General features: G+C 42.5%; 1 protein-coding gene across 2 annotated transcripts; it reads right to left on the bottom strand.

Moving 5' to 3' along the window:
• Positions 1–33,137: 33,137 nt before the first annotated feature.
• LMCD1 (LIM and cysteine rich domains 1) lies at positions 33,138–100,484 on the bottom strand. 2 transcript variants are annotated; one of them, XM_074957550.1, is made up of 6 exons: positions 100,074–100,484; positions 64,928–65,016; positions 56,030–56,285; positions 46,189–46,524; positions 38,993–39,208; positions 33,147–37,044 (listed from the first exon to the last, which is right to left on the bottom strand). In XM_074957550.1, the coding sequence occupies exons 1-6, from the start codon at positions 100,098–100,100 to the stop codon at positions 36,886–36,888; spliced, it is 1,083 nt and encodes a 360-aa protein (XP_074813651.1). In that variant the 5' UTR covers positions 100,101–100,484; the 3' UTR covers positions 33,147–36,885. The 2 variants fall into 2 exon arrangements, with proteins under 2 accessions (XP_074813652.1, XP_074813651.1); XM_074957551.1 differs by lacking the exon at positions 38,993–39,208 and having other exon boundaries at positions 33,138–37,044.
• Positions 100,485–144,179: the final 43,695 nt, after the last annotated feature.

The raw sequence follows: 144,179 nt of genomic DNA, 5'->3' as shown, positions 1-144,179 counted from the left end.
AAAATTGAAGCAATATTTTGATTCAGGTTGGGTCATATCAACTTCAGTCAAAATATTTTGGTTTGTTAAATGCAATCAAAATGCTTAATTTTGGGTCAGTTCAACATTAATGCATGTTCACATGAGCCCATTATCTCTCCTGGGACTTGTAATTTGCGTGTTTCACATCCCCGTTCCCTTCTATGGGTCAGCTACGCTCCCTGGCTGGACTACGCTTCCATCATGCACCACTGTCACCCTCTGGTTGAGCCACCATGGTGCATTGTGAAGATGTAGTCTGGCTGAGGAGCCCACAGAGAATGGGGTCATGAGGCACAAACTACAACTCCCATGAGGCACTGTTGCAGCAAAGGTATACACAGATTAATGTTTAACCAAGTGGAAATGGAGAACTTTAATTCAGAAGTGGTGGTAAAATGAAATGTTCCAATATTTCCAAATAGAATTTTTTTTAAATGTTCCATTACGTGAAAAGTAATAAAGATATTTTAGAGTTTTGTCTTGATTTGGAATTAACATAAATTTAGAAATAGTGGAACTTCCCACTGGATAGAAATTCCAATTTTCTACTAGGTCTAACGACAAAGTAATATTCTGATCTGTAACTCAAAAACTTGCACCCTTTTTTCTTGTTCAGTAAAGAGAATACTCTGCAACAGAGAGCATTACATTTGTGATTGTACATCATTTTCAGGTCACAATCATGTTTAGAGGAAGATTGCTTTTGCCATTGAAATTACTGCTCCTCTGTGAAACACTGCTCGTTGGATACCATGAGAAAAGAGTCTCTGAAAGAAGAGGGACAAGCATCTAGGGATAGTCATTAACCCCTACATCACATCTTTTTTATATTCCTTCTTTGGTGTGGACTGAGGATCTGATACAAAGACTTTCTACTAACTTCAGTGGGTTTTGGATCAGGCTGCGAATGCTCAAGAAAGGGGTTGGCTGGCAGCCCTGAAGACTGTAATGCCCTTTTCTCCAAAGAACAAGTCCAGTGCAGGCAGCAATATGGCAATATTTCTCGTATTGCACAATGCTCTCTCCTTTCTACTCCATAAGCCTCAACCCTGAGCTGGAGAAGCCACCTTTAGAATCATAAAATCATAGAGTATCAGGGTTGGAAGGGAGCTCAGGAGGTCATCTAGTCCAACCCCCTGCTCAAAGCAGGACCAATCCCCAACTAAATCATTCCAGCCAGGGCTTTGTCAAGCCTAACCTTAAGAACCTCTAAGGAAGGAGATTCCACCACCTCCCTAGGTAACCCATTCCAGTGCTTCACCACCCTCCTAGTGAAAAAGTTTTTCCTAATATCCAAGAAGTCAGAGGATTCGCTCCTCATGGTCCATTCAATCCTTAGTGGTGGTAGTTTCTATGATGTGGACAGAACTCTGTTGATGGAATTAAGGTGGGTTTACATCTATCAAATATCTGTGTTTTCTAAACGGGGCCAAACCAGCAGAAAACTAAAACTCCTTCATTAGAACATTGGGATAGAGTACTAGAAAATATGACACAAGGACAATCTTCTGATGGTCTGGTATGGACTTAATGTCTTAGTTATTTTTCCTCTATGACTTCTATGATTATGATTTAGCAGCATGAGTCTTATTGTCTAAACCCTGTTCAGCTCTTTGGAAATGTCGGGATGCTCACCTTATCATAGGCCCAACTGGTGGGCAATTGTTTCCTGTTACAATCTATTTAAGGGATTCTGATTTATCTTCTTGATCTCTACCATAATGGGCTGACATTTTGCCAACCCATTGTCCTGCACTTTGAAACAGATGGTGTGGGCCCAAGAAAATGATCACATTCATATAACAACCCTATTTGTTAATGTCAACCTTCCTATTATAGATGCATTTTTCAGGTCTCTGTCTCAGTTCACTGTCCTTTCTACATTGCAGTTTAGTCATAGACAAAGGACTCTTCCCTCAGAGCTGGGCATAGAAGTGATCTCTTGAGGAGTCCATGACTGGATAGAAGTCATTGTTTGGTACTGCAGGCACAGCATGCTGAAGAATCAGAGAGGCCAGTGCAGAACAGGGAAGAAAATTGGCAGCATGTGACCTCTAGAAGAAGAAAGAGGAGAACCCATGTATCTCCAATGCAGATAGAGGTAAGAAACCATTTTCAGGCTCTCTGTACAGGTATTACGGTGGAGAATATTTGGAAGAGTCATCTGAGGGAAGGGATCAGGAGACCCATCGACCAGAAGGCATGGGATGCATTGTTCTAGGGATGGAGGTTCCATGACCACCACTCCCAAGAGGAGGAGAAGGGTGGTGGTGGTCGTGGACTCTCTCCAAAGGGGGATGGAGTCATCCATCTGCTGTCCAGACCAGGAGACTCGAGAAATGTGCTGCTTTCCTTGAGCTAGAATTCAGGATGTGATGGAGTCTCTGCTGAGACTAATCAAGCCTCGGACCTCTACCCCTTCCTACTTCTCCAAGTGGACACCAATGATACTGCCAAGAATGACCTTGAGCAGGTCACTGCAGACTACGTGGCTTTGGGAAGAAGGATAAAGGAATCTGAGGCACAAATCATGTTCTTGTCCATCCTCCCTGTTGAAGGAAAAGGCTCAGGTAGGGACCATTGAATTGTGGAAGTAAATGCGTGGTTAAACATTTGGTGTCAGAGAGGGGGGTTTGGATTCTTTGACCATGGGATGTTGTTCCAGGAAGAAGGATTTCTAGGAAGAGATAGGATTCACCTAACTAAGAAAGGGAAGAGTATCTTTGAAGGCCAGTTTGCTAACCTAGTAAGGAGGGCTTTAAACTACGTTTGCCAGGGGATGGTGACCTAAGCCCAGAGGTAAGTGGGATACCGGGAGGAAACACAAGGAGGAGGGTGCAACAGGGAAGGCCTCTTGATTCATACTGAGAAAGTAGGGCAATCGGCTAGTTATCTTAGGTGCCTGTATAGGAACGCAAGATGCCTGGGAAGCACGAAGAATTGGAAGTCCTGGCACAGTCAAGGAACTATGATGTGATTGGAATAACAGAGATTTGGTCGTGTAACTCACTTGACTGGAGCACTGTCATGGATCGGTATAAACTGTTCAGGAAGGACAGGCGAGGGAGAAAAGGTGGAGGAGTTGTACTGTATGTAAGAGACCAGTATGATTGCTCAGAGCTCAAGTATGAAAATGGAAAAAAGCCTGTTGAGAGTCTTTGGGTTAAGTTTAGAAGCGAGAGCAACATGGGTGATGTCATGGTGGGCATCTGCTATAGACCACCAGACCAGGAGGATGAGGTAGATGAGGCTTTCTTCGGACAACTAACAGAAGTTTACAGATCACAGGCCCTGATTCTCATGAGGGACTTCAATCACCCTGATATTTGCTGGGAGAGCAATACAGTAGTGCACAGACAATCCAGGAAGTTTTTTGGGAGTGTTGGGGACAACTTCCTAGTGCAAGTGTTGGAGGAACCAATTAGGGGACATACTCCTCTTGATCTGCTGCTCACAAACAGGGAAGAATTGGTAGGGGTAGTAGAAGTGGGTAGGAACCTGGGCAGCAGTGACCATGAAATGGTCGAGTTCAGGATCCTGACAAAAGGAAGAAAGGAGAGCAGCTGCATACAGACCCTAGACTTCAGAAAAGCAGACTTTGAGGGGGGAAAGGAATCCAGAAGAGCTGGCTGTATTTTAAAGAAGCCTTATTGAGGGCATAGGAACAAACCATCCCAATGTGCAGAAAGAATAGTTAATATGGCAGGCGACCAGCTTGGCTTAACAGTGAAATCTTCGGTGAGTTTAAACACAAAAAGGAAGCTTACAAGAAGTGGAAACTTGGACAGATGACTAGTGAGGAGTATAAAAATTTGCTCGAGCATGCAGGGGTGTAATCAGGAAGGCCAAAGCACAATTGGAGTTGCAGCTAGCAAGGGATGTGAAGGGTAACAAGAAGGGTTTCTACAATTATGTTAGTAACAAGAAGAAGGTCAGGGAAAGTGTGGGACCATTACTGAATGTGGGAGGCAACCTAGTGACACATGATATGGAAAAAGCTGAAGTACTCAATGCTTTTTTTTGCCTTGGTCTTCACAGACCAGGTCAGCTCCCAGATTGCTCCCAGACTCCTTTCTGGTGCGTTGCTCCTCTTACCTTCATACAGCTTCCATAGTAAGCTAGATAGGTTTCCATCTAGATTTTTAGAAGGATACTTCTCACAGTGGTATCTGAACTAGACTGTTGGGATAAGACTCTGCTAACACAATGAGGACAAAGTTCTGTGTCTTTCCTTTTCAAATTCATAAAATAATCCTGGTAATGAATATAATAGTTACACTCTCAAGAACTCATATTTTAGCTTTGTAGCTATTCCTGCCTAAACTAAGTTAAATTAAAGGTCAAAAGTGCTGCTAAGAATTATGATCTCAAAGAAAATTGTTACTCTTTCTGGGAGAGCTGGTGAATGGGATAGTATATCCTCTTAAGTCACACTTTTGTTGTATAAGAAGCAATGAAAGACAGCTAGCTTAATTGTTAAAGTACATGTCTTCTAAAATGATATACGGTATTCTTTAGAACAGGCTGAAATGCTAAATTGCCATTCCATGAAAAACTCTGATGTTTCAAAACACCTTTGGGTTCCGAATTGGAATGAACAGAAAACAGTTTTTGAACTATTCAACACAACAAATGTAAAAAAAAATTATTTGTTCCAATCAAAATACATTGTTTAGATAAAATCATAGAATCATAGAATATCAGGGTTGGGAGGGACCTCAGGAGGTCATCTAGTCCAACCCCCTGCTCAAAGCAGGACCAATCAAAATATTTCATTCTGCTTTCAACTTTTTATGTGATAGATTATAAAATTTTAAATGTATAAACATAAAGTAGTTTTGAAATGAAAAATTGAAACATTCTGTTCCCATATGTCCAGAAATGGAACATTTCAACTTTATCAAAATGTTTTCAATTTTTTTCCTAAATGAAAATGGACACATTTCTGCAGAATGTTTCTATTTTGACATAACAATATTTTCTGACAGAAAAATGTCCCATCAGAAAATTTTTGATCAGCTGTAGTATTTATTGAATGAAAGATTCTAGAGAAAATTCTCTGCTGCTGTAAATGGGTGAAACTCCATTGACTTTGATGAAGTTTAATTCATTGATACCGGCAAAGAATTTTCCTCTTAACTACTATCTGTCCTGAAAGTTCTTGATGCTAACCTCTGTTACACCAAGATATTTACTCTGCAACAGATCTAATTCTTTTTCAAATAGATGTTCAGTCTCCTACAACTGAGGATAGCTCTTTTTAGGTCTAGACAGAATTGGCCAAATTTGTTCCTGCTGCCACTCCATTGAGTTCAACAAATTTACACCTGGGATGAATTTCACCCAGTGATTTTAATCAAAGAATCAAAAAATTTCAAAGCTTAGATGTGAGCAGGACAGACGACTGACCAAGACAAGACCAGGAATCAGTTGCACTATCTAAATGTCATGCCTTGCTGAAATGTATAAAGACAGGCAAAAACTAATAATAATATACAATTAAATAAAAATTTGCCCTTGAAGATTTAAGAGTATGCTGCTCCCATGGAGCATATTAAGCTTTGCATATAAACCAGTTATATTCAAACTACCCATGGAGTATCAAGGGCAAAAGGATGCTGATGTGAAACAGATAACAAAATGGACCATCTTTGTCATTTAAAGCAAAATATTTAAACTGAAGTCTAGTATATCTGATGATCATAAAGTTTCTGGCTTGATTTCAGTATGTACAAACAAGGTGGAAAGCAAAATGTTTGCCATTTATTTTGTTCAGAACAACCTTACTTGTTACCTTAAACAATTACCTTAAAAAAACAAAACCAACCTTTCCTCTTCTCCCCCCCAAAAAGAGTAAAATTTACTTGAAAGTATTTAAATAAAAAACCCACAAACACAAACAAAAACACCCTGAAAAATCTGATTAAAAAGGCATAATCTTTTCCTGTGCCCTTTGTTTGATGCTAGGCATTCTACAGGGAAGGTGGAAAATATGCAACGTATGTTTAGCTTTTAAGATTTAAATGTTGAGCCCTACATTCAAGGGAAATCCAGTGCATTCCAAACAAATCAGAGTATGTTGTTTTCTTGCTGGTTATTTTCAAGGGTAAACAATTAGGATTTGACTTGTGTAAACATTTTGTCCTGAAAAAGGCTTGAAAGAATTAGAAATATCTTTTTGTGTTATTTTATTTCATTTAAGAACAAGAAACTTTTTCTCTGACTACAATGCCAGTTTCCCACGGTGAATAGATTTTGGATACACACACACACACACACACACACCCATGAATACAGACCATGAATGTGAAAAGAAATGGTCACTGAGGATGAAGATTAACTCTTTTAAGCTCTTAAGTAACTTCAAACTTGCAAGAAACTCTCTACCAAGGGTGGGTCTGGCTCTAGGGTTTTTTGAGTTGCAACTTTAATTAAATTAGATTTAATTTAATAAGTTAAAATTTGCCTTCTTGGGCTAGCCTCATGATTCATGCACATCTTGTTTTTGGCACAGGCCCACAAAGCATACAAAGTTCCTCTAGCATACTCCAGTACAATACAAACAACAAAATGCAAGCAAGGTGCTCCATCTAAAACAGGGATCGGCAACCTTTAGCACGCGGCCCGTCAGGGAAATTCGCTGGCGGGCTGGGACAGTTTGTTTACCTGCAGCGTCCACAGGTTTGGCCGATCACAGCTCCCACTAGCTGCAGTTCGCCATTCCAGGCCAATGGGGGCTGCGGGAAGCGGCGCGGGCTGAGGGATGTGCTGGCCGCCGCTTGCTGCAGCCCCCATTGGCCTGGAACGGCGAACCGCGGCCAGTGGGAGCTGCGATCGGCCGAATCTGTGGACGCCGCAGGTAAACAAACCGTCCCGGCCCTCCAGCGAATTTCCCTGACGGACCGCGTGCCAAAGGATGCCGATCCCTGATCTAAAATATCAGGCAACAAGCAGCCTCAGCCCTGGTCTGCACTACAAACTTATGTTAGTATAACTATGTGGATTTTCCACACGCCTGAGAGACATAATTATACCGACAGAATTCCCCACGTAGACAGCGCTATGTCAAGGGGAGGGCTTCTCCCATTGACATGGCTACCACCTCTCGGGGAGGGGGAGTAACTACATTGACGGGAGAAGCTCTCTCGTTAGCGTAGATCGTGTCTTCACTAAGAGCCACAGCGGTGCAGCTGTGCTGCCGCAGTGCTGTAAGTGTAGACAAGGCCTCACTGTCAGTTTACTGAACAAAGACAAAACATATTAAACCAAGGGATTGAAAGTAACTAAAAACTAAGACCCAATCCTGCTTAACTGCACGTAGGGGAATAATCCCACTGGGTTCCACTGCAGCAGCATGGTACAGGGAGGCAGGTGGGCTCTCTGGTAACCAGGTTCGAGCCATTTAGAGATGTAGAGGTTAACTGCAAAGCCTTCCAGCACAGATACAAGGGCACGGGTGTCATATATTCTCAGTGTGAGACTCCATTTCACTCACAGCTCTCTTGCTGTCTCGCGGTGCAGCCACATGAAGAGCACATTTGTAGGTGTGCTTATGCCTTCGTGTAGTGCTCTAGGGCCCCATATTCACGATAACAAACACCTCCTGTGAGGTGATGAGCGCCTCCTCAACCCTCTGAACTCTCAGTGCTTTGCAGGAGGTGCCTGGCACCTTGTAGGATCAGGCTTATAATGGGGGCTAAATTGTAGAAACTGGACACAGCTCTACAGTGGGGCGTCCCACAACTGCCGGGGAATACACATCCTCCAGCGCATGTAAAGATGGCGCCTCACATACATGATTCTGTGGCTAGCCAGTTCTATCTCTGCACTGGCACAAGAACGGGTTTTGCCTCCCCTAGTCAGAGGATGCCAGGGGCCACTGACACAAGCTTGGTTACCACTGACAACTCCTCAAATTTGTGTCCCTGTTGCAATAACCCCTATGGGCCACTGTGGGGGCACAGAAGAATGGGTGTGAAATTCCATCCTAACCATGCCTCCTCTTACTCCATCTGCTTTGACCCAGTCTGCCTCCAGCCTGTGGTATTGGGGGGGTCTGTGCCTTTAAGGACTGAGCTTCCCAGACCAAGAGTCTGTGAAGCTCTTGTTGTTATGCATGCCCAGTTGGGATCAGACACAGAATAAAACAGGTCTCTTGTAAGCTCCTTAGCATTTAGTGCCACTGAACACTGCACACCCTCCTCTGCACACTTGAGGCAGGCATAATCTGGCCCTTTTGGAGATTCAGCACGTAAGAAAGGAAGCAATTTTACTTGCTTGGGAGGAGTTTTCACAGAAAACCAGGACATAAACAAGCTGCCCATTCAGAAATCAAGGAAACCCTTGCAGACCCTTGCTGGACTAATGAATTGCCTCCCATATTCTGCACCAGCATCCTTCATATATTGGTGCAAGCAGCATGTTAACATGAACTAGCACAAGATACTGTAATGAGAGAACATTGGAGACTAACTAACAAGTTCTGTACTTGCTATTCAACAGAAAACAACAGCCAGCTGGTCCAATCTGAAATTCTCCCTCAGAAAACCCCCCCCCATGAAAATGCATGGAACACATTCCATCCTGGAATACACCTTATTGACATCAGTAGTATTGCAGAGGGACGGAAGAACTGGAGTAAAGATGTAGGGATTGGGTTCCAGTGTCCGATGTCTAGCAAAACTGGAATAAGGTGGATTTGTCACAGCCTTGCTATCAATTATTGTACACGTTTCTTGTGGCTGGGGCTGGAAGACTATTATGTAACCTACGTGGTTTTGAAGGACTTTAACAACAGAGCTGATCGGAAAATGTTGAAGACCATGAAACTGACAGAAAAAGAGAAACAAAACTTGTGTATTTTTTTCCTTCTGTTTTCTCCCCAGCTGTGCTTCCTAAGGAAGGTTTGTGTCAAAAGTGAATGGTCTGAACTGTCTGCAATTCAGTCTCATCTGTGGTGAGTTTGCTTCACATATACTACGACTGGCACCAGACTAAGAACAGTAAGGAAATGCGGCAGCACTCCAGGTTGTTCCCTCCTGGGGTCGCTGCTATTAATTGGACAGACAAGAGTGTGTTCTGATGTTGGCCCCGGTGGAGTAATACGCACGCAGCGCACGGGAGAAGCCAGCATATTATGCAGCTCATTCTTGAAAGTACACTGAAGGCTTGTTTTGCTGGTACGCCGTCTTAATATTGCTCTTGTTCTTTAAGATCCACGCAGATTCATATAATAAGACGGGTCGGCACTGTTGTAGCTGTGTCAGTCCTAGGGTATGAGAGAGAGAAGGTGGATGAGGTAATATCTTTTTGTCACCCACCTTGTCTCTCTCATATCCTGGGACCAACACAATTACAACAACACGGCAAACAACAAGGTGAGATATTGAATTTTGCCACCTGAAATGGAAACTCCACAATATGAAGGTGAAGGAAGCCCAAAGTAACAGCGACATCTATTTTCTGAGCAAATGCAAGAAACGATTAGAAGATGGCCCAATATAAGATATTAATTTAACTACCTTGTCTCTCTCTCCTGTCACAAGACAGTCATACACTGAAGGCGTAATATGCCCCGTTAGTATATACAGTGGTGGATTAGCCACTGGGTCTATCGGGCCCCGGAGCCCTGGTCAGGTGGGGAAAGCCCCCATGCCGCAAACCCCGTGTCCAGGCAGCAGCACCCACCCCCCATCCCTGGCAGCAGCCAGAGGCGGCGTGGGAAGCCCCAGCACCCTGGACTCTGTCCCCTACAGCAGCCGGGGGGCAGCAGGGGAAGCCCCAGCATTGGGACCCCCACTGTGGTCCTGGGACTGGAGGAGCTCTTTCTCCCCACTGCGGCCTGGGGCTGCGGTGGTGGGACAAAGCTCTGGTCTTGGGGCTACAGTAGGGAAGCAGAAAGTGGGGAGACTCTGAGTAGAACAGGGGCAGGGCCCCGGGGAAGGGGAGAAAGGTGTGGGGCCGTGGGCGGGATCACATGTGGAGGGGGCGTAATAGGGGCAGGACCACAGGTGGAAGTGGTGAGAAGGGGCCCCTCACTTGCTCTGGCCCAGGGCCCCAGGAAACCTTAATCCACCTCGGAGTATATGTTATTTGGTCTCAACGGAAAAGGGGTAGAAAGTCAAAAGTGGGTCACTTTAATTGTCATAATTAATATTTGTTGTTTTTATTAAGGTTTGGAGGCATTTGACTTCAGGCACCCAAATAATAAATAATGATGATAGAAAATCAGTAATTCCATAGAATTCACACATCCTCTGCTGGTGTAAATTAGTGCAGACCCATTGACTTCAATGGAGCTACAGCAATTTACACTAGCAGATACTATGGCCTAGTGATTTAAAAAGTCTCATGGACTTTGTCTCTTTCTACTACCCTGTCCAGCGTCTGCTACTCTAGCACCGGCTTTCTCTCTCTTTCTCCCCCAATATCACCATTGGAGATAATCCCTGATTGTCCTAAAGTACGAAGGGACCATCAGAAAATTGTTTCTGAATGTATGTGGGGGTGGTAGATGGGACAGGAAAAATGATCACATAATTGGAAGCTGCAGTTGTGTTATGCGCCTCAGTTCCACAAGGCTGAAGCAAAGATCTGCAGGAATGGAGAAGAATTTAGTTTTCACCCAGAGTTTAAAACCCCACAGGTCTGATGTGTGAAGCTTCCCTTCTCTTAAGAACTGTACAGGAGGTGAGTGCAGCATTAAGGAATATAACCAACTTTCTGTTAACCTGGAATTTCAGTTCTGCAGCTTGGAAAATCATGTGTTAACTGCATTTATTTCATCTGGAACAGCTCTCTCAAATCCTCCTGCCTCATCAGCTCTCCACCTTTTCCAAACCTTCCTTGCCCCACCTCTTATTTTTTCTCTCATTGATCTAAAAGACACAACATGACTTCTATTTAAGCCAATGGGGGTGGAGGGAATTCAAGTTTGGTTGAATTAAGTCGTTAGTTACAATTTAATGCCCTGAGCCTGCAAATACTTATCCATGTGTAACACTTTATCATGCTATTTATTGATTTCAATAGGACTTCTCAAGGTAGTAAAGTTAAGCATGTACACAAGCGTTTGAAGAATCAGGGCCTAATGGTGTACAGCACTTACAATATAGTTTGTATGAAAGATGCTAAAGAAAGAGAGGTTGTGTTGTAAGTGCATTGTGTTATATAAGAGGCCTCACTATTTGCTCAAAATCTTCTCCCATTACTATGTTATTACTAGACAGATTTTGCTTTTCCAGGGGACAGCTCTATATAACATCCGGATACAGAAGTGGCATTCTGTATGACGGGGTAGGCAACCTATGGCACACGTGCCAAAGGTGGCATCCGAGCTGATTTTCAGTGGCACTCACGCTGCCCTGGTCCTGGCCACCGGTCTGGGAGACTCTGTATTTTAATTTAATTTTAAATTAAGCTTCTTAACATTTTGAAAACCTTATTTACTTTACATACAACAATAGTTTAGTTATATCTTATAGACTTATAGAAAGAGACCTTCTAAAAACATTAAAATGTATTACTGGCACGCAAAACCTTAAATTACAGTGAATAAATGAAGACTTGGCACACCACTTCCGAAAGGTTGCCGACCCCTGCTGTGTGATAACATGTCATGGAATCACCTGGGCACCATTTATAATATTTAGACTTCATTTATATATGATCAGTATTTTGCAGTTTAAATAAACATCACGGTAGTTCACTGACACTTGTAAAACCACAAGGCACTGTTTAGATTTCATCAGGCTCTTTGTTAAGCAATACAGCTGTGCATAAGCTTAGGACCGAACACTGGCACTCTTTATGTAGGCAAAATACCCATTAAAGTCAATGAAAGTTTTGTCTGATTGCCTGCAGAAGGACTGTAGGGCTGAGTCCTTGATTATGAACTGTTGGGATCAATAATACAACTGACCAACCAAGATATTTACACAAGCAATATTGTAACTCTTTTTCCTCTAAAAGGTAAAGAATGATTTTGCAGTTCAGGAGAGAGAGATTGTGGCACATTCATGAGGATATTATTGGTCCTGAGACATTGTTAACATTCATTAAGAAGAAATATGAGGCCACCAACCGTTGACCTTTGCAATTTAGTGCCTTTTCCCTTGTACCTTGGGGACAAAAACTAACTAAGACATAGGTCTATTTGTCACACTTACTGCTACATGAAATCAAGATTAACTCATATTTTTGTTTGCCCTGAGGTCAGAAGCCTGGATTTAAGCTAGTAAAAAGGCAGTTTTCCTCAGTGTATTAGAGCTGCCGTGGAATGAAGACGTTTGGATTCAGATCCAAGTGAAGACATTTCCAGAGTTCAGGAATTTTCAGATTCAGGGTCCTGGTTTGGGCATGGAGAGATGGGCATGAGCCAGGATCTGGATTCAAATCAGACCCCGGTAGAGTTAAAGCAACCAAAGATTTTTTCCAATAACTACAGGCCAAACCCCGATACGCTTACTCCATAAGAAGTCCTGTTGACTTCAGTAGGACCACTTGGGAGTAAGTTGCTAGTCAACATGACTAATAACAACACAATCTGTCCCTCAGTAAAATACTTACTTTCAGTAGTACTGATTCCAGTTTTCATTGAATTTTTCTGCACAGTCACAATTAAATTACCCTATGTTTAAACTAAATCTAAACCCTACTTTTTTGGCTGAATGTTCAAACATGCACACTTTTATACATGCACATGCTTGTCTTCTGCCATCACTTTAATCCTGTGGCAGACGAAATATTATCAACAAACAAAATGTTAGCATACATTTTGCAGCCACTTTGGTTTGACGGATCTATTTTATTTGGTTTTGCCCCTCCCTCACTTCCAAAAACCAGCTTGTCTCTGATATCTACATATCATTTGACTGTTCTCTTTATTTATGTCTCCTTTACTATCTGTTGTAGATTCTTTCTTGTGACTAATGATAGGTCTAATCCCCAAAACTCAGATCTGCATCTAGATTTTGGATGCTCAAGCATTCAATAGATTTCAGAGCTGGGGAGTTGATTGGGCTCATTTTAAGAAGAGGTTCTATTTGCATTTGTTTATAAAGCAATATCTCTAACCTAAACCTAGGCACAGGGTAGCACCATAAGGTGACAGAAGACCATACTTTTAGAAAGAAAAAGAATATTTAAAAAATACTAAAGTTAAGTTCTTGTAAAGATTTTTTTCAAAGTGGTATTGTTATTTATTAAGCCAGGATGAAGACAGCAGTTGAATGGGTGGTATTCATAGTTCTCAAATTATCTATGGTACATCAGCAAGACAGACAAACTATATAGCTGATATGCCAAAAAAAGAAGACTTCTAATAATAATTTTTTGTGTAAATGAAAGAAAATGCACAACTTTGCTTGAAGGCATGCTTAAATTAAAATCAAAAGTCTAGCGTTTATGTTAGTCAAGCTAACCCGCCCTAGTTCGGACACTTAAACTCTATCATTTTTTGCTGTTGGCGCCCACCAGAGAGATGTGGTTTTGAGTTGCAGGGTGTGGAAGTAACCATGGAAAAAGCATTTCTGTGGAACAGTGCTGCTTTATGTCCCCTGTGGACCAACTTGTATAGCAGCCATCTGTCTTCTGGTTTCTGTGTTTGGAGTAAACATTGGTAGATAAAACAGCTGAGGAACAAAACAGCTGAGGAACAAAAAGTTTAATTTTGATTTGTGTCCATATTTTAGGGCAGCAGGAAATTTATTTTAGCGTACCTCTACACTACAACTCACCGCCCTGCCCGCCCTGTGCCAGCAAGTCTCAGAGCCCAGGTCAGCTGACTCGGACTTGCACTACAGGGTAAAATTAGCAGCGTAGACAAACCCAGTGGGGCTGGAGCCTGGGCTCTGACTCCCTCCCCCATTGCTGGGTTTCAGAGCCCGGGCTTTAACCAAAGTGGGAATGTCTACACTGCGTTAGCCTTGTAGTGCTAGCCCTGCAAGCCCAAGACAGTTGACTCAGGCTCCGAGACTTGCTGCTGTGGTTGTTTTTTTGTTTTATTTTTTTGCAGTGTAGATGTACCCTTAGTTATTTTAATGGAAGATACAATTCCAGCATTATGTCAGACACATTAAGTGATCCATGAGGTGTATCAAGTTCTTGAACACGGTCTAGTTTAACTGAAATAAATCACTAACCACTGTATGGTAGTCTAGTTGTTTTATCTGTAGTACTAGGCTAGAAAAAGAAGCATGGAACTACCCCTCCAGTTTATAAAATAGAAGATACAAGGTTTCCTTTACTTATCCACCAAAGTCATTGATTGCACTGCCAGTTAGCACTAAAGCTAGATTACCAGCTGCACACATTTATCCAAAAATGACCAGCAAAGATTTGGGAACCTAACACTCAATCCGAAAGTTTTTGCAGTACGTCAGAAAAGTAACACGTTGGGCATACGGCCATTTTCAAAAGGATGTTCCTGAACTCAGCTGTTTTCTGGGACGTGGCCACACCCGAAGTGCATATACACTTCAGTGCTTGGTGCAGTGGGTCTGAGTGACTTCAGCAGGAGTTGGATCAGGGACTAAATAATGAAACAATTAGTTTAAGCCTATAACTTATGGAGTATCCCATTCAGCCTCCAACACGCCATATACCCATATATGCAGGATACAAGGCCTGTGTGTGTTCAGAGGCATAGCTATTTCCTCAATGGGTGTTTGCTCAGTGGTAGTGCATATGCCCTGTTCCAGGGGAAAATACAAGATGTATTTTGTGCATTACATATAGTCATTGACTGTCCTGTTCTGCAGACCTTACCCATCCAAGACTCCTATCAATGTCAATGGATGCATCTTGTGCCAAAGGAATGCACCATCAGAGTCTTGCTGACAACACGGGATTCAGTCCTATACTGGGATACATAGGGTTGTGCATTGTTTATTCCTGGAATAGTCTCTTATTTGAAAAACAGTACTTCATTCCAAATGCAGCTCAGGTCCTCATCTCAATGTATATTCCCCACAAGAAAAGCATGAAGTTCCCAGGATTTCCATATTTCAAACCGTTGGCCATGATCCCACTTTATAGCTCAACATTTAGCGAGAACTCCTTGTTTTCTGTGGATGGATAGATCTCTCGATATGCACCCTAAGATGGCATTTCTTTCTTTACAAAATATTGTTGTATTATGAGCTCATATCTAGTTTATCATAAACTCTAATCCGTTCATGTTGGTCTTTTCCTGCATCAGTGAATAAAAAGACCTGTAAATAAATTGTTGCTTTTCAAACCACACTTTCCCATTGTATATCTTTCCTTCCTTTTTTCATCTTTCTAGCATTCCTCCCATTTATGGTCCAGGATGACAAGTTAAGAAGTTGGGTTACATTGTCATGTGAAATCTGAACAAATATATTTATAGGGTTTTTGTGTGACTGAAATTCTATGAAGTATCCTTTCAATATATCAGGTCTCTGAGGTACGTCATTAATCAAAGTTCAACGTAATAAATCACTCCTTGTAAAACCATCTGTAAAAATCTTTCCCACTATGCTGCTGCTGATTAAAAAAATAAACACAGTTTGTCTCTTTAACGCCCCTTCTGTTTTAATTACCAAACCTGTATGTCTGACTGAGATCAGATTTTCTAAAACAGTTGATTCTTCTCCCTGTGCGATGAATTTCTCCCTTTCAGATAAAGCTTCAGCATAAAGAATTGATTGTCATTCTGGTCCAAAATGGCAACAGAAAAGGGCTTTTCATTTCCTCCCTTGATTACTGCAGTTTTTCAAGTTCTTTAATTTTTTTACCTCAGAGCTGAGGCCTGGAGGCCACCACATTTCTGAAAAAATCCTTTGGAAGAAGCATTTATTCAGCGCTTTCCTTTGAAAGAAGTTACACAGAACTTATCTGTGCCCTGAGTTTAACAAAAAGACTAAGAAGACAATAAAATATAACTATAAACAAAGTAGTTATTTATTAATAGTTTAGTGTAAATGTGAAAAGAGTCCGTACTACGAGAGTGATCCGAAATAACCCTCTACCAGATTTAATGGTGAACATAAGCTGATTGGAACCAGAGAATTCCCCCAGGATCAATGGATGAAAGAGACCTCCTGTGCTGGCTCAGCACTACCTCCTGTAGACAGAGGTGGGGGAAAGTGAATATTCGCCGACGTACCATCCCTGGGATCTTGTGGAGGGTTCTCTCTGGCTTCAGAATTTGCTGGGTCTGTTTTGTTCCATGGAGAATGAGAATAAAATTTGAAGAAAAGTCTATAATGAAAACCTTGTGGCAGTTTCCTCCCCCAAGCTTCCTCTTGCTGGCACAGGAGTCAAAGCCAAGAAAAAGAGGAATGTCTAAAGTGCTGCTCTAAACTATTCCAGGGCCTGGGATGACATAAAACTGGCCACAGGAGCGACAGTTGCAAATGGCTTCTTTGCACCACTCCTCTATCTCTAAAAATTAATCAGGTGTTGTAGTCTTCATCAGTAGATAATCCATAGGACTGTAAACATTCTATAGCATTTGCTACCTTCAAAGACAGACAGACTTGCATATGCATTCATACCAAGTGCAGTTAAAAAAGTTAATACACTATCATACAGAGCTACATAGGTAAGACAGGCAATCAGGGATAGACAGTATCAGAAACCGCAGAGAGAATTTTCTGAATGGCAAAAAACAAAACAGCCCACCAAACACCATCCATATGAGAGGAAAGCACAGAATTCACGATCCAAGGGAAACGGACATTAAGGCAGCTTTAAGCCACCCTTGTGGCTTCCCAATCCTGAGCTATTCTGCAGACTGAAGAGGCCCCAGCACTACTTAAAGGCAGCGATGAAGGCCTAAGAAACACAGCCTCCCTGAGCTGTCCAATAGGCCACCACACAGCATGCTATTGCCTCATCCCAAGACGCCCTCCTGCCATCCAGCTCCTCCCACCTACTCCAGATGTTTGAGGGAGTCCTCAGAAGGCAGCCTTACAGCTAGCATCCATAGTGCCTGTGTCAAGGGAATCTTCCCCACAGCCAGACTGGGACTTTTAGGGACCCTTATGCAGCTCCAACCCTTTTACGTGGGGGGAAAAGGGGTCTGAGCAGGGGCGAGGATCCATCCCTCCATGCTTCTTGTGCACTGAAGGCTTACAGAGGGAAATGTGATGACAGAATCCATGTAACAGTTCAAGTCCTTTGAAAAAGCAACTTGGGATGAAAGACAAAAACAAAGGGCTACCACAATAAGTTAAGATACGGACACTGCAAGGGAAGGCCCAACCAGTTTTGATGAAGCAAGAACCAAACCAAACCTTCATCTTGAAAGATGAACTAAAACCAACTCTAAATCCCTTCCGGAGGCTCAAGCAGCTCAAATACCCTTTTTTATTTTATTTTTGTAAACAAATTATTTTCCATTTTCAAGGGCGACTTTAGTTTTGGCAAGAGCAGGTCAATTAGTGACAAAAGGTATTCACAAGTAATTTGACATTTGATGGGAAACGAATTGTGAAAAACTTATTTGATAAATATCAGTCAACCATCTGTAGAGCTGGGCGACTAATGAAACAAAGATGTCTAATATTTTATTTGTTATTATTTCAGCAGCTCTGCTGGTTACAGGTGCCATTGTGTATGGAAATACTGATGTTCTGCAACAATTTCAAAACATCTTCTCACAAAGTTTCTTGCCCAGTTATGTAGATTTTGCTGTTAGATTAATGACTAGACAGTGGGAATCCTGTGTTTACTATACCAAAAATGCTCCCTCCCTAGTTACCTGAACCTTCCTGTTTTTCTTCCAGCTGTTGTCTTATCATATGTTTAGCCTGCAAGCTCTTTGGGAAAGGACTATATTTTTATGATGTCAGTACAGTGTCTAACACAATGGAATCCTGACCGCTGATTGGGGTCTCCATACCCTACTGTAATACAAAATACTAATATCAGATAAGCACCCTAAAGTTCTTTTGCTTCTCCATGCATTAATTCAGGCAAAACCTTACTAATGATATAGGGCCCAATTCAGACCTTCTCTGAAGTCAGTGAAGTTCCACCTACTTCCATCAGGTAGGAATTTGGCTCACTGACTCTTTAGGGAAAAAAGATTCTCCCCATTCACTTGCTTTCCCTGCCAACCCAGGAAAAGATACTAGCCTCTTAATCTTGATGTTATTGTGGCATTAAGTATTTTGGCTTATTTACCCTTAGATTTTCTCTGGCTATATTTTATATGTCCACTTCTAAGCCACTGGAAGGATTCCATTGCAAATGAAAATGAATTATGTATTAAACCCCCCCCACACACAGAATCAGTAATTTCATTCAGAGTAGTCAATTAAAGGTCACTTGTTATTGATTTTAGGATTCTTTAACTACCTAATTGCCCAGATCTTGTAATGTCACCAGAAAAGAAAAATTACCGTGACAGGTTTTCCTTGTGTTTGAAAAATGGCCTTTCATTTCTGAGTAAATTCTCTTCTGCAAAAAGACAAGCTGGTGCCTCCCAGTTAAATAGCTTTTGAATCCTGTTCTGCTAAAAGGGTGCCTTTTCCAGGCTTGTCAGTTGAAGGAAATTTATTCAGGTGGTCTCGGGGGAAGATCTTGGCAGTATATCAATAGGTCTCTTTTATAAGGAGACCTTTACTCACTGAGCTGTAACTTGGTCTAAGCCTGCTATGGCTTTTAAGTTAAAATACACACAAAATGTCTGTATTTAAAGCCCTCCATGCTTCAGCTCTGATTGTGAGTCTCCCAAGGAATTTATTAGCCCAATAAATAAAACAGCTGGTCCAACAATAATACATTTGTACATCGGTTGTTTTTTATTTTGATGTGACGTGGCAGAGATAAATATTCTAATAGCAATCTCTACAAACCCTAGTGGTGCATATTTAAAGCTACCTGGGTGTAATGAACAAGTTGTACCTTGCAAACAGAAACACCACGTGCATTTGGAATAAATGGCATACTGTAGGCAATATGGATCCTGTCCTGATGGAAAAGCAAATGTATCACATACAAGTTTACTAAGTCAGGAAATGTTGAGCAGCCGATCCATAGTACATATTGCCTTAAGCAGATTAACAACTTCTATACTAGGTTTCAGAGTAGTAGCTATGTAGTCTGTATGCGCAAAAAGGAGGACTTGTGGCACCTTAGAGACTAACAAATTTATTTGAGCATAAGCTTTCGTGAACTACAGCTCACTTCATCGGATGCATGCAGTGGAAAATACAGTGGGGAGATTTTATATACACAGAGAACATGAAACAATGGGTGTTACCATACACACTGTAACCAGAGTGATCGGGTAAGGTGAGCTATTACCAGCAGGAGAGAAAAAAAAAAACTTTTGTAGTGATAATCAAGGTAGGTCATTTCCAGCAGTTGACAAGAACACGTGAGGAACAGCGGTGATGGTGGTGGGGGAATAAACATGGGGAAATAGTTTTACTTTGTGTAATGACACATCCACTCCCAGTCTTTATTCAAGCCTAATGTAATGGTGTCTGGTTTGCAAATTGATTCCAATTCAACAGTCTCTCGTTGGAGTCTGTTTTTGAAGTTTTTTTGTTGAAGAATTGCAACTTTTAAGGTCTGTAATTGAGTGACCCGAGAGATTTACGTGTTCTCTGACTGCCTGACATCTGATTTGTGTCTATTTATTCTTTTACATAGAGACTCTCCGGTTTGGCCAATATACATGGCAGAGGGGCCTTGCTGGCACACGATGGCATATATCACATTGGTGGATGTGCAGGTGAACGAGCCTCTGATAGTGAGGCTGATGTGATTAGGCCCTATGATGGTGTCCCCTGAACAGATATGTGGACACAGTTGGCAATGGGCTTTGTTGCAAGGATAGGTTCCTGGGTTAGTGTTTTTGTTGTGTTGTGTGTGGTTGCTGGTGAGTATTTGCTTCAGGTTGGGGGGCTGTCTGTAAGCAAGGATTGGCCTGTCTCCCAAGATCTGTGAGAGTGATGGGTCGTCCTTCAGGATAGGTTGTAGATCCTTGATGATGCGCTGGAGAGGTTTTAGTTGAGGGCTGAAGGTGATGGCTAGTGGCATTCTGTTATTGTCTTTGTTGGGCCTGTCCTGTAGTAGGTAACCTCTGGGTACTCTTCTGGCTCTGTCAATCTGTTTCTTCACTTCAGCAGGTGGGTATTGTAGTTGTAAGAATGCTTGATAGAGATCTTGTAGGTAGGTGTTTGTCTCTGTCTGAGGGGTTGGAGTAAATGCGGTTGTATCGTAGAGCTTGGCTGTAGACATGGATCGTGTGGTATGGTCTGGAATTTAGCTCAATCTTATTGCAACTCTGTGCCTAAGAGTTCAGCCATACATTTAAATGTGCATTTGTGCTTGCAGTCACTGACGGAGCTTGTGCAGTAGTAGCAAGTACATGCAAGTTAAGTGTGCAATTGTGCACACACTTCCCTGAAAACAAGTCTCCATACTCAGAGGTACAAATGTTGTGTTTCTATAGAGTTGTACTATGTTCTGCTCACTTACTACTATTATATTTTTTATTGTACTTACAGTTTGAGAGCAAAATATCAGAGAACAGTGATCCACTTTGGAAACAAAGAGACCTCCTTGCCTTCTCCCAAACATTCGCTCATCTCCAGAACTCACAGCTGCTGCATAAGCCTTTTTGATATTTCTGAAAAAGCAGGAGTTCATTTTTTTAAAGAAGTTTTCATTTCTGAGCATTGCTGGGGTTCCAGACGGGGCTAGAACTTGAACTGACAACACACTTCAGAAAGAGAGATATTTGCAGTATATGTTGTATGACCTGAAGCTGGAAATGCCAGAAGTCATACAAGAAAGCATGTTCTTTCCAGATGTTGAACCCAGTTATGCAGACCCAAGAAGCTGGCTTTGTCATGGCTGGAAGGCTGGAGATCAGCACAGAAGGAAAAATCCCTAAGGGGAGGAGGCCCCTAAAACCCAGACATCTTTAATCCCCATTTCATCCACAGATGGAGAATGTGCGAACTTCTGAATCCATTTGTTCCCTTCTGCTCACCTTGGCAAAGAAAGGCCAAAAAGAACCAAGCTGACTTAGCATGGCAAGCTTCTAACAAGTAAAAAGCATATGGAGAATTACACTTTTCAACAGAATGGCAGGGAAAATATTTCAACTTATGCTTAAGAAAACCTAAATCAAAATAGCTTTGTTGCCTGTAAATAATCAACTGGGTTTTGAGGGAACACCACCACTTTTCTGTGCATTAGAAGCCAAATGTATCCATGGCATAAGTTCTAAAATCAGTGGAATTACAACAGGATGAATTTGGCCCTAGAAACCTCCAGTACGTAGACAAAAATTTTAGAATCTCTAAATAGTTTATAAAACTGTTTTGTTTCAGTTGACATCTGGTAGTTACTGGGACAAAGAGTTATTTTTCTCTGCAACAAAGAGCTGTGGCCAATATTTTAACAGTCTTACCATGATATTTTAAGCAGGAACACTTGGGTTTGTTTTTTCTTTTTACCTGGAAAACAGAAACTGGTTTTCGTTTTTTTTTCCCCACATTTTTGTGTTTTGTTTCTGTTACAGGATATGTGGTTTATTTAAAGTCATAAATAAAGTATTTTTGTAAGCAGTGGAAGTCAGAGTAAAAGCAGGCCAAATTAGACAAGTACACTACCATAAAGCTCCTGCAGGATACATGATGTCCATGTGAATGAACTTCAGAAATAGTAAAACAGAACAGAAAAACCAAAATGTAGAGATTTACTTTATTTTTGATAGTTTTTACTGGAAAAGTAAGATTTTTTTTAAATTTACCAAGGTAATTTTAAATAGGAATAATTAACTTCGCTTTTTATAAGACAACATGTATCCACATCAACTGTATTGTAGGACAGCCCAAAAGCAATAGCTGTTTCAGGCCACTAAAAGTGAAATGTGAGTTTTCTGAAGCACAAAAGCACTTCATAACTCAAAATGAATGCCTGTTGTTTTTACAACTCTGATTTTCTCTCTCTGGGGTTTTTCAGAAAGCAGTATAATAGCGTTTATACAGCGACCTAAGCCTGCCTTTGGTTCATATTTTTCTCACCTAATGTTGCTGAGATATGATTCTTTATTATTTAATGAAAAGTATCTTTCTATAATTACATTTACTTGCTTGCATATTTATACCTGCTTCTGGAAATTTCCACTACATGCATCCAACGAAGTGGGTATTCACCCACGAAAGCTTATGCTCCAATACGTCTGTTAGTCTATAAGGTGCCACTGGACTCTTTGCTGCATTTACTTTCAAAGTTGCCTAAAAAAATTAAGACTCCCGACAATTTCTATTTCTTTTGATTTTAGCACATTTCTCCTGGGTCCAAAGCAAGATGATCATTACCAAGTTACAGGGCAGATCAGTGGTTTCTTTAGGCCTGATTTTGTTACCGCAGACATAAATGGTAGACATCACATTAACTTTAATAGAGCAGGATTAGGCCTGTTATCTCATATTAGTAGTTCTATTGGTTTCAGCAAATAGGGTCAACAGGATTTAGCCTATGATGTAATAAGGGGATGCATAATAGGGCATTCTTACCTAGAACCCAGATCAGGGAGCAGCCATGCCTCAGTTTCCACCCTTGGTCCACATTCCGCTTCCAGCAGGTTGGATGCTTGAGTGATTTAGTCCTCTGGCCAAACCAAAAGAATCCCCTTCTGGGGTAAAACCAAGATTCTAAACAGCCATTTACCATGCTAGACTGAGTCCTTCCTCTGGGTTTCAAGTGTGTATGTGGGGGTGAGGGGAGTAATTCCTCCCACACTTTTAAAAAATGTCCCAGCCTGGGACCTCTGCAAGAAAAGCAATTTGCATGGAGAATGCCTCAGCCCTCCAGCACTGCAGCTGTGCCAGATCAAACAGCTCTTCCCCTGCACTATCCCAGTTCTAAACCTTCACCAGAACACCAGCCCTTCATCCAAAAATAGCTCTTTATCCTTTGGCTACTTCCACAGCCCTCCAGTAGAAACCCATAAGTATCTCCATATTTCCCCTTCCCAGGCCTCTACCCTAAACCACTGTGGAGAGACCTCCAGAAACATACTGCTGTCTCTGAGTTTCTTCCTACATAGCAGGAGGGTGCCCTGTCACCTGACCCTCTCCGTCACCTGACCCCTCTAGGCCATACAGATCCCCGCTTCTCTCCTGAAAGGACTAGAATTTAGAATAGAGATAGGCTGAACTCAGACTTACCCTTTAATGGATAGCTCACCTTCTGACGGAGTGTTGTCCCCATGACACTCTTATTTCTCTGTGAATATCCCCTAGTTTTCACCTATCTGTCTGATCTGAGAGTTGGTATTAAAGGATGTCAGGAAATGGTGAGGTTTTCAAAGTTCTCCCAGACAGCTTGCCCATGTTATAAGATTTGAAAATGTGTTTCTGATTCTCCTCAAATCCCTCTGATGTGACTGCACCATGTTAACTAAACTGTTGTAGGATTCAGACAATATCTGAATTCATTCAGTGCAATATGTGATCATACTTTTGAAGCAATTTTCATTTTATCTAAATTAGTCTGCTGTAGAATAGTCATGATAAACCTTCCATGATACTGGGCATGTTTGAAAATGTTGTTGGATTTTGATCATTGCTATGATCGTCTTTCTCAGTTCTTAATGCATGCTAAATGATTAATAGTAACAGAGTAAATTTCAATAACCTAAATTAATGTCTAATAAGCACCCACAAAGCTAGAGGTCATTGTGATCATGAATTCTGCTCTTTGGACAGTTAGCAAGAGATAAATATTTTTTAATTAAAATAATCATGACACTATATTTAACGTGTTCATTTAAGCAACTGCTTGTCTTCTCTTTGACATATTTTTCCCCGCAGGGCTCCACAAAACCATTATTTCACTCATCACTAAATTCTGGATTATCTTTTCACTCCAGCAGTAGAACAAGTTTTTTCTCTGGAGGAAGTTTCTTTAAAAGGTCTTCCAAGTAGTTTTCAGGTTTCATGCTAGCAGCAGCCATTGCCTTGATACTGAAGATCACATTGGCTACAAAACTATTCTATTACACTGGTAAGAATTGAATATTTTCATAGGCTCAGAGGATTACATAAATCAAGAAACTTACGCAAATACTTTATTAATTGAAAGGAATGGAAAAGATCATTTCAGTTAATATAATTTTACATATCACAAGTAGAAAAGCGGTTGGATGCTACATTGATGGGCACTACTCAAAAACTAACTGTCTCGCTAGGTACCTAAATCCAATAGTTAGGCCCCACTGGCATTCACAAAACTCCCATTCAGCGTCCGCCTAACCCTGGAGGTGCCCAAGTTCCCACTGGTAAAGTCCCCAAGGCACCTACATTTCTGCCGGTGAGCATGTGCGTAGCTGCCTAACTTCTGATGCTGCAGAGCTCCATCTACCCCCCGGTGGGAGTCACAAAACAGGCATTCTGTACATTTTATGTGCTGAGCCCACTCTGGTAGGTGGGCTCACAGCACATCTAATCTGCACAAAAGACCTTCTCCTGTTATATCCAATAGCCCAGTGGTTTGAACCAAATCCTTGCTTTACTGGATTTGAACCTTGTGTGGGCCCCGCTCCTTGGAAAATGAACCAGCAGGATACAGAGTCACTCTTTTCTCTGCACCAGTGAATATTTAATTAGTTCTACACAATGGAACACTTCAACAGGAGACACTGAAAGAACCCTGGGTCAGAATACCCTATAAGCTAGAAGTTAGGCCACTCACTGGGGAGGAGTGACCTGGGTTTAAGTCCCTGCTCCAAATCAGGCAGCGTGAGGATCTGATGCTCAGTATCCAACATCCCAGGTGAGTGCTCCTCCTCTGTCTCAGGCGGGTTAGGGTGTAAAAGGGAGCAACAGCTCCTTCTAATTTTTGCCACAAGAAAGGGCTCACCCGATTTAGGCACCTAACTCCAGGAGAACATTCATGGCTGTGACATCTGACTCTCTTTATCAGCTATTTCACTGGTGATATTGGGCTCACAGATTGTCTTTACATTGCCATAAGATTCATGCAGTGCAATATTACATGGTCATCAAAGAAACACATTACAGTTAATCTCATCTTTAAATGGCAACTACCTCAGTGTGGAGAAATGTAATAGGCTATCATTCCTTCTCCCCTAAAGACTGTAATTGTATGACTTGTCCATGCAAATCCTGCCAAAACATACTATTGACATTACTAATAAAGCTGATCAAAAGGCTCCGATTTCCCAAGAGCGGTAAATATCTGAGAACGAGGCTCATGCTTTGTCCAGGATTTAAAAAAATAAATAAAAATAATCAGACTCATTTAAAAAAAATCTTATGGAGTCATCCTGACCACAGAGTTCATAGAAATCTGAACTTGACTGACATTATAGAAAAGATTCTTAGCTGGTGTTAAACAGCGTAGTTACATTGCCATCAATGGAGCGTCTGCTGGATTATGGCAGCTGAGTATCTGGCCCATAATATTTAGAATGGCTAGAAATCTAGTTGTTCACAGGTTTGTTTTTTCTTGCAGGCACTCTGTCCCATTCCCCAGGTCACCGAGTCCCATTGACTAATGCAAAGGGGGAGTGACTATGGCTCTCCTTCCTTTCCACACCTCCCATGGGGCACTAACAAGAAACAGACCCTGTTTTCAAGAGAGAGCAGACAATGTACTGTAATTGAGCGACATCTGCAAGGGCATTGAGATGCATGCAAAGGTTAGTCCCAGGTTGACCCACAGTTAATAACACTACAGATCTGTGGGAAAGTCTTTGATGTTACATCATGAATACATGAATACATTCCACTCATTCATACGATGTGTGTAATTTAAAAAAACAAATAAATAATTGATGTGATGAGTATTCATTGATGTGGCGTATCTTTGAAAAGGGTCATGATCATGGGGCAGGTTGATTTGTTATTCTGAATTACTTGACAAATTCCTGCTCTTTAAAACCTCTAAGGCCCTATCATGAACTGTTCTCTGCATCTGTTTACATTTGCGGTTTGACACCTGTTTGTTGTGACTGGTGAGATAAGGTAGGGGCTATGTTTTCTGCTCCTTAATTGGTCAAGTGTGTCAGCATTTCTAGCTCAAAAACCACATTTGTATGAAAAAATAAACATTAGGGATTAAATTCTGGCCCCATTGACTTCAATGGGTCCAGGATTCCATGCTAAGGCTCTGCAAATATCTGCACAGGGGACCTTGAATCAGACCTGTCAACCCCCAGATTCTGAAGTGAGGGACGGTGGCCCTCAAAATGGGGGACGACTTTAAAATCAAGTCCAGATGTGGGATGTCCTGCACAGTGTAGGACACTTGAGAGATATGCCTTGAAATTCACACGCCACAAACATCTGGGCCAGAACTCAATCACACTGATGTTCACAGTAAGAGCACACAAAAGGGGAGTCAGCATGGGCCAGGCAAATGCATTTAAAAACTGGAGTTAATGGTTACAGAAAAGAAAAGAAAAGCAATCATTTTTGAAGTATTTGCCTAGCTATAGTCATGATTACCTCCCTTAGGAACTGGGCAGAACATGGAGGAAGGCATGTGATTTACTTGAGAGCAGCGTGATTTATGGAGGAGGAGGAGGATGCTTGGTTTGCAAGGGGTAGGAGTTGCAGGTCTATGAGACAACATGGAATAAGCCCTGAAGAAAAGTACCCCAGAAGCTGAATGAAGACATCCAGGAGGAGAGTGAAGACAACAAGAGCAGATTTGTGAGCCGGACCAGTGCTTGAGCCTAGATGGGGAGAGTCAGAAGCTTGAAATGCATAGAGAAAGTGAGAAGTAGCCAGGGAAGGGATTTGAAGTGGGGAAATGACATGATTGGAGTAGCAAACCAGAAACAAGAGGTCTTCACAGCAGGATTTTGGATGGTCTGATGGGAATCAGGTGGCAAATAAAGCAATCTACAGAGGAAAACATTACAGTCACTAAGGGGAGAAATGATTAGGGCCTGGACATGGTAGGGTGTTTTTTGGTTTTGGTGTCATTTTTACCTAAAACTCTCCTCCTCCAGTGCAGCAGCAGAATGGAGAAAGCATTTGGCATGGATTTATTTCTGTAGGGGTCATGGCAGAAGTGGATCTCTAGGAAGGATTTGAATGCCACAGATGTTAGCCTCAGGAAGTTGGTTTGGGAGGTTACTCCATACATAGGGAGAAGGCGTGGAGACCGAAACAAGAATGAGGACAGGAAAGATGCTGGCATCAAAGAGGCATGGCGGGGACACAACAAGATGAGCTTGAGCTATGGCAGAGTAGATGTCAGAACATGTGTCTGCAAGTCCCTGGCCTTTGCATTTTTCCTGGAACAAGTCTGATTTATTATAAATAGGTGGACAGTTAACTTCTCTTTTTCTTACTGCAGATAAAAACTCACCTTAAATCTAAAGAAGGTGGCTGCCTTTTACTATACACAAAATATTGTTTTAAGCCTTTAAAATAAATAAATAAAACCACTTTCGTTGACAAGTGTCTTTTTACCTCAATGGATGAGCTATTTTGTACCTCCAGCCATACAGTGACGTTAAAGACCATCCAAGTGCAGTCTCCACCTTTCCAAACTGAGCTTACACATCATGGTTAAAATAACTGAAACAGGAGCTTCGCTCTCTTGGCACAGGATTATTTTCTTCCACCCATGACACAGTTCAAAGACAATGTTTCTGGAGGCTTTGCAACATGATCCAAAGCCACCCACCCTGATTACAAATTGACTGACCAAAGCCTCTTCTTTATTTTGTCCACTCATTTAATACATACTTTGAACAGTCGAACATGAATTTCATCAGTTATTCTGCGTTTCAAAATATTCCCCTTGCTTGAATAGCAAATCCCACTTTTCTCCAGGGGTTGGAGGATAGTATAATTCTTGTTTTCCCTTAAGCATCATTGCAAGACACTCAACCCCAAATAATAGACTATAGCACTGAGCTATTATTTTACACTGGCACAAATCTTTAAACATCATGATTTTAAAGGATGTCATTGGTATTGGATGGAATTGTTTATGAGTCATCCAGTCACCTTTTATATTAAATTCACAGTAGTTACATGCAGACTTGTCAGTTTTTTGCTGTGTATTACCTCTCTATAATAGTTTGATTTCACATTTATTTGTCTCAATACAACTAGTGACCTGCAGTCCCCTGGCTTAATCTCTCCAGCTCAATTTGCAGTTTGTCTCTGTCATACAATGTCATACTTCACATTTTGCTGCTGTGATCAAAAGTTCGACCGTTGAATTTATACCTTTTTCTGGATTGTTCATGAAAATAGGAGATTCAGTATTAAACAGGGTCTCCCTAATTTATTATTTTCTTCTCTTATATGGCCTCATCGCTGTCATAACGGAGCACCTTACAGTCAGTGGATTTTATCCTTATGACACCCCTGGCGCCATTAAGCTGCTTGACTTGTTACCAGTTTTTATCCATTTCCTTTAAAATAAATAGGAGCTGTCTTTAAAAACCTCACAGTTGTATGCTTCATACTTAACACTTTCCAAATCGACAGGGTGGAACATATTGAGATGCTTTAAAAAGAGATACGTTTTATTTACGCATTTAGAAACATTTCTATGTCTTATCAGTCATATATGTAAAGAAAAAATGATGCAGAATATTTTAGTTTAAACTTCATCAGAGAAAAGTATTAATCTATATTTATATACCAACTATATATCACCATTTTGAGAATATATGTGGGAAGCAAACAGAAGACTTAGTCACTTATAAGCTTAAGCTATAAGTCTGGCACTGGTTATTAGAAGAAGTGTTATTAAATTGCATATAAGTCATAAATTATTCCTATCCTTTCATGGAAGAGCTACATTATTATAAACACAACTATCAAGTTAAAAGATCATTTAACCCTATTCTCTCCTGAGCAATTTGCTAATCAACTGAAAGCAATAGGTAAAACAAACTCAGAATTTATTTGCAACAACTCATTCTTGTGTGAAACCAACTGTCTTACACAGCTGTCCTGTGGGCTGACTGTGTTATAGCAGCACACAGATGTGTTTAAAAATAAATTACATCTAGATCCTTGAAGAAATACAGTGACAATATTGGAAAGGTATATGGTAGGTGTCTGGGATATCCAGAGTCTGAATTATCCCCACTAGCATGGATCCTTACACTGGAGAGAAAGCTGAGCACAGATTGAATTCTCAGTTCAATGTGGTGTTTCACTGACATGCATAGTAATGAAGCTCATTCCAGTTTGTAGCTGTTATTAAATTCCACTTGCCCTGTCTAATCCATTTATAGTAGTTAGAAAAACAAATTTGTCTGGATGAACAATTTTAAGCATCCAAACTCTGGACTTTTCCAGTTAAAAGAAACTGAGTTAAGGGGGAAAAAATAAAGTTGTCAATTCGCCTTGCAACTAAACAAACATGCAGAATGATTGGTGTTATTCTTTTGATGAAGGCAGCTCTGAATGCTTAATTTTTGCTCAGCATCTTTTAGTACCTTAGCACAGAAACAGAGACTGATATTCTAAAGTCTTATTATATACAACCAAATCCGACAGGATGCTTTTTCATCATAACAATTCACAGCGCACTTAATATTAAAGCTGCTTTCTTCAAATCACATCGCACATCCGTTAGTAGCTGCAAATGCAGCTGGAAGATTGAGGTCTTGTATGTTCCTCACTGACAGCCAGTTTTTTTCATGTCTGTCATCCCCAAACTGAGTCCTGTGTGCTTATTCCTCATGCCGGTTTATTGCATCCTTTTTTATACCTCTGAAGATGAGGCAGTTATAAAACTGAAGCATGAATGCTGTCATTAGCAAATTAAAGGGAGAGGGATATTTTCCAGAAGGTGATGATAACATTGCCATTGAGTTACAGTGCATCAAAGGCTTTAACCATGGGAATGTACTAAGATTTGGTAGAGGATCTAGAGCAGTGGTTCTCAATTCTGGTCCGCCGCTTGTTCAGGGAAAGCCGCTGGCGCACCGGGCCGGTTTGTTTACCTGCCACGTCCGCAGGTTTGGCCGATCACGGCTCCCACCGGCTGCAGTTCGCCACTCCAGGCCAATGGGGGCTGCAGGAAGTGGCAGCCAGCACATCCCTCGGCCCACGCCGCTTCCCGCAGCCCCCATTGGCCTGGAGTGGCGAACTGCAGCCAGTGGGAGCCGCGATCGGCCGAACCTGCGGACGTGGCAGGTAAACAACCTGGCCTGGCCTGCCAGCGGCTTTCCCCGAACAAATGGTGGAACCAGAGTTCAGAACCACTGACCTAGAGGAAGCAGTACACAGCCACTGTTGATGAATCAAAACTCAGTTGAGCAACAGGGATTACTAAAGTAATTCTCGTGTCAGACCATTTGGCTGGCCAGGGAGGAGAACAAAATCAGCTGCATACTCAATGGATGCCATTCAGTGGGTGTCCGCTAAAATGCTACAAGGTAGGGAAGGCACCTTTTCTCTGTAGTCTCAAAGCACCTTGTAACAGCTAAGAATTAATTTAATAAAGCAATCACTACATTTACTGTTTGTGTTTTGTAGCACCCTTTTTGGGGCTATTATTCATATTGCTGTAGCACCTAGGAGACATACTCATGGTACAAATCCCCATGGGGCTAGTTGTTGTACAAAGACGTAACAAAGACGGTCCCTGCCTCAAAAAGCTTAAGCTAGAGTAGCTTCACACATCATCATACTAGATTCCTCTTTTGTCTTTCTTCTGTGGAAAAAATCCTACAGATGGTGTACGTTGTTTCATTTATGCTTTTCCACTGGATAGGGTTATCACGCAATGATAGGCATAGCTTTCTTGCAGAGGACATACCATGGCACATTGTGGAAGAAGTCTGATCATCTAGAACAATGAAGATTATGAGCCATAAAAGAATAGAGGCCAATGTATTTCTTTACTTGCTATTGGTTGGTGTCTGACTTCATGTTTGCATTTGTTTTGACACAAAAAGTGAGATTCAAGAGACTGGCATGTTTTGCGCTGTTCGTATCAGTCTTGTCATCCAGTTACTGACATCTGAGAGGTGGAAAAAAATTGAGCTTTTTAATCATAGAATATCAGGGTTGGAAGAGACCCCAGGAGGCCATCAAGTCCAACCCCCTGCTCAAAGGAGGACCAAGCCCCAATTTTTGCCCCAGATCCCTACATGGCCCCCTCAAGGATTGAGCTCACAACGCTTGGTTTAAGCAGGCCAGTGCTCAGACCACTGAGCTATCCCTCCCACCCCGTGCAAACATGAGTGCCATTTTGTTCCTAGGAATGGTGGAGGAAAGCATGGATACTTGTGCAGATATGGATCTGTGCCAGGGTTACCACTAGGGCTGCCAACTGTCTAATCGCACAAACCCAAACACCCTTGCCCTCCCCATTCCCTGAGGCCACACCCCTGCCCTGCCCCTTCTCTGAGGCCCCTCCCCCCACTGACTCCATCCCCCCTCCCTCTGTTGCTCGCTCTCCCCCACCCTCACTCCCTTTCACTGGGTTGGGGCAGGAGTTTGGGATGTGGGAGGGCGTGCAGGCTCTAGGCTGGGGCCGAGGGGTTTGGAGTGTGGGACGGGGCTCCAGGCTGAGCCTGGGGCAGGGGATTGGGGTGCGGGAGAGGGAGTACGGGCTCTGGGAGTTTGGAAGCAGGAGGGGGCTCAGGGCTGGGGCAGGGGATTGGGGTGCAGGAGGGGGTGAGGAGTGCAGGCTCTGGGTGGCGCTTACCTCAGGCAGCTCCCAGAAATGACCAGCATATCCGGCTCCTAGGCCCAGGGGCAGCCAGGTGGCTCCGTGCGCTGCCCCCACCTGCGGGCACTGCCCCTGCCTCTCCCACTGGCCACAGTTCCCAGCCAATGGGAGCTACAGAGTTAGCGCTCAGGATGGGGCACAGGGGCAGCACGAGGAGACCCCTCCTGGCCACCCATGCACCCAGGAGCTGGACGTGCCGGCCGCCTCCGGGAGCTGCATGGAACCAGGGCAGCCAGGGAGCCTGCCTTAGCCCTACTGTGCCACTGACCGGATTTTTGACCTATAAAAATCGCCTGGATTGCTTTTAAAAGTCATCAGGAGATTGAGGCCAATTCTGGAAGACTCCCGGCCAATCCGGTAGGGTTAGCAACCCTAATTCCCACTGGAAGCTATGCGTTAAAAGCCCTCTGTTTGCAATCACTCCAATGAAAGTGAGAAAACCATGTGACCAAGGCAACTATCACAGGGCACAGCTCACAGGTAGCACACACTGAAGTGAGTAGTTGCTGGGACCTTTTGCAAGCAATCCACGTCACAGAAGCTTTGAGAAGAGTGGCTTTATGCACTGGTACGAATGCCTCAGAGGCTAAGAAAGAGGGTGGTAGCCAATTCTTTAGGGTTCAGGGAGGTTGTACAAATCTGAAGTTGGAACTTCAGAGGCAAAGGCTTGTTACGATTTTACCTGCTGCTATCAGAGAAAAATCCAAACTAGAACATGCTATGTTAGCATTTAGCAATCCTGAGTGATCAAATCAGTTGGTTATTGTTTAATGCAATAATAGTTTATCCACCACTAATGGCAAACGGATCTGAAAAAGAGCTCTGTGGAAGCTTGAAAGCTTCTCTCTTTCACCAACAGAAGATGGTCCAATAAAAAAAAGATAGGACCTCACCCATCTTGTCTCACCACTGATGGAGGCACAGGCTACATACAGTACCAACTGTATAAACTTGTATGTTAAAATAATTGTATTATAATCCATGGCCTATGACCTTTATTCATAAGGATACACATATGTGGAAGACATCATCATTATGACACCTTCTACATAATCAGAACTTATGCCCACAGTACACTGAGGAGCAAACAAACAGTTTAATTACTATTTCAGCTGGAGAGATTAAATAAAGCAAAACAGGATTTAGAATCATGGAATCATAGAATATCAGGCTTGGAAGGGACCTCAGGAGGTCATCTAGTCCAACCCCCTGCTCAAAGCAGGACCAATCCCCAATTTTTGCCCCAGATCCCTAAATGGCCCCCTCAAGGATCGAACTCACAACCCTGGGCTTTAATTGGCTTGACTCACAACAGCACTACTCTGAGAGAAAGAGCAAGGTCTTTTTTTTGGTGTAACAAAAGAACAGACAAAATGGTGTTGAGAATGCTCAAAACACGAGTTTATTCAATTATTTTTTAAAACAAATAAGTTTGTTTTAAGTTCTGGAAGAGTTAAACCTATCATTTTATTCCAGTAATTCAAACACTAGGCCAAATTCTGCTCTTAATCGTACAGATGAAAATCCATAGTTAACTGAATTATACCAGACTTACACCCATATATACAAAATATTTTTGGCCCATAACAACAAAGTTTCAGAATGGAAATTAAGAACCTGATTCTTCCAACCCTTCCTTATGGGAATGGTCTCATTCATTAGGACTACTTATGCCAGGACTACTCACATATCAAGGATCTGTAGGACCAGATTCTTACAGAAAAGCTGGGTAGATTATTAATACAGAAAATAGAAAGCTTCTTTCACTAGCTAATTTCATGCCCAAATCTGGTCTGCTATACCAGTTTAAATTAGGAATAGCTATTTCAGAGCCAAATTCTCCATCATGCTTTATGCCCCCTAGGTATGTCCCCCTAGTTTGGGGGCTGAATCAGCCCTTCACACCCATCAGGGACACTTATGGCCTGGCTGCATATAGCTCCAAATGTCATTCTGGCATCCAGGAACAGACAGACAGAGTGAAGTTGTGCTGTAGCTATGCTCCCCCTACTCCCAACCCTGCCCCTTGCAAGGTCAAACCCAGAGATGCCAGAAGCTGTGGAGGGGTGAGGGTGGGCAGAGGTGTTACCTAGAATCATTGGGCTGGTTTTATGCCACATAGGACTGTCAAGTGGCTGGATCCCCCGAGTTCACTGCCTCTTAGTGCTGGTTCAAAGGGACTGTGGCACAATGGAAAAATCAGGCCAGAAATCGGTGAAGCTGCACAGGTACAAAACCAGTGTAAGCAAGGTCAGTCAGGCCCCAAGCAGGACAAACTGTGCACGAAAGAAAATGGAATTACTGCCAGCAAAATATCTGAAAAGATGGTTTCTGCCCATAGTTTCATTAAGATTCTGAAGTCCTCTGATTTGAAGGCAGTGTTCTGCATTCATTGGCTCAGACATTTATACATATTGCCACCAGGCAAATTCTTTTGAACTAACGAAAGAAGAACGATTTGTTCCACCTCATGTTCACTCTGACCTGAGCCTGTTTTTTAAAAAAGAAAAATGATTACCTTACATATCTCTTTTCAAACTGCAGTAGCTGAGACTTTTTAGATGAAATCTGAGCTTATCCTGAATATCTTTGGCTTTAGACTCCTATTGCAGTATATATGCTTTGAGACAGACACAAAAGCAAGGAGTAAGCAGCCAGTTTACTTTAAGCAAAATAAGAAATCAATTACTCTGTAGGGGGTAGACCAAAGATGTACTGTATTCACTGCAAGAGTGATTTTTGTTATATTTAAAAATAACTCAATGTTTTATTGACTCATTGTACATGATTTGTAGGTTTCTTCAACTCACGTTCTTTTTTCATATTTACCTCTTATGAAGTGATTGGGCTCTAACATAGCATGCTTTGTGCACAAATGGAAAGTGAATACCTGTCAATAAATGCTGCTAATTTCTTTATCGAAAGACTATTCTCTATATGATTCAGGCTCTTTTCACCACCAATTGCATGCTGTGTGCACTTTTTACCCTTCTTAATCTTTTAAAGGTACAGAAGTACATTGTTTTATTTATGTTGGACAGCAATAATTCAGGATACTATAAAGGACATCTAGAAGGGTGCTGTAAAACAAAGCCATGGGTTTTTATTTCCATCCACACATTGCTAACTTTTGATGATCATTGACTACTTGTATCCAAAGCTATTCAAAGAGAGCTTAACAATTCCTACTGTAACTTGGAGTCAACACATTTTAAGGTGATTTATAAGATCCTACCGAGTTCACAGAAGTAACTGAATCAGAGATGAGTCAGATTGACAAAATGGCCACAGGCAACCCCCGAAATATGCATACTGTAGCTACTCCACAAAGGATGCATTTTCACTGTTCCCATGCCTATTACCATCAGCATCACTTCAGAACTTTTGATGCTACTACATCAATTCCGGAGGTAGGGTTTTATTTTTAAATGTCCAAGCATGTCCAGGAACACCACGTCATCTAAGTCAGTGGCATTCAAAACAGAGCCCTCATTATGTGCATCGTAAGAGTCCCCACTATGTTTTTACAGACCTCCATATGTGGATTTATCCGTTCTCACCCCTATTCCCAGATATAGACATATAGATTGGCAGATGTTCTCCTTTTCATGTGTGAAGGTGGGTTTGAGTAAACTTAGGTTTCACTCGGAACATGTATAATGCACACCCATGCTGTGCGACTGTATGTGCAGTTGTGCTTGTAATAAGGTGTGAAGAACTGGGAACCTGATTTGCGCATCCAGCTTTCAATACGGTTGTTGCATGTTCAAATTTACCACACTTTCATTTTCTAGTAATATTACAGAAATTGTTCACACACTCAGCATGCAATTATACCTAGTCCATCTGAAAGAAAGACATTTTCTATAGTTCAAAGAACGATTAGCCAGCAATTCCAAGCATAGTACATATCTAGCATGGAAATATTGTTGCAAAGTTACCGGTATATTCCAGTTCTCTTTAGTGAGTAATTTGGGTATAAAAATATAGAAAACCAGGCTTATTCCCATTTGGATGTTTTTTTGTCTATTACCAGAATCAGATGGGTGTAGGGAATTGATAATAGGATTGGGAAGGTCTGGATGTTAAGAATCCTTTTTCAGTTTCTTGGGTGGGAGCATTAAATGTTATCCTAATAAATCAGGCACAGCAAGAACCAAGAGACTGTTCTGATGAGAAAGTTGGTTTCTGTGAGACTTCCAGGCCAAAAACCAATGGTATAAAAATCCAAATAAATTCCACTTTTGAGGCCATCCCATTACTACTCACATTAATACAATGCCTCTCCCCAGAAATTCACTAACTATAAAGGGGATGAGAGGAGAGTACGAGGTTAAAGCCTGTAGCCTTGGGGCTACAAGTCTAAGAATTTCCAGGAAATTTTAATCATACCAAAATTCCAATTAAATAGTGGGATTAGTCAATTGCCCTCATTATTCCAATCTGCCATCAACCTAGATATGCCTGGCTCAGAGGAGGACTGCAATAACCTACCTGCAACCAAATTCTTGCAGGCAATTAATATGCCAAATTACATGAAAAAGTGGGACATTATACACCAACGAGGAAAAGCCTACTTGTTTCCACAATGTATACAATTTCCTGCCCACAACATAATTATTGGATTAATCTATTTCTTTGAAGCCATTGATTTAGTACAAATTGCTAGTTTTCTATGAATACATTGAACAATAACACCATAAAACTAGTTATTGACCATAGGTTTAGCATGCCCCAAAAGGGCTTTTAAAATGTGTCATTATAAAAAGGATGCCGCAAGATCTTACAGTTGAACCAAAAGTCTGCATGTTTCTGGATTTGTTGGGTTCAGATTAGTCACATGCTAATCACAAGGTTTAACCTAGTGGATTTGATCTCCCAGAAACTACTTATACCAGTGCTTTAGTGCAATTCTTTCCCAGGAAAGAGACCAGAGATCTCCTTCCTGTCCCCTAGCATGTGAATTTTCTTTTTGTTTCCTCCCCAAAGGTTATTTTCCTTTAATTTAAGGAGGGTGGGGTTCTAGTTGCCTGGCAGTGAACCGGCAGACTCTAGTTTGAGTGAAACATGAAGTGATTCTCCCCCTCCCTGTCTATCCCTTTTCCACATATTTGTCAAATTTACACCAATTCTAACTTGGATCTATGACAGCAGACTTTGGATTCTCAAGCTATTGGGTGTTTAGGGATGTTTGGTTTTACTGCAGGTTGTACACAGAAGCTTGGCTTTATCCAGGCTGAAGGATTTGCCAGTCAGCAGCATCTCACACTCCAGGCAGGTAAAGTGTTTCTTGTGCCAGGTCAGCCCTTCAGCTTGCTGGTAGTCCTCCGAGAATATTATCTGTGGAAGTAAACAAATACATCTGTTTATTGGCATAGTTTTTCCTCATGCAGACCAACCATCACCCTTCATTAGGTGAGCAAAGGAAAAGGGTGTTTGCCAAGTTGGAGCACAAAAACAAACGAACACATTTACTGGTCTCCATTAGATATGGAAGCTGTTCTTAGGAGAACTCATAAGCAAAGAGCATGGGATCATTCTTGATGGTGAAACCAAAGCCGCAGACCACATTTACATGTTGTGTTGAAAAAATAAAAATCCCACATATTTTAAATGCAAATAAATGGGAAAAAATTCAACTCCATTACACTGGATTTACATTAGTGTATCTATACTGATTACAATGACGTTATTCTAGATTTGCGCCAGTGGAGTTAGTAAATAAGCCTGCCCCCTTCCTCAAAATAGTCTGGATGATCACAAAGTGAGCTGATTACTCATATTTATTATTCCTAATAGGGAATGAGGTCAGCTCTCTACCATGCCTCAACGCAGGACTTTCCCCCTGCAATACTGCAATTCTTTAATACCAATACTGGTGGTTTCAACATATTTTAAGCTGTTTGTAGAAAACTCTCACAACTGTATCCGAACCTCTCTAAAAAGCTTCTCACCGCTTGTATCTCTTCATGAGATTAGCCTTGTCTACACTGTGCATGAAAGTCGATCTTAGCTATGCAATTTGAGTTACGTTAATAGAGTAACTCAAGTCAACGTAATCTAGATCTACTTACCGGGGGGTCCACACTACGCATTGTCGATGGGTCGACTCTCCTTACTCTTCTTGATCCGGTGGAGTACAGGAGTTGACAGGAGAGCGATTGGTGGTCGATTTAGCGGGTCTTCACTAGACCTGCTAAATCGACCGCCTATGCATTGATCCTCCGGTAAGTGTAGACAAGTCCATAAATAGATATAGGCTCCCATGAGAAAACAATTACATAGGCTACCTTCAACATACTGGACTACATTTCAATGAGACCATTTTCCAGGACCTTTTAAAGACAGACCACATTCAACAGTGACAACAGCAGTTTGCTATTCTTTGACAAAGCTTCTTAATAGTTAAATAGCCCTAAACTAGGATCTCAGACCTGAACCTCTTCAAATTTGAGACTAAATCTCTGGATCAGAGTCTGAGTCTATCCAGTGATTTTGGTTCTAGGTCAGATCTAAAAACCAGAGGAGAAATATTACCTCTTTCTGGTTTTAATATGAGCAAAATCTCACAAGAATGGTTGCCCTTGTGAGGAGATTTTGGCATGAGATGATGGAAACTTTCAAGATGATGCCTTTGTTGGCAAGAAATATAACACAACCAGCTCAACAACATTTTCTGCACTGCCGATTCCATACCTGAAACCCAGCCCTATACCTTGAACCTCCTCTTAAATCTAATCCTGATTCAAATACTGGCTCCTTAGACTCTCTGAAAAAAATTAAAAAGGTATTTAAACCACAAGTGCCTGTTTCAATGAAAGCAACAGCATATAAAGCCCATTCCAATTCATAACCCTTACTGCTATCTAACTTCATGGAGACCTCACTCTTTTAGTAGCCCTACACTGCACATCCCCAACTCACCAGGCAGATTTCCTGTCCTTGACATTTCTAGAGCCAGTGGGAAGCATCAGAGAACAAGTTCTTTAACTACCTTCCACATATGGCATTTGAGCCTATTGATTCATGAAGGAAGATCACCAGGTCCACAGAGCCTCAAACAGGGGTGCATGTGTATGCACACTCCCTCCCCCCCACCCCCAACTCACACACAAAGCATGGGAGGAAGGAAACCCCACAAAAGCAGGATGCAGCTATAAGAGAGTTTCCTGGGCATACAGAGATGGAGGAACAGAAGAGGAGTAGGCCCTACAGGTCTCTTTGCACAAGGTCCCAGAAAGCCTGTCTGCCTGGGCGTAGCAGAATTGCAGCAGGGAATCAGCCCTACCTCATCACAAGCTGCACAGCGTGGCCTTATGCTCTCACAGTAATGGCGGCCACACCAAACAGCACCGTTCTTCCAGAAGTAGATCAGGTCAACTAGAGGTTCAGAACACTTGTAGCACACGAAACAGGCTGGGTGCCACTGGTGATTGTAGCCTGCTCTGTCCACATACACCACAGGGCAGTCCGTAGGCACCACCTGTTTGCAGATCTCGCAGCACTAGAATAGAGAATAGATTATTGACTGTGTGGGGAGCAGAGAGGCGGACTCCTTCTACAAGTCATATGGCAATCAAACCTGCTGTAAATACAAGGCATAGTCATGATTAAGAATTTTGCATATTTTAGTGACTTTTTTTAAAAGGAATTCCTGATTTATGGCTTGTTTTGGATCTTGTATTCTTATTTATGCAGTTGGTAAGTACTGACAGAACTGCCATGGTGGACTAGTACAATAATCCATCTAGCCTAAAATAGTCCATCTTGTCTCCAACACAGAGGAATTTAGATATTCCAGGGGAAGCAGTAATTAGACAGGAATGCCGCTAATTGTTCAATAATATACCAAGAGGGGAACACGTTTTGGTCTCAGGATCAGCCAGATAATCAGCTTATGTCCTGCAGTAGGAGGATTAAGAGCTCTTGTTTTTAAACCATCAGTGGCCTAGCAGCAGAACAAGTGTGAATTCTTGTACAAATATGTCCAATTTAGGTATTGCTTTAGCTGCATAATTTAGGTTTAAGTTGTTCCCCCCCCCCCTTACTCTCAGCAAGAGTAGTTGGAAGAGCTGAGGAAAGGAGCAAGTTGCTGTGATATTTTTCTTTTGAAGGAAGAAATGATTAAGTAGTAAAAAGTAAAACCAGACTCAAGGAGCCGACACAGGCAGTGCTGCAAAGTTGTCCAATGAAAAGCATTAAAGATTTGCTACCCCAGGATGAGAACTGAGGGCCAGTGATTCAGCTGGGATAAGTTGACAAAGCTCCTCTGAAGTCAATGGAGCTACATGAATTTCCCATCAACTAAAGATCTGGCCCCATAACCTTCTGATGTTAAAAATTAATCAGATTTTTCTCATTATTTCACAGGCTGCAAGGTATCATTGTAATCATCTAGTCTGACATCCACATAGTTGGGCCATAGGACTTGCCTGAATTAATTCCTGCTTTAACTACAGCAGGTCTTCTAGAAACTTTCCAGTGATGGAGAATCCCCCCACAGTTCTTGATAAGTTGTTCCAATAATAAAGTTACTCACTGTTAAAGATTGCACTTTGTTTCCAGCCTGAATTAGTCTAGCTTCAGCTTCTAGCCATGGGGTAGTGTTATATCTTTGTCTGCTAGATTGAGGAGCCCTCTATTATCAAATTTCTGTTCCTCATGTAGGTAACTTATAGACTGATCAAGTCACTCCTTAATCTTCTCTTTGATAAATTAGAGTTAAATGCAGCCTACAGTCTTTGTTCTTAAGGGCCTGACCTAAAACTTGGCCCTAGTGAAACAGATTGGTAAACTGGGCACAAGAACAATCTGGATTGCTGTGTATCAGTGACTTGTCCTCTTCATTATTTACCACTCCCCCAATCTGCATATCATCTACAGAGTTGATCAGTTTTGATTTTACATTTACATGACATCTTGTAACTCAGAACAACAAACAACAAACAAAAATCAGCACGTCTTAGCAGGTGTAATTTTGTGCAGATGTTGAGAGATTAAGATCCTGGTTCTCCTTTCACATACACTTGTTTAAAACAGGTGTAGAGCTTCATGGACATCAGTGGTATTACCCTTCATTTACACAAAGGTAAGAGAATCAGACTCCACATGCCCACAAAGGATGGGAAATGAAAGCTACCTGAAGGTACTTGGGGAGATCTGTGAGCTCGTACTACAATTAGGACCAGTTAGGTTTATTTATTTTATAGTCCACAATGGGAAATCCTGCAATCATTTTAAAAATACAGTTAAAAAAAAAAGGTCTATTCTCTACAGCCAAAAAAAGACTTTATTGTGGCTGACAGGTTGCTCTTTATGTTCCCATTTTATAATTTTGGATGGACAGAGTCTGCCTCATAGCTGCTGAGTCCGCACTTGATCAGCATTTTAGTTTCTTAGTCATCAAATGAAGTGCTTTTTAAGTGGCAGCTGGAATTTCATCCAGCACAGCCTTTGGCTGTAAGGCAATTTTCTACGAGCAGTCTTTGAAGGAGTGTTAAAGTTTCATCAAAACAAGATGTACTGCTTAAGCAACTTCGTCTCACATGTGTTGTGATTTAAATTGCTCTGCCTGATTAATTGTTTCATTGAGTAACTCTCTATTTCACAGAGTTTAGTGTGGCAAGAGTCATGGACGATCAGAGGTTAAGAATTAAAATTCAAGACTCCAACTCATGTTTAGAGCAAACAGCCTTATGTTGGTGTTTGCACCAGGAGAGAGAGGAAAGACAGAAAGCTTTTCCCCAACAGTGTGTACAGAGTGACAGTTTCTGGGATCTCTGACAATCTGAGAGAGTCCTGTGGTTGGAGAAGGGGTGTGGGCAGAGGGGCAGGACGCATGTGGTTTGACTGTGTTCCAGGGTTGTAGCTTGTGCAATTATATAATTTAAACAAAAAATATTAAGCTGCATAACATTTGACTTTACTTCCAAAGATCTAGATAATCTAAACACGGTCATATAATCTGAAAATATGTGGGAGGTTCCTTTAAATGAATGGGCTTTACATACCATCCGAACACTGGCAACTTCAATATAACCCTCTAGATCAGTCTGGGGACACTGGTTCTGTCCTGGCTCAGGGAGGAGGGGGCCACCGAGTGAATTCACCATCGTATGCAGCAGCAACCTGGAGCTTGCTTGCTGCCTCATAAAGGAGATCTCTAAGAACCGACCCATCCCAACTCTGCTGATTTTGGGAGAACTGACTATTAAACCACAACATTAACAAGCAAAAAACAACACACACACACACACACACTCTTCCTCCCTCCCTCCCTCCCTGGGTTCAAGCTCATGTTTCTTGCCAATAAAAACATTTAGAACTTGTTTCTCTGTTCCCTCTTCTGTCAATTATTCAGTCTTCACTAGGCAGCAAACAGTAATATTTCCACTTTTTCTTCCTTGTGGTAAACGAAATTCTTTTGCACATTTTTGTCGGGATCATAATAAGGCACTCTTATCTTACAGCTCCATTTCTCTGGGGATGAGTGAATACTTCATTTGCGGACTACCACCTGGGGTAACTGAATGCTACCCCCTTCCTCCAAATTGAATGGTGTCAAATTTTGACCTCTCAAAAGAGCCAGTCATTCTCAAAGCTCTTTTACAACTGAAGTTTCCACAGTTGAAGCTCCTTCTTCCTTTTTGAATATGTCTGTGCTGCCACTGAATATTTATTAGACTGCTGCTGGCCTCAAACTATTTGGAACCGTGGCTAATTTTGATGGATTCCAACATGCTGGTTGGAACACTTCTTGAGACTGGGTGGGTCAGAAATAGTCTGTTTTCTACCTGACAGAAAACTAGTTTGGCTAACAGGAGATATCGAGTCAGAGCCCAGTCCTGTTATAGCTACGGAACTCCTCCCCCATGGCAGAAAAAAAAGTGCAGCCACAGTGGTTTGAGATCAGCTCCCTTCCTTAGGGAGAGAATTCCACAGATCCAATAAGTTTTGCTTTATACACTTTGATTCCAATAGGAAACAGCTGCCTGAGCATGCAACAGCCATTTCAAGACTGGTATTAGGGAGGTATTCGCCAATTGATGCGTGCAATTAATAGGAAGGGATTTGTCAAGGGGAGACCAAATACTGCACAGAGAAATTAACTGGAATGGTCCCATGTAGTTACTGTTGTCACAATGCAAAGCTGCGAGCATCCTCCACAAGGTTTTAATTCTGTACTTCAGTCTGATCTCCTTGACAGCAAAGTCTGTTTGAATTAGGCCAGGGTGAAAAATCAGCTGCTGGGATTCAAGCAAACCTTTCCTTTGGATACACCCGAGTCTGTACCCTCGGTACAGAAAACAAGCAAAATGTTGCAGAAATGAATTCTGAGAAAAAACCCCCAACAGTACACCCTACCAGGTCACGTTTTATAACCCTGGTAGATCCCAAGACTGGCAGTCTCCCTCCACCTTGGCTTTCATAGCTTCTATCTATTATCTTGGGTGTCAGAAAACTGACAAGTATAGCTTACTGTCCTGGTAAATCCCAAGACCACAGATGAAACACTCCTTCTCTGAGGCCAGCTTCAGATGGCATGGAGATTGCTTAACGATTTGATTGAAGCCTCCTAGGAGAAGCAGTGGTAGGGAGGGTAGAAGCGAGATCCCACAGACAAAAATAAAATCACTCCATGTAGTGAAGATGTTGCAATATTCAGGCTTACACTTTAGGATTTTGGGAGGTGCACAGAAGATGGTGGCAATAGCAATACTCGGATCTAAAGCGATAACGGTCTACATGACAAATAAAAGATTGCTCTAAGTATCTTTACATCCCTTTTACTTCATTCTCTGCCTGCATTAAAGCAACTTTAAATTAATTCTCACATTCATCTTTTTCTGTATACTCTAATTTTGTTCAGATCTCCCCTATTGTTTTGGCCTCTCACTAATTGAAAAGTAAATGCTGTATTAGAATACCATTTGCTGCACTCTTGGCCTGGCTCTTTGAGGAATAAAATACCAATACACATCTTAGCTTGGACAAATTGGACAGGATTTGAATTGCAGCCCACTTCATAGGGGGGAGGGATAGCTCAGTGGTTTGAGCATTGGCCTGCTAAACTTAGGGTTGTGAGTTCCATCCTTTAGGGGGCCATTTAGGGATCTGGGGCAAAAACTGGGGCTTGGTCCTGCTTTGAGCAGGGGGTTGGACTAGATGACATCCTGAGGTCCCTTCCAACCTTGATATGCTATAGCTGCCATCCCATCTTAGCATTTAAGATAGACCCCCCCCAAAGCCACAGGCTTGCCTTGCCCCCTAATTGAAATTCTCAAGTTTCAGGACCCAACTCTTAGCTCTTTTACAGGTGTAACATCACTGGAGTATGAGAATCTTGTGGTATAAAGCCATTGAATCAAAGTTCAGAATTACATCCTTAGCCCACAGCCTCCTTCCTTCATCCATGCTACTTTTAGAGGCAAGAAAAATAAAGTGTGCGCCCAGTACTTGGCGTGCATGTTTCTGTGTTGAGGGTAAGGGGAAATGTGAGTTGGTGTGGACAGGAGGAGGGAGGAATCTATGATATGCTCTAACAAAGGCAGTGACAGAGGACCAGGAAACAAGTTAATGTCACCACATAGCTCTTATCATGGAGCAGCTTGTTTAGCACATCATGTGGCACTGGAGAATGAAGAGTAAGAGTCACATTAGCATTGCAGGAATCTCAGCATTAGCTGAGCCAGCCCTGATCTCTGTCTGGCCTAATACTACTTTTCTTGCCTGTTTACACTTGCATGAAGTGGATGTAAAAATGCTACCAGTTTTCACAGCAGTGATTACAGAAAGGCTAGAGAATCAGACCCCATTGTTTGTTTTTCTGTAATAGAATTAGTTTTTCAGGATTCATTCCTGTGCAGTTCTAGGAAAGCCAGTATTAATTTAGGACATTAACACATTCAGCTTTTGAGATCCTAGCCACTCAGGCCAGTTCAGCTGTGTTAAGTGCTGCATCAAGTCATACTAAAATGGATGCCCTTGTTAGACTGGGAAATGTGCAATTACTCTTTGGTATGGCAAAGCCTGCTGTGGAATTTTACAGCGCTGCCTCAAAGTTCAGCTATGTGATACCTTAATTACAAGGGAGACATTGGTGCTATTTTTGAAACAATTTCAGTTTTCAGCTGGTGCCTGAACAAAAATAAAGCTTTAAGTTCTTAGAAGAATAACACCACAGTTATGTATTTGCTTGGAAGGACAAACTTCCAGTCTAAATAAGCCCTTTGTGCCAAGATGGCTTTTATAAATTAGTTAATGGAAGCCTTCCTTTTCCGGATACTAGTTTGTGATTCTTCACACAGCTTTAGGTATATTCCCAGACTAGTTACATACTAGTCGACATGGACAATGAGAAAGTTAATAAGAGGTCTTTACTCGATATAGAATGAAAAGTGACTGCACTTTTGACATGCTACAATCCCAGTATAATAATTACAAGAAAATATTGCCTTAAAAATTCACACGTTAGTTTTTCAGCTTTAAAAATCAATCCATCATTGAAGTTACCTTCACAAGCGTCAGCATGAAATAAGTTTCCAGCTCAATGAATATATTTTATGACAAGCATTTCTTAGAATGATCACGCTGACCACCTCAGACCCCTTTTAAACTTTACGTTACATTAGATTTATACTCTCCAAGCACAAAAGACTGGTAAAGAATCTGGATACTTTCGGAAATGCATTTTTCAATCCCAGCTGTGCACATCTATGGATGATGGGTTCCAGATGTATTAATATTTCATAGGTTTATGATTTATCTAAAAATAACTGCTCTTGTAACTTCATTGCAGAGCGCCTCCACCATTACGTGTTCAAAGCATTATGTTCAAATATAATGCTGCCTGCTATTATTTAAGTTATTTTTACTTTTATTTGGGTTGAAGACCCAATTGAATTATTCAATAATTTATGGGTGTAGTAAAATAAAGCCATCAACTGTGTGTGCGCTTCATTTTCTCATGCCCAACTTGAGACAGATTGTCTAATTTTTAAAGGCTGAGAACCCATAACTCCCACTGAAGTCAATAGGAGCTGCAGGTAATGAAAACAAGGCTGCTTTTTTCCATGTGCTTAAATTTAGGTAGTCAGCTTTTGACTTAGGGAGAGATTTTTAAGACGTGATCAATGTTGGGTGAACACTCAGAATCATAGAAGATTAGGGTTAGACGGGCCCTCAGGAGGTCACCTGGTCCAACCCCCTGCTCAAAGCAGGACCAACACCAACTAAATCATCCCAGCCAGGGCTTTATCAAGCTAGGCCTTAAAAACCTCTAAGGATGGAGGTTCCACCACCTCCCTAGGTAACCCATCCAGTGCTTCACCACCCTCCTAGTGGGATCGTGTTTCCGAACACTACTTTCAATGAGAGCAGGGTTGGGCCAACACTGAATGCTTTTGAAAGTTGTTTGGGCAATGGGAACTTAGCCTGCAGTAATGTCCGCATCCACAAGAACTTCACAGAAGTAAAGATACTTACATACTCCACTCCCATTGGTGCATCACTCAGGGCTCCGTTGGCTGAAACAGGCGGTTTACTTGTAGCTGCATTTTTGTGATGTTGCTCCCCTTCCTCCTTGGCACTGCCACCTTGGCCAGGAAGTGCAACTTCACCAACTCCCAGAGCATCACTTTTATATTTCTTTACAAAATCTTCCATAAGCTTTATCTCACTTTCAGCAAGGTCATGGCAGTGGGAAGAGTCCTGGTCATAAATAGGGAGCTGCCTCATTAACTGCCTACGACGATAGGATGCCCCTTCCGTGCCAGCGACTGGTTGCATATCCTTTGGAATCAGTTCCATGTACTGTATAGCCTGATGTAGGGAGAAGGAAGAAAATCAATATTCTCAAAGTGGTTCCTACAGAGAAGTACTAGCTCTGTGTGTATGCTTAATACTTTTACAGTTAAGATGAACATGTACAGACAAAAATAAAAAGGTAGGCTGAACTTCTGGAAGCCAAGTTGAGTTTTGAAGGAAGAGCTAGTCAAAATTTTTCAAATTTTCAAATAAAATTTGGATGAGAGATGGGAAAGTGTCAAATGTTTGTTTTTCCTTCTTGTTTTTCCCAACCAGCTCTATAAATACCTAGAGAGATCAGCCAACCTGATATTTTAGCTCAACTCACACATTCTCAGTGTGACCAGGAATGCAAATACTATCATATATAGTATTATATCTAGTGCTTATAGAATGCATTTCATCTGTAGGAATCAAAGCACTTTACAAAATTATGATCCCCCATTTGTAAAAAGCCAAGTTACCCAAGGTCACCAGGCTGGCCAGTGGCTGTGCTAGAGCTTCAACACAGGTCTTCTGTGTAGCAGTCTGGTGGCCTAGCCACATGCTTGTGTCCATCCCAATATACATGGCTCTCACAGTCATCTAAATAGCCTGTTCAACTCTAATAGGTCTGGATAAGCCTGTGTAATTATCTGAGCCAACACATCTTCTATTTGAATGGACTTCCTTCAGAAGTCCCTTCCTAGCATTAAAAAAAAAAAAACAAAAAGAAAAGAAAAAGAAATAAGAGTTCTAGTCTACATAAACAAGCCATTCTAATCAACGTCTTTGATTGCCAGGAGAGATTTTTTCAAAAAGCTGTTTGCCTAACAAGCGTATCTAGGAACTAAAAAATAAAAATTCACTCAAGTTGAGAGTCATCCCTTATTCTTTAGCTTCAGATGAGCTATTAGAAGAAGTTTGAAGTGTGTGATCAGCTCAATTATGTCTAGACAACTAGAAGATTAGTTCATACATCTTTGTGCATAACTGCATCAGTATTTAATACTAAGCCAGCTAGAGTAGTAATGTGTATTGTATTAGAGTCAGTCAATTTTCCCCTTCTAAAATGAAGGGAAGCATCTAGCAGGTACAGCAGGGTTGATATGTGGCATGTCTTTATAGTTTTATTCATATCATTTGCATTGACAGTGGCTTTTGGGATCTCAGCTGTTCCAAGATATTGAAAAAAGAATTGTTGGCCAGAAGAGCTTTATCCCATCCACACTTGGTTAGGATGACAAATCATTCCTCTGATTCAGGCCCCACCACCCATTCACCCAGGCCCCATCATATCACTACAGTATGCTCCATTAAGGACTACTATTGAAAGCCTCAGCTAGTACAGAAAGCAGCTACCCACTTATGTTTCCCAACTCCAGATTACTTAATTGGGAGTTGCATCAGGACCTTATTTAGCAGTGTTAGTGAAAGGCAGCATAAATTAGAATGACACCAAAATTCCAGGTTCCAAGTCCATGCCCTTTTCACTCAGCATCCAATGGCTTGTTAAGCATTGACAGAGAAAAAAAAACCACCCAGAAAAGCCAGTTTTCTACCCCCACCACGCTAAGAATTTGTCAAGAGGCTTACATCTATTTGCAGCCAGTGTCTACCTGAAGAGACAAGCTTTTTAGATTTAAAAAGACAGTGTTTACTAACAAGAAAATGAATTCCTTGAAGACATTATTGAACCCAGGTATTCTCCCATCTTGTGGAAAGCTGGCACGTCTAGATTTTTTTGAATAATGGTTGCTTCTTACCCGAGTACAGTAGCCTCTAAACATTCTAGATTAAAATATGCCCGCAGGAGCACTTTCAGGTAAAAGGCTACAACAAGAACAGAGTATGTCAGGAGACTTCCGTCCTATTGCTGAGTGATTGTACAAAGTGGCTGCCAACAGCCAGGTGGCTTCCAGTCATTACAACTGAGAGAGAGTCAGAGGCAAGTCTTTAGCATTGTATAATCAAAAACTACAGCTTATAAACCTCAAGAATTGCACACATACATTTTATCCATTGTATAAAGGGAAAACCCAGAGGACTACCCATGCCTCCCAATGTGTGGGGGGAGGGCAGAGTGAGGGCAGCTGGCTTCAGCAGTGTTACTGAGCATGTTCAGTCTGTGCGAGCACACTCAGTATAAGCCAAGCAACAAATCGGGGGGGGGGGGGGGGGAAGCAGGGCACATGCCCCCCCCCCACCGCTAGATAAACCTATATGCCAATAAGAAGTTCAGTGACTACTGAACTGACAGCTTTGAAATAGATGGCCACCAACATTACTGCACTATTGATTTTGTCATATACGGATGGTGGTCAGCAACTTCATACCTCATTACTGTGAAGAGAGAATTTGCAAGAGGGCAATTAGGAAACAGCTCTCTGAATAAAGTTAATCTGATGGAAGATTCCCTTGGTAGGCAGTTGGCCATTGAATTCATGGCTTTTTTGGTCCTATGACAAGTCTTGTCCCATGCTGAATTAACATTTGCAGGAGGATGTTTTCTGTACACTTAAGTGATTTCTGGCATAGATCTTAAAGGAAAGGGAGTTTCCCATTGGAGACCTTTTTCCTACTTTAGTGTGAAGAGCTAGTAGGCAGCCAGTTGGCTGCCTGACATTCACTTTTAAGACCAGCATCCAGCTGCATTAGATTTGCATCTTACTTTGTCAGCATTTACAAATAGAACAGTAATGGAATGAAAGACTATTAACTGTTTAGTGTATGTCTTAAGTGGGTAGAGAAGTTGTTTACACAGAGTAGCAAACATTAAACAGCCAATAAGAGAGTTGTTAAAAAAAAAAAAAACCCACAAACAAACGAAAAACACACACCTTAATGTAAATTCACTCCTCAACTATCTTTAGCAAAAAGATATTTCAGAAATACCATGAAATTTCCATCTGATTTCAGAGCTCAACTAGAAAAGGAGACTAATGGGAGAAATCCTGGCCCCACAGAAATCAGTCAATGGTTAAATGCCCATTCAGTTCCCCAAAGACCAGGTTTTCACCCCACATTTTTGGCAGTGTAAATAAATGTGGTTGCAAACAGTGGTGTTTAGACAAACTCTGTCTATTTACCTTGTGAATGGAAAGAGGTCTTAAAAGTGTTGATTTTTGCTCCTGATAATTTACAGCCCCACCAAAGAAGTGTCCTAAAGACAGCTGTTGGTACTAAACTCAAGATCAGGTTGAGGCTCCCTTAAAAATGTTGATCCTTAAGAAAGAAGGGTTTCCATAGAAGACCACACAAGGAAAAACAACACTGGCCCAACCTTTATGCATATGTATCTGTCATAAATCTAAAGCAAGCTACAGAAACGCTGCAGCTACTTTAAGCGCAAGCAAATGTATCACATAGACATAGCTTCCACAAGAAATGAAATAAATATGTGAGATTATACTGCCATAAGCATTTATTGAGTGGGAAAAGAGTCAAGGCAGTTTATCCAAGAATATTAAAGATAACAGACTAGACAGCTCAAAATCTGCTGACCTAGTTCAGCTGCAGCACAAAAGACAAAAAGCAAAACCCGGTACACCTTAATGAAAGGCTTTAATAAGAATTTGGCAGGACTAATGTACTCCTATAGCAGAGCCATGAGACCAATATAAATGTCAACATACCTATCAAAGGCATCTTATTCCAGTGCCAGATGGAGATTTTTTTTTTTTAAATAATGTAATGTGTTAGCAAAGAAAATGAAAAACAGCAAAATTCATAAGCCTTTCTAAGCCTCAGAAAGGTATTGGTCAGCTTGGCCATCTTTAAGACAGGGCCAGATACAGTGTGCTTTCCCCCTTCCAGATGAAGGAAATGCTTAAGTGACTGCAGAACAGGACACAGAAGTCCAACCTGTCAGAGAAGACTGGATTCAGTGGTAACAAGAGTTCACCAGCACATCTACCAATGTGATATATGCCATCATGTGCCAGCAATGCCCCTCTGCCATGTACGTTGGCCAAACCGGACAGTCTCTACGCAAAAGAATAAATGGACACAAATCTGACATCAGGAATCCTAACATTCAAAACCCGGTAGGAGAACACTTCAACCTCTCTGGCCACTCAGTAAAAGATTTAAGGGTGGCAATTTAGCAACAAAAAGCTTCAAAAACAGACTCCAACGAGAAACTGTTGAGCTTGAATTAATATACAAACTAGATACCATTAACCTGGGTTTGGACAGAGACTGGGAATGGCTGGGTCGTTACACATATTGAATCTATTTCCCTACGTTAAGTATCCTCACACCTTCTTGTCAACTGTCTAAATGGGCCATCTTGATCACTACAAAAGTTTTTTTCTCCTGCTCATAATAGCTCATCTTAATTAGCCTCTTACAGTTTGTATGGCAACTTCTCCCTTCTCTGTGTGTATATATAATCTATCTTCTTACTATATGTTCCATTCTATACATCCAGTGAAGTAGGCTGTAGCCCACAAAAGCTTAGGCTCTAATAAATTTGTTAGGCTCTAAGGTGCCACCAGTATTCCCATTCTTTTTTTGGTAATAAGAATGAGATTCTTCTTTTGCTACTATAATGTATAGTCAAATGTTTTATTAGGTTACCTTCACTTGGATAATTTAGGACAAAAACATTTTCACTTTTCACCCCGACTATTTTATTCGGATAGTTTGCAAACTGTTCTCTTCGTTTTCCACTGGGATTTTGGATACCCACTTAATTACTTACACAGACCCAGCTCATTGAAAACAAGCACTGAACTACTGCCTTCTGGTCTTGAGCCAGCCACTTCAGGACAACATTAAGAAAAATCCCCAGATTTCCACTTTCTATTCAGAAGGGAAAAAAAGTCACTACTGCTGGTTGATTAGAGGTTTTTCTGACCCAAAAGGCCCTTTTTCAAGCTTTTCACAAAAACTGTTGACGTTCAGAATTTTTCATGAAAATGTCATGTTTATCAATTTAACCAAAACTTTTATCAATGTTCAAAGTTAATGAACATTTGTGTTTACTGGAAATGTAACTTTGCAACAAAAATGTCTAACAAATCAAAATCATGTTGGAAATTATCAAAGGTTTCAGAATCTTTTTTGGGGTGTGGGGGGGAGGGAAGAAAAGAGATCCCCTTTGAACACCCTAGTCTGCCATGTCTCTAAGAATCTAATTTACAGCTCTTTAGTCAGTCTGAACTTTAAGGCCAGGCAACTTGCCCAACCACCAGGAGGCTCTCCAAATGTTCTCTCTGAACAGTATATACACTGCATTTGGTATAGACACATGATTACCAGTAGGCATGTGGTAGATTCAGAACCATAAAAGAGCAATATGGCTATGAATTAAGAGTTAAGTAAAGACCTAAATTGAATGAATAATTTTAATTCCATGAATAGAAAATAAACCTTCCCACAGTGCTGTCTAGTCCAAGCAGCACTATTCAATAGCCAGCCTTCATCATGGTGAAAATTGGATCTCTGGTAAATCTAAACTGGGCAGTGTGCTTTAAAAGATTCATGTTACTTTGGAGAACTGCCATTATTGTTCTCTGGATCCCCCAGCAAGCTTCCTATCTCCCCTGGGACTCTGAAAGACAAACATTGGTTAAACTGTAATTTCTGGTTAAACTGTAAATTCCAGCTGTATTTGTTCTTTAAGAAAAAAAATAAAAATAACCCCCCCCCCCCCCACACCACCAGTAGTAGCTGCTTGATTAAATAGCCAGACAGTCAAATAAGATGGATTCTTGGCCTCCTATTACAACACAGTGCTCTAGTTTTAATTGAAAAAAATGTGATTACATAGTTGCACAATTCTAGTGAACAATAACCTCTCTGTTTTTCCCCAAACAGGGAAGACAGTTTAGTTAAGAAATAAATACCATGTATGCCTCCCTGATTTGATGAATCCTGCAACTTTACCCTTACTTCTAAATCCTTCTTTGGAGCATAGAAGAGAATTTTTAGAGCAGCCTAAAAATCATCCTAGCTTAAATTTGAAGAGGAAAAGAAACCCTCAGAAGTGTGTGTGTGTGTGTGTGTGTGTGTGTGTGTGTGGGGGGGGGGGTTAATAGGATGTTTAAATACCAGAGCACATAGCTCAAAGCTATCTGAGCACTCAAATTCCCCTAAAAGTCCTTCTATTGGTTAGTTTACTTCCAAAATATTTTTAAAATGTTTTCATTTGTTCCCATAATTGCATTATATACCAAGTCCAAATAGTGGGCATAGAAAAGAATGTGTGATCTGATTTGTTTTCTTTAAAATCCAGCTACCCATTCGGATGGTGAAGAACCCCCTTTTGGCTCAAATAATCAAAACTTAATTTTGTTTTTGAGTTAAGCAGCTGATTTGGTCTAGACTGTATTTAGCTGTAAGAAATGTCTCAGCTTCAGTGCTGATGTGATAAGGCTCATTTCAGTGGTTTCCCTATGCAATAAATACAACTGGACACCAGATAACAGTGGGGCTGCTAGCTACTGACTTAGGACGCTTAAGGAAAAATAAGTTACAGTCCAACCATCCAGTCTCTTGCAGTTTGTTTCAGTGGCACCTGTGTCCAGATATTTCTCTTTATACTCCCTTTGCCTTTTAGACAAGAAGGGGGTAAGAGGAAGATGGCACTTGCTAACATGGCAAAACATTTGTCATGTAAGCCTGAAGAGCTCAGCAATAGTTGGTTCTCAGAGAAAGCAGGTATTAAATAAATAGCTTCATAATTGTTGAAATAGTTATGTTTGCTAAAAAGCAGACCATGATATTTATGGATGGATGGCCTTTGTGCCTCAGAATACACAAAGATATGTTTATGTATAGTGGATATCAAACATTTCAGTTCCATATAAATAAAGCCCATGCGCAAAGATTTCAAGCTACTAAAGGACCAGCTAGAGTAAACATTTTTTAGAAGAACTGAAGCACACAAGACACTTTAACAAGCAGCAATGATCTGGATACTACTGGATGCTGACTGAGCAGTCACTAACTAGGTTATGCTCCTTCTTACTTGCCGTGAATTTATGCCAAGTCCCGTATTTCAACTCGCCCTCATGTATATATGGATCTCAATTCACAGTACATATCCTGAGTGTGCTACTTAGCTACGCAGCATCCTTAAGAGCTTAGGGCAAATATTACAATATAGCGCACACTCTGTGTGTGGACACAGCAGCAACCTAGTTTAGTTGCTAGCTATATATGTAAGTGCAGCTGAAAGTTTCTGGTTTCCCACAAGCAAGTTTTAAACAATCTGCTGTACAAAATGGGCGAAATCCTGCTCAACTCAACAGTGAAACTCCCAGTGGCTATAATGGGAATGTCCACACAGCAATTAAATATCTGCAGCTGGGCTGATAAGCGGACTCACGCTCAGGCTGTAGAGCTGTAATATTGCTGTGTAGACGTTTGGCTCGTTCTGGACCCCAGATTCTGAGACCCTCCCACCTCATGGGATCTCAGAGCTCAGGCTCCAGCCCAGGCCCAAAAACTTCTACATAGCAATAGTACAGGCCGCAGCCCAAGCCCAAGTCAGCTGACTTGGGCCAGCCAGAGTCATGATGTGGGTCTTATTCAGTGTAGACTTACCTGATGAGGCCAGGATTTCACCCTATTTTTAATCTGAACCCTGAAACATTTAGTACGTTATAAAAATTTCTGCATTCCAGACAATTGTTAGTCTATTGTAAATCCTAGTCTCTGTACCTGCTTTTGAGCTGACAGAATCTATGGATGATTAAGATTTTATTTGCTCTTGTTTTTCTAAAACAGGTGCTCAGACAATCCCATCCTCATTCCTTTTGAGTGACAATGAACTTTTAAACATAAGTATTATGTCAGTCGCTCTACCCTGTAACATTAGAAGGTCATGCAGAGCCCCTGTAGGATATTTGCCAGTATAAGTGATGCCTCTCTTAGCCAAACTCCTTAACCTGTTCCTCATGTAACTCCTGCAGCTCACTACCCCTATTTTCATGCATCAGCACTTGCTTCCAGAGACTGGAAGTACCGATGTAATTGAGACACCTAGTTTCCTCACTATTCCAAGCCAGCTGGAAGTAGGAGATACTGGAATTCTATGAAAAAAAAAATCCTGTTCTGACAAGACTTCTGGGTCCAACAGATTCAGGACAAGACAAAGGAGGAGAAAGCATTTCTGTGAGAGTAGTATCTGGCGCTTGACCATTCTGGGAGAGACAGCTGATTTCCATTGAACAGGGGATGATTGTACTTGCCCCTCTGCAAACAACTGGAAGGGCAACAATAGTTAGAGAGGCAAACTGTTAAACAGATGCAAGTCATTTATTGTCATGGGCCTGGGTTGCATCTTCCCCAACTTTGAAGTCTGCCTTTAAGGGACGGTATTAACTTGTCGTTCTGCAAAATTTGTAAGTGGCAAAAATGTGGAACTTGCATGCATAGTTATTATTAGCCAGTTATCACTTACATCAGTGTCTTACTTTAAGACCTAAAGCAAGCTATAAAAGCTATTACAGCTTAAATCACAAAGTAAACACCATTTTTACAATGGCTGTTATAGTTTGGCTCTGTGCAGAAATAGCTTAGGAAAGCAAATCCAGAGGCCTATACAACAGAGCATTAAAGAGGAAGTAATACTTCATCCTAGAAAGATTTAAGACCAGTTTGTGATTTACATGTCAGGAAATGACCACGGACTGCTTCTGGTTAATGAAGAGAGATACTGTACCTCAAATTAAGCCCACACTATTGTTGGCCTCAAAGGGTCAAGAAAAAATAAACTGCTGTTTAAATGGAGATTTCACATCTACTGTTGAGACCATGGCTTATTTTTAACGAGACTCATACAGGAAATTTGCAAATACAGCATCCGATGTAGATGCTGCATTGGTCCTTACAGCTTTAATATAGTGGCCTTGTTTTTGAAAAATTGAGTCAAGTACAGTTTAAAGGTTGGTTGAAAAAACCCAGACCCCTGTCACATTAAACTACCTTCGTATAAGTATACCAGAATTTCAGTAGGCCCTACACTTAGATTTGCAGGCGAGTCAGACCAACACAGCAAGCACCCAAGGCATCTATTCATGAAAGATTAGCATCCCGATTGTTTAGCTTTGAAACAAACTGAAACATGCCATCTTCCTTATGACCATCCTGAAGAAAGCTGAGAAACATTAGTCTGGTTTTTTAAGCTTAAAAAACACTTATGTGGAATACACAGATTTAGTATAACCAGATGTACAACAGAGATAGGTTGTCCGCTCCAATGTTTTTACTGGGCATTAACTGGATGAATAAGGTAGACTTTCCATTCTTAAAATACATTTCTAGGGGAAACATTAATGTAAGTGAACTTAACCCCCGTATGCATCCCCCAAAAACAAATAAATCAACCTACCACAAGCCACCACTATTGTTGCAGCCTGAACCCACTGAAGTTATTTCTGCACTTGTGTGGTTTTTGCACTACACTAACCATGGCATGAACTTTAACTCCAAGAGAAACCATAGGTTCTAATACTTTTTAATGGTAATGTTTCCAACAGGGACTTTGTTACGCAATAGAGAACATATTACTCAACTGGCAAATCCTTACCAGCTTCTGGGTCAGTCCTGGTGGAGCCCACTCATAAGTTATCGTGTCAAACGTTGGATCTTTCCGAGACACAATAGGATTAGTGATGATCATGCGGTTCCTTTTGTAGATGCGAACACCATCGCCACCTTTCACCCGGGCAGTGAGCGTAGAATACTTTGAGTCAGATAACAAGCGGCCAATTTTCCGATCATCTTCTGCATCAGAGCTCAAGCTGTGATCCTCCTGGCTACATTTGCATGACTTGCATATTTTCCTGCGTGGGACAAGTGAGATCAATCATCCTTTTGATATAAGCTGGACCTCGGTAGGCATGTGCTCTTTTGAAGGCTCAGTGCTGAACTTTAAAGTTACTAAAGGTTAAATACTAAACTGGATCGCGACAGAAGACAAAAAGGGCTTTGTGATGCAAACTATATTTGGGAAGGCAGCATGATATGCCTTAAAGGAATCTGCAGTGGTATGGAATACAGAAAAAAACCGTAAATGCCTTACTGTTGTCCCTAGTGAGAGCAGCAGCAGCCGCCACTGATCAACTGTGCCTTCTCACCTGCTGTGACTGAACAGCTAGTTTCCATGAATTTATAAGGGATGCTCAAAAGAGATTATTAATTTCATGGCAGTACCACACAGTTTCCATTATTGAAATTTATACTTCATTGCAAGTGTTTTTGTAGTCATAATTATAACCAAAAAATAGGAAGATTATAAATCCATACTGCTATTTCTTGGTAGTCAAAAAATATATAGTTTTAAAAGCAAAGGGCCAAACTCATTTTTAGTATAACTTTAATAGCAATGATTAATTTTGATTCACAATTCTTCTCTGTAGTTGGCAAGTTGATTTAAAACAAGTAGTAGCTGAACTTTGAAGGCTGAGATTTTCATGCAGCTTAGGTGTGGAAATCAGGAACCCACAGTTGTATAATGTGATGTTACATACCACACTCTGTAAATCTGTAATAGTACTTAAGTAATACAGAGATTCCATATGTACAACAAATATGGAACTCTGCAGGACTTAAATACATAATTATAAAAGCAATATTAGCAAACAATACAGAATTCACTGACCAAACACAATGGAGTGTTAAGTTCTAAAATCTTGAAAACGGTTGTGTATTTTACAAGCATGATACAGACTCTTAAATCATAATTCTTGTTCATCTGCTAGACAGAAGTTGCCTTCTAATTTTTAGTCATTGTTTCTTTTTGATTTGCAACCAAACACTTTGGCATTCTTCAGGATAAGAGAAGGGATACAGATGTTCAGTAGTTAACATCTGTGCTGCTCAAGCTGTCCTCAAAACAGAAGTGTGTTACTGGTAGATCTCTTGGTTAGATGATGTTTTTTTAGAAAAATACTGAAAATGGGATATCTAGAATCACAAGATATTTCTGATACTAGACATCCTGTTGAGATAAACCTCAGTTCAGCCAAAAATAGGCTTAGGAGAACCATTGCTAAGGTAGATATTTTAACCTGTTGATGAGCATGGTGAGGGACATTAACATCCTGTGAAACCAAAGCTTTTTATTTTCACTTTCCCCAGCCATGTCTGTCACTTTTGTCCTTGATAGCAGTGAGGCAGTGTGTAGAATATTTACTATGGACATTTGGCATTATCCTGTTGGCTCATGCCTCACAGATTTGAAAGTGAGCAACGACAGACAGCATGGGTTTTGTTTAAAAAGCATTTCTCAAATCGTTGTACACTGGGTTCCAAGCCTGTGTAACACACACACAGGGGATTTGCATTACAGTATATAAGCCCATATGCAGTGCATCAGGTGGCTCAAGTCTAAACAGAGTATAATTACTTTGGCACTAAGCCCAATTCCTGCTGTGCCATTGAATAGCATCAAGTACATGTCTGCTATTTTGCAGCTGTCTGATGACAAAGAAAAAACAGTAGCACAAAGAGAGCCACCATCATTTAGTATTATTACTTTCCCCCGCAAAGTTATGTCAAAGCATAAAAGTGAATATTCAGTTTTATTTACTAAATTCTCAGAATTACACAAACTCAGTAGGCTGTAGTGTAGGGTTTACAGCCTGTTCTAATCCCTGCCAAGAAATTCTATTACACAGCACAATTTAAAAAAAAAAAAAATTTTAAGACAAAAAGAAAAAAAACTGGTGGAAGAGAGGTGCAAACTCATTTTGCCTTCATTTGAACCTGCATTTACACTGTGGGTTCTATAGTTTGACTAGTTCAGACACTGCTACTTCACAACCCTTAGCACCTTGACCCAGCTTTTCCCTACGGGAGGGATATTTGAGTTTGTAAATTGCCTGGCTTACTGGTGGTGGATCATACAGCTGCAGTTTCATCAAGGGCACACAGAGCAGATGGACAGAACTGCTAAAATGACACTGATCTAACATACACCCCCACTGGCATTACTGCTGTATTTAAGTGCCTCCCAGTATTTGAGATAGAAACTCCTCTCCTGCTTCCCAGCCTGTAAAAGTAATAGCTTGATTAGTTATCAGGATTTTATTTTTGCATGAGAGTTTCATATTCAGTTCGGACTGCTGCAAGATCTGAGCTGGTTATCTTTGCAGGAGCAAGGCGCATAGTCTGTGCTCCTGTGAAAACTGTCTCCCACACTCATGGGTGAAGTTGGTTGAAAAATAGGAATTGGTTTCCTTTGTTGGAAGATTTCAGGTTTAAGTTTTCTGCATGTTTCCCCCTCTACTTTTTCTAGTCACATTAGATGTACAGTTTGGATCTACGGTGCTTAAGTCAGAGTAAACATCTTTCAGTTCACTTATACAAAGGAGGAGTATATTTTAATTCATTTTACAACATATGACAAAATGCTCTCAGATTTAGGTGAGTGTGTATAGATTGTATTACCAAGTGCATTATTGTTTCTCCTTGTTGTGATACACTGGGACCCTCTAGCATGAGGGTTGCTAGAGAAAGGGAAAGAAATGGTTAACATATGCAGAGGTGCAATCTAGATTAATACATTCTGAGGTCCAAAATAATCCTCACAGCACAGTAGGTCACCTGCAATGTGTTGGCAGAGCATTTGGTGCAGTTTGAGAGATCTAGATACAAAAAGTTAACCTGCTAAACATCTGTTTTCCTTTGTTGTGCAGGTCTCTACCCAACCAGTATATTCTTACAGATTTTATATTCCAACCCATTCTATTAACAGCAAGTAATCACATCACAGCTGTTTCTTGGCTCGAAAGAAGCCATAACGTAACTAAGTGAAGCTGAACATGTGTTTTTATTTGAATGAGATGATGTATCACTAGTAAGCTTTCAGCTTCTCTGTCACCTTCATCCAAATATCACCTTAAAAAAGGTCCTAGGTTAGAGCCACATCTGCACATTAGAGATGTGGAATGGAGCAGTTTGTTTACTTTTTAAAGTCACACTATACAAAAGTGCTTATTAAAGGGAAAAGTCAGTTCCCCACAATGAAGATAGATCATTTAATTGAAAAATGCACTTTTTAGCTTTGGATATGGTTAATTCATTTTTGTTCTGCACAGACAATCACCTCCCAGTGCTGCTCTGGAGGGCTACCTTGGCAAGAGTGGCTTAGACCCTTTTTTTAATCCTCCCTTGATCATGGTTCCCCACAACTTACTGCAATCTCAAGGGTGATTTAAGTTGTGCCAGCTGCCCATGACCTCAAGAGGGCATTCTATCATATGGAGATAACCAAGTCACAGGGCTGTCCAGATCATGCCCCTCCACTCCCAATATCAGCAGGTGTGAGTACAGCAGCACCAGAGTCTAGACCTGATGAACAAATGTGAATCTTTTCCCTCAGAAAATGCTTGCTATGACAAGATTTTCTTTTAAAATTTTCCATGTAAATTTCAGGGTTTTCAAGGAAAAGAGCCTGAAAGTCTTGACAGTTTAAAAATTTGGGGGATTCCCCACCTGTAACAGAGGGGAATATTTCATAATATTGTGTATGAAGAATGTGTGTTCCTCAATTTCCCCTACATGCTGCATGGTTAACTAGGCAGGGGGGAAAAGGTTTATTCCCTAGACCTAGATGTGACCGACTCCTTGCTGTCTGTGGCCTGGGCCCAGACAATTGCCTGGCCATTTGGTACCTAACAACTAATGACCAGAGGGACCCACCCTCTGCAGGATGCCAGACAGGTTTGACCAGCTGGAGAACAATGTTTTCCCAGGAACAACAACAAATGTTTAAGGAAGAGCCCTTCGGGATTGTTAAGTGTGGGGCTGCTGGAAGGAGGAGATGCTTCTGTACTGGGACTACAGAGGGATTGGAGGAGGGCTCTGGGCTGATCCAGATGGACTTTTCTGTTCTATACATTAAACAGAAAGACTTTCTATGCCATGTTCCAGACATCTAATAAACCCTTCTGTTTTTACCAAGCTGGCTGAGCCACTCCAGAGTCAGGGGTGCATTGCTCCCTTTGGTTGTGCAAGTCTCCCCTAAGCGTTCAGTTCAGGTGCACTCACTGAGGGGGAGCTCACGGAGCGAAGCAGGGGTGCTGATGGCTCCAAAGTTCAGTCCCAGGAGGCGGTAAAGTCAAGGGACTTACCCCAGTGAGAGCGCGACCCGAACAGGCTCAACACACTAAAGGGGTCCTCCCCAGGGACTGTTCCAAAGCACCAGACTTGTGGATCTGAGACACTCCCGCCCCCAACCCTTTTCTTGCTTTCTTGGTGGCGGGGGGAGGGGGAGAAGAGACATTTTGACTAGTACTGTGAATATAGTTAAAAGAAATACAGAGTAAAGAAATGACTATGCAATTCTGACAGATAACACAAGATGAAGAAGTGTTTTCTGGATAGAATGAAATGGTAGTGTAAGCAGGGGAATAGTCCCACTATTGTGGGGAACTTTCCTGGCTTCTGCACTACCCCGGTGAAGTGGGCTAGCGAAAGGATCCGAGTCCTTGCTCCCACTTCCTTTACCCAGTGGCCTCCCTGTCCTTGAAGACTCCCTTTTCACTCTCCTGTCTGGCAGAATCCTCGTAACCCCAACAAGGCTGGGCCCAGGATTCCTGAGGAGCTCGACCCCCAACCCTGCTGTGGTCACCTAGGACGGGGCTAGGGTGTCCCCACTCCAGGGTACTCTCTCTGCCCTGGGCACTTCTCTGACCCACTGACCATTACATACAAGTTAAAGTTATTTAATCAACAATTAATTTTAAAAAAAGAATAAGGAAAAATGAGAAAGGTTACAGGAAACACATCACCCCGCTCTGTGGCAGGGAACATCACAAACAGTGTCTCTGGAATGTCAGGGCAGTTCACAGTCTGTTCCTTGTAAGTCCCAGGCCGCCTTCTCCGGCCCTGGCTGTGCTGCAGGAATGCTGTGGGTTGGACGCTTGCTCTGGTGGTGGCCACACGCTCTCAGGCTCTAAGTGGTAGGACCCTTCTTCCAAGTGTCGCCCCCACCCAGTCGGGGTTACGATCCAAGCCTGGCCCACAGAGCCTCTTGGCTGAGGCGTCTCCTTGTGCTGGGCCCACTGCCTAGGGTCCCCCTCGCTCTTCCCAGCTGCTCACCACACCCAGCTCCGGACTGCTCCAGCCCCAGCTCCACCACTCTGTCTCTGCACTGCTGCTGCTCTGCCTCCAGCTCCCTGGGCTGCTTCTTTGGCCCCTCTGGCTCTGGTTGCCGCAGCTCTGCTCCCAGGACAGGTCTGCTCTGCAGGCTGCCCCCGTGACTCTGCTCCCAGCACAGACCTGCTTCCTGGGCTGCTTTTCTGGCCCCTCTGGCTCTGGTTGCTGCAGCAGCTCTCCTCCCAGGGCAAGTCTGCTCTCTCTGGGCTGTGCCTCTGGCTTTGGGGCTGCAGCTCTGCTCTCAGGACAGGGGCTGCTCTCTCTGGATCTGGCACAGCTCTGCTCCCCAGCTCAGCTCGGGCCCCTTTCTCCTTAGCTCGGCCCCACTCTGTCTGACCCGGGCAATTCCAGCTCACATGGAGGACGGGACCTCCCTGGCCTCCTGACTCCCTGATTAGCCTGCCCGCCCTGTCATTCAGGCTGACCTGGAGCATTGGCCTCTCCCCATTGTTCCTGGGGGCTGTCAGTCTCAGGGTCCTGATTCCCCATCGACCCTTCCCTCTTTTTAATACGGGGAGCTAGCAACTAAAACACCCCCACTGAATGTTAGTAAGGGGGCAACAGTCCCCTTACAGTAGCTAAACACACTGGGCCACTGATAGTTTTACACAGGCTGGCTGAAGAGAGGAGTCCAGTCCTGAATAATTTTTATTCTAAATTTGTATCATTTAAATTGTGCAAAAAGGTTACTTTTGTTGTACACAGCTACAGTGGAACTGAGCTGAGGAGTTTTTAAAAGCATGACATCGTTGCCCTGGGATCACTCGTGCATCCTGCTGAAATTGTCTCCTGCCTCCCAATTGAAGTAGGAGCAAGTGTCATGAACACAAAAAATGAAACTGGCTTTTCTGATGGAAACATACTCTAACCATTATTATTGTAGGCATACTGGGATAAAAACACCAGACACTATTAGCCTGGCTGCTGTACATGAGAATTTTGAAAAGCTGAAGAACATTGAGAAGCAAATGAAGTGTGTGGTGGGGGGAGAGGGGAGGCAGGAGGAAGGCGTCAGGAACAATCTAGGAGTACTTCTGCAATGAAGTGTTGATACCATTTGGATTCCTTCAGTAAAACCTAATGGTACTGATTCTGGTCTAAGAAAGAAGGACACAAGGCTGTTCTTTGGCTTAGGATCAAGGTGGGGAAAACTATTACAGATTTCTGTGGGATGGCAGTGTAGAAGGGATATTTTTGTCTGCTAGCTTGTATGATTTGGGCCATTCCTCATTCACTGAAGATCCAAGCGCCACTTCTGGTACAGGGTTCTGGCAGGAGGTAATCTTAGCAAAGACTCCCTTCCCTATCCACTCTGCCCCCCAGCTCATCTTGGAGCCTCTCCCCAAGCCTGGAGGTTCCCCAAGATCCCAGAGACTTTGTGCAAGTGCCCTGTGCCCAGGGGTGAAAGTATGTTAGAGGACTTACCGGTACGCCGGAGTCCTGAGCAGGGGGCGTGGCCCCAACCGGAAGAGGTGTGGCCTCAAACCCCCGGGCCCTTTAAATCTTGATTTAAAGGGCCAGGGCTCCAGCTGCGGTAGTGGCGGCTGGGAGCCCAGGGCCCTTTAAATAACCCCTGAGCTACCAGCTGCAGAGGCGGCTGGGAGGCTCGGGGGCAATTTAAAGGGCCCAGGGCTCCAGCTGCCGCTACCGCAGCGGAGCCCCAGGCCCTTTAAATCACTGAGGAGCCCTAGGGGCTCCCGGCTGCCACCGCTACCCTGGGGCTCTGGGGTAGCGGCTGCCAGAGCCCCAAGCCCTTTAAATCCCCGCCTGAGCCCTGGGATAGCGGTGACTGGGCTCCATCAGAGATTTAAAGGGCCCCGGGACTCCAGCTGCCGCTACTGCCCCGGCCCTTTAAACACCCGCCGGAGCCCCACCACTGGGGAGGATTTAAAGGGCCAGGGCAGTAGGGGTGGCTGGAGCTCCAGGGCTCTTTAAATCCCAGCCTGAGCCCTGTTGCCCGAGCTACCACCCCGGCCCTTTAAATCCCCTCCGGAGCCCCGCCGCTGCTACCCCAGGGCTTCGGCAGCAGGGCTCAGGCGGGGATTTAAAGGGCCCCGGGAGGGTAGCGGTGGCTGGAGCTCTAGGGCACTTTAAATCCCCACCAGAGCCCTGCCACTGCCGCTACCCCAGGGCTCAGGCAGGGATTTAAAGGGCCCCGGGGCAGTAGTGGTGGCTGGAGCTCCGGGGCCCTTTAAATCCCCGCCGCAGCCCCGCCGCTGCTACCCCAGGGCTTTAAATTGCCCTCTCTGAAAGCCAGTCCTGGTATGGTGCACTGACTCTTACCGGTACGCTGTACCAGGGTGTACCGGCTTACTTTCACCTCTGCCTGTGCCTCATTATTACCAGGATTACAGTAAAACTCTGATCTCACCTAGGGCATCTGATTCCCACTGTGCTAGGCATTAGACAAGTTGGGTGAGAGACAGTTCCTACCCTGAAGGACGTACAGGGTAAAGAGAAGACAAAGAGGTGGTGGAGTGGAGATACACCATCCTGGTAGAGTGAACAGGACAATAGTCTCCAAACATCATGATAAATCCACAACTTTGCTTGTTTCTTTAATTTTTGGATGGGGTTGTATAGGGAGGAGATTAGCTAAACAGATAGCGGGAGGAGGAAGAGGACAGGTTAAGGTGTAGAGACTGAGGGTTATGTCTACACTGCGCAGGTAGCCTGGATGATTGGCACTCAGGTCTGAGCACTTGGGTTAGCCTAACCCAGTATAAGCATTCATCAGAAAAGCCCTATGTCCTCACCGTTTCTGCACTTAATGTGTATCTGGGGCCATTTCCCATGGTTCTTTGTGCTCAGATACTCAATGGATTCTTCAATCAATTCTGTCAATTGTGGAAGAATATACCGGTCTCAGGGAGAATTGTGGAGGACTATCAATATTCAAGTGACCTTTCCTGTGTCCTCACTGCAAAATGGGCAGGTTCCAGTCTGAGATAACAGCTTCAATCCAGACCTCCAGACATGCAAGCAAACACAGGTTCAAAGCACAAAGAGACACATGCTTGAGGGTTATGTGCAGCATAGAAGGTTTAGACCCAACCCCCCCCCCCCCAAAAAAAAATCAAATCATGTAGGTGCATGAGCAAAGACTGCACTGTAGACATATCCTAAGGGCAGAACCTGCATGCTGGCTCTAGCCCTCTAGTGGCCTTCCCAGCACTGAGCTTGCACAAACTCTGCATTTCCCTTCCTCCAACACAATCATTTATCAGTTTGCATCTACATAGAGAGTCAGTGAAGCCTGAATATAGACAAAGCCCCAAGAGAGATTTTTTTTAAATAGCCCATCCAGCAGTAGATAAATTACCTCCAAGAATGTGGCTCAAAGCCTGTACACATCCCTCTGCATCGCAGACAAGGCACCCCTCTTCCTGATTGCTGCTGGCTTACAGACATCTGGAAAAGAGAAAAGTTTCAGGATTTTTCTTTATATCTATATCTATCTCTTGGCCTTGAGTTCTTACATTGTGCATGGCTTCTCAAGCATGTTGATTCCTTTACAACTGTGCCTTGTGTGGTTTGAGGTCTCCCGATCAATAAATCATTGGGCAACTGGGTACTCATGGTTAAGCAAGACTGCTGAAAAAGTTCTGGTCTTGAACGTAGATGAAAAGGGATAAAGACCTCTTATTGACTATCTGGGTGCCAGCTTGTAGTACCTCCACCATACATTATAAACCATTGAGACAACATTGGAATAAAACTTCTGGTGGCCAATAAGGTGGGCTCACCAATCAAAGCAAAACTTCAGACCCCTTCCCTTCTAGGCCATTTGTTTAATGGACATGTGATTAAAATGCAGCACGATCTAAACAGATGTTTAGAGACTGTGAATAAAGGAGCATGTTTTACATTTAGTTTTAGCACAGGATATTGAATTACCACTTACATTTTCCATTTAGGGGGCTGTTTGAGATACTTCTGTGAATGTGAGAAGAACGGATCTCAGACTGAGTCTTGCTGAGAGGTTATCAATGAGTTAAGCTTCACCAAACTTATCACACAACTTGTATACCATGTACAAATCAACTCAAGACTGTTGAGTGATAATGACTGAGCTCATTATCTTTTTACCTTAAAGATTAAGGGGTAATTTGAAGTACCTAGGAGGGGAACACATGTGATAATGGGCTCTTCAATCTAGCGGAGAAAGATTGAATGTGATCTAATGGTGGAGTTGTGCCTTATTTCTAGTCTGAATTTAAGCTCAATTTTTTAAAAAACAGTAATTAACCATTGGAACAATTTACCAGGGTTGTGGTGGATTCTCCATCACTGACAACTTTAAAATGGAGATTGGATGGTTTTTGTAAGATCAGTTCTAGTAATAATTTGGGGAAGAGCTCTATGGCCTGTGCTACTCAGTAGGTCAGACTACAGGATCACAGTGCTCCTGTCTGGCTTTTGAGTCTATGAATTTAAGTTTCATGGGATGCAAACAGCTGAATTAGATAATCTTTAGCCTTAACCATGAGAAAAGCTTCCAGGAAAAAATGTCTGGGTGAGAAGAATTATTTAGATATAGGGACAATTATTCAAATAGGTGGGAAATGTGAGGCCAGAGACACTACAGCAATTTAAATACATATGAATTGTAACAATCAGTGGTTGAAAACTAATACCCCTTTTAACACAAAAGACTGGATTTTAAGAAAAATCCAACCCCTCACTTGGGCCCTCTCCTTGCATTTGCTTCTCCCATGTTGAGGATTCACCATTCTAGTTGTTCAAAAGAAATTGCAAAGAAGTAACCACCCACTCTTCCCATTGCTTCCTCTACAAATCTAAAGACACAGATTTTAATTTATTAAATGTTACCAAATGAAAGGCAAATTTTTGTATTTATTATACATTCATATTCAGACAGAGCACCTTCTCTTAAAGCAACAGAAATGAATGGGAGCTGAGGGTCATCAGCACCTTGCGGGGCTATTCTCATTTCATGTAGTTCTAAGGGCTTGTATCTGGGAAGCTGTTCCTGATTATCTCTATGTGTAGACACACTTATTCTAGAATCAGAGTGCTTTATTCTGGATTAGTTTAATCCAAAAAAAAATGGACTAAAACAGTTGATCCAAATTAATTCAGAATACAGCATTCTTATTCTGGAATAATGGAGTGTCCACACATGGAGATAATCAGAAATAGCTCCCCAGGGAAACAAGTTCTCAGCTTCCATTCACTTCTGTTGCCGAATAATAGAGAAAACACCACTAAGCAGTGAAAGATTGAGATACATGGTGCTGCCTTACTACTAATGTTCATTTTATTGATATACATTATACTCCTGTTTATCCAAAACCCTGTTATTCCAACCTCTGCATTATCAGAATCCCTTCTTCATCTCCCATGGGAGATATGTATACATTGCAATTAAAAACCCTCGGCTGGCCTATGACAGATGACTGACTCACAGGGCTTGGGCTAAAGGGGTTAATTGCAGTGTAGATATTGAGGCTCGGGCTGGAGCCTGAGCTCTAGGACCCTGTGAGATGAGAGGATCCCAGAATTTGGGCTGCAGCCTGAGCCTGAATATCTACCCTGCAATTAAATAGCCCAGCTGCCCAAGTCCAGCTGGCAAAGACCAGCCGCAGGTGTCTAACGGCAATGTAGACATATCTGATGTGTCTTGTGCTGGGGGGCCAGAAGAGATGTGGATGAGGATGTTTGGATAACAGACTAGGGACCCCCCAGACACAAGGGTAACAGGGGAGGCTACCTTGCTGCTGACTGGCTCCTGCCCTCAATTAGCTGAGCAAAATCCATGCCCCCCCATGCTATTCAGATAGTCCGGAATATACTGTAGAGACTTCCTTGGTCCCTATTGAGAAACTCAAGTTTCCATATCTCATGTTTTGCTTTGCAGATGGTTTCCATGGTGAAGGGGAAACATGGTGGGGAACAGATAAATGCCCAAGGGAGGAAAAAGAAATAGTGTGATCATGCTCCACTTTAGGCTGTTCATTCACGACAGTTGACAGACTAAGTTTATACAGAGGAATCCATGGCTGTGCAGGGAAGGCAGTGATAAAAAATGCTAGTCTCAAAATGGGAAGAAGGGGCAAATATGAGCTCATTTGTTGAGCAAAAGCAGCCAAAAAGGTTTAAAAATACAACTTCTGTGTCTGTCTTTGCACTGCAGGATTTATCAAACATGACTTTCTGAATTTAAAGAATGTGAAATGCATGACAGGAGCCAAGAATGAAGTAATTCTAAAGGAAAAGTTATGGAGAAGTGATACTGTGGATTTCTGAATAGGGCTATAAACTTTCCCAGACTCCCATCTCTGATGGACAGTTCATCTGCACTGGCAACAAGTCTCTACAAAAAAAATAAAATCAGTTTTGCCAACTGTTAATTTTTTTAAAATCCTGTGAGTTGATCCCTCCCCCCCCAAAAAAGCAACCCCCCATGGGAATTACAATTAAGACTGATCCCAAAATTATGATTTAATCTTAGGCTTTTAGAACCCCTCTCTCACCCGTTCCCAGTGGGAATGTTGCTAACTCATAAAATTTATAGTGAGCAAAGCAATTTTGGTCCTGATACAGGATTTTTCACTGGAGGACACAATGAATATCAGGGACCTACTGCCATAGGCTCTGTACAAACATATAGTAAGAGACAGCCCCCATCCCGAAGAGTTTAATCTCACTACCATGCTTTGCATTAGAGTATGTGACATGGGAACTGGCTTAAACTAATCTCATATACGGTCCAAACTTCCTTTAGATAGTAGCAGTATTTAAACCCTGATGAGCTGGACAGGATAGTGACCTACAAGTGAAAGCATTTATGCCTCATTAGCAATACCCCAATACATCCAGTCTCTTGTAAATGCTAGTGTTGCCTGGCTTTCTGGAAAGAGATATACTAAATCAAGTTCTGACCTTTCTGGAGTTTACACAGACTGGGTCTTTCATCCTGTAGACACAAACAAAGCAGCTCACACTGCTCTCAGTCTTAAATATATTGTCTGTTCTTAAAGGGACAGATCCATTAGTAGCACAACATCCATATTCCCTTCTAAATAATCAATCATTCCAACACAAAATATTAAAAGAACATTAAGGCTGTGAAAATAAAAGTACGCTGTCCCCCGTACAGCCTCAGGGACATCACAGGTGAGACAGGCTCCCTGCTCTCAGTTCCATTGCCCACGCCAGAACTGCAGCCCAGAGCTGCAGTTGCAGGGGAAGTCCTGCTCAGCCCCAGGCTGGAGCATGCCCATTGTGCACAGCATCTTCCGGGAACATTGTTAAAAGCTCTAGCTAGCAAAGTCTCCTCTGAGCCACAAAGTCTTGCCCTTGCCAAGTGACTTAGCTTGTGTCAGTTTTCTCTTTTGTTCAACGAAGTCAGCATTTGTAGAATGCTTGGAGAGCAAATGCAAGGAACTAAGGGTATGTCTACACTATGAAATTAGGTCGATCTTATAGAAATCTATTTTACACAGTCGACGGCGTACATCCCCACTAAGCGCATTAAGTCGGTGGCGTGCGTCCTCACTACCATGGCTAGCATGGACTTACAGAGCGGTGCACCGTGGGTAGCTATCCCACAGTTCCTGCAGTCTCTGCCACCCATTGGAATTCTGGGTTAAGCTCCCAGTGCCTGATGGGGCAAAAACATTGTCGCGGGTGGTTTTGGGTACGTGTCGTCAGTCGCCCCTCCTCTGTGAAAGCAATGTCAGACAATTGTTTTGTGCCTTTTTTCTATGCAGACGCCAAACCACGGTAAGCAAGGAGCCCGCTCAGCTTAGTGTCACCGCTGCTGTTGTGTCCTGGGTGCTGCTGTCAGCAGACGGTGCAGTAGGACTGCTGGCAGTCATCATACACTGCTTCTGCTACAACTCTGCTCTCCTGCAGACACCATACCACGGCAAGTATGGAGCCCGCTCAGCTTACTCTCACTGCTGCTGTTGTGAGCTTTGTAAACACCTTGCGCATTATCTATTGTTTTGAAACCATGCAGTCTTTATTAAAAAAAAGAGATAGCGGACACACTGGGTGGGGTGGGGGAGGAAGGAAGGACAAGGCCCACAGTTTGGATTGTTAGTATGACTACAATAAACCATTTGAATGACAGCCTTCTGTTGCTTGGGCCATTCTCTGGAGTGGAGTGGCTGGGGGCCTGGAGCCTCCCCTCCCCCACCCCATGTTCTTAGGCATCTGGGTGAGGAGGCTATGGAACATGGGAAGAAGGGTAGGCGGTTATACAGTGGATGCCGTTGGGGGAGGGGGGGGGGGAAATCTGTGCTCTTGTTGGCTTTCCTGCAGCTCCAACAGACACTTCATCATGTCCGTTTGCTCCCCCAACAGAAGGTTCATAATGTCCATTTGCTCCCCCATTAGCCTCAGCATCGCGTCCTGCCTCCACTCTTCGCGCTCACTTCAATTCTTTCCTGGCCTCTGCCACTGAATGCCTCCATGCATTAAGCTGTGCCCCATCAGTGCGGGAGGACTGCACGAGCTTGGAAAACATATCGTGAGTGCGGTTTTTTTTTTTGGCCTTCTAATCTGCGATAACCTCAGGGACGGACGCAGGGAAGAAAGGTAAGCAGCAGGATACGGACCCTGGACTTCAGGAAAGCAGACTTCGACTCCCTCAGGGAACAGATGGCCAGGATCCCCTGGGGGACTAACATGAAGGGGAAGGGAGTCCAGGAGAGCTGGCTGTATTTCAAGGAATCCCTGTTGAGGTTACAGGGACAAACCATCCCGATGAGTCGAAAGAATAGTAAACATGGCAAGCGACCAGCTTGGCTTAATGGTGAAATCCTAGCGGATCTTAAACATAAAAAAGAAGCTTACAAGAAGTGGAAGGTTGGACATATGACCAGGGAAGAGTATAAAAATATTGCTCGGGCATGTAGGAAAGATATCAGGAGGGCCAAATCGCACCTGGAGCTGCAGCTAGCAAGAGATGTCAAGAGTAACAAGAAGGGTTTCTTCAGGTATGTTGGCAACAAGAAGAAAGCCAAGGAAAGTGTGGGCCCCTTACTGAATGAGGGAGGCAACCTAGTGACAGAGGATGTGGAAAAAGCTAATGTACTCAATGCTTTTTTTGCCTCTGTTTTCACTAACAAGGTCAGCTCCCAGACTGCTGCGCTGGGCATCACAGAATGGGGAAGAGATGGCCAGCCCTCTGTGGAGATAGAGGTGGTTAGGGACTATTTAGAAAAGCTGGACGTGCACAAGTCCATGGGGCCGGACGAGTTACATCCGAGAGTGCTGAAGGAATTGGCGGCTGTGATTGCAGAGCCCTTGGCCATTATCTTTGAAAACTCGTGGCGAACGGGGGAAGTCCCGGATGACTGGAAAAAGGCTAATGTAGTGCCAATCTTTAAAAAAGGGAAGAAGGAGGATCCTGGGAACTACAGGCCAGTCAGCCTCACCTCAGTCCCTGGAAAAATCATGGAGCAGGTCCTCAAAGAATCAATCCTGAAGCACTTACATGAGAGGAAAGTGATCAGGAACAGTCAGCATGGATTCACCAAGGGAAGGTCATGCCTGACTAATCTAATCGCCTTTTATGATGAGATTACTGGTTCTGTGGATGAAGGGAAAGCACTGGATGTATTGTTTCTTGACTTTAGCAAAGCTTTTGACACGGTCTCCCACAGTATTCTTGTCAGCAAGTTAAGGAAGTATGGGCTAGATGAATGCACTATAAGGTGGGTAGAAAGCTGGCTAGATTGTCGGGCTCAACGGGTAGTGATCAATGGCTCCATGTCTAGTTGGCAGCCGGCGTCAAGTGGAGTGCCCCAGGGGTCGGTCCTGGGGCCGGTTTTGTTCAATATCTTCATAAATGATCTGGAGGATGGTGTGGATTGCACTCTCAGCAAATTTGCGGATGATACTAAACTGGGAGGAGTGGTAGATACGCTGGAGGGCAGGGATAGGATACAGAAGGACCTAGACAAATTGGAGGATTGGGCCAAAAGAAATCTGATGAGGTTCAATAAGGATAAGTGCAGGGTCCTACACTTAGGATGGAAGAATCCAATGCACCGCTACAGACTAGGGACCGAATGGCTAGGCAGCAGTTCTGCAGAAAAGTTCTGCGGAAAAGGACCTAGGGGTGACAGTGGACGAGAAGCTGGATATGAGTCAGCAGTGTGCCCTTGTTGCCAAGAAGGCCAATGGCATTTTGGGATGTATAAGTAGGGGCATAGCGAGCAGATCGAGGGATGTGATCGTTCCCCTCTATTCGACACTGGTGAGGCCTCATCTGGAGTACTGTGTCCAGTTTTGGGCCCCACACTACAAGAAGGATGTGGATAAATTGGAGAGAGTCCAGCGAAGGGCAACAAAAATGATTAGGGGTCTAGAGCACATGACTTATGAAGAGAGGCTGAGGGAGCTGGGATTGTTTAGTCTGCAGAAGAGAAGAATGAGGGGGGATTTGATAGCTGCTTTCAACTACCTGAAAGGGGGTTCCAAAGAGGATGGCTCTAGACTGTTCTCAATGGTAGCAGATGACAGAACGAGGAGTAATGGTCTCAAGTTGCAATGGGGGAGGTTTAGATTGGATATTAGGAAAAACTTTTTCACTAAGGGGGTGGTGAAACACTGGAATGCGTTACCTAGGGAGGTGGTAGAATCTCCTTCCTTAGAGGTTTTTAAGGTCAGGCTTGACAAAGCCCTGGCTGGGATGATTTAACTGGGAATTGGTCCTGCTTCGAGCAGGGGGTTGGACTAGATGACCTTCTGGGGTCCCTTCCAACCCTGATATTCTATGACGGAGATGATAGGGGGAGCGTAGAAACATTTGCACCTGGGGGGGGGGGGAGGAGGAGGAGGAGGGAGGAGAAGAGGAGATAAAAAGGGAGAGTAAAATGGGGTTGGCTTCTTACACCTTCATAATGTGTGGGAATGTTTTCAAACTGCAGCACCCCCCTTTCCCAGAGCAAGCAATAGTTTGGGTTTCAAATTTAAAAAGGAGGGGCTGTAGTATTCTGGTAGATTTGCAGCACACACCTACCCCCACCCCACCACGTGGCTATTCTCGGGGATGATCCCTTCACCCCTCCCAGCCGCCGCATGGTTATTCTCTGGGATGATCCCTTTTAGCCAAGCACAGACAGTCCAGCATGAATGGGATCCTTTTACTGTTCCCTTACAAAAATCCCCCTATTTCAACCAGGTGACCATGAACACTATTGCTTTTAAACCCTGTACTGTAGTTCCAAATGTGCATGCACGAGAGGTGCCTTCTCTGGTTTCAGGGTCGGGATCCTGCCTTGGGAGGGTATTGGCTCCAGGGTGATGAAAAGGTCCTGGGTAGCAGGAAGAACAGATTCACTGCTTGCCTGCTGTGCATTCTCCTCCTCATCCACAAAATCCTCCTCCGTGCAGCATGAGACTCCCCTCTTGCAGGTGTCCACAGACAGTGGTAGGGTCCCCCGCCCCCCAGAATGGCATGCAGTTGTTCATAGAAGCAGCATGTATGGGGCTCTGACCCAGAGTGACTGTTTGCCTCCTTTGTCTTGTGGTAGGCTTGCCTGAACTCCTTAACTTCCACGTGGCACTGCTGTGTGTCCCTGGCGTAGCCTCTGTCCAACATGCCCTGTGAGATTTTGGCAAATATATTTGCATTTCTTCTTTTTGATCAGAATTCTGCCTGCACAGATTCTTCTCCCCATACAGCAATGAGATCCAGCGTCTCCCTTTTGGTCCATGCTGGGGCTCATTTGCTATTCTGGGACTGCATGGTCACCTGTGCTGCTGAGCTCACCATGCTGACCAAACAGGAAATTTAATTCAAAAGTTCCCAGGGCTTTTCCTGTGTACCTGGCTAGTGCATAGGAGTTGAAAGTGCTGTCCAGAGTGGTCACAATGGAGCACTCTGGGATAGCTCCCAGAGGCCAATACCATCGATTTGTGTCCGCACTACCCCAAATTCAACCCAGCAAAGTCAATTTTAGCGCTACTCCCCTTGTCGGGGAGGAGTACAGAAGTCAATTGTAAGACCCCTTTAAGTCGACAGAATGGGGTTGGTTGTGCGGACGCAGTCATTTTTAAAATCAACCTAACCCTGTAGTGTAGGCCAGGCCTAAGTGAATTCATCAGAGCCACATAAACATAGCTAGATGACACTTAGTCCCAGTAAACCCTTTCATAAATCCTTTATAATCATTTTTGGCCCTTGTATGGGTCTGAGCTGCAAAGTTCAGATTCGATCCAGTTCTAGATTTCTAAGATGCTTTAAACCTCTCTGAATTTCAGCAACGGTTTTGGTCTGGCCTCTACTTTAAGACTCAACATTTCTATAAATACATTTTACCTGACTTGCCCCTAAATATGATCCTAAATATTAGTTTACTGTCTTGTTAATGTGCCTTCAGGATGTGAACTAGACAAAAAACCTGCATTGCTGAAATAGCTGGCAATGCAGTATAATTGCGCAAACTAGCTACTCTGCTGCCAGCAAAGGACACAGCTGACATGAGACTGTAAATCTACCCATTATTACTCGAGATGCACCACAGCTAGAAAAAAATTGCTACGAGTTCTTGAAGAGCTAGATTCCCTCAGTCCTAAGGATTCACAAGATACGCCTTGAAATGGTCATTGGCCCCCCTTCTCCACATTCTTCAAAAGTCACCACTGGCTATGGTGACCAGGTGTCTGGTATTTGACCACAGCACCCAATCAAAAAGGGACCCTGGTGGCTTCGGTCAGCTGAGTGGGCCGGCCAATGGGAGCTGCAAGGGCAGTGCCTGGGGGCGAGACCAACATGAAGAGCTGCCTGCTGCTCCTCTGCCTAGGAGCCGGGCTTGCTGTTGGCTGCTTCTGGGATACAATGCGGAGTCAAGACAGGCAGGAATCCTGCTTTAGCCCCCACACTGTGCTGCTGACTGGGACCAGACCCCAATCCCCTGCCCCAGTCCTGAGCCCCCCCAAAAACCAGAGCTCCCTCCTGCACCCATAAACCCTCATCCCCAGCCCCATCCTAGAGACTGCACCCCCAGCCCAGCGCTTGTACCCATCCTGCACCCCAGCCCCCTGCCTCACATAGCCTCCTCCCACATTCTGAATCCCTTGGCCCCATCCCCTAGCCTGGAGCTGCCTCCTGCACCCCAAACCCCTCATCCCTAGCCCCATCCCAGAATCCACGATCCCAGCCAGACACCTCACTCACTCCTGCTTCTCAACCCCCTGCCCCAGCCCAGTGAAAGTGAGGAAGGGTGGGGGAGAGTGAGCTACGGGGGTGTGTGGCCTCAGGGAAGGGAGGGGGCTAGGGTGTTTAGTTGTGTGTGATTAGGAAGTTGGCAACCCTACCCCGGCCAATAATCTTTTTGGGACCCCAAATATTGTGGGTGAGGCAGGAAGCCAGTGAGATCAGTTTTGGAACAGTGCATTAAATATAAAATCGGGACTAGGGATTTTAACGGGGACATGTACAGTTTGCAACTAGAGAGATTCAGATGTCTGACAGAATTTGAGTCTATACGAAAGTCTATGCTTCTGTTCATTTAAAAGGCAAATAGGATTAAATAAAACCCATTTAGAAGAGAGTTATGATACACAGACCAAAGGGGGGGGGGAAAAAAAATGTAGGAGAGCCACGGGTTTTTTGGGTCCAATGTCAGCCAGTTAAAGGTCTAAAAGTAAATACCCGGTCAAGACATTGAGAGTCAGGGACATCCAGCGACTGCTGAAAAGTTCCAAGATACATTTGATATTTCACTTAGCCTTGTTCTGTTTAAGAGTGTTTATGGGAGAGTAGACTTGTCCAAATATAAACACTGCTTTATGGGCCTGATCCAAAGCTCACTTGAAGTCAGCCTCTGTTGACTTTAGTGGGATTTGGATCTGGTATCTACATGCTTTAAAATTACTTTCTAAATCCACATTCCATAAAAGTGTGGACACAGCTATCAGACAGACAGTTGACTATGAACTCTGCCAGCTCCATGTTATCCCTTTGTTAAAACTTCTTACAGTTAGTGATCCTTGTTCTGCTCCATTATGTACTGGAACAGATTTGACTGACCAACTCATATGTAAAAGATGGAGACCCTTATACCTGCTCTAGCCCCTTTTACTCTAGAAGGGCATAAAGGCATAGGGGTGTGTGCCAGGTTAGGGCCACCATGCTCCGGAGATTCCAGACAGTGCTGTGGCCCAAAGGGCAGCCAGTTAGCTAGAACACAGACAGCCCTGGGGGCCTACTTGTTACACCAGGGTTTACACTCAAGGGTTAAATATTCAGCAGCACCTGTTAGTGTGCACCTTTCTTCTGCAACAGGTGAGGCTGTGGAGTGGACCCTACTATGTCAATCAATCAATCCCTCATATACACAAGATAAATAAGTACTTTGAACTTTGCTTGTTTTTGTCAGCATATCAGGATAGCTGAGATGAAACAGGTTTCACCTTCTCACTGGCTTTCTAGGCAACACAGCCACTTTGCCAACACCAGCCTCATTTGAAGTGAAACCTTTTTGAACTCCCCTATTGTGTATCAGGGTTACACATCTGCTCAGCTCAAGCAATTATATATATATATGTGATTCAATTAACTCTTATCTTGAGCTGTCAATATAAACGAGTGGTGTACTTCTTGGATTATGCAGTTCAGCCTTTCCACATGAGCATTTGCTTTGATTTAAAGATGTAAAACAGATGGACTATTTCCTTAAGGAAAACAATGTATTTATTCTTAGGCAAATGTAGACTCAGGTTATCAGTCAAACAGTAGAAAATACCTCCCATGGCTCCTCTCCCCCACTTGTTTAATTGCCATAGCTAATTGCTAATTCCATGCCTCAGAGATAAGAGCAACATATCTAACTTTCCTAGGATACTTTTGTTTCATAACTTTCAACAGTTTGATAGCACTGCTCCTCCTGGTACTAGGCATATGAACCAGCTCAAAGCCAGCCTTGTGTAAACCTAGACCTAAACCAGAAAGGGAACAAAAGAGAAACAGTGTCAGGATAATGTGCAGGGCTGGGCTGAACACTTAAGAGGCTCTTCTAGCTAAGACAGGGGTCCTTAAAATATACACTTTACAGTATCTTTGACAGTTTGTCTCTCCTCTGGTACCATGACCATAGGTGGAGATAGATCTCTGGGTTAACCCACGGGGTGCACTCTGCACTGCAGGGTCCCCAGAAGTACAGAGGCCTTAAGTAGCTACTTATGTTTGGTTTCTGTGTTGCCTTCCAGGCACAATCCTGTGCAGTTGCACTATCCCCTTCAGAGTATCAGGAGGCATCGTGCCTTGGGGAAGCATAATACACTCCAAAGTTTCCAGAATCTTCAGGGCAGAGTGCTTGCCTGATGCACTACTTCAGTGTTGTGCTGCATTTTCCTCTGCACAGCCAGTTGTCTCAGCTGGCCAGTGGCTCCAGCTCCTCATCCCCTACCCACTTTGGATGGCTAGCGATGCAGTGGGCCTTCTATATTCAGAAGATTGCCTGTGTGCTCTTCTCTTCCATGAGAGCGGAGGGAGGTTTTGGTCATTCATCATTTGCATCCCCGTGAAGGGGCTGGTCATAATAGGAGCCTTTGTCTGTATTAGAATTTGCATAGTCAACAGTACTTCCTGCCCAGAAATGCAGCTTCTTAGTTTCCCCACTTTATGTATCTTTAAGGGTCTGGATTACAAAAACCTCCCCCCATAAACGAGACCTGGCAAAGACAAACAGCAAGATAAGGTAAAACAAATGATCATGAACCCTGTCTCTGATTTTCTGACTACCTATGTACAAGCATGCTTACAAATAGCAGCAGTGAAAGATGAGGTACCATTTAACAGATCAGAAGTGAAGAGTTTAGCACACAGAGGAAGGAGACTGATCATGGGAAACACTGTTACCTAAACTTGGGACAAGCATACTTCTAGTAAGGCGAGGTGAATAAGACTGGATATAGCTCACTAGAACAGGCTGTACTCCGAGACCTCCCAGTGCCAGACAGATGTACTGACGATAGCCAGCAAAGAGCCCTCAGAGAGCAATTCCTCCACCCTTACTGGGGTTAGTGTTCAGGTAAACACCCAAGTACTTGCCAGTATTATACAATTGGCTTCAAATGGATTCAAAGCCTGTTAGTAGTCATGATCTTGTGGTCTGAACAAATCCAATCTAAAGCTCCAGTGATAAAGGGCTTGAAAGTACTGCCAGAAATAGCACTAGTTGTGTTGTCTGCTAAGATCTGCACGGCAAGTTTATCATGCCGACAGCGAGTCTTCAGGTTGCGGTATTGCACAATAAGAAGGGCTTACCTTGATGCGTTGTTGTGGCTATAACAGGAGCTGTTGAACAAGAAATATTGGCATGGCCCTGGCACTCAGGTAGCCTAGTACACCACATAGCCAACTACATAAACCAGTCTATCGAGTACATGTTGTAACCATGATTTTAAAACATTTAACGTTAAGGGTTAGATAGTGCATAAATGCACTACCTCTGAGCAACGGGGCATACCACAGTTCTACGGCACTAGAGGCCTTGTGCCTCAGACATACCCCTTGGAGAATGGATTTCTTCAGTCTTCACTCTTGCATGGAGACCCTCCCCCTACCCTTTGCATCCAGTCACCTCCACTGGCCAGCACAGAGCCATGGTTCCATATGCTTCATTTACTCTTACGGGCAAGGGGGTAGCCACTTTTTTCACCCTGCACCAGATGTGTGATCCAGTCAGGTGTGATGCTGCCTCACAAAGGGGGCAGGGCACTGCCTTGTTGGGAAAATAAGGTTATCATGGGCTTGGCCATAATAATCAAGTCATAAGCAGCACATTGTTTAGGGGGCTTGGTCTTGTACCTGTTGAAGTTACCACAGACTCCCATTTACTTCACTGGGAGCCCCTGGTGAGGTACTGATCTGACCCCCAGTGAGGTACTGAGGTAAAGCATAATCTTGCAGGATGCTGGGTACCTGCGACTCCTATTGAGTTCAATGGGAGTTGAGGGCACGCTGCCTTTCTCAGGGCCATGCCCATGATCATCATTCGGATTCCTTTCGGCATGCCAGGCTGGTGTCCAACATTTGCTGTACAAAGACTATTAATACTGCTCAGACCTTTATCTGCAACTTTCCCACAAGAGAGAGACAAACGCCAATAAGAGGTTTATGTTTCCCTACAGACGCCAATGACATATCCAGTAGTTGTTCAGCAAGGACAAAGTTTTCAAACTTTGTAGGTGCCTAATTAGGCACCTACATTCATAGTCTGGCACAAAAAAAAAAACCACACACCACAAGGAGCTGATCACTCTCAGCCTCCCACTGGGATCACCTTTTCAGCAATGGAGTTAGTCCAGTGGCCTCTTTTGTCAGTAGCCTAATTTTTTGAAGTGCCTTTGCTTGGTTTATCAATAGTGGCAAAAATAAGCCCCAACAGCTTATGAGATCAAGAATTCATTGCTTGTGTTAGGCAATGCCTGTATATTAGGTAAGGATTAATAAATGTATAGTATTTTCCTGGAAAACATCACACTAAACAGTCCAGCACTAGACTAAACTAATGGTTCAACTGTCTAGACAGAATTGGAAAGGCAAGCCTCATTCCTGGTCAGCTACCCTGATAAGCTAATAAAAACAAGGAAAGCACTTGAGCTTATGGCTAAACAAGGTAAATAAGCAGGTCTGGAGTATTTATGTAAGCAAATATTCATAGAGGTTATAAAGTTCCATTTTACAACATCTCCTGTCACAGCTGGACAACATGAATTCAAGTGTTGACCAAACATTTGACTTGTAAGCAAGACAAGTTCATGTTCAATCTAAAGTTTGTTTTCCCCAACATGTACTACAGTGTCCTAGTGGCAAATACAATCTGTGGCAATTGTTTTAGATGTGGAGTTCAAAGCATCTGTCTATTACAAGAGGCAAAAGTAGCATCAATAGGAGAGAGAAAAATACTACATTGTAAGTTGTGATCGTATGAGAAACAAGCCCAAAGAGAAGGCCAGTAAATCCAATTAAGTCAATAGGTTGTACTCCTGTGTGCTTTAGTGTATAATTAACACTAGCCCACAGAGAATACAATATTACAGTTCATTCGTGAAGCCCATTATACTACTTTGGTATCTAATGTATCTGTCCATTGTAGTTGAAGCCACAGCGTAGCAATATTTTGCTTCCTTTAATCACCTTACAGAGCTTTACAAATATTAAGGGCCAAGCAGAGTAAGTTAGCATGGCCAGCTCTGTATTTCCCCTAATGGGAGGTCAGAAGTGTTATGCCTCAGGAAGTATAGAGTGGGACTGTGCAGACTGCATCAGAGTTTAGGATGAAGCAGACTATTCCCCTCTTTCTACGATCAGCCAGCTCCATGGGCTGATGCAGGAAGTGTGAGGAAGGGTCCAGATCTACCTCCCTCCATCCCTGTTGGAGAATTTACAAACCAGACTCCATGAAGAAACAAGGGCAGAGCATGGGACTCTCCCAGTGATGTGTTTCTCAACAGTGCCGAGTGGGCCCCAATAAGAATTGGAGCCCCATTGTCTGACTCCCAGCACAACCTCCCTGACCCCATTTATGTTTGGGTGCGTGGGGTGGGGGTAGAAAGAAGGGTAATAGCAGCAGGGAATAGAGGTTGCATGTATTATTTGTATTACTGTAGCACCTTGGAGCCCCACTCATGGGCCAGGATCCCACTGTGGTAGGTACTGGCCAAGCATATAATTTGGAGGCCTTGTGGTTTAAAAGTAATTAGGGACTCATGTGGTGCAGGTGGTGAGGAGAAGGAAGGGAAGGCCCCTTACACATCCCATACCTCTTCTGATCTGCACAAGGGTCAATCTGGACTCAAGTTAGTTTTGACATCCTTTGGAGATATGGAAATATTTTCCTCAGGTAGGGGAATTGAGACATGGAGGTTAAGTTGTTTGGCCAAGGCGGTGGCAGAAGAAGTGAAGCCAGGTCTGACTACTAATGATTTTACTTCAGCAGTGATCAGTACCGGAAGAGCTAAGGTAGTGCAGATCAGGACTGAGCTGCCTTGGCCAAGATGAGTGGCAAAGCTTAAACAGCACTTGCTTAGAGTATAGTTAGCTCTTTCTGGCCATTTCTCCCTCACGTTCCTGGGTGCTAAATTGATCCACAGAATTATTAGAGGGGCAAGGACTAGCCATTCCACTTTAGTGCCAAGCTATACAAATATCTTCAGAAACAGGTGGCATTCCCATGACAGGAATTACAGCATCAGGCTCATTCTGAAATAAGGTATGGCAAGATTTTTGCCTCAGGAGGTATGTTTTTGTGACGGTAGTGGCCAAACATGAAGCATACGTTAGTTGCATTTGTCTACCATAGATCAATTTAATTTGAATAATATGAGGACACCACTTTTTAAAATGGTAAATACACCACATGCATGTAGACTTGCATTCCTTCCAAAAAATCAGTGAGTCAGTTTGAAAGTGTCATAGAATCTCTGGATTCTATCAGTCTATTTTCAAAAAGGCAATGTCTCTTGGTGATAGGTACTACTTTTCTCCTTCCAAATAGCTTTCAATGACTCCAATCACCTGGAAACTCATTTGTTCAAATGCAATAGCTTGTGATCTAACACTCTCCCCCCCACATCCAAGATTTTTTTTTTTTTTTTAAATAAAGAAGACACCTGGAATTATTGTTTTCAAGAGGCACAGAAGGCTGAAGGGAAAAATGGGTAAAACATTCTCCCTCAAAAGAGAGAAGCAGAAAGTAGACATTTACAGATTTAGTAATAAAAACCCATAGCATTTACATTCAGGTATTGTTTGGTATCCAAGTGACTTCTGAAACAAAACCTGAAAGACAACTTTGCTACCCTTAGCCTTCCTCTCACACATGTACATGTTTTCTTATTTAAAGGAATGCCTGAAACTTTGATCACAGGCATATATCAAGTTATTATGACTTGCATCGAACTAGTGTAGCTAATGGGTATATTTTACCAGTAGTCCTGCACTGTTTGCTGTTTTAACTGAAGAAACTGCAACTCTGGTATTTTATTCCAGACCTAGCCTTAGTCATATTAGAGCTATCTATGGGAGACACTGTAAACCTAGTTCTCTTCTCATCTTTTTATTATTATTATTAGGAGTGTAAGAAATACAGCTCAGACCTAGACTTGAGGCAGATTCTAGTGTTGGTGTAAGCAAGCATAACCCAATTCTACTTGGGCCTGCTTATAAGAAGGCTGAATTTGACCCTTGGTTTCTGAGGAAAGATGATCAACATCAGACCAACACTATAGAAAACAGAACTTGGAGACCTCCTTTAAAAGCAAACACCCTTATTTATGCTCTAGCCTTCCAAATGATTACAGCACTTTCCACAGATAAAAACCAAGCACAAACCTTTACCTGAAAGTCTGTGCAGAAGGATGTATTTGATTATTTGCATTACAGTAGTTGCGTAGAGACTTCAACCAAAATTGGGGCCAAGACTGCTAGGCTCCATGAAGACAATTCCTATTCTGGAGATCTTAAATGCTAGACAAAGGGTGGGAGAGGGAAAGGCAGAGGTTACGCTAAGAGATGTTCAAAAAGCCATAGTTGAGAGAGAAGGCTACACTGGTTTAAAAAAAAAAAAACAAAACAAAGCCTGGCTTAGAAAGAAAGTGAAAATTTTACATACATACACACACAAAAACCAAGAGGAAAACAGGGAAGTTGATAACAATTAATGTAATTAAAAGCTAAGCATTGGAGAAAGTTGATAAGTGAAGCAAGAGAACAAGGAGAAATTGTCCTTAATTCTGCTGGCCATAGACAAGGAGGAGTATTCTTTTAAGAATAAAAGGACCCATAACCATAAGTACCTAAATGGGATACAGGAGTTTTATCCTGGAGGACTTTTCAGTCTAAAGAAGGTATAAGAAGTTGGAAGCTGATGCTAAACAAATCCAGACTAGACAAAGCACGTATTTTTAAACATAATTAGCCAATGGATCAACTTACCCAAGGTTGCAGGGGATTTCCCATCACTGGAAGTTTACAAATCAAGATTGGAGTTAAAAACATGCTCTAGTTCAAGCACAGCTATTCAACTTGAAGCAGGAATTATTTCAGGGAAATCCTGTGGCCTGTGTTATGCAGGAGGTCAGATGATCACAATGGTACCTCTGGCCTAAAAACCTATGACTTTGGGCAAGCTCACACTGCAGATCAGTGACAGTGCTGAAAATAGAACTCCGCTCTTCCTGGTTGCCCATCCTGTGTCTTATCTGCCAGGCCACACATATATAGCCCATTGAAAGTCAATACTAAAGTTATTTAGGCACTTTTGAAAATGCCATCTCGTATGTATAAAATGCACTATGCAGAATAATGCCACAAGAATCAATGGAACGTCCGCTCTTAAGTCACTAGGGTGCTTTTGAAAGGGTTACCTATATTTAGCCAAAAGAATTAGCTCTGGAGATGCTTATCCTAACTGTTCATCCCCACTTACCTATATGAGGCCTCTGCATTCTCAAGGAGTGTACTGAATTTTTAATCTCCAAACAGAAATGTTATGCAAACACACCATGCACAAACAGTGAAGCACCCAAATAATACTTTGAGGTGGTTATGTTTCAGTACAGGCTTTAATTGGGAGAACAAACAAAAAAAAAAACCACCCCACGCACCACGACGGACAGCCAGAGAGACCTGTATCACTGAAGTCAACTTCAGAGAGTGGATTTGAATTCATTGAGTGTAAGTGAGGTTTGAGTCTATCCCTTTAGCATTAAAGTTTTCCAAAGTCAAATTCTAGCTTGTCTTATGGGAAGATTGTTGGAGGAAGAGGAATCTGTTCCAAAACAATGACCTAAAGATTGCTTAGTTCTAGTTCTTTGGTATAGTTTAAGAAGTCCTGCATTCAAGAACGTTTTGGGCACTTACCAGCCCAGCCAGAAAGCTGGGGTTAAATGCCCGTAAGGAAGAGCAAGAATGTTATGGGTGGGGCTCCTCCAGCCTGCATAGAATTTCAGACATTAACAATTCCAGCTTTGAAAGGACTCCCACGGGCAAGAAAACACTAAGAATTCATGCATATAATGTTTAGATGGTTTGGGACATTCCATGCAGCATGTTTATGAGTTTAATTACTTATTGCGATTGCTTAACTGGGTTGTGTTCCTTAGATTAAGGTTTATTTGCATGCATTAGAGAACTAGGACTGGTAGGAAAAGGATGCCTAACTCAGCAAGTCTCCTTAAGAGGTTTCATATCATGGCATGGTGGGAAGTGTTTTAAGTGAGAGCGTGCGCAGGTATCTGCAGTATAATGGGTAATGCTGCTGCATGATCTGAACAAGGATGCTAACATAAGCTCCAGGAAAGAAATCACAGGGGCTGAGGGAGGGAAACAAAGCCAAGACAAGCTGAACAGTAGGAAAAAAAAATTATATATATATGTATTATACACACACACACACACACACACACCCCCAAGATGCACTATGTTGGAGGACAGGAGAATTAAATACTCAATATATGGACAAAGGCTTTCTTCACTGCATTCAGCAGGCCCAGCGGTATGAATTTGTGTTTCCTTTGGTTTGGTATATTTATTCTGTATTGACCTTTGCGATCCATCTAGATTTGGAAACAAAACTGTACACTGCACCCACATCTCCAGGGAAGCTTAAAAAGTGAACACATCCCTCTTAGTTTATTTGAAGCGGTTGTAAACAGTAGCTCACTCTCTAGAGTTTGACTTTCACTGAGTCCTTTGACCAAGGCCAGAGGCTGCAGCACTCTTCTCTGCCAAGGTCCCTGTATGTAGCATCAGCTATTAGAGAGGCTTCCAGGAAGAGGGGAGGAAAAAGAAAAAAGCTGTTAGGAGAAGGACGTTATCAAGGTATGACAAGTTTGCAGCTCCATTCCTGCTGGAGTCTCAGTGAAAAAAAAAAAACTTAGATCTACCCGAAATAATGAAGGTTCCACAGCTCCTAAAAAAAGAATGGTTGGGAGGGGGGTGATTATTGGCATGGAACTCAGTTCCACATCTTTGGGATTCTTATCGTTCCTCTCCTGTGTTTCATATCCAGTTTTGGAGAAGTGATCAATGTTTCTGGAATTCCCACAAGGGTCATCATGCCCACCCATCTTCTGATCTCAAAATCAGAGACATTCTAGGACAAAACTCATAAATGTGTTCATGCTTGTTTATAGTTCAGCTGGCACAGTGATGATTATGACTGTAGAGAAAAGGAAACATGTCTGCCTTTCTGCTGATAGTGTTTACATACAGCTGAATCAAAAGCAGCTGCAATAGCCCTGTGTATACAGGCTGCACTAGACTGAAAGTGACTGGACTTTACAATTGTGTAAAATGTCATCCTTTGAAACTGGTTCACTTTTGAACAGAGCAAAGTACATCACATTCATTCAGTTCTATTCATAAATGCATGAGGAACTGGCAGGATTCATTGAGAAAGATGTAATGTATACAAGACCTGCCCTAAATTCAATGAAAGTCAGGACATTGCTCCTACCAAGGCAGATCCAGTTGGTACAGCAACAGAGGAATTGTGTTTCAGTTAGAAGTTCTTACTCCCACTCCAGCTAGGACTTTTGAGAGCAGCTGGATCCTCAGAATATATTATATGCCTTCTCTTGGGTTTAAAGAAAAAGGTAGTAGATATATCCTTGGTGTTTCAGATAGGAATGGGTGATCCACTGTGGATAAGAATGGGCTCAAAAATTTCACCCCAAAACTAGAAACAAACCTAACCCAAATATATGTGAGGTTCAGTATGTTCTTTTCACTTCATTTCCCCATTCTGGGAATACTATGAGAAAAGTCAGTCTAATTTTGGCAAAAAACATGGAGACTAAGTACCAGAACTCAGACTCTCCCTCCCCCCCTTATGGAGGCTTTCAAGTAATTCTTCTGGTAAGCATCCTGTCCAAAGGTGATCTTTTGTAGTTTCTATGTATTGTTTGGCTTTTCTGTGTCTCATTTATTTTACCCCCAAAATTATTTTGAGGAAGAGAAGTATCATGAACCACATTTTAGAGATGTGGAATTCAGTCAGCACCCATAGTTGAGGCCAGATTTTTGGAAAATCTGGTCTCCTAATTAGGTACCTAACTAAGTGGCCAGAATTTCAGAAGTATGGAAAAATATGGGCATCAGTCACAATGGAAGATGCTGGGTGTGGACCATTTGAGAATCTAGTCCTTCATTCAGTGCCTAAATGTGAACAGAGAGTTCTTTTGCGGGAGGGGGGGAGACGGGCGCCTCACTTAAGCACAAACCTACAGTTATATATTATACACACACACACCCTGTTATTTAAAATGTAGGGAAGTTCTCTAAAATTTGCTTTAAAAAAAAAACACACAAAAAAAACCAAAAAAACACTAAGCTTCCATGCCTATCACAAGGTCTTCCAAAAGGAAGAATCTTTAGTGAAGATGACAGATTTACTGAAATAATTTTAGAGTATATAGGCTAATTAATGCCTTAGAACATGCATATGCTGGACATTTATAAAGCAATCATAACCTGCTATGTAAATTAAGATTAAGGGCGACTCCCAAGAGAGGAAGGCTTTTGAGTTATTGCCCATTAAATCTGTGCTGTGCTGAAAGTAGATGCGGGGACCTTGCATGGTGGATTAAAATAAATAAATAAAAATCCAATTTCTTGCTGGTGCTTAAATTGCATGTGCTTATTAGCAATTGCACACACAAAAAACTGAATTTTGTGGCTAAACTTGCTATTTACATGCATAGCTCCATTGGTACATGGAACTGTGGTAAGGGTGTACACAAGTTGGAGCCATAACCCTGTAGAGACTTACATGCATGCTTAGCTTTATGAATTCTGAGTGGCCAAAATTAAGTCAATGGGACTGCTCAGGGATACAGAATGAACGATGCGAGTAAAGTGTTTGAAGAATCAGGACCTATATTTATAACAACTTGACATCACCAAATACAGGACAAGGTACATGTTTTGGTGAATGCCAGGAATTATATTAAATTACATGAAAACCTATGTTAGAGGAACATTAAAAACTTAATGTCAAGCAGTCAAAATTTAGGTAGTGATCACATTAAAGGTTGGCTGAGCTCCTTGGGCATTATGATCACTTTAAAATGATCACCTTAATACAGGAGCCCTGCCTCATTCATACAAAAAAAAAAAAAGCCAAACACCCAACACCCCCCACCCCAAGTTAGCCTGAGGCAGACATCCAGCATGGAAAAATTGCTAAATTAAAGTTCAACAAAGTTATAAACAGCTGGAGAGGGTCTTATTGTGGAAAGTATTGTGCAACTTTGTAGGTGGTATGTATTATCTGCCTAAAATTCATATGCAGAACAAAGATCCCCATCAGCCCACACCATAGGCAGCAGGAACCTGGCCTGGAGTATCATGAATTCATAGTTTGGTTTAGGGATTCACTTCACTTAGTCAGGCAACATAAGAAGACGCTTTCTTTTAAAACCTTTTGACAAACTCCTTGAAGAAAAGGTATCCTCTCAAAGACAGAGCACTGAAAAGTTTAACAACTCTTATAGATCAGTTCTTCAGAAACCACAATGCTTAATATGCACCAGTCCGATGTGTTTCCCTAGTAAAACAGGATTATCTGACACCATAAACGTTGATAGAAGTGACGCGGTGGGGGGGAGAAGAGGGAAGAGATAAAAGTTCTTTGAAGAAACTTTGGCACAGTACTTAGGATCTATAGGCTAGATCCTCAGTGGATATAGGTTGATGTAACTGAATATTAAAAACAAAAATTATGTGGTCAAAAAGAATCATGTGCTCAAAAATATAAAAACCCTTATTTTAACTAAGAATATAAACATTTTTCCTCCTTGGGTCTCATTTAGCCCTGTAACAAACAAATCTTGGGTGGTATAAGTTACTGTTATACAGAGAGTAGGGAAGTTAAATTCAGAGCCAATTTGAGTTGTTTTGATTCACTTTGTGCTCTGGAATTGATGTTCACCATGCCTTTTATGCAAAAAGCTCTCTCTGGTTTTACTGTTCCACAATTAAGCAAAACATTTGCTTCTTGCATTCAACAAGCAGAATGGAGAAGCAATGATGTAGGGCTTGGATGATTACTGTACATATGTAGGCTATATTCAAGTCAATGGCAAAATTCCCTATTGACTTTAATGGGTCTAAACATTTGGTCTTGTGTCTTGATGCTGCTGCAGTTGCATTGAGAAAAATAGGCAAAAATTTCCAATATAGAGGTTATTGGATGGTTGAAGTTCAAAGATGAAGCCAGTTGGACCAGTTCACAAGATGAAACCTGTTCATTTGCTCCAGAGTTGCTTACAGTTATGCTGCTGTTTTGTGTTCTTGACAAGCGTGTGTTAATGAAGTACAAAAGGAATGATGTAACACAGCAAGGGTCCTACAGTTGAGGCATAGGAATATTAACCTTGCCTAGCAGTTTCTCTTTAGTAGTAGTATATGCTTGTTTTCTCCTTAAATTGAGGAGTCCAGAACTTTGCAATGCCTGTGTCCTGTCAAGTACCCTCTAGGTGAGGCCAAACTTGGTACTTTGACAAGCAACCTAATGTCTTGTCACACAAGGCAACTGTGAGAGGCCTAGTCTCTTAGAGAGGACGACATTCAGGGTGGACAATTCACATTGCTACAATGCTGTGGAGAAGCTTGTCCTTGGTGACTTTTGGAAGGAGCTTCTTGACTATGTCCATTACTCACCTATGGATTCACTATCCAGTTTCCAGTGGTAAGTATGGCATACCACAACAATCTGCCAACAGGGCAATTGGATGATGTCTCAGCAGAGGTTAAAATGGCAACTGAACAATCCTCTACCCCTTGGAGATTGTAGCTTCAGCTCTGTGTCAAAACATTAGTGTGGCGAAGTTCTGCAAATAGAGAACCTCATCATGTAGGGCCGTCAATCCAGCACCTCCCCACAGCATTGAATTCACTAAAAAGTGACAAAAATTTGTCAGGTGTGAGATTTATCAACACCTGCATTTCTTTGTCGTGGGAAAAAGAAGGACTGTTGAGACTTTTCTTATTATTTGCATGGGTGCAGGGTCCATCATATGCACGGTCTTGACCAAGACTCGCTGTGGTAACAAATTAGGTTAAGTGCAGATACTCATGTTATTACACTTCGAAGAAAAAAAAGTCACTTTTAAGGTCTGAATTAAACTAATCCAATAGAGAGTATTTGGATACAAGATGTTGAATGAATTGGTGCCATTTGGAATGCTGGGAGTACTAACTGACATTGTACTTCAGAGTGTGGGAAGTTTATCCTAAAAACAATGCCTTTTGTTTTGGCAATATATAAAGCACAGGGAAAGGCATTGATATTGAAGGAAACTATTTCAACAGAGGTGCCAAATTTCAACCTCCAGTACGACAAAGATATAATCGAGCTAGAGACTCTGCAAATATCTTTCCCGTCCAAGAGCACATACTTGGCAGGCAGCATTCCTTTCTCTAACAGAGAGTGTGAATTCATGATAAAGAAAGGACAGGCTTTTTTTTTTTTTTTTTTTTTAAAAAAAGGTGAACAGATTTTTCCACTGATATGAAACTGGAGCTTTGAAAACTTGGTCTGAATTCTAAAAAAAACAAATGGAAGTGTGGGGGTGTGAAGCTGCCCAAATTTGAACTAAATACCAGCCCTTATAAATTCCAAAACATTCAGATAAGTACTATATTTCAGTTAAGTGTGCCTCCTCTGTGCTTTCTGCTTCCCACTGGAAGCAGAAGTGCTGAAATACCACAAGCATGGTAATCTACTAATATTTTGCACTTCTGTTGTACTTTCCATCCACAGATCTCAAAGAGCCTCACAACCCCCCCCCCCCCCCCCGCGCACCCTTGTCCTCAGTTGATAGATGGGGAAATTGAGCCATGGGGAAGTTAAATGGCTTGCCGAAGGCCACAAACGAAAGCGGTGACAGAACACGTGACTCCTATTGGTTCAAGCATGGTAACAGATCACATTCCCTGTTCCCACAGTATTTACAGCTCAAATGGAAGTAGGCACCATCAGAAATCTCACATGGAGAAAGCCTGTCCTTGGATATTATAAACTCACTGGTAGAGACCTAAGAGTTTCAAAATAGGTGTTGAAACTTTGGTTTCTTTACAAAACCTTAAATGCAAACCTGGGGAGCTTTTAGAAGAAGTGATTGGAAAATGTATTTAAAGACTTAAGTGTGAATATTTTTGCCTCAGGAACTTAACGTTACCTAACTAAGTGGCTTGATTGACATGTGATGAGTATTCATAGCTCCCATGGATTTCAAAGGGCAGAGTTTCTGCACAGGGCTGCGGGCTTGGGTCCTTGCTTTGCAAATATAGGATGTATAAAGGATGCTTTAACCTCAAGAATGATTACATAATTAAATGTATGCAGCATTGTTCAAGGGCTATTAGCCAGGGAAGGTGTCCCTAGCCTCTGTTTGCCAGAGGCTGGGAATGGGCCACAGGGGATGGTTCACTTGGTGATTACCTGTTCTGCTCATTCCCTCTGAAGCACCTGGCATTGGCCATTGTTAGAAGACAGGCTATTGGGCTAGATGAACCATTGGTCTGACCCAGTATGGCTCTTCTTATGTTGTTCTAGCCATAAGTTTAGCGTAAGTAGTTAGCACATAGCTGAAGGTACCATTCAAGGTGAAGTGGGGCTCCTCCACCCTCACAAGGTCACAGCCTGAGCCCAAACATCTACACAGAAATTTTTAGCCCTGCAGTCCAAGCCAGCTGACCCAGGCCAGTTGCAGGTTTTTTTATACTGTGTAGACATACCCTGTGTGTCTTACGTTGAAATCACTACCATGGACTCAGTCCATACCAGAACAGAGTTACATAACACATGGGTCTGATCCTCAGTCCATTATAGTCAATAAGAGTTGAGAGTACTCATCACCTTGAAGGAACCAACCCATCACGAGCTAACTGCGATCATAGCTTCTCTTCATAGCTCTGCCAATGGACCTCACTCCAAATTCACACCACCAGAGGACTGTTTATACATTGCAGGCCCAAGACTAAAACAATCATGACAATTTTAGATTTGGATATTTGTCTAAAAAGGAGGAAGATCCAAATCCTCAAAGGTTTTTAGGCACCTAAATGGCATTTATTCCAATGGAAGCTTGTCACCTAAACACATTTATGATTAGACCCAAGGCATGTGAACATCAGATCTATGTCCATTTGTAACCTAAGCAAAGGGACTCCAGAGGAGAAAAGCTAATGCTTTTACAAAGCTGCGAACAATAGTTCAGGCTCATTAATATTTTATTGTTATATTCAAATATTCCAGACTACAGTATGTAATTTTTGCCTTTTAGTGAGACAACATTAAGTCAAATGACTTATTCCACAAATGAATACATTTTATATAGTTCAAAGCCAAAAGTCAAATGCAGCTGGCACAGGGTCATTTAAGTTATACTCCCCTGTACCAGCCACACCCCTTTTGCTGCAGGGGACACATACATGACACCTCTATGGAGCCCCAGCCAATAAAAAAAAAAAAATCTCTATGAGGAAGGTACCTCTACCACCTATCCTTCCTCAGAGATTTTTTTTTTTTTTAAATCAGCTTATGGCTGGCAATCCATAGAAATCTCATGGGCTGAGGCTGCAGAATGGATGCACTGCATCAAACATTGCCCTGGTTGTAGAACCAACCTGGCTGTAGAACCAAAACCAGTTTGGCCACTGGTGCAAACTATTTGGCTAGCTCTGCTCCCCTACACACTCCTGGTGATAGGAAGATATTCTCTGCTGTCATGAACTCTCTTCCCCCAACAGATTTTCCATGTCAGGAGCACTTTGCCAGGGCTTGAGCAAATCTTGGGGAACTTGCCCATAGTTTTAGTGGATTGCATCAAGTATTAGTGAAGTTTTGAAGGAGTAATATAGAACTGGATCCTGCTCCTACTGAAATCAATGGGAGTTTTGCCATGCCTTTTAGAAGGGAAAGATCAAGTCCATGAAGATCCCAGGGGGAATCAAAATCTGATTTGGAACTGGGCTGCTACTGCTTGTCTTGGGTTATTATTCTGCTTCTGTTCTGGCTGGTGTTTGTACACATATAAACACACTTGTGCTAGGTCTAGCTGCTAAATAAAAGCCCATAGGGAGCTGCTTGTTATGTTCACTCTTCCTCTTCCCTTTTTGTGAAGCTTTCAATCTTGTGCCCCCAGCAGAGACTGGGCAGCATCCCTGCAAGGCTGCTAAAAAGCTTAGCTGGTATGTTCACGGGTGCATGAAAGAGTGTTATTAATATGCCCCCTGGGCATCTCTGAGGGCCTAACAACTGCTACAGCCTGGATTTTCTCAGTTACACATGGATTTTACACAAATGTTAAATTCTGGATCCTACTAATTAAGTCCTCGCTTTTTCAGAAAAGGCTTATTTCTTTCAAACAGCTCATTTGCTATCCTTATTGAAGAGCCTGTGGCCCTAATTATTTGTACTCATCTCACCTGGGAACCGATGGTGAGCTATTAGACACACCCTCCAAACATTGGATGGAGTCTTTACTTTCTAGAAAGTAGAGAATGTACAGTAATGTGAGCAATGTTACATGGGTATTGCACACCAGTAGTGGGGACAGGGGTTTTCCCCTCTCTTTTCCTCTGACCTATTCAGAGGATTCAGTTCTTAGCTGGTTTTAAAATACTCTTCGTGAAGGAGCTGCTAAACATTAAGGCCCAGATTTTAAGACATCTTCAGGCATTGCTGCACTCAGCATTGCAGCATCTGATTTAGGAATCTAAAGCTCATTTTCAAGAGAGATTTAGGGTACTTCAGAGTCTAAATATAATCAAATGTGGATGGAATTTAAACTCCCAAAAAATAAGTCAGATGCTGCAACACTGAGCGACGATTAACACCTTTAAAAATCTGGGCCTAAAAAAAACCTATCATGGCTTTTCAGGCAGCAGTTCCCAATCTCCAAAGTTGCTACTAATTTCATTTATCTCAGTACTTGTTTTTTAAAAAAAAAAAAAAAAAAAAAAAGTACAGACCCTTGCACTTTGTGTGGTGGGCCAAGGACTGAAGAGGGGGAGGGTTTGGAGATTCTACACTTGTGCCTGTGACTGAACAGAATAGAATGGGACAATGAAGAGGTGTGGTGATGGTGATGAAGGGGAGGGTCTATAATAAGAATAAGGACAAAAGAAACTATTCAGAGTATCTGTAACTGGACTGACAGAGTTAAAGAATTTGTAGCCAGGGTCAGGTGTGGTGAGAATGTCCTGGGAGTGTGGATGGAAACAGCCCTTAAAAATATTGACTGTAGTGGCTAAATAGTCTCAGAACAGCTCCACTGAACTCCTAATTTTGAATGAAACAATACCTACATTCTTGGCACTTCAGACCCCCTCCCTATTTACTTCCTATAAAAAAGGGACTCTCAAATTCCTTCTGCAGGAAGAATATTTCTGAAGTGCCTGAACCATAAGGTGAGCCAGATCTGGCCTCAAAGTCTAGATAGAGCCCAAACACACAAGCTCTTCACCCACACATTCTTCACAGTGAGCTACTGGCTGAAGTTTCATAACAATTTGTGTTTGGTCTCATTCAAGGCTGTTTTAGTCAGGATGAGGGAAAGGCAAAAATATTGTCCCCCACCCCCTCTTCACATGACAGTTGACAAAATATGACATCATCAGTGCCTTAACAGTCTAGGTCTAAGAGAAAGAAAGGCATGGGTGTGGGCAGAACTCCCAATCCTCCTGCACTGAGGTCAGACTGTGTTGACAACTTTATGATTCAGTACATAGAAATACTTGTTAGTAGAGACAAACAAGCATCTACGGTAAGATGAATGTTTTCCTTTGCAACTAATGCAGTGCTATTAGTCATCCCACTCCAACAGGAGGAGGATTGCTCTCTTTGGGGTACATACTGATTCAAGTCATACAGATGACAACTATGGACCAACTTTTAAATATGACCACAGATGGCAATGTGTCTCCAGTTTTCTTGGGTAGTACATTACGTAACACCATTGAGATCTACTGGAGCTACACAAAGAAGGAATGCCTTTTGGCTTTCCAGTTAAGATTAGGGTCTGCATTAGCTGAACCGTGTAAAATAACTAACAAGGTTCCAACACAGAACTCTGAACTTTTGCTAATGTGATCCACAACCAGCAATTGTGAATAATGAGAAAGACAAGGAGTACTTTTTTCCTTGCAGGTTAAGCGTAGAAAGTATTTTGGTCAGATTTCCTGACAGTGTAGACATGCAATTGGTTGTACAGTTATTGTTCACACAAATTAGCACTTGCATATGCAAATAACTAATGAAATCCTTTTGCATGCAGTGTCACTATAGTTTACATGTGCAGTCCTAGTAAATATGCATGTCACTCAGACCTTGTCAGTGCCAACTGGCAAAATGTTTGCTGTTCTGTAACCGTACCCCGACAAACTCACTGCACACAACAAATTGCCATCATAGTATTTATCTGTAAAGAATGTCATATGAGATCTTAAATGAAAGCCAGGATCCTGCTGTTCGTTAATATTATTTTTAATCATCCATATATTTCACAAGTTATGACTATATATAACTTTAGTTAGTATCAAGCATTACCACCCAACACAGGTGAAAAACTGGTGTTGCCAGACAAAGGGATATATATGTATATATTCACCAGTCTGTCTAGGTTCACATGTAGAGTAAGCATGGTGAGCCAAAACACCGCAGAGCCCCATTTACAATCAATCAGTGGAGGGATAGGAAGTCAACAGGAAAAAAAGAGCCATGTCTAGAGATGCACTTCAAAAGTTTTCTGGATTTGTCCTGGTGTTATAAGACAACACCCTGTTCTCCATCAGAGAGTAAAAAGGAACAGAGCTTTTTGCATCTGTGGATCCCAGCCAGGGGGAGTTGGGGATGCTGGGAGATTGTTTTAGGTGAGAAACTACTTCATAAGGATTTTAGCCTGTTAAAGTTAAGTTTAGACTCTAAGGAGTTATACTTTTTATGTAACCATTTCTTTTCCTGTTATCCTTACTCAATCTCTCAAGTCTTAGTCTTTGATAAAAAGCATGACTGCTTCACTATAAATACATCTCTGTGTTGTGACGTTATAAAGGGACCTCAAATGGCTGACTGGACAGTTGTAGGAGACCCACCATGCACAGCGAAAAAAGAAGATCACTTTGTGGATTTAGCTTAAAGCTCCTGACTGACTTAAATAAGTGATATAGCAATTTAAAGGTCTCACAATACTGCATTAAGACAGAGACCAAAAAAATTGCAGGATTTTAAAAGCTTCCGGGTAGTTTTATGGCTTATAACAGTGAGCCAAATTCTGCAGTATCAAATGAAACAAAGCTCTCATTCACTTCTATATCATTAGACATAGTCAGATATAAATAAAATCTCTGGCCCCCAAGGCCTATGCTGACTACTGCAGGGTTGCTGGTGATTTATTATGGAGTTTTTTTGCCACTTTCCGAAGCATTAGGTTGTCCACCCAGAATTCCAGACATGACAGACCAATGATCAGATCCACTATGGCAAACGCTTATGCCCCTATGTTTTCTCTAGCTCGCCCACTTTGGGCAGCACAGCTTTTATTTAGCTATGTACATCCTCTGCTTTAAAAGAAAAAAAAAAACAAAAAAAACATTTGAATCACCTCAAACAAAACTCTTCCGCTTCACTTTGAGCGCAGTTTTTGTTTCCTTTTCCTGATCAAATTAGAGTTTGAATTCAGGGGCAGCAGCCCAGGTTTCTCTGTGCTCATTCAAATATTTCCAATAAACTGTAAAACATCTTTGTTTTGAGTTCAAAAATCTTTTCAAAATTTAAGCTAAACCACCAATTCTCCAAGCAGAATGCTTTCCCCTCACCTTGTTTTAATTTCCTTAGAGGAGGAGTCCCATAACACACTGGGCGAGACATCAGCAATAACTAAACCCAACAGTGATTGAAGAAAAAAGAAAAAAAAAAATCAAATTTTCAAGGCCCTTGAACAAGCCCCAAAGAATTCCAGACTCCCATTCGTAGACTTGCTCAGACTGGCAGTGTGAGACTGCCGAGCCAAATTAATAGTTGACAGTAGCTCACCCTGTGCCCAGAAAAAGTGCCCTTCTCACAATTCAGGAAATTAAACAGCTGTCTAATCCAAAGACATTCGTGTGCCTTTGAACATATTCTATTATTCAGACAGATTGATGCAAGATAATTTTTTTGGTATTATGTAACTGCATTTCCCTTTAAGTGTAAACTAGCTGGGGCTTTTTTCCTTTTACTGTTGTGTTTGGTTCCAATTCAGGTGATAGGAGACAGACAACTTATCAGAACAATTACAGAAGATAAGGAGATAGATCATTGGGTCAGTCGATTCAGGGAGTTTTAGCCCTATTTTGACCCATCAGATGCAACTGTGCAAAGACATGTGAACATGACACCACATCCCTGTAATGCAGAGCAGATACTCATGCAATGCTTGTCACACATTTAAATGAAGTCCAAAGTTGCTGATGATATCTTCTTTCAGCAATGACAGCTCTGTATAAAGCTTTATCTTTTGGAAAGACTCTGACAAGTTTCTGCATCCAGAGTGCAAAATATCCCCTCTGTGATCCACAGCTGTGCAGCATCATTGTCCATTCTCAAATCACATATGAAGAACTTCTGGGCAAAAACAGCCTAGTGCAGAGATTGTCACTCATAGTATATACTCACACTGGGCAGTAAGGGGAGATAAGTAGTCCCCTTGTTCTCCTGCATACGGTATCCACATCATGAGTTGCAGCATGAGGGAAGAGTAGCTAGAGCTGGCTGGAAAACAGATTTTCTGGCCCAGGAAAGGTTTCAAAACATCTCAAACTTTTTTTGGACTAGCCACCCTGAGTACAGATGCACCATACCTCAGGGGTAGATACTCAGGACTTGTACCATGCGACACTGCTGTGTGTGCTACCACAGCTGTGCTATGATTTTCAGCATGCTAGCTCAGAGGAGAGCTAATGCAATTATGGCTACATGAGCTGGGAATCACATCCTTAGCTTGTAGCGCAGATGCAGCCAAAGAGTGAGCTTCGTCTTCTGGCCTTCCCTAAGAAGGGCTCATTTCTGGGCATCAGAGGAAGTATTCTTGGATGATCAAAAGCTACCGCTAAATTTTTTGCCCCATATACTTCAGGTTTTGCTGTCATTGTGTGGTTTCTGCTAGGGATCGTTTCAGGCTGTGGGACTGCACCCCATGTGGAAGCAATGGCCCAATGACATTCTGGCAATAAGGGGCTTTTAAAAAATTATATATAAGCGTGCTGTACAGTGAGTGGAACCAGTGTTACTAGACTAGCAATGCCAATGACGGTCATCTCAGCCAGGCAGCATTCCAACATGCATCAGGTGGGAATGAAAGATGGGGAGTTGATGACCACATGGAGGACAGACAGCAGCAGAGTTGGAGGGGGAGAGGAAGAGGATGAGGATGGGAGGGAGAAGACACCACAGATCAGTTAGACGTTCAGGGCTAGACTCCGACTGGTCTTTGGGAGGGTTTACAGAGGGCAAACCAAAAGAGCTGCCTCTCCCCAGGAGCTTGGTGCAATGGCCCGTCACAGCCATAGTCCCGGAGCTCAGGAGAGCACAGTAGCGTGCACCCATGGGGTTACATTGCACCAGCGGGAGCAGGTAGGGCAGTGAGAAAGCAGGGCTGGGTCCCAATCTCAGAGGGAAAGGAGGTGCAGGGGTGGGAGGAAACAGCTTGCACAGTGCTTTTTTTTGGAGAGATCCCTGCCATTGGTCTCAATGGTGCCACTGCTGCTCAGCACTACTCCAAATAGTGTGAGACTGACATGGCTCCCTGAGACTGATCCTCATTTCCTGTATTAGAAGCCAGGAGAGGGATTTTTGGGGAGTTGTTCTCTGCAAGGAATTGCTCATGGAAGGTTTTAGCTGGGGATGGTAGGGGTGCCACCCATTTCTCCCACCTCAAGGCCTCAGGACCTGCCACCAAACCTGGTAGATTCCAGGGTGGCTACAGCCATCTGCACAGAGGCCCTGAGACTCAGCACCCATGCTAGTCAGTGGGTGTTGCCCCCACCAGCTCCTGGGGGAGCGGGGGGCGGGGGGGGGGAGGAAACCATGCTACCAGGGTTGTTGCCATTAAGTAGTGAGGTAAGAAGCTGTTATTGTAAAGAAATCCAAAATGTGCTATTTTGACAAAGCAGAAACCTAGAGATGCATGTGATCTCATTTCAAGGAGGTGGTTTCCTTTCTTTCCCTAGTTATGCTGCCATGCAGGTGTAAAAAATAAAGCCAAAAAGCACCCAGTTCCCTGACAACATACACCATATATCTTTTCTCTGGAGACTAACAGCTCTTAAATTCAGTTTTAAGTCAGGAGTCACAGTGGGATGGTGTTCAGTTGTTCTAACTCAAAGAAAAGAATGAAAGTAGCCTGGGACTTCACTTCCTGAGTAAGGGTGATAAAGTACTGAAAATTCCCCAGTCTCAAACAAACAAACCTCCCCCAAACAAAAACTCCACCCACCCAAAGGGTCTCTCTAAGGTAATCTAAGTCTCTAGTAGAGGCTGATGGTCAAAGCTGTGATATATATCAGTTTAGAATAGATAAGAACTAGTAATTGGTTTTGGCCAATTGAAGTTTTACTGAAGTAAATTTTCTCAATACACATTTTCCTGTCAAAAAGCTTTATATAGTTCAATTCTTGTATTAAAGTTCCCTATGGATTTTTTCCATGTACTTAGTGCATAATGTTTTATATTACACATAACAATACACTTATTTTGTAACAGTCCTTCCTTCTGTGTCTGCTGTTCATGCACTGGATCCAGAGCCCATGTAAGTCAATTGATTGCCCCCACAACCCATCAACTTCAGTGTTCTTTGGATTAGGCCCAGAAAGGGATGGAAGTAGTCCAATACCATCACACTAAGAATTCACTTCTATAAGTCATGGAAGGTTAGTGGAAACCATTCTGAATCCTGATCACTACAGTGTGATTCTGCAAAATTCTGAGCATGCTTTCCCTGAGCCAATACAGCACCCAAGAACACCTACTTACAATTAAGCAGGAGTAGTTCTATTGACATTAATGAGACTACTCACATGCTTAAAGTTAAGCATGTGCTCAGAGCTTGAAGGATCAAGCCCTGTTAGCATGCATACCACTCTAAGCCACCACTCCATCACAGGCTTCTTTTGGGGTAGCTCCATACAACCCCTTACGCTGGACACGGAGCAAATATTACACACAAAATTGGGCAAAAATGTAGAATTGAAATCTTCCACTATCTGCAGCTCCCTGGTGTATAAAAACCTCTCTCCTCCCACTTCTAGCACATAAGACTTTTTTTTGAATATGTAACTGAAGCCTTGGAGAAAAATGAGAAGAAGATCTTTGCACGAATGTACAATGTGTGGACAATTAAGGAAGTGGCAATAAGGGGGAAAAGCGTTCCTCCTATAATCCAACTCTACCAAGGAAAGGAACAAGACCAAACCCATTTTTAAACGGATTTCCACTCTACTGAGGAGAGTGAAATCTAAAATTAAACTCCCTCCTCATTGTAAGACAGCCCAAGGTGAAAGTTTCTAAAGAATCTCAACTTTCAGAAGACATCATTCCCAGCTTTTCCATCATGCATTTAGGCATCAAGTTTTGTCAGGCAAGCCTTCCACTGCTAGATAACTAGCTCAAAAAGAGATTTGGAAAGAGTCATTAATTGCACCCACCAAGGCTATTCCTCCATCTGCTTAGGAGATAAATGACTACATTGAATAGGAAACTAAATTCCTTCCAGAATCTGGCTTCTTTCCATTGTGTGCAGGTAAGTTATCTGCCTTCAAGCTAGGGGAGTAACAAACTACACTCAGTTTTATTTATTGACCTGCACATTTTTTATTTTTTTTTTAAAAAAAACCATACACACACTGAGCTGGGCACCAGGCCAGCACTGTGGGAGCGAAGGGTCAGACCCTGGAGAGAGCAGTTAGCTACCTTGTGCCAGAGTTGTGCTCCCAGTACTTTGAGTGAGCATTTTGGCAGTGGCCAAAGACGCTACAAGAGGTGAAGGGAAATGGGGGTTTTGTTACTAAAGATCTACCAAAATAGGCTACCTACCACTTTGTTAAACTCCATAGGCTACCTTTCTGATTGTCCTCTCTGAAGTACACCGATGGTGGAACGAGTCACAAGGTGGCTGAAAGCAAATCCTACAAAGTGACAGCAGATTAACTGTGTCCTTTGGAAAAACATTACCGTCTCCCCAGCCAAGAGGGTAAGTTAACACCTCCACTGGCATTAGCACAGGAAAGATCAAGGTGACACCACAGAGAGTCTGTGTTCAGGAAGAAATTGCATTGATCTATTTAGAGGCTTTACTTAGCTAGAGCCACTGGCGGAGGGGGGAAAGGCACATCAAAATTTATAACATACTAGCCACTCCTAACCTTGCTAGGCGAGTGGTGCGGGGGGGAGAGAATATACAAAGCAGAAGGTGCAAATAAAGTTACAACTCACCTTTTGAATTCCTGGGCTCAGATCCATTACAAGCCTCGTCCTTTCTTTCCCCCTTCCCTTTTGTCAAGGTGTCAGCTCTCTCGGTGCCCTACAGCAGGGTGCGACAGGCTGTACTCCTGGCAGCAGCCGGTGAACGACCTCTGCTTGTAAAGGGCTGTGGGCTAGAGTAGTGCTGGTTAACAAGGCTGCCGCTCAAGCCTTCTCCCCTGCCTGCGCGGGGCCTCTTTAATTGGAGGCTACAGCTCCCTCTAAAACGCTGTCAGCCAATCCGAGGCGGGGCTCCAACTTTTCCGTCCAATGCCGGAGTGAGACTCGATCCTCAGGTTCTTGCTCTCACTTTCACCCCTGCGGGGGCAGGGGGCGGAGTAGGCGGCACCCAGACCCAGCTGTTGAGAGTTTGCTGCACATCTGTCCCGCGCAATCGCAAGCAGGGAGGCTGGAGCCTGAATCACATCTCCCCCTTTAGCCTTTTTCCTTTAAAGGAAGAAGGAGGGGGAAGGGGAGAAGGAAAGCAACGATCTTGGGAAACCAACTCATTCACAGAATCACAGCAAAAGGGAGTGTGGGTGTTTAAACAAGAGAATCCAGGGCACTTTTAGTCCTTTAAATCTGGAAATTAAACCTGCTCTGCCCTCTCCTCCCCTCCTTCAATCTCACACTGCGCCCCCCCCCCCACTTTGCAATAACCAAGGTGTTGATTTAAACCAGACTATTATCTTCCAAGCCAAGCTAATATTTTCTTGCACTGGGGTGTGTTTGAGAGAAGGGGGGCAGGACTGTGAGCTCTGAAAGGGTTGTAGGGGTGATATATGATTTGTTAGAACCACAGTGCAAGGGCAAGTTATTAAAATATTTGACAGTGAATAGGCATCCTTCAAACAAAGACTCTTTTTTTTTTTTTTTTTTTTGAGCTGCTAGTGCCATAGGCTTTAGCACTGGGAAATGCTAGAGAGGTGGGGTCTCATAGGTCTTGAATCAGGCAGAAATGTGTTGGGTCAGTTTATCACAGTGGACAGAGATCAAATATATTAGAAGGGCAAGGGTCTAAAAACATGATTCCCTTGTAATTGTTTTGTTGGAGGGTGGGGGAAGCCCCAGTGCAAGATAATGGAATAAACATGACATTTTGACATGAAACTGCAGGATCTTCCTTAATGCCCTCAACAAGAGTTCATTCCTGCTCTTTCTTTTGCAGTGATTTAAACACAAAGCCCCTTTGTCCAGATGAAAGTCAAAGTGGATTTCATACACCTGTGTTTTCAGTTTCCTCACTTCACCCTTTTGCCCTGCTGTTTCCCATTTCCTAATTGGGGTCTAGCTCTAAGCTGCTGAAAAACACAGACAAAATGGGAAGTCCAGTCAAAGAGCAGGATCTAGTTACCTTGTTGTGTTCGGAAATAAAACAGGCATTTCAGCAGTGAAGAAAAATAACTGATCAGGGCTGAACGGTCTCCCTATTACATGTTCAAATGTATCTCGTGAAAAGTTTAGAAACAGCTAACTGATGGGCTGTGGGCAGCTGTTTCTAAACTTTTCACGAGATATATCTGAACATTTTAAAATTAATCTGGAATAGAAAAGGTATGGGAGAAAATCTGGACACACCTAAAAATCCCATTACTTATAAAGCCCCCCTCAAAGAGGCATTTTCAGACTAGAATGGCATAAGGATATTGTGTTTCAAGCTCATATGATGAAGAGTGCGCACACACACACAGTCTGGGAAATGAGTTTACAAAGGCACTTTTCAAATCCGTATGCAGGGAGCTTCCACCACAGGATCAGGAGATGGTGGGGCACTTTTAATGTTTCAGGGCTAAATTGACTTTGCAACATGGCTTGCGCATGGGGCGGCATGTAGCTGTGTCACCGCATAAGCGGCACAGAGAGATACAGCTCCCTCCCTGCTTCCCCCTTGCTGTCGAGGACTTGAGAGGTGGCTTGATGTGACAGTTCCCAGCAGCAGCCATGGTTGTGAGGTACCTCGCTATGACCTGCACTTAGTGTGAGGAAGCCTTGTCTGTGCCTGCCATGGGCCAGCTCCCCGACTCTACCAGCCACAGGCAACACAAGCACTCCCTCTAGGCATTACAGGCCCCGCTGTTACTCTGCAGGTTAGCAATAGGCACGCTCCAGCTCTCAAGCCCTCCAAATGTCTCCCTGGAGGGTCCAGTCCCTCTTCCATTGGACACAGTATTCACAGATTCGGTGTTGCCACAGACACAGGACCGAATCCCAGCTTACCAGTTATACCTCAGACTACTGCTCCGTTTAACATACAGCACTCAGATACTGAAAATAAGTAAAAGTTTATTTAACAACATACAGAGTCAAGTGATAGCAAGTAGACGTGTTGCAAACAAATGATTCCTTATCAAACAAAATAACACAACACACATTCTAGAACCTAGACTTACTTTCATATCTTACAGATCAATGCTCACCCAAGTGTTTTCAGCATTTTACAGCCAGGCTTGGCTGTGGTCTTCCATTCATGAGCCAAAGCACCCTGTCAGCTTGCCTCCTCGGTGAAGATCCAGGGTGTCTGTTTGCACCCACAGAGAGATCAGAACAATTGTTGTCCTTATTCATGAACAGGAAGTCCCTTGCTGGTTTTTTTTTGTGTATACTCCTTTCTTGTAGATTTCACAATCTCTTAATCAGCATCTGGCTCAGTGTGCAAATAGACATACATTGTGAGACACACAACATACAATGACCAGACAGAGAGATAGGTATCTGTTATTCCCAGCCTGAAAGAAACTTGTCTGAGACCTCTCCTCCTGGTTACCTGCTGTAAGAACATTATTTTCAGTATAGATATGTAACCCTTCTGCCCATCAGAGTTGGCAGCAACAAGGGCTGGGTTCAGTATCTAGGGATTCCATTCCAATAACACAATGCAAAACCGGCTTGAGCTCCCGCCCAGTGACCTGGGACAAATACACACCACCCTTGCTGGGCACCTTTAAGAGTCAATACTTTCCCTCTCGCAAGCACAGAGTCTGAGTGTAGCAAAAGCCTTTTAATAACAGAGAGAAACAATGTGGCATTATGTTGGGGAAACACCACCAAAAGAATTCATAACACAACCCATGAGCCAAAACCCACCCCAAGCAAATTGGGCCATGTCCCTTCCCTTTGGCTCTTGAGTCCAGCAACCCAAAAGTCCCCCAAAGTCCCAAAAGTCCAACAACCCAAAAGTCTCTGTCCTTGGTCAGTGCCAGAGCTTAGCCAGAGTTTGAAAGTTTATCTACAGAGTTCTACCTCCCAACCTGTGTGGAAAGGGCGGGGGGGTCTAAGGGGCACCTTACATGGTCCGAAGCCAACTGCCCAACCTCTCCATGGGGCTCTGCTCTGCCAGCGATCCCACAAACTGCTCCACAATATATCTTTAAGCCCCCCCCACACTACTTAACACAACACTCAGTGATTTTAGCTCTTTAGTGATTTCAGCTTGTAGTAGGGAAGCCCCAGTGCTGGTACACCACTGGCCCGAAGTGAATTCAGCTCAGTACCCTGTAACTAGACTCATAGTAGAATCAAAACTAGCTCTGATATTCCACCATGGAGAGAGAATGAGAAGGTGCAATTAGCATGTAAGACCCTCAGCAGGGCCCAAACCACCACATATTAATAACCATCCCCAACATCTCTCAATTCACTGGCTTTTGGAACCCATGACCCTTACCTAGCGAGTGCTGCTTAGTTGATGGTGAGTCCCTCCATCATAACAAAAGGCCAAGTACAGTTCCACTGTCTTTGATTCACATAATCAGGATAATAACAGTTTATTCTTCCTGCCCCAATAACAGAGAAACTGGGGCTCCTATAGCAGCCAAAGTGACGATCTAGGCGGGGTGGGTGTGCCTATGCAAATGAGATCAGCCCCTGAAGTTCTTTTCCATAACCCACCACGACTCGCCACCAGATGTCAGGGTAGAGCTCATCCTGATTCTGCTTACAGACATATAACTGCTTAAATGTCAGCTGGATGTACATTTCACAATTATGATGACCAGTGGGCTACTGCATGGATGGCAGGTGAACCCCCCTCTTTGGGGATGCTAGCCCCCTGGCCCCGCCCCTTACATCCAAGCCCCCCCTCCACCCGCCCACCAGAGCCCCAAGGTCCACCCTGCCCGCTGGAGCTGAGCCCCCGCTGGTTTCAGGGAAGAAGGTGAACAAGGGTGGGGCCTCAGGATGGATCGTGGGTGAGGCCACAGCCTGGGTTAGGGGAGGCTCAGCCTCCCCTGGCCTATGATACCCACTGCCAATGGGCCACTGGCTCAGAGACTTCACATGCCAACCTTTAGTGAATTACTATACATATATCTGACCTAGAGTAAAACTCTATGCACCCACTGTGTCTTCTGCCAGTTGACACTGAGAGGTTTATGGGTCACACTTGATCACTGTGGATAGATGCATACACATGACAAAGATATCTGAGAGGGAGGGACTTTTCAGACTTGTTGACAAAAACCATTTCAAAATCCACCAGCTGCAATGTGAAGTTAGGCAAATTCAACCTTAAAATAAGATGCAAGTTCCTAGCAGTGAGGTTAATCAAACACGGGGACAGTTTACCAGGGGAGTTGGTGGACTCACCACCACTTGGAGTCTTTAAAGTGAAATTAGATATTTTTCTAAAACAGTGGTTCTCAAACTTTTCCAGTCACACCCTCTGCCCCCTTCCCAGTAACAGAATCTGTCCATGCCCTTCCCCCTTCGACCCATTACTGCACAGCCAAGGCTTCCTTGGCAGTGGAGCTTGAGCTGAAGGTAGAGCTGGGGGTGGAACTGGGGGTGGCGGGATGAGTTGCAAGCTGGGGGTTGAGCTGGTCTGGGCGCAGAGAGGGAATGAAGGAAGAGCTGGTCTGGGGGCGGAGAGGGGGTGAGAGCGGAGCTGGGCCTGGAGGCAGAGCAGGACTGGGGGGCTGCATGGGATTGGAGGTGGAGCTGGTTTGCGGGAGGAGCAGAGCTGGAAGTTTGTTGCTACCTCCCTGCCTACAGGGGAGGCTGGCTGTGCCCCCACCGACTGCCCCCCAAATGTTCCATGTTATTGGGCTCAGTATAGGGGTACTGGGTAAAATTTAATGGCGTATGGTATACAGGACATCACATTAGATCTAATGATCCCTTCTGCCCTTAGCCTCTCTCAAACTATGAAAAGGACAGAGGTAATAATTTGCTGCTAACCTACACCAGCAGCACGTTACAGCATCCCTCATGCTAGCTCAACTGCATTGGCCAGTGCAATGGTAGAGACAGACCCAAAGTGCCACTCAATTCCCTGCACGTCCCCAGTCACCTGTTCTGAGGGGGGAAAAGGCAAATGGGCATGCAGTACCCACTAACTCTTGTGCACTTGGGGCCAAAGGCTAGGAAGTTTGCACAGGAATGTAAGGAGGTGTTCTTACTTTCCTTTGCGCACCTGCACAGACACACAGATTAAATTAAAATATAACCTCTAATGAATATATTAGATGAGGTCAGAGGCCATATAGCTAAAGTCCACCACTTTTATGGTATCATTCAACTATCTGCAGCATGAATTCTGACCAGGAAGTTAGTGTTTATTATAGCTAAGCATCATTCAGCAGAAACTCCCACACATTTTATGTTATTCATAGATTCCAAGGCCAGAAGTGACCACTGTGATCCTCTAATCGGCCTGCTATAGGACTTTCCCAGAATAATTCCTAGAGCAGTCATACTGCCAGTTTAGGTACCTGTGTTATCTTGTACACTCATCAAATAGGTACAACAGCTGAAAGGAAAAAAATTAGAAAGATGGTGGTGTTAATGTTTTTAATTTGCATATCAACAAAAAGAGCATGTTGCAGATATGTTTAAAATTACTTTTTTCTTAGAGCTATGTTGTTTTTATGATTTATTTACTATTTTTTTCTTTCTGTCGATTTAAACCATAATCAGGACACCCATATAGAAACCTACGGTTTATTCCAATCTCTAACTATTGCCGATCAGGATGAGACCTGTACTGAGGGGCAGATTGTCCCACATCAACCAGCTGTGCGGTTCTTATACCTCTTTCTGAAGGATCTGGTGCTGCCCACTGTCAGAGACAAAGTGGATGACATGAACCTGGAGTCTGATCAAGTTTGGCAAGTCTTATGTTCCTAAATAAACTCAGTCCATAAACAGCATTAAACACTCATAGCTGGCGGCTGTTTGAAGATGAGATTTACTCTTGATGTGAGAATGGCCAACTGATCAGTAACACAGAAACAGAAGCACTTTTGGTTAGCAACATCAGAAAGGAAAATAAAATCAGTTCTGAGGAACGTGTGGACACTCAAACTATGTCAGGGAAGGATTCCAAAGTAAGTTATCACTGACTGCTTCTGAATAATAAGTCTGTGTGCTGTACTTGGTTATATGCTATGAAGAGACAAAAATCTTTCTATGACTAAACACAGTTAAATCTTTGTGGCAATCATTTTCTGGAAATTGATGACAAACTGATGAACGAGAATGGTGCTCAATTATCAGACGCAGAACAGCAAGAGATCCTGAGTTTCCTGTTGATTCACTTGCAGTTTTTATCGGAACAAAAGTATCCCTGCAGAGATGTCATCAAACTGCTGCTTCCTGAAGTGCATTCAGAGGTCAACTGAACTACAAAGACAGGAGCGTGCAGTACACAGGGAAAACAGTTGCCAGCTGATAAATCAACAGTAAAAGGTTGAAATCAGTCATAACTTTGTAATCAAACAGGATTCCTTTTTTCTTCTGACAAGATGCTGACGATTTAAGCTCTATTTCCTGTCTCCTTTAAGTACTTTTTCGGAAGGGTTTGGAGTTTATTTTAAGCTCTGAAGTTAAAGGGATAGAAAAGACGTATTAAGTTATCTAATCCATCCTTCTGGAGTGGGGGGCATGGTAGGATTTTTTTTTTTCTTTTCATCACTCCGATGGTTTAAAATGTCTCAGGCAATATGCCTGTCTTGGGCCTGATTTTGCACTCTCTTGTACGAGTATTGCAGGGTGTCATTCAATGGACTTTAACAGGTGTATTCCTGACTTCTACTCCTGTTGCTTGCAGCAGTGCAACTAGCAGACCCTGGTGAAAAAGAAAACAGGAATGCTGCCAGAGGGAATGTGGCATTTTTGATAGCCTTAATGCTTCAGGTGAGAATGCTATGTTATCACCGCACCTTCCTTCAACTCTGTACACCTCCTCCTGGGGTTTACCTCAACTAGCTATATTAAGGTAAAAACTACAGTGCCTTGTCTCCGCTTGGATTTTACTTCCAGAGAACCATCTTGACGGAGCAATCTCAATACAAAACACCTTTTTTTTTGCAGTACAGACATACCCAAATCAAGCAGATAGAATGAGAGAAAGAGGACTGTGGGGTGGGGCTCAGCTGCACCCTGTACTAGGCTCAGCCCATCTTCTCAGGTGAAGGGAATAAGGCCATGTCTACACTGCATACCTTACAGTGGCACAGGTCTCCCATAAAGCCGCTCTTTGCCAGCAGGAGAGAGCTCTCCTGTTGACAAAATAAAACCACCTGCAATGAGCGGCGGTAGCTTTGTTGGCGAAAGAGCATCTCCCACTGACAAAGCACTGTTCACACCTTTTCGTCGGTAAAACTTTTGTCGGTCAGTGGGGTGGGGTGTTTTTTCACACCCCGACAGACAAAAGTTTTACTGACAAAAGTGCAGTGTAGACATAGCCTTAGTCTGGGGTCTTGCAATAGACGACTGTGACTGAGAGACAGGCTTGCTGCAAGGTAAAGGGCAGCCTGAGTTCAGGGAGCAGGCTAGAGAGAAGATGGCAACAAAGAGGCCCTCAGGTAGGTGTCCTGCAGGGAGCAGGCTTGGAAGGCTGGAATCCAGTCTGTTGGAGAACGGCATCAGCAGAAGTGACCAGAAAGACTCTCCCTGGCTTCCAGGCAGAGAGCATGGGGAATGAAACCAGGCAGGAGTGAGACTTGCAGAAGATCCTGGGTTTATATGTGGAAATTATGTTGAACTGTTTTATCTGAAGAAACCAAAACTCAAAATGCCTGAAGAAAAGGCATTGAAATCCTGAAGCTGTTAGGAGTGTAGTTTGATACACTAGTGAGTGAACGGATCCACTGGCTCACAGAGATAGCCTGATCATCAATGGGCAGCTAATATGCTACTGGCATCCCAGACTGTTCGTCCATGTTTGCCTGAGGTGTAATGGAGCTCCGCAAATCTTTCCATTCTTTGGAAAATAAGAGTGAGAATTTAGCCCAGAGACAATAGAGATTTTCATGTACAGGGGCTATACATAGTCACAAAGGCTACACATGTAATTACAAATGTGCTATTATAATATGTGGGTGAGAATTCCATTACTTTTTCAGTGATATGGCTCTGTCTGTACAACTTGTACAGTCCTTTGTCCCAGTGAAAATAAAGTTTATGAGCTGCAAATCAAGAAGATGACACTGTGGTGAAAGGGCTTACTTCACACCATGCTTGTGTCTTGAGCAAGAGAATTTTATATTACTACATTCTTGGGCAATTTTATTCATTTGTATGAACACAAAGGACTCACTGGAGTAGAAAATACCTCTCCAGAGCTGTTTTTGCTTTTACTCCCTGAGCATGGTATTGAAAATATAAAGAAATTCAGATTTTGGTTGAAATACTTTCGAGAATGCTCTAATTTCACAGATTCTGAATCAGAGCAAAGCAACCAAATAAAAACGAGCTTGAAAAATGGCGAGAAGAAAAGAATGTGAAACAAGAACAACAATTAAACCAGGTAGCTCCTCTCCTGTCGATCACCAGTTAAACAAAACCAGCCCAGAGTGCCTGTCAATATTCCCTGTATTTATCTGTGAAGAGATATATTACTGCAACAAGAAGGGAAAAATGCTGCAGCTGCTTCTCTGAGAGATATTTTGTGGCAGCATATTTTGACTTTTTTTCAATGGCCACCGTCTAGTGAGTCATACAGTTTATGGACAAAAATAGAGCTGATAATTTGGATTAAAAATAAAACAGTAAAGCATGTTATAGACATAGCTTTTGTGTTACAGAGTTTCCTAATTTGGCTATTTTTGAATATGGGGATCTTTTTTCCAGAGCCTTACACAAGTGAGCAGCCTCACTGAAGGATTTCTCACTAGAACAAGGCTTTTTCCTTCAAAATCATATATTAGCTCTCTAGGGGTATGTCTACACTACGAAATTAGGTTGAATTTATAGAAGACGGTTTTGTAGAAAGTGGTTTTATACAGTCGATTGTGTGTGTCCCCACACAAGTGCTCTAAGTGCATGTAGTCGGCGGAGTGTGTCCACAGTACCGAGGCAACCATTGACTTCCGGAGCGTTGCACTGTGGGTGGCTATCCCACAGTTCCCGCAGTCTCCGCTGCCCATTTGAATTCTGGGTAGAAATCCCAGTGCCTGATGGGGCTAAAACATTGTCGCGGGTGGTTCTGGGTACATATCGTCAGGCCCCCGTTCCCTCCCTCCCTCCGTGAAAGCAAGGGCAGACAATCGTTTCGCACCTTTTTTCTTGAGTTACCTGTGCAGACGCCATACCACGGCAAGCATGGAGCCCGCTCAGGTAACCGTCACCGTATGTCTCCTGAGTGCTGGCAGACGTGGTACTGCATTGCTACACAACAGCAGTTAATTGCCTTTTGGCAGCAGACAGTGCAGTATGACTGGTAGGCGTCATTGACATAGTCCTGGGTGCTCTTTTAATTGGACACCTTGGCAAACATGGGAGTGACTCAGCCAGGTCATTTCCCTTGTTTCGTTTCGTGACGATTCAGTCCTACCGGCAGTGTGCTGTCTTTTAACCTCCAGCCAGCAGAAGATGATGGCTAGTCGTCATACTGTACCGTCTTCTGCCGAACACCCAGGAGATGATGATGGCTAGTGGTCGTACTGCACAGTCTGCTACCAGCAAGATGTATAAAGATAGATGAAGTGGCTCAAAACAAGAAATAGACCAGGTTTGTTTTGTATTCATTTTCTCCTCCCTCCCTCCTTCCCTCTTTGAAATCAACGGCCTGCTAAACCCAGTTTTGAGTTCTATCCTTGAGGTTTTGAGTTCTATCCTTGAGGGGGCCATTCAGTTTCTCGCAGCACCACCCCCTTTGTTGATTTTAATTCCCTGTAAGCCAACCCTATAAGCCATGTCGTCAGTCGCCCCTCCCTCCGTCAGGGCAACAGCAGACGTTCTGCGCCTTTTTTCTGTGCAGAGGCCATACCACGGCAAGCATGGAGCCCGCTCAGCTCACTTTGGCAATTAGGAGCACATTAAACACCACACACATTATCCAGCAGTATATGCAGCACCAGAAGCTGGCAATGCGATACCGGGCGAGTAGGCGACGTCAGCGCGGTGACGTGAGTGATGAGGACATAGACACAGACTTCTCTCAAAGCATGGGCTCGGCAATGTGGGCATCATGGTGCTAATGGGGCAGGTTCATGTGGTAGAATGCCATTTCTGGGCTCGGGAAACAAGCACAGACTGGTGGGACCGCATAGTGTTGCAGGTCTGGGATGATTCCCAGTGGTTGCGAAACTTTCGCATGCGGAAGGGCACTTTCATGGAACTTTGTGACTTGCTTTCCCCTGCCCTGAGGCACAAGAATACCAAGATGAGAGCAGCCCTCACAGTTGAGAAGCGAGTGGCAATAGCTCTGTGGAAGCTTGCAACGCCAGACAGCTACCGGTCAGTCGGGAATCAATTTGGAGTGGGCAAATCTACTGTGGGGGCTGCTGTGATGCAAGTAGCCAACGCAATCAAAGATCTGCTGCTATCAAGGGTAGTGACCCTGGGAAATGTGCAGGTCATAGTGGATGGCTTTGCTGCAATGGGATTCCCTAACTGTGGTGGGGCCATAGACGGAACCCATATCCCTATCTTGGCACCGGGGCACCAAGCCAGCGAGTACATAAACCGCAAGGGGTACTTTTCAATAGTGATGCAAGCGCAAGCACTGGTGGATCACAAGCGACGTTTCACCAATATCAACGTGGGATGGTTGGGAAAGGTACATGACGCTTGCATCTTCAGGAACTCTGGTCTGTTTCAAAAGCTGGAAGAAGGGACTTTATTCCCAGACCAGAAAATAACCGTTGGGGAAGTTGAAATGCCAATAGTTATCCTTGGGGACCCAGCCTAACCCTTACTGCCATGGCTCATGAAGCCAGGACAGTAGTCAGGAGCTGTTCAACTACAGGCTGAGCAAGTGCAGAATGGTGGTAGAATGTGCATTTGGACGTTTAAAGGCGCGCTGGCGCAGTTTACTGACTCGGTTAGACCTCAGCGAAACCAATATTCCCACTGTTATTACTGCTTGCTGTGCGCTCCACAATATCTGTGAGAGTAAGGGGGAGACATTTATGGCGGGGTGGGAGGTTGAGGCAAATCGCCTGGCTGCTGGTTTCGCACAGCCAGACACCAGGGCGGTTAGAAGAGCACAGGAGGGCGCGGTGCGCATCAGAGAAGCTTTGAAAACCAGTTTCATGACTGGACAGGCTACGGTGTGAAAGGTCAGTTTGTTTCTCCTTGATTAAACCCACCGCCCCTTGGTTCACTCTACTTCCCTGGAAGCTAACCACCCTTCCCTCCTCCCTTCGATGACCGCTTGCAGAGGCAATAAAGTCATTGTTGCTTCACATTCATGCATTCTTTATTCATTCATCACACAAATAGGGGGATAACTACCAAGGTAGACCAGGAGGGGTGGTGGAGGAGAGAAGCACCAGGAGGGGTGGTGGAGGAGGGAAGGACAAGGCCACACAGCACTTTAAAAGTTTAAAACTTTAAAACTTATTGAATGCCAGCCTTCTGTTGCTTGGGCAATCCTCTGGGGTGGAGTGGCCGGGTGGCCGGAGGCCCCCCCCACCGCGTTCTTGGGCATCTGGGTGAGGAGGCTATGGAACTTGGGGAGGACGGTGGTTGGTTACACAGGGGCTGTAGCGGCGGTCTGTGCTCCTGCTGTCTTTCCTGTAGCTCAACCATATGCTGGAGCATATTGGTTTGATCCTCCAGCAGCCTCAGCATTGAATCCTGCCTCCTCTCATCATGCTGCTGCCACCTTTCAGCTTCAGCCCTCTCTTCAGCCCGCCACCTCTCCTCCCGGTCATATTGTGCTTTCCTGCACTCTAACATTGTCTGCCTCCACACATTCGTCTGTGCTCTGTCTCAGTGTGGGAGAACAGCATGAGCTCGGAGAACATTTCATCACGAGTGCATTTTTTTCTCCTTCTAATCTTCGCTAGCCTCTGGGAAGGAGAAGATCCTGTGATCCTTGAAACACATGCAGCTGGTGGAGAAAAAAAAAAGAGGCAGTGGTATTTAAAAAGACATTTTCAAGAACAATGGCTACACGCTTTCACGGTAAACCTTGCTGTTAACATTACATACACAGCACAAGTGCTTTCGTTCCAAGGTCGCATTTTGCCTCCCCCCACCGCGTGGCTAGCCCTTCCCCCCTCCCCCCATGGCTAACAGCGGGGAACATTTCTGTTCAGCCACAGGCAAACAGCCCAGCAGGAATGGGCATCTCTGAATGTCCCCTTAAGAAAAGCACCCTATTTCAACCAGGTGACCACGAATGATATCTCACTCTCCTGAGGATAACACAGAGAGTTAAAGAACGGATGTTGTTTGAATGCCAGCAAACATACACTGCAGTGCATTGTTGTACAAAGATTCCCGAGTACGTGCTACTGGCCTGGTGTGGTAAAGTGTCCTACCATGGTGGGTGGAGTAAGGCTGCCCTCCCCAGAAACCTTTTGCAAAGGCTTTGGGAGTACATCCAGGAGAGCCGCAAATGCCAGGGCAAATTAATCATTAAACATGCTTGCTTTTAAACCATGTATAGTATTTTAAAAGGTACACTCACCAGAGGTCCCTTCTCTGCCTGGCGGATCCGGGAGGCAGCCTTGGGTGGGGTTCAGGGGGGACTGCCTCCAGGTCCAGGATGAGAAACAGTTCCTGGCTGTTGGGAAAACCGATTTCTCCGCTTGCTTGCTGTGAGCTATCTACAATATCATCATCATCATCATCATCTTCCTCGTCCCCAAAACCTGCTTCTGTGTTGCCTCCATCTCCATTGAAGGAGTCAAACAACATGGCTGGGGTAGTGGTGGCTGAACCCCCTAAAACTGCATGCAGCTCATCATAGAAGCGGCAAGTTTGGGGCTCTGACCTGGAGCGGCCGTTTGCCTCTCTCGTTTTCTGGTAGGCTTGCCTCAGCTCCTTAAGTTTCATGCAGCACTGCTTCGGGTCCCTGTTATGGCCTCTGTCCTTCATGTCCTGGGAGATTTTGACAAATGTTTTGGCATTTCGAAAACTGGAACGGAGTTCTGATAGCACGGATTCCTCTCCCCATACAGCGATCAGATCCCGTACCTCCCATTTGGTCCATGCTGGAGCTCTTTTGCGATTCTGGGACTCCATCATGGTCACCTCTGCTGATGAGCTCTGCATGGTCACCTCTGCTGATGAGCTCTGGCCAGCGTGGCAAGCTGCAGGTGACCATGCAAACAGGAAATTGAAATTCAAAAGTTTGCGGGCCTTTTCCTGTCGACCTGGCCAGTGCATCTGAGTTGAGAGTGCTGTCCAGAGTGGTCACAATAGAGCACTCTGGGATAGCTCCCGGAGGCCAATACCGTCTAATTGCATCCACAGTACCCCAAATTCGACCCGGCAAGGCCGATTTAAGCGCTAATCCACTTGTCAGAGGTGGATTAAGGAAATCGATTTTAAGAGCCCTTTAAGTCGAAAAAAAGGGCTTCATTGTGTGGACAGGTGCAGGTTTACATGGATTTAACGCTGCTAAATTTGACCTAAACTCCTAGTGTAGACCAGGGCTAGGTCTCAGGATTCTGTAACTATTTTATCTTTGCACTCAAAATAGCCACCTCGCAGCTATGAAAAAAAATGACCTTTTTTCCATTTTAGCCATATAGAAGATTGTGCCCTCTTTCTGTGAGCACAGATCCACACATGCTGCTTGAGAACTCCAGACTAGATTACTGCAATGCATTCTCACCTGCTTCAGACCACAAGCTTCAGTTGGCTCAACACAAAGCAGTACACCTTCAGGGTAAGAGAAATCACCTAGACCACATCATCCTGGTGCTCTGGTCTCTGCACTAGCTGCTTATCCCATTCTGGATCTGCTTCACAGTCATGGTTCTAATCCTACAGTCCTCAACAGGCTAGGACTCAGTTCCCTCACAAACTGCATTTCTCTCGGCAACACCTATGATTGACTCACATGCTGTGTCCAATTGCCCCCATGGGAAATTGTTAGTAGGCAGAAGCAGGATGTTCACTGTTCTACTGTGAAATTCTCTACCCAGTCAGATCAAGATGAGCCCAAGTCTTGTCACCTTCTTAATGCAGTGTATACTCATGTATTCCTTCAGCAGAGAGTGGTGCGAGCAGAATAGTCTGCCACCATATCGCCTGACATTCAATCTCCCAGAATGGAACCCCTGACAAAGTAGTATGACCTGGGAGAGAATCTAGATTTTTTGCAGATTGAAAGGTTGCTACCTTACATTATATACATGGCACTGAAATACCAGGGTGAGATGTGCATGGTAGAAATGCATGGATACAGAGGTAACAATAACACTTTTAAAGAACATCATAATTTACATAACGATAAGTAAACTAGGGACAACCTTAACTAACAACTACTCCTAACCTCAGGTGTGTTCATTTGGTTAACTTTGTGTTTGCAAAGGTGTGCAGTTTAGAAATCAATAGTTATCTTTTGACTTTCCTAAAATCCAAGCTAAAAACCAGTGAAAAATCTTGGAGGAATACATATTTGACCTCAACATTTCTACTCACAGATTGTATCCTTAATTGAAAAACAGAGGAGCTCACAAAAAGGCATCCTTCAAAATACCCTAGAAACACACAATAAAAAAAAAAAGAAAAGAAAAAAAAAGGCAGGAACTTATTAACTCACCCCCTGATATAAGCACAATATGAAATGCATCTCACTGTCAGTAATTTATGGAGACAATTCTAATTTTAATGAACAGGTAAATGTTTTCCCAGTGATTTTGTTTTTGCTACTTAGAGCAGATAACTTCAGACACCTCTTTTATTGATTACACCGTATGTAATCATACATAATCTTTGGAATTCTTCCCTTCTTGATGAGGAAGAGGTTCCATTTCCATTGGTATTATTGTACTCCGATAATTCCTTTTTAAAATGGTTGTCATATTGCCCCAATTATTCATGTGTTCAGGTCTGTTGTTTGTTGACAGTAGGTGTCCTCCTTTTTTTTAAAAAATTAATGATGCATTGAATAAGCACTAGTATTTATTTAAACTGTCATTTACTGTAGCAATAAATATCAATCAACTTCTAAAAGAAGAAATGTGCCGTTGTTAGAAGTATAAGCAAATTCTGTGTTATCTTCAGCTGTCTTACCTCTGCATGGATATGAGAAAAATGTTGTTTACATGTTGTGATATTTCAGTAGGCATACAGTCCAGGGTCTCATGAGAGCTGTCTAGCTTAACAGCTTGCAGAAAAGATCAAGAAAACAATTATGGATTTTAAAATAAGTATTTGTATCCTCAGAGTTTAGCATTAGCTCATAAAATAATCTTGAAAGTTTTAAACATGGATCACTTAAAAATGAAAAGCATCTGGTTGATATAAAACTCATTTCTGTCCAGTGGCAAATAAGATTACAAATGTAATCTGTAAAATGTAATGTTTCGGTTATTTGCTGACATGGGAATCGGAGTAAAACCCCAATTTAAAAGGGTGTCTATTCAAGGCCGAGATTTTGCACAGTTGAAACTTTTGTTGGCATAAGATCATTGGTTAGGGATGTGATTTTTTAAATAACATTTTTGTATCGTCAAAAGCCATAGTGTAGATGTAATTACATTTGTAAAAAAGTGCATTTGCCAGTATAGCTTATTTCATTTAGGGAATGGTGAAACTAGTCTACACGAGGAGGGCTTGCTGGAATATCTAAACTGATTTCTGAGTTCTCTTAGCTAATTGCTATGTTCATTCCACTGGTGCGAGCTTAAAAAGCTCACTTAACGAGCAAAGTCTCAGACAGAGCTGAGAACACCTTTTCATACTTTTATTCTACCTCAGGGCTTTTTTGAGCCTGTGCAAACATCTCCCCTTTTATTGTCTTTTAGGTGTGGATACAAGTTTACTTCAGAGAAGCCAATAGAAACTTTAGAGTAAATTATATGCGTTTGAGAAGTACGGAACTGTGACATGTATTGACACCATCTCCTTCAATAGCTCTAAAGGAACACATAAATAATGAGCACTCTAAACTTTATGTAATTGTGTTCTCTTTATGCATAAGTTTACACATGGATTTGGTCAGAAAAGCAATTGCACAGAAAAAATAACTTGGTATTTAACTTCATATTTATTTCCCAGTAACATCTTCCCAAGCCACTTTGTGAGTCAAAATAATATAAAAATAAATATTAATTAATAATACTTTGCACTTAGCACTTTATCTTAAAACCATTTGCAAGCTGAAATAAATTAAGCCTCACAACACCCTTTTGATGTATGTAAATATCACTATCCTCACTTTGCATATGGGGAAGTTGAGGCAAAGAGAGGTTAAGGGACTTAACCATGGTAGCAAAGGAAGTATGTGTCAAAGCAAAGAGTAGAACACAGATCTCTGGGCTCCCAATTAAGTGTTGTAGTCACAAGATCATCTTGCCCACTTGGAAGATTTTTGTAACTCCCAGCACTGCAAGCTCAACCTAGTAACTATTAAATAAGCCCATGTACCCAAAGATACAGTCTAGCAAAATGTAGCTGGAGATTCCATGATGCAGACTGGAACACAGAGCACTTTTCTGTAACTTTCTGTTACCTCTTTAAATTTAGCATTGGTGAAAATTTGGGGTTTCTTGGCTATCTAAGCAGTTTTAACTCAGAGTACCTACGTTTGGGGCCCAATCCTAAACACTCTGAGCAAAGCCCCTGTGTTGCTTGCTGCAAACTGCATCACAACAGAATGATGCAGACAGAAGAATCCTCTGAGCCTATGCATGCTGCAGAACCAGGGCATCCATATAGCCAGTGCATAGCTTGCTTCTGCTGAGTCAGAAGAAATAGAAATAAATGACCTACTGGTACGGTTTGGTCGTGCAGAACCACACTGCATATGTGATGGGGAACCCATTTGACCTATGCTAATTGGTGGGTAACAAGCCTTTTTTCCCTCTCTTCCCTTTCTGTGACGGCCCACTATGAAAATCACTTCTGTGGGCCATGGAGAACGTCGAGTTCCTGTGTGAGGGTCTTCTGCATATTCACCCTCCCCCTTTATAGTGATAAGCTGTTGTTTCAGGATTTGGCCATAGGGAACAGCAGATAAGTGCAGGAGTAACAAAGTGTCACATTCACAATTTATTTTTTTATCTAGCACAATCACTTTGCACCACGGTTATGGAGATGATATTATTCAGAGTCTCAGCACTGAAGAGCCTGCATATAAATTAGGTAAGTACAGACAATGAACATAAAAAAACAAAGAAGGGGCCAGGATTAAAATAAATGTGAATCCTGGTAGGTTGTGAGTGAATCTTGCATGCTCTGAGATTTTTGAGTGGGTTCTGAGGTAGGGCTAAGGAGGAAGAGAAAGTAGAACACAGGGAAACAATGGAGAGCAAGGCAAAAAGAAGAAGGTATTGAATAGGAAACTGAAGGAGAGGAGTAGAGGATATCGGTACAGAGGAAATGAGGTTTTGTTCTAACCATTTGGAGCAATGTGAAAAATGAAGGAATGAGAGTGGGAGAAGGCAACAAAATGCAGAACTAGAAGAGCAGGCAGACTGAGTTAAAGTCCTTACCATTGACTCATCTCAAGGGATTGGAAGGGCCACTTTACAAAAACATTTATTTGAACATTTTGATATTTTCCAGTGAAAACCTCCACATTTTTTTTCATGTTTTTGTCGTTGTTTTTCCAACCAGCTCTGCTTATAAAATTATAAATGGCTTGTGTTGTTGTTGTGCCTCCAAAAGCCAGTGAAATAGCAAAAATATGTTAAATTCACTTTTGGAACCCACCTTCAACATAGAGGAGCGAGGAGAAAAACCTCAGATGGACATCCTCAATTCACACCGTAACAGCTTGCCCTCTTGCTCCCCTATTTATTCAGAGCTAGACTTGTAAGGATATTTAGGCACCTACAGATGCATACAGGTGCCTGGGGGGATTTTCAAAAGCTCTACCTGCATCTGTAGGTATCTACATATCTTTTCAAATCTGGGTATAGATTAAAGAGTGAAATTAAGGACTGTGTTTCAGCCCGGATTTTTATCTGTAATGCTGAGTTTCCTTGCTTTTGTCATTTCAAAGTAGATCCTTCATGTTCCTTTGACATAGCTTAGGATTTTTGCTAGTGATTTAGTAGGTATGTGTCACCTAGCCCTATACCAAACTCTTTGCCAGAAATCTGCCATACAAACCTCTCTGTTGTTAATGGATATTCTGTGCATTTATCTGTATTCATCCATTAGTTTCACATTAATCTTGTTTATTACCTTGTTGTTACTTGTTGCCAGCTCATTCATCTAGCAGAGGCTCCCACTCAGAGGTCATCTGCTCATTTGATTTAGAGTGCTGGAACTCTTTACCCCTGTCACTTGAAAATATGCCCTTCTCTTGGCTCGGTGCAGCGCTGAGAAGCTCATAGTATGAATCCACATCAGGGTGGAGGGATTATTAGAGCATAGCCTTGTCAACAGAGAGTCAGAATGGGAGGTAGGCATATTTGAAAGTGACACTTCATAACAAAAGCCTTAATGTTCTTAATCAAGCTATCAATCTACAGCAATACGAAGATACTGAACACCAGGGTCTGATTTTCTCAATATACTCTCCCTAGTCTCAAACCTGTTCCCCAGAGAGGCGAGAATCTTGAATGAAGGCAGAATTGGCACATGGCTTTTCCTGAACAAGCGGCGGACCGGCTTTGAGAACCACTCATAGTACTGAAATGGCATTGTCTCAATCAGTCTAAATGCAGGGATGCTGTGAAACTGTTAATTGTCAATAGCACACATTTAACAGATATGTGATTCCCTTCATCCTGATTGTTTCATGCTGAATTATTTGTATAATTATTTCTCAGTAGCCATAGAGTATGTTGATACCTGTGCTCTGATTGGCAGAGGGCAAATATTAGTCAGACAGCCAGCATTTCATATATTTTTAGTAAACTTAAAATAGAACATGGCAAATCTTGACATCATTGACTCACTCTTATTTAAAAAAATCATTTTAAATAACAGAAATAATAAGTTTACAAAGGTAAATTAATTGTGTTACATCTGTGAAAGTCAGAAACAATTTGTGAGGTTCCACCACCTCAAACTTAACTAAAGTTCCCTCAAACCTCCTACCCAAACCTCGCTCCTGCCACCTAGCTTTGAAATTTTAAATCTGGGGGTGAAAACTTATTCCATCCAAAGCTGAAATAAAAATTTGCCTAAACACCTGCAAACCAAAATCACAGAGTTTTGCATAGCTCTGTTGTTGAACTGTTTAAAGAATTAATAAGAATAACACCTAGATCTTAAATAGTGCTTTTTTCATCCCTAGATCTTAAAGTACTTTACAGATGGGGAAACCGAGGCACAGGGCAGTGATGTGACGTGACCATAGCGACAAAGATGGTCAATGGCAGATCCAGGAATAAAAACTTAAGTCTCTTGATATGTAGTCTAGTATTTTATCCATTGGATCATGCTTCTTTCCGATAGTAAAAAAATAGGTCATTTATTTCCATTGGAACAGATCCTGAGGTGCTTTTTCTCCTTACAGACTTCAATGAGGGTTAAAGACAAAGCAAGATCCAGGAGGATCTCAGGAATTGTCCCTGATCTCGGTAGCTCATGGAAAGATGCAGTCATTCTCCTCATCCTTGGAGAATATTGTAACAGGTCCGTGAGATCTGTCATATTTCTAATTGCTATCTTATGAGACCTAGAAAACTTTGCAGACTAGGGGGGAAAAAGTTGGTGTGTATGTTAGAAAAATCCCTAGGCAGCTCTAACTTGTGTTCTGGCCTGATCTGCAGTTTTATGTGACTATGTCCTCTAAGCAGTCAATAAAAACAATGTTTGCTATGGTAACTGCTCCCTTCCTCACTTAGAGAGACATAATACACAATTTTAAAGGACACTCGTGCCAGTTAATACTGTCAACTTTTACAGATGCAGTTAATTTAACCCCTTTAAAATACTTCATGTTCCATTAGCCCTGTTCTTCATCACAGAAAAGATGCATGAATGGTCTTATCCTTCTAACTGTCTTTGGCTACAATAAACAGTGGACGTTTTCAGAGATGATACTTCCTGAAGTGATATAATCCAGGGGACAGCTTCCTGGACTTTGATGTACATGCAGATAAAGTCAGTAACCACTCATGTTCAGAAGTAGCTACAACTCATAATCCTGAATCAAAAGACAAAAATGTTTCTTTCCCTCAGCTGCGACATGGAACATACCGTATCTGCTGACTAGAGCTCTGTGTGTCTGCATAACTCATTGCTGTGGAGAGAGTCATCAGGATGATGTACTGAAATATAGCCATCTCTATTATGGTATACCATGCATGTTTTTAAAAGCTATTTTTAAAATTAATACTGCCCTATAATGCTGATAAAGTAGAAGGTATTTATAATTTGCTTCACTCTCTCCCTGTTTTCTAAATCCACATTAAGTTGCTTTTCATTTGAATAAAATACATTTTTAAAAAGATCTGATGCTTGGAAATGTATCAATATTGTATTCACACTACAAAACTGTAATTATTTAACATGTACATCATTTTAAATGTTACACAAAGGCTATTGTACTTTCTCCCATTAATTCATACCTAAATATTTCATGTTAAATCTTCCTTTGCTTACCACAGGATGAACACTAAAGCTTGTCTTATCGGTGGTTTTCTTTCTTGCTGGAGGGCAAGACTTTGTTTGTTAATTGTAAGCATATGGTTTAAAACAACCAGATTTCTTGGAACCAGGGGTTCAGATCTCAGGAGGAATAATTCAGTCCTTCATTTTGTGAGGTAGGTAAACTGAGTTCCATATATTACCAGGTGGGGTTGTTTTAAAACCAGATTCCAGTCTGCTCTGCATGGACATTAAAATCTAAAATTGAACAATTACACATTTTAAACAACCCAAAACTCAGGTTTGTGCACAGCAACAGCATTTACACATGCAAATCAAGTGTGTAGCTCCATATATTGGGTACACAGACGTCTAAGAATGCTTCCTGTGAACAAACATCATTTGGTACACACAAATTTTGAGTTTCTGTGTATGAAACTTGGGTACCCAAAAGGTACGAACCTATTTGCACAGATGTGCAAATTTAAGGACCACCATAAAAATTAGGCACTCTAGATCCTATGGTGCTTTTGTAATAGTCGGGGTCTGCCTTTTGCCAAAATGTCCCACTCCCATGTTGTGAACCAGTTGTCTGTATTGACTTTACCTTTTTGGTTATTTTTTAAGTTTGGATTTGTAGGTATTGATCTGGCCCCAAGAGTGTCAATAGTTTTCTGGTAATAATTGCTTCTCTTTTTGTAATCTGTTTTATGGTGCATCTCCCAATTTGTATAATTCTGTCTTGTGTCTCCACGTCTGTACTCTAGACTCTGCACTGAGAACTATTGAACAGTGAGAATTATTAAGGTTATTACTTGGCACCAGTAAAGACTAGCTGCTATAGCAGCAAGGTAGTAGCAAATACCACTCAGTAGTAAGAAGCAGATACAAAACAGTGTGAAGCTGATAACTAATAGTAAGGGATTGGGCTGCACTACAAAAAATAATTTGGTGAAGACCAATATCCACTAGGTATTGGATAGGGAATGACTTTTAGCCATTTTTCAATATATACAGAAAAGCAGAGACCTTAATTACTTTGGGCCCAATTCTACAATGGCTACATATTGAATAACACTTGTCAGCACTCAGTGGAGTAGACCCATTGACCATAGTTGGACTCTGCGTTAGTACGTGCCACTCAGCATTAAGGTTACAGATCCAGACCCTGGAATTTACAGAGATGTATGTATGAGACATTTGATGTTTGATGTCATTCCTCATCAGAATGAATGGGTGTTAATTTTTTTTCAATAAAAGTGTAACTTATAAAAATCTTTGTGGTGTGTTACTCAATGAGATGGGCTTGGACAAAATAAGTCAACCCAAATCTTTGCTCCAAATGTTCTGTTATGAAGCTAAAAATGTCAGTTTGCTTTTTTCCGCATTTCCTGGTACTGGTAGGATGGGAAACAGAAGCTCAAAAATACCAGCTGACATGGATACATATGCTGCCGGCATCAATTCAGCGTTGGCAGGGAGACGGACTGGATGATCTAATAGGCTTTTTCCATCTATTACTTCTATGTTTCTATGAAGCAGGAAATACCATAAAACTTGACATAAGAGGGCTGCTCTCAAGAGAATTTCAGTGCAATTTTTTGGTTCCATGAAGTTCTCCAGATATGTCTTCTAATTTTTGGATGGGTCTCTAGACAGAATCTCCAAACCTTGGGCTCAGCTGTGCCTTTAAAGTGCTGGCCCACATTGGAGACATGCTATTTTTGGAGCTCCAAGATATGTGGGTACTGTTACATGCCTAAGAAGATGCAGCTGGCTGTCCCCTTTGAGGCCCGCATAGGAAAGGGCAAGTATCTTTTCCCATTCCATCCCCACTAGTGTGAAAGGATTGCAACTATGTTGGCTCATTGGGCAAGGTCCACAAAGGTGTTTAGGCTTCTAACTTCCATTGATTAAATACCTTTGTGGCTCTGGGCCTTTATGCTAGTCTCCATCTTAAAGTTCTGTGCAGGGACCAACCACATTCTAGCCCTTTTTGACTTTCACCTCGCAACTCCTTAGACTAATCTTCAACTGGTGAGAGAAATCTAATGATTATTCACTCAATTGAGAATATTCCTAATTTGTCAGAGACGGCTGGGGGACAAAAAACCCAAACCAAAAAAACAAGAAACAAAATACCCGCCTCCAGACTGCTCACAGCTGAAAGGACAAAAATTGGTTGGTACAAGGGAAATAGTCATACTCAAACATTGATTTTTTTCTGCTGTCAGAAGCATATAATATATGCTACTTTATGCAGTCAGACAAAGACTGACATAAATATCCCTGAGAGAAACTATCAATATTATTAATGGTGTTTTTCTAACCTCTTTAATGAGGATATATTCACTTTCAACTGGAGTGCCAGTGTTGGCATCCTTGACGGGTTTTTTTCTTCTTCCAAAGAGGTTTAATTGCGCTAGGTATAAATAGCATATCAGTAAACATGGCTCTGTGAATCATGTCTAAAATATTTGCAAGCCCTCCACAATCACTGTGCTGGTGAAGAATGCACTCATTAGGCAGGTCCAGATGTATTCAGTGGTCCACTGAGAGTCTAATTCCTCCAGCAGATAAATCATTGGAATATTAATGCTGTTGTTTGCTGACAACTAGCATAAAAAGACTGAAGCAGCAGCTCCATGAACCATGGAGTGTGTGTCTATGTTAGAGCTGCACAAATTCAGAAGGTTCCACCTGAGGAGGTCTTAGACAAGGGAATACAAGGAGTTTACATATTTATTTCATTCCTTTTATTAGTGGCTTATCTTTTAGTATCCCAGAAAGAAAAGGCTTTATAAAAGCTCTGCAAATAAAGCTTATGGAAAATAGGAGCAAATAGTGATTTTATTTTGGATTTTGTGCTTAATGGCAAAAGTTCTCAGCTAAGCATTTATATGGCAAATGTGCCTGTTCTTTAATCTCACTTTAATCCTTTAAAAAAGGCTGCTCTACTCCTGAAAACTCTTGTTCAGGAAAGTCACATTTCTCATGGGACCCAATGGACCACTCGGAGTATGCTTAGGCACAAGTGGACATGTTTGCAGGAGTGGGCCCTGCAACAAGCTAGTCATGTATAGATAGATATATGCATCTATTTATCTGTCTATCTATGAGAAGTGATACAGAGTTGAAAGGTTTAGACTCAGAAGTAGACACTGAAATTAAAGGGTGTTCTGATGAGGGCATTTGTTTTGACCCTGAATAAAGATAGTGCCTAGCTACAAAGTGTGGATCAGATCTAGGTTTACATTCTATTTGGCATTCGTGAGGCCTCATCTGGAGTACTGTGTCCAGTTTTGGGCCCCACACTACAAGAAGGATGTGGAAAAATTGGAAAGAGTCCAGCAAAGGGCAACAAAAATAATTAGGGGTCTGGAGCACATGATTTATGAGGAGAGGCTGAGGGAACTGGGATTATTTAGTCTGCAGAAGAGAAGAATGAGGGGGGATTGGATAGCTGCTTTCAACTATCTGAAAGGGGGTTCTAAAGAGGAGGGATCTAGGCTGTTCTCAGTAGTAGCAGATGACAGAACAAGGAGTAATGGTCTTAAGTTGCAGTGTGGGAGGTTTAAGTTAGATATTAGGAAAAAAACTTTTTCACCAGGAGGGTGGTGAAGCACTGGAATGGGTTACCTAGGGAGGTGGTGGAATCCCCTTCCTTAGAAGTTTTTAAGGTCAGGCTTGACAAAGCCCTGGCTGGGATGATTTAGTTGGGGATTGGTCCTGCTTTGAGCAGGGGGTTGGACTAGATGACCTCCTGAGGTCCCTTCCAACCCTGATATTCTAGGATTCTAGGATTCTACATGCTCCAGATTTGGGGTGTTGAGATTCAGCGTTTTGGTTTGGATCATCTCTAGTGATCTTAACTCCTCTTAGAATTCACTGAGTAATAATTAATGTGCTTTGCATTCATAGATTATCTTTCATCGGAGGATCTCAAAGTGCGCGGTTGGTCTGTATTAAGCTGAATAGTGATCTTTTTAGGTAGGTGGCATTATAACTATTTTTCAAAGGTTTGTAGAGTTTAAACGACTTGCCCAAGATCACACATCAATTCAATATAAAAAGATGGTAGAGCCCAGGAGTCGTGACTCTTAGTCACTAGACTATATTTTCTTCTCCACATCAACAAAATGTAACAACATTTATTTTGTTCAGTGCCATCTGGAACATGAAAAGAACAATAAAAAAGAATAAGAATAAAAAAGAAAATACTATACGAGTTTAACTGACTTGTTCTGACCCTCTCACCATAATATCCTCTGCAATCTGAGATGAGATTCACTAGCCATTATTTTTAAAACTTCCAACCCATGGCAATGATGTGCATTATCACAACAGTGATAAATATATTTTATAAAGCTTTCCAACTGTGTTTCAGTGCAGTTCCACTAATACACCTGACATTTCTAGCGCATTTGGTGAGGGACTGAATAGATTAAAGTTTCAAACCCATAATGTGAAATATGGCTGAGTTGCCTGTAAAGAATAGGTGTTTGGGGGGAGGGGGCGGGTCATTTTATTGTGAGTATTTATTACTTGCACATCCCTATGCCATTGGTGGCATGGGAATTGTTCTGCTTTTTCATAGAACGCCAGAGGTATTTTGCTTGCAGTGGAAGCAAATAAGCATGGACCATGTTTTTGACTATACATCTTCACAGCGCTAGCACTGTCACATTCAAGAAACTGCACAGTGGCATAAGAAGGGACTCTCAGGCTACAGATGTTTTCAGTTATCTTCAGGGTGCTCCTCCAATCTGTTTTATTTTGAAATCTGAAAGTGGGAGAGTTCTGTTGCGCAAGTCAAACAATGGACCTGTGAGTTCCTCATCAGCCCAGTGGTGCTCTACAAACTTTCACATCCGATTGGTTGAGGTACTTTACCATCTCTTTGGCAGCTCATGGACACATATTACAATAGGACACAATACAAAGAAGTGACATATTGGATAGCTTTATTTTGATAGGGTTACTGCTAAGTAAACTCTGAGAAGCCAGATATGAAGACAGTCCGTAATCTGAAGCTACATCTTAAATATTTATTTTTTACATGTTTGATAGGTGAGGGTGGGGAACAGCAGTTACCCCTGAATCATAACTGTGGTCCTGATAGAAAGTGACAGGATAAGTTGTAACTGAAACTGTGTGAAATATTCACTCTGAAGCTCAAACTCATGTGAACTTGGCCTTGGATTTGGACATTGATCATTTACCAATCTCAGATTGCATTTGCAAAAGTTTGATGAATGTAGGCTGTGCTATTTGCACATCTGGGAAGCCAGAAACAACTCTCTCACCTTAGCAGGCTTCTCATGCTGCCCACAGTATTCACCCCCTTTCTCCAATATCCCCCAGGCATTCCCCTTCTTTTACCAGATGTCTTCAGGGGAGCTGGGACTTGCTGGAGGGGGTACAGTGACTTGTTGGGAGCATAGAGTGGGAAGGCACTGGCAGAAGTGAAGCAACCTCAGGAAATTCTGGATCGAGGATCAAATCCTCAGTTAATGTACATTGGTGTAGCTCCATTGAAATCAACAGAGTCATGTTGATCTGCACCATTTGCATCTGACCCTGAATCTTCAAGTGAAAACTGCAAGGGTTGGTTTGCTTCCTGGTCATGTAAACCAGGGTTGGTTTCCTAATCCCTTTTTAAAATTGAACCCTAAAGAGTTTTGTACAGACCTAGTTATATGTGATATATGACTAACAACAAGCCCTAGGTATTATGAAATATTAGAGAAACAATGAGCTCATGGAACCTAGCAGGTATGATTTTGTTACTATTGCCACTAATTGGGTGCATCTGTTTGGACAGTCTCACATGTATATGGGATCTCCTGGGCTACTATTAATAATAATCAATAATATGTTATCCCAAAGACAAAACAACTCCTTTACATGGTACTCCACTGAAGGGCAGACACATCTGGGGAGGGAGGGACACAGTTAGTGAAACTGAGAAATTTTGGCCAAAGACATTACAACAAATCCTTACTGTTACAGAAACTGCCTCGGGATCATTAGGACTTGATTTGCACACGAAGTGTACACTATTACACATGCAAAAATGTGCACACATCTATTCACTTAGAATGAAAATGCTTTCTAAACCATAAGAGCGGTATCACTTGTCTGACACTATAATAACACAATTGATTTAATCTCTTTCTGGTTATAGGGCTCGATCTTCAGTGCATGTAAATCTACATAGCTCCATTGACTTTGGTGGAGTTATGCTGATTTACATCAGCTAGGCATCTGGTCTGTTTTTCAACGTGAATTTTAGATAGACAGAGCTAGTGTGGGCAGCTCTGTGGACAACTCCAAACTGCATCATCTATATACATCCACCTTAACCTGAAGGGACCACCTCCGAGTTTGAAAGAGTCCATTCCACCTACATGGCTCATTCGTCCCTTGTCCTTTCTGCTTAGACCGCCGACAAAGATTAGTGCAAATTGTAATAATGCCATCTGTGGTGTGCTCAAGTGTTCACTAAGAACCATTTAACAATTTTTTATCCTTTTAGCTAAGCTATTACAAGTCAGTATTTATGAAGTTTTCTATAAATCTGAGAAACTTGGGACCAGATTTGACAAGCTTCCTCAAACTGAGAACTCTCTTACTGCACAATAACTAATCCTGAAATCAGTGGAGCTGCTTGTGAAGTAATGTACACCTCAGCATGCGAGCAGGTGATAGAACAGGACCCTTGGTCATCATCACTAGATCTCTTCCTCATTTTGCCTATTTAACGAACAATTATCTTCCATTACAGTTTAAAGATGAAAACCACCTCCCAATCTGACAATGATAGGCATCTAGGAGTACATTGTGCAGAGATGAGCAGTAATTCCTTAGCAGGACGCTGACTGAATGTAGAGATCTGAACCCGCACACAGTGCTTAGACAGTGTAGGAAGGTCAGTCATCGGATAGAAATATCAAAGAATGCACAAAGAATGCTTTAGAGAGCCCACATTCTCCGACACTGCATATGGGCCTGATTTTTGGGTTGTGAGGAGTAACTTACTCCACAGTTAGGCCCACTGAAGTAAATGGAACTACTTGGTCCATAATGTACTCTTTATCTTGAGAAAAATGGTAAAATCCGGCCCTAAATCAGGATCAGGAAATGCACATAGAGCTACTAAGAAAATATCATAGACTTAACAAAACCTGCATCAAGTAAGGTAGCATCTGCCACCTAGAGAGTCCTGTGAGAAATGCAAGGAAACATGTAAAATGGAAAAAGAATGAGGAGGACTTGTGGCACCTTAGAGACTAACAAATTTATTTGAGCATAAGCTTTCGTGAGCTACAGCTCACTTCATCGGATGCATGCGTTCTCTTTGCTGATACAGACTAACACGGCTACCACTCTGAAACATATAAAATGGACCAACTCACCCTTTGGCAAAGTTCTCCTAAATTCACACAGCATGTCTCCATTCTGACATTCCCTGCCTGTGTATAACTGCAACTGATATTTGCCGGCATTCGGCACAGAATAGTGATGAGATGCAGACCTGGGGTTGGGAGTATTTTGCCTTTAAAATGCGTAATCTCCTCTGCTCCATTAAAAATACACCAAAGAGTACTTAGCTTTTGATATCCAAGGGAAGATACAAGGTTAAGATTGTAGGCAGAAAGCATTGGAATTAACCAGAGGAAAATCTTTCACTACTGGTTCGATTCCCTGATGGAGCTGTGATAAGTAGAATTTATCTCCATTTATGGATCCATGGTTTAAAGAGTGTGCATTGTTTGTCTTTAAATAGTGTAATTCTTCATCAAAGGAATAGGTTTGCTTAGAGATTGTGCTCAAGGTCAGAAGGTTTTGATGAAATAATCTTTTAATTGTAGCATATTTGATTTGATTTGTCTATTCATTCATAGTATATGCGACCACACCGCAGAGATTAAGTGATATGTAACCTCTGACTTCCCTCCAAGAGCTTTGGCATCAATAATATATCCAACTTTCATGCCGTGTTCTGACCTTGAGTCCATAACATTATATCTATCTGGTAGACACAATTTACCAATGGTTGCAGTACATTCACCATCACTGGAAATTTTAAAATCTAGATTGGACGTTTTAAAAATAATATGGTCTGGTTTAAACAGGAATTAATTCAGGGAGGTCCTATGACCAATGGTATGCTGGAGGTCAGATCACAGTGATCCCTTCTGGCCTTAGAATCTATAAGGGATTAGGTGCATACTTTGCATTACAATATTATCTTCTTACTTTTGGACATACCAATACCATCAGCACTTCCTCTCTCTCCCTCCCGCCTCCATAGATGTATATATATTGAGTTCCACCACAAAAAGACCACCAGACCTATAGGACAAAGTTCATATCCACTGGTAAATGCTTTATTACTTTATGTGTGTAGATAGGTGTGAAGGGAGGGGGCGAAGGGATGAGGGCATGAGCTTGAAATATGTAGCAGTGCTTCAGATGATTAGGAGTGTAGTAGAAATTTAGTTACAAGTTCTCTTTCTCCAAAGGCAGTTCAGGTTTTACAGTGAACTTCCCCATTCTGCCATCAGAATAGTACTCTGACCTTAACCTCTGGACATGCCACTCACTCACTTGAGATCACATTAGCTCCATTCATTTTCGTGTTAGCTAGTGTCTGTACTACTAGTGTCTGGAACAAAAGCTGACAGCGTTGCAGCACAGCATTATGTGACTGAACTGAGAAATGCACTTTTGTCTACTGAGATGTGACCATCAGATTCATCTTAACTTCAGTGTAACTGATTCCCTTTCCCTCCAGAGATGCCATTCACGCAACGTGTACCCCTTCTCTGACATCACTTCTAAATGCTGCCTTGGGTTTTCAATAGTTTTAGATCTGATGGTAGAAAAGTGATTCTGATTTAGTTTGTACCTCATTACTCTCTACCCTCTTGGACACAGCGGCTCTTTGTACCTTCCGCTGTCTGAATAAACTTGTGATTGTAAACCTACCTGTGGATCTGGCCCTAAAGCAACTCTGTGAGCTGGACAACAAAGGAAGGAGTTATACAGTTATGAGAACTGCACTGTGAACCTAAGTGCTATTGGTGAAATTCTGGCTCTCTTGAAGTCAATGGCAAAACTACCAATGATGTCAGTGGGGCCAGGATTTCACCCCGTGACTCAGGTTTGATATGTTGGTAGAGAGAGAGCATCTGCCCAGAAAACAGTAATACCTGTACTGAAGGGAAAAGGTTTGAAAAAAAGTTGGATGATTTAATTACATCTTACAGTGATAATTTCTACTCCAGCAGTAGCTAGGGGGGCTATTAAAGTACAAGTGCTAAAATTAAACATTTTTAAATCTGTAGGGCCAGATAACTTGCACCCAGGAGTTTTAAAAGAATTGGCCAATGGTCTTTCAGATCCACTGATGTTGATTTTTAATAACTTTTGGGGAAGTTCAGAGGCCTGGGAAAAAAGCTAATGTTGTGCATTTAAAAAGCTTGGAAAGCCCTGATATGGGATGTGATCAAGTAAAGAGTTAAAGGATGGTAGCATAAATGTTACCAATCAGAATTGTTGTGGAAAATAAGTCTTCTCAAACAACCTTGATATTGCTATTTGATGAGATTGAAGTTTGATAAAGTCAACTGTGTAGACACAATAGATTTCTGTAAGGCATTTGACTCAGTACTACATGAAATTCTGATTACAAATGTAGCAGTATACAAAATCAAATGTAGCACATATTAAATAGCTTTAAAACTGGATCTCATCATAGGGGGTGTTTCTAGTGGGGCCCCACAGGGCTCTGTTCTTGGGCCAGTGCTAATCAATATTTTTATCAATGATTTAGAAGAAAATATAAAATAATTGATGGTAAAGTTTGCCAATGACACAAAAATTGGTGGAGTGGTAAGTAATGATTAGGATAGGTCAGCCAATTCAATCTGGATCATTTGGTAACCTGGGCTGTGGTGATTTGGGGAATCTGTCCTTGCACAGTTTATGAATTCTATCTGATAATGGGGGTTGTTTATGTGTGTCTGTGTCTGGTTGGGGTTCTATTTTGAATGTCGGGTTTGTTTGCCTTCTCTGTTGTCCTTTTACCTCCTGGTTGGACTGGAATTCCCAAGGGTAGTTGCACATTAGACGGTATAGAAGCATCCTAGACAAAAGTCTGGCTCCTAACCCAGAGTATTGATTTATTAGGGAAGACATTGGTTTGGGAAGAAGTCACTTGGTAGGGGTCTGTGCTCAGCTGTTGAGATCGACCAGGTGGCCACATGACAGAGCAGGTTACAAAAGGGCAGTAGCTGCTCTAGTCTTGGTCTTTGGCTATTTTCACCAGCTCAAGCTGAGGGAAGGAGGTAAGGGGATATACCTGAGAACAGAGGTATATCACTTGCAGTCCAAGGAAAGGGTGAGCTAAAGTGAGGGTCATTCCATTCAGGGGGGTTGTTGTTTTCTAAATGAATTGTGCTCTCTTGTGCTCATGTCTGATGTGAAAAGTGATTGGGTTAAAAACCTTTGGATAAACCTGTGTCTATTTGGTTCTGCTCCCATGTGCTCATGAAGAGCGAAATTGTAAACCCAGAGTGCCCACATGATTGGAGTTCGGAGTTCTGGGGTGTTTAAGCTATGGGGATGTCAATGCTAATCTCAGGGGCTAGGCAGTTGGACTGTGGGTGCTCAACTCTCAGGAGGGGGAGTGAGTCAGAGGATCTGCACCCTGCAAGTGTGTGTTCCTAGAGACCCCAAGCTCGGGGAAGTGCCTGGACTTTGCTCAGGGTCAAGAGGTGTGAAGGACACTTGGGGCTCAGGGAAGTGGGCTGCAGCCACAATAGCCTGGGGAGTGTTTAGCCAGAGGGGGAGCTCTCTCAGGCCTATGTGTGTGGCATGGGCTCATTTGAATGGAATGTGTGGCAATGCAATGTCATACATCTGGGAATTAAGAATGTCAGTCACTCTTACAGAATGGGAGACAGTATCCTGGAAAGCAGTGACTCTGAAAAGGACTTAGTGGTCATGATAGACAATCAGCTGAACATGATCTCCCAGTGCAAACTGGTGGCTAATTTGGCTCCTGCTATTTTTGGATGTACAAACAGGGGAATATCAAGTAGGAGCAGGGAGGTGGTTTTACCTCTGCATACAGCATCGGTGAGCCTATTACTGAAAGACTGTGTCAACACGTCAAAACAAAAACAAACAAACAAACAAACAACAAAGGAAAGGGATCAGAAAACGATATGAGGTCTAGAACAGGGGCTCTCAACCTTTTTCTTTCTGAGCCCCTCCTCCCCGCAACATGCTATAAAAAGTCCATGGCCCACCCATGCCACAACAACTAGTTTTCTGCATATAAAAGCCAGAACCGGTGTTGGGGGTAGCAAGCGGGGCTATTGCCTGGGACCCCACACCACAGGGGTCCCCGCAAAGCTAAGTTGCTCAGGCTTCAGCTTCAGCTCAGGTGGCAGGGCTTGAGACCCTGGGCTTCAGCCCTACACAGTGGGGCTTCGGCTTTCTGCCTTGGGCCCCAGCAAGGCTAACACTTGCCCTGCTTGGTGGACCCCCTGAAACCTGCTTGCAGCCCCCCAGGGAGCTCCAGACCCCTGGTTGAGAACCACTGGTCTAGAAAACCTGCCTTTCAGTGAAAGACTTAGGTATTTCCTCTCCTTGTGACTCACTTTCTCCCTTCTGTGCCCCGGGGCAGAGTGGAATATATGGGCCACAATAATTTTTGTTTTAGAAATTGAATATCTTATTTTGGTTTTTAACTAATTGGCTATATATAATTCTATAGATTTCATTATGAGAGGAGCCAAGGCTTACCCTAGGGATAAATCAATTCCAAACAACATGAATCAGAACCAGAACTCTCAAGTCTTCCCTTCTACTCAGATCATCAGCGTGACCCATTTGGCACATGAAAATATTTATGCAATCCCATACTAAACTGCATGCATCTTTCCTTTGTTTGCCTCTGTCCAGGCTGGGTAAAGCTGCCAATAATTAAATTGTCACTTCTTAACAAATTACACCAGTTATACTTGCATTTCATTTCACTGCAGATGTAACAATCAGCCCTTATTAACAATATCCCAAATGCTTCCTTTCTAATTGGAGTAAGGAATATCTTTACAAATGAGGTCATGCTGACCTGTTATATTTCATTAATTTTAATTAATTATACTTCTTTGGCTGGGTTTGGCCCTCTGGATTGTGGAGATTGTGGAGGGTTGTTGCTCTGAAAAAATGTCAGAACATGCTGATCTTCTGAGTTGTTTGTAGGATCTTTCTGAAAAAATATATAAAAAGCCTGAGTAGCCAATCCTGGCAATCCCTCCACAGTGTGGTTCTGCAACCCTGGTCATGTACCTTAAGACCGTGTTTCTCAGCCTCTCCAGGCTGGTGATCCCTTATACAATGGGGAAAAAAGCAACCTCCCCCCCCCCTGCACATTTACTATACAAGTAGGAGTAAAAATATCTACCAATGCTAACAATGGAAAACATATATAATTTGTGTTTTGAGAGGTTGACAGAGAATACTTGATATTAAAGGGTAAGGGTGGAAGTGGAGAAGCGAGATTTTTTTTGTTTTACATTTTAATAAAATTTTCAATGCCTTGTGATGACCCTTTTGCGAGCACCCCTGGATGGTTGTGACTCACCAGTAGAGAAACACTGGTCTAAGACACTCATGGGACATAAATGCAGGATAAAGGACTATTGCATTTTTCAAAGAAAAAAAGTGTTGGCTGAAAAATTTTGCCCAGTTCTCATTGTATTTGATCCTTTATTCTGGGGTTGTTGCTATGAAAAAAATTGTCAAATACTAAATTTTTCTCTTTGGGTATGAGATATGATTTACTTTCAGTTATTGACATAAAGCAGGAAGCATATATGGATGCATTAGTTCTTTCATTCCTTCCAGGAATGTAATGTTCTGCAGAGGCGCCATTTACAACCGTTAAGTGATAATGAGCAGTCTTTATCCGATTTCATTATACAGATCAACCAATGGCAGATGACTCATTTTACTTCTAAGCAATAACACCATGTTAGGAGCAGAGTTTTCAGGAACTTTTTAAAGCTCTGATTAAACTGAGGCACATTTGGGGTATTTCTCCGCAATGAATCCTACTATGTTAATCTTGGTTCATAAAGTTGTTCCCTGGGATCAGAAATGAACTATAGATTATTTCGGATGTGAATCCCTGTGTGACAAAGTAAACAATAGCATGAAGGAGTATTTTAAGGGATGCGCAGCTGGGTGGGCACCAGAATTTAAACTCCAAGAAGTACTTACTTCAGAGGTTGCAATTTATGTCTTAAGGTTTATCTACACAGTGCCGCAATGCACACTAATGGGATTTCTAAAGCACACCAACATATTGTGCCCTAACTGGCCCATGCAGATCCTATCAACGTGCATTAAAAGTTCCCAAGTGCATGTTAAGGTAGTGCTGTGTGAAAGAGACAGTTTAGAAGCTTAATTTATTTATCAAGGTCTGAATGTTTCTTGAGGAATTGATAATTAACTACCCTGGTCAAAGCATTTATTGGCCTAAAGAGCTTGCTCCAGAGCAATTTTGATGGGAATCATGTACAGCAATATAACGCTGTATGTATTTCAGGTAAGAATATTGCAAATACAATGGTGATGTTTAGGGCCTTGCCAAATTCGTGGTCCATTTTGATCAATTTCACGGCCAGAAGGTTTTTAAATTAGTCAGTTGCACATTTTCAGCTGTTTACAACTGAAATTTCACTGTGTTGTAACTGTGGGAGTCCCAACCCAAAAAGTACCCAGAAGTGGGTCTGATCTCCCCTCCCCCCTCAGAGCTGCCATGCAGGGGAAGGACAAGTTCTGTCTCTCCCCAGCCCAGCAGGGACTCACAGCTAAGAGCTCCTGGCTGGGGTGCTCCCAGGAGCAGGAGGATATCCGACCCACCTCCACAAGTCTCCACCAGCTACAGGAACCTCCAGTGCTGGGCAGAGAGCTTTCTGCAGCGGGGGGAGGCAGGCTCTCGGAGGTGGGTCTGATCTGCCCCTGAGAAGGAGAGCTGCTGTGCAGAGGAAGGACAAGTCCTCTCCCACCCCAGTCAGGACTTGCATCTAGGAGCCCCCTGACTGGCATGCTCCCAGCAGCAAGGAGGAGATCAGATTTCATGGGGAAGGCTTATTTCATGTTCCATGACACGTTTTTCACAGCCAAAAAATTATTACAGCCCTAGTGATGTTATTTACCTGCCAGAGCAAGATTATAAAGATTTGAATGGTGATTGCTGTCCACAATTACCATCACCATTCATTGGAATTATGCATTAAGTTCCAAGCTATCATTATGAATGGTTTGACCTGTAATTTCCTGGGACCATTTTCAGTATGAACTGTAATGCGCTATAGATTGTAAAATGTATGGGCTGTATCATCAGCTTGTGTAAACTGGAATAGCTCCATTAAAGCCAAGGAATCTATTCCAATTTATATAAACTGAGTATCTACCCATCCTCGTTACTCTTTCCAATTATTTTTATAACAAATAGATCTTCAGGCCTGGTCTTCACTAGAAAGTTAGGCCGACGTAATTTGCCTTGCATTGACCTAGTTGTGCATGTGTTTACACTCAAATTTGTCTCTGGCTGATGTAAGCACCCTGTTACAGTGATACTGTAACTCCACATCCCCCAATGGCAGGCTCAAAATTAGTTGCCAGCCTATCTGCCTCCACGCCCCAGCTCTGCAGAAACTTCTCTCCCTTTGCCTCACAGATGTTATGGAACACAACAGAAGACAACGATAACAACGGGGTGTGACAAAGTTCCTGCTCTACCTTGATGGGTCTTGTACTTATTGGCGGATTTGCTCTCCTCAGGGTTTCATGGCAGCCCTCAGTTTGGCCGTTTTCGTGAACCCACAGTCCAGGTCAACTCCTGTGTCTGATCAGGAGTTGGGAGGTTTGGGGGGAACCCGGGCTCGCTCTCTACTCCAGGTTCCAGCCCAGGGCCCTGTGGAATGCAACTGTCTAGAGTGCCTCCTGGAACAGCTGTGCGACAGCTACAACTCCCTGTGCTACTTCCCCATGGCCTCCTCCCAACACCTTCTTTAACCTCACCATAGGACCTTCCTCCTGGAGTCTGATAATGCTTGTACCCCTCAGTCCTCTAACCGTATGCCTTCTCACTCTCAGCTCCTAGTGCCTCTTGCTCCCAGCTCCTCACCCACGTGCCACAAGTCCTTTTTAAACTCAGGTGCCCTGATTAACCAGCCTTAATTGATTCTAGCAGCTTCTTGATTGGCTGCAGGTGTTCTAATCAGCCTGTCTGCCTTAATTGTTTCCAGAAAGTTCCTGATTGTTCTGGAACCTTCCCTGTTACCTTACCCAGGGGAAAGGGACCTACTCAACCTGGGGCTAATATATCTGCCTTCTATCACTCTCGTGTAGCTATCTGGCCCGACCCTGTCACAGGGGATATTGCTGTCATGGAGGTCTAATCTAGTAAGCAAACTGCATGAGCAATGCTTTAAATGTTCAAAGGCAAATTCCACCACCATTCTGCACTTGCTCAGCCTACTGTTGAACCACTCCTTATTGCTGTCCAGGTAGCTGGTGTATAGCTTCATGAGCCATAGGAGCAAGGGGTAGGCTGGGACTCCCAGGATCACTACTGGCATTTCAACGTCATCAATGGTTATTTTGCGATCTGTAAAGAAAGTCCCTGATTGCAGCTTTCTGAACGGACCTGTGTTCCTAAAGATGTGCTTGCCACGCACTTTTCCTGACCTCCCACGCTGATGTTGGTGAAACACTCCTTGTAATCCACCAGCATTTGCAACACCATTGAAAAAAATCTCTTTTGGTGTATGTGCTCTTTGGCAAGGTGGTCTGGTGCCAAGATAGGGATATGTGTGCCATCTATTGCCCCCCTCCAGTTAGGGGACCCCATCATGGCAAAACCATCCACCATGTCCTGTACATTGCTACCCTTCTTAGCAGAAGTTGATTCATGGCCCTGGACGCTTGGATCACAACAGCTCCCACAGTGGATTTACCAACTCCAAATTGATTTTGCCCACTGACCAGAAGCAGTCTGGTGATGCGAGTTGTGATCGCTCTGTGGGAGCTTGCTTGTCCAGGGTCAGAGCAAGTCTCATTTTAGTGTTGCTGCACGTGAGGGCTGGAGAAAGCTCTGGACAAAGTACCTGGAAAGTGGGTGTTCTGCATTCAAAAGTTCTGCAGCCACTGCTTGTCACCCTATAACTATGTAACAATGCAATCCCACTAGTCAGCGCTTGTTCCCTGGGAGTGAGGGAAGAAACTGCATCCTGGGAGGTCAAAGCCTGTTCCCATTCCAGCCTGCAATGATGTTTTGGTCCCAAAAAGCATTGCAAGCCCTTCCCAAAAACCCCTGCTGCTAGTTGCCCTATCGGATAGCAACCCACGGTGCACTGCTCTCTGCATTGATGCAAGTGCTGCAAGTGAAGACGCACTCTGACACAATGAGTGTGGTGTGGACATGCTCAACCGACTTAATTACTGCTGTGGCTGGATGTTGACTTAAATTAAGTCAACTTAACTTTGTCGTGTAGACATTAGTCTTCTGGAAAAGAGAGCATTTAAGGGAGTTTATACTGTTGTAAGTTTCTAAAAGCATCAGAAAATATGGAGATACTTTGTAAAGGCTAGAAATCTTCCAAAGGGACACTTCAGTATTAGAGTAAACAGGGAATCTTAAAAAGTTATCTAAAGTGGTTACACAACTGAAAGCTCTGGAAACACAGCATAGGAACTTTGAAAAGACCACAAAGCTATGCCTGGCAAAGCAAGAGATCCAGAAAAATGATCAGATGTCCACCAGTTGCTTAAATCACTGAAATTCTGAAAATAGTATCCGTTGTCCCAAGCACAAAGGAAAATATTTCTTGGGTAAACCCTATGACACAAGAATGCTTTTCTCATAATAATCCATTCTTCAAAAAGCATTTTCCTCAAAACATGTTTTAAACTCCATAAAATATAATTCTCTCTATATTAAACCTGTGGTCCTTTCCAAGTCAAAACTCCTATTGGAGCAACAGTGGGAATTTTGACTGCGTAAGGACTGAAGGTAGCTCAAGAGATGGAAAATATGAGCAACATTGAGCTGAATACTGAAACCTATCCCTGCATATTTCTAGTCCACTCTTTATAGGAAAATCTCCGACCTTTAAAAATAAGACCGCGTGAGAAATGTTCTTAGCTGTAATGTTTCAGCTGGAAACATGGATGGCTACTTATATTCTGATTTATGTCTTGCTCATCAGACTTAAGACATGTTCAGAGTTTCAGAAACCACTCTATAGATGCTTACAAATTTTATTAAATACAAGAAATTACGTGAATAAAGAGATATGTTTGAAATTTTACCCATCTACAAATGCTGGGAAATTCAGTTTTATTGTTTTCACCTAACTTGGACTCCTGTGTACCTGTCGTAATTTGCATTAGTCTGTAGTGTTACCTTTAATGCTATACATCCATGCACCCACCAACAACATATATGACAAATATGTGCAATGTGGCTATGGAGACCAGGACTTGAATAGAATGACTTTTGTGTTTATGCGACCTCCAAAAGATCATTTATGTCGCTGATATTTTTTCTGTGCACTCAGTTTCATTTTTTGTTTTTTCTTTTAAAGAAAAACAAGAATGTTCAGCTGTTGTAACTTGCTCCTAATGGCAGTCCACTAATTACAGCCGGCATCTCATGACCCAGGCTGAATACATCAGCTGGCTGGATTGGGAGCAGGACTTTTCTTGCCCTGGTGACATAAACTGGTATTGGATAGACCACTCACCAGGAGTCAGGCCATTGCCCCCATTCACAAGGGAAATCATGGGAAGAAATTTATGGACAAAGTGCAGTTATTAACCTGCTGACATGTTGTTTCAGTCTGCAATACTCCAGATATATATGTTGGAGCATCTTATCTCTGTGCATTGTTATAAACTTAGGACCTGATCTTTCACATACAGAATGGAATAATAACACTCCACCTTCAGTGGGAGCAACATCAGACAAGTGCATGCATAGTATTAATGTTAGAGGCTAATACAGTAACTTGGCAGCATTTTATACAACCTAGCAATACTATAATTATCTGTAACCAAGGTCTGCTCCTAAAGAGTCAACAAAATAAATGAAGTGTCTTAATAGGTCAGTAACTCATGCTCTTAATGATGAAATCCATGACATCTTTCAAGTTTTAAAAGCAAAAAAAAAAAGGCTATGTTTGTATTATAGAACACAACAATTCTGTTGCTTCAGAGAATTTTAACACACGTCCTAAAATATTTACATTTGGGTTTAATGAAGCAGGGGATGTGTCAGCCTAAGGTTAGTTTTGTGATGGGGAAAATGATAAACACCTAAACAACTTGTTCCTAATATAAAACTGTCTTCTCAACAGTAAGTATTGAACCATTAATGAAATTATATTTTGCTCTTCTATACTAATTCCATCCAAGGATATTACTGTGTTTTACAAACATCAGCGTATTTGGACTCTCATGTAAGGTAGCTATTGGCATCATCATTTTGCAAATGGGGAAAGTGAAGCACAGAAGTATTAAGTGGAATCTCCTTCCTTAGAGGTTTTTAAGGTCAGGCTTGACAAAGCCCTGGCTGGGATGATTTAGTTGGGGATTGGTCCTGCTTTGAGCAGGGAGTTGGACTAGATGACCTCCTGAGGTCCCTTCCAACCCTGGTAGTCTATGATTCTAAGTGATTTAATCCCAAGATCTGAGGCAGAACCAGGAATAGAATATAAGTCTTCCAGTGTTTTTGCCACCAGGCCATTCTTTTTCCATAGTATTAGATTATAATTAGGGCTGGCTGGAAACCAAGAATTCCATTTTACGAAACATTTTGAGGATTTAATATTTTTTAGTCGGCATCACAAAAAAAAAAAACAAAATTATTCATGAAAAACCATAGAATCATAGAACTGGAAGGGACCTGTCAACATCATCTAGTCCAGTCACCTGCATTCAAGGCAGGACTAAGTATTATCTAGACCATCCCTGACAGATGTTTGTCTAACCTGCTCTTAAAAATCCCCAATGATGGAGATTCCATAATCTCTCTAGACACTTTATTCCAGTGCTTAACCACTCTTGTAGTTAGAAAGTTTTTCCTAATGTCCAACCTAAACCACTCTTGCTGCAATTTAAGCTCATTGCTTCTTGTCCTATCCTCAGAGGTTAAGAAGAACAACTTTTCTCCCTCCTCCTTGTAACAACCTTTTATGTACTTGAAAACTGTTATGTCCCCTCTCAGTCTTCTCTTTTCCAGACTAAACAAATCCAGTTTTTTCAGTCTTCCCTCATAGGTCATGTTTTCTAGACTTTAATCATTTTTGTTGGTCTTCTCTGGACTTTCTCCAATTTGTCCACATCTTTCCTGAAATCTAGTGCCCAGAACTGGACACAATACTCCAGTTGAGGCCTAATCAGCACGGAGTAGAACGGAAGAATTACTTTTCGTTTCTTGCTTACACTACTCCTGCTAATACATCCCAGAATGATGTTTGCTTTTTTTGCAACAGTGTTACACCATTGACTCATATTTAGCCTGTGATCCACTATGACCACCAGATCCCTTTCCGCAGTACTCCTTCCTAGGCAGTCCATTCCCATTTTGTATGTGTGCAACTGATTGTTCCCTCCTAAGTGGAGTACTTTGCATTGGTCCTTATTGAATTTTATCCTATTTACTTCAGACCATTTCTCCAGTTTGTCCAGATCATTTTGAATTTTAATCCTATCCTCCAAAGCACTTGCAATCCCTCCCAGTGTGGTGTCGTCAGCAAACTTTATAAGTGTACTCTCGATGCCATTATCTAAATCATTGATGAAAATATTGAACAGAACCAGACCCAGAACCGACCGCTGCAGGATCCCATTCATTATGCCCTTCCAGCATCACTGTGAACCACTGATAACTACTCTCTGGGAATGATTTTCCAACTAGTTATGTACCCACCTTATAGTAGCTCCACCTAGGCTCTATTTCCCTAGTTTATGAGAAGGTCATGAGAGATGAGACATGAGAGATCCCCCTGAGAACAGCTCACTGGTTAGCCTACTCAGTGTGGATATGGGAGGTCTAGGTTCAAGTCTCTGCTCTGAATCAGGGCTAGAGAGTCACGCTTTCTTGCTAGAGAGAGCAATTGACTGACTCTGTAGCCTGGTTGCTAGGGCACTCATCTGGGATGTGGGAGACCCAGGTTTAAGTCTTTACTCTAAATCAACCAGAGCCAGGACTTGAACCAGGCTCTCTCACATACATGCACCAACCTCTGCCCTATTGGCTGTTCTGAAGTGAATCCATCTCTCTCCAGAAACTGCACCCTGGACCTGGGAGACCCTCCCGATGAAAATTTAATCAAAACTAATAGGTTTCCACAAAAACTGTGTTTCAATTAATCAGCATTTTTCAATGAAAAAAAAATTAATGGAAAAATTCCCGACCAGCTCTAGTCATAGAATTATCCAGCTGACCTATGTCATACCATGAGATTTCTGGGGCTCTGTGCTGAGGACAGTTATAATCTATCAGTAGTTAGATAGGAGAGGTTGTCAGAAAAAAAATCCATTAGGAGATGATGGTTATGGTATTTTGGGGAGGAGAGAACTGGAGTGAAATACCAGGGGGCTGATTTGTTAGAAAGTTGGCTTGTGAGCAAGAGCTATAAGTGCAGTTGAAATCTTTGTTCTCTCCTTGGAAAAAATGATCCATGGGGCCCATAAAGTCTTGTTCAAACTGCAGACTCAGCTTAGTTCTTCAGTGATGCAGAACATATACACTGGTGTGAAGATACCAAAAGCCAATATAAATAATACACTGCCCACATGTGATCTGTCAGAGTGCTGAACAAGACTAAGTGATGTCAGACTAAGGAGCTGAAAAACACCAGCAAACCATGAATATAGGATTGCAGGAACAGTCTTGGGCTACAAACAATCAGTTCTGGAGTAAGGTACAAACCCAGACTTTTACAGATTGCAAGTTTGGGTTCAGTCCATTCTAGAGAAAGGGAGTTGTCATGATGTCAACAGATTATTGACTTGTTCAGATCTGGATTTCTGGTGTGGGATTTCTAGCTATTCTCCTTTCCTTGCACATGCATAATGAATAAAAGGAGCTGCACACAAGCATGAAAGGCAGAATAGCCCCAATAAATACTGAAAAAGCGAAAGTCCATTTGTGAGAAATCATGCTGATAATATTTATTGTAAATGTCTATTTCCAGATGTTTCTGCTGTACTATACCTCTGGGACAAAAACATTTTCATTTCCGTTCAACACGTTCATTGATATATTCAAATAAATTTCTCTTATGCTCCAAAAGGCCAACATCGAAGTAGACAGCTCCATGGATGAAGATATTTCCTCGTGATATACCTCAGTCTACATCATCAGGCTAAGTGTTATTGCATGAAGAACTTATTGTTAGAAGTGCAAGAGATGGTCTGATGGGCTCCAGAGTCTGAAGACCATCAAAGGTTTTCCTGTGACAATCACTTTCAGATAGGGGCCAAGATTGGCTGATGGATGAGGCAGGAAAATAAAGAGAAAGAGGCTGAAGATGACTAAGTATTTATTGGTGTAAAATATTCTTTTAAAAGATTGAAAGGAGAAGGACAGTCTTGTAGTCAAAGCTATGGCCTTAGACCCAGGATTTCTGGATTCAATTCCTAGCTCTACCACAGGTTTCTAGTGTGACCTTGGGGAAGTCACTTAATCTCTGCACCCCAGTTCTCCATCTGTAAAGTGCAGGCCATAATATTTATTTCCTTCCACCTTTCATCAATCCTGTCTATTTAGATTGCAAGCTCTTCAGGGCAGTGTACTCTATCTACTAGTTCAGTGGTTCCCAAACTTGGAACGCTGCTTGTTCAGGGAAAGCCCCTGGCAGGCTGGGCCGGTTTGTTTACCTGCCGCTTCCACAGACTCGGCCGATTGCGGCTCCCACTGGCCACAGTTCGTTCCAAGTTTGGGAAACACTGTACTAGGGCACTGCAGCAATTAGCACAATGGGGTCCTGACTTGAGTGGGGCCTTTTGAGTATACTGAAATAAGAATAATGTAAGAAGTGGAGCTGATGAAAAGGAAACACTCAAATAATTGCTTGCTGCTTGTCCCCTGCCAGGCTTCTGGCTCTTCAAACGGATCCCTCTGAAGATAGCTGTTGGATCTTCACTGCCCCTTCAAGAGACATGTTCTGCTTCTCTCTTTTTATTTTGGTTTGAATGGAGAAGCTGATTGAGTGTAGGTATTGGAGCTTCCCAAATGGTCTAGCTTTCTTTTCAGCTAGAGTGATGTAACACAGAGGGACAGACCTGGTGAAATGCAAAGCATGAGAGCATGAAGCATTGGCTGGAAAAAAGTAAAAGGAAGTTGCTATTCCTGCCACTAAGCATATGTAAATGATAAAGCTACTACTTGTAAAGAGCATTTCCTAGTTGCTGAGCAAATTTAGAGCTTGAAACATTTTTAAAAAACAAACAGTGCAAAGATACCAGTGTTGGAACAGTTTTACTAACAATCTTTGAAATGCAGAGATTTACTGTAGACTTTTATATGTCACACACAAAAGTTAAATCCTATTGCTTAGTACCAGCCCATTCTAACTTTGTGCTTTCTTTGCTCTTTAACTGCAAATTAATTATGATGGCTGTTTACTTCTTTGTGTCATTTTCTTTTGTCTTTCTTTTCTTTCCTCTTTTTGCTTTCTTGAAATGTGATTTTGCAGGTCATGACCAAAATCAGCCAATAAAACACTCTGCAAACAAAATTAGCTTTCCAGAACAGCAATAGAAATGCTAACAGTACACACTGTAAAGAAAATGACTACCAAAAAAAACCCTCCAGTGACTGCAAAATCTCTCTCATCCTCTTTTACGCATTGAACTGCGAACTCTTCTGGCTTGTCTTTGAAAAGTTGTTATAGATACAAGCAGTGGTTAGGCAGATAAGCAAAGGTATAACAAGTGATAATGTCTGGTCTGGCATTATAAACCAAAGAAGGGTCAAATTTCAGTTCTGATGTAACACCATTGATTTCAGTGGAGCTAAACCCAATTAGTTAGTTTGTAAGGCCTAAATCCAAAGGTCTTTAGGTGACTAACCCTACAATGTGGCGC

Source organism: Natator depressus, chromosome 7 (genome assembly GCF_965152275.1).
Source record: "Natator depressus isolate rNatDep1 chromosome 7, rNatDep2.hap1, whole genome shotgun sequence".
Taxonomy (NCBI): domain Eukaryota; kingdom Metazoa; phylum Chordata; order Testudines; family Cheloniidae; genus Natator; species Natator depressus.
The sequence above is the reverse complement of the archived record's forward strand: the minus strand, read 5'-3'. Positions and strand labels throughout refer to the sequence as shown.

What these genes read in the sequence shown, in the direction of transcription:
- LMCD1 (XM_074957550.1), bottom strand. Translation starts at nt 100,100, where the DNA reads ATGGATCTGAGCCCAGGAATTCAAAAG. An exon ending in TGAGCCCAGGAATTCAAAAG is followed by an intron (nt 65,017 to 100,073) that starts GTGAGTTGTAAC and finishes TCTCTTTTCCAG; the next exon opens with ATGTCTGTAAGCCAGCAGCA. An exon ending in CAGGACTGACCCAGAAGCTG is followed by an intron (nt 46,525 to 56,029) that starts GTAAGGATTTGC and finishes TCCCTACATCAG; the next exon opens with GCTATACAGTACATGGAACT.